At 39.8% G+C, this 124,858-nt stretch overlaps 2 protein-coding genes across 4 annotated transcripts; both read left to right on the top strand.

Moving 5' to 3' along the window:
- The first annotated feature begins 6,429 nt into the window (after nucleotides 1-6,429).
- On the top strand, nucleotides 6,430-54,245 carry STAG2 (STAG2 cohesin complex component). Of its 2 annotated transcripts, none has more exons than XM_007423631.4 (34): nucleotides 6,430-6,870; nucleotides 27,045-27,199; nucleotides 27,558-27,636; nucleotides 29,442-29,603; nucleotides 30,515-30,611; nucleotides 31,077-31,153; nucleotides 32,074-32,278; nucleotides 33,774-33,925; nucleotides 34,990-35,063; nucleotides 35,163-35,286; nucleotides 35,847-35,945; nucleotides 36,041-36,120; nucleotides 36,550-36,657; nucleotides 37,084-37,195; nucleotides 37,976-38,093; nucleotides 38,743-38,846; nucleotides 39,679-39,771; nucleotides 40,196-40,285; nucleotides 40,531-40,734; nucleotides 40,987-41,057; nucleotides 41,627-41,714; nucleotides 41,818-41,898; nucleotides 42,377-42,469; nucleotides 43,042-43,216; nucleotides 44,135-44,274; nucleotides 44,590-44,691; nucleotides 45,520-45,668; nucleotides 46,885-47,013; nucleotides 47,533-47,738; nucleotides 49,008-49,197; nucleotides 49,289-49,402; nucleotides 50,382-50,508; nucleotides 50,806-50,883; nucleotides 52,099-54,245. In XM_007423631.4, exons 2-34 carry the CDS (start codon nucleotides 27,156-27,158, stop codon nucleotides 52,120-52,122), a joined length of 3,789 nt encoding a protein of 1,262 aa, XP_007423693.1. In that variant the 5' UTR covers nucleotides 6,430-6,870; nucleotides 27,045-27,155; the 3' UTR covers nucleotides 52,123-54,245. The 2 variants fall into 2 exon arrangements, with proteins under 2 accessions (XP_007423693.1, XP_088007871.1); XM_088151745.1 differs by lacking the exon at nucleotides 6,430-6,870 and adding an exon at nucleotides 7,461-7,596.
- A 27,016-nt stretch (nucleotides 54,246-81,261) lies between these two features.
- On the top strand, nucleotides 81,262-115,000 carry LOC103053202 (kelch-like protein 4). 2 transcript variants are annotated; one of them, XM_007423630.3, is made up of 12 exons: nucleotides 81,262-81,373; nucleotides 82,240-82,670; nucleotides 97,567-97,743; nucleotides 99,643-99,779; nucleotides 101,764-101,960; nucleotides 104,605-104,817; nucleotides 106,270-106,456; nucleotides 108,635-108,859; nucleotides 109,474-109,636; nucleotides 110,483-110,695; nucleotides 113,278-113,449; nucleotides 113,942-115,000. In XM_007423630.3, the coding sequence occupies exons 1-12, from the start codon at nucleotides 81,353-81,355 to the stop codon at nucleotides 113,999-114,001; spliced, it is 2,196 nt and encodes a 731-aa protein (XP_007423692.3). In that variant the 5' UTR covers nucleotides 81,262-81,352; the 3' UTR covers nucleotides 114,002-115,000. The 2 variants fall into 2 exon arrangements, with proteins under 2 accessions (XP_007423692.3, XP_025019423.2); XM_025163655.2 differs by lacking the exons at nucleotides 81,262-81,373; nucleotides 82,240-82,670 and adding an exon at nucleotides 89,772-90,512.
- The last annotated feature ends 9,858 nt before the right edge of the window (nucleotides 115,001-124,858 follow it).

The raw sequence follows: 124,858 nt of genomic DNA, 5'->3' as shown, positions 1-124,858 counted from the left end.
AGTGTTTCATGAACGCATCCGGAAAACTTTATAAACTATGCATATGTTGCGTGTAAATCCACAGTGAAATGCGGAGCTCTGGAATCAAGCTGTATAATGACCTGGGTTGTAAACAATTGTTGATCTTTAACCGAAAAATGAAAACATTGACTTGAGAAACTATATTCCAATGTATTATGAGAGATTTATTTTTTTTAGAAATATTATAATTACTTAATATAATCATAGAAGTGTTTTGCGATTGGACTCAAGTGACTATTTTTATTAAAGTGATTTTTCTTATATTCTGAAAATTGTTTTTTTTTTCACTTGGGTACGAGACTACAGTTAATATGCTTGAGCCCTCTCTCTCTCAACCTATTTCCCATCTTTCAGTAAGTAAACCATGGTTTATAGATCACAATGGGTGCATTCATACAACACACTCAATCCAACCATACAAATCACATTATGACCGGATGTGAAGTCAAGCATTTCTGAAGTAAGAGCTAGAGAAGATTGGAAGGATGTAAAATGAAATAACATATAGGTAGAATTGGGTTTGCAGTTTTTCGATCTTTCATTTTTGACTGCAGTTGGTAACCAACTACTTGCTGTTTGCTCTACTGAATTCAATGGGTGTATCTTCCAAAAAGATGCATTTAGCAGAGGTGGAGCACATCTGGGAAACCACAACTTGTAGTATCTTTCACCTTTGGCAATTGTGTAAGAAATCATTGGGGTTGTAACTTTAGCAACTTCTGGGGGACCAGCGGTTTCCTAGTCCCATAAGACCATATTGTCAATAAAATTACTGTTTACCCACAGTGCCATAATTGTACTCTGGCTCCATCTACATGGACCTTACAAAGAGGCAAAATAAAGCATGGACTTTCAAAGAAATCGAAAAGCTGTTCAGCCCTGCAAAAGAAAGACCTGGTTGTTAGGGGTAAAATTCAATAAAATCACCATGTGAAATTGGGGGAGATGACTTATCTCAAAGGCAGCCTGTCAGGTTTGATCTTGTAACTGGCTGAAAAAAAAATCCCCCAAATATTTATTTTACCTTTGCTTATTCAGATTCCTTTGTTGTAAACTGTGAAGGATGCTTCATACAAACTTGATTCTCTCTTCCCTTTCCTTTGATGGACTGAAGTCCAGAATCAACAGATTTTAGATTTTATGGGCAGGGCAGAAACAAAACAGCAAGTTCTTCCTAGAGAAATGCTCATGTCACATTGCCTCTTTCTGCAGATACTATTTTCCTCCCCTTCCTTTTGCCAGTTGTGTTTCTGAAACGAAATAATCAAATTTAAGATGCACCTGCACAGTGTGAGACGCTGCTAACCCTCCCCGCTCATCCGTTCATTTTTGGCCCAAGTTACCAGGCTGTTAATATGCCCCTCAGGAGAGCCCAGAAATGCCAAACTGGTGGGGGGGGGGGAGAGAAAGGAAGTGAGTTTAAGTCTTGTGCTAATAATACTTAGTCGTAACTCCTGTGTACCCACTGCACATTATTGCATGAAGCTTGAAGAAGGTTCTCGGGGTGGCTTTTTTTCATTTCAGTTCAAAATCCGCTTAGAGTTAAACAAACACTGAAATCCAGTTCTTTTCACCAGTTTGCAGAAAAGAACCCTTTCTCACAGCTGTTTTTTCTATCAAGCCCATTAACCGGGGAAATGAACTTGGGTTCGCCACTTAGCCTGGATTTCTAGAATCCACACCCCGTGCTTGGTTCACATCACACGCTGTGCTGCAGTGTGAATAGTTTGTCACGCAGATGGCGTAAATTGAAGCTTTAGGGTTTGTGCAAAACACTGTAGGGTTGAGCTGGTGGTGTGAATTCAGCTAGTTCAGGAATCTGAATGAGAATGAGAGAGCCTGTTTGGGCTAGTGGGGAAGGCACCAGGCTGGAAAGCAGGAGACGGTGAGTTCGAGTCCTGCTGGCTGGGTGACTTTGGGCCAGTCCCTCCCTCTCAGCCCAACCCACCTCACCGGGTTGTTGTGGTGGTGAAAATAGGAGGAGGAAGGAGTAGTCGCCGTGTTCACCGCCTTGAGTTATTTATAAAAATAAGAAAGGCGGGATAAAAAATAATAAAAAAAACTAGCTGAACCATAGCCACCACGTGATCCTGACAGTATGCAGTACGAAAGAATTCTCTCCCGGTGATTAGTACGTGTTGCAGATGTAGAGTTTTTGCTCTCTACGGTAACAACTTACTGTGAAAAGCACTACATTCAGCTCAGTTACGGCATGGTAGATGGTGTCATCGCATGACGGGCGTGCGTGGATTTATCTGCCCGAAATAGAGGCCTTGACTCATTATTTAAATGACCCCAAAAATGCAGCTGGGGCTCAAATTATGCTACGTTACCTGATTTGTGGGCTCAACAGGCAGCGTCGCTTTTAACCAGCTCTGAATCATACCGGGTCCCGGCATAATTGCAGGCCAGCAGTTTGAAAGCCGTACTCCTAACAGGCCACTTCCTTTGGAGAACGCGGCCGTCGGAGCAAGTGCCTTTGTGTACTCAGCTGCAACAGCCGATCTAACTGTTGCCGTGGGGTGTGTGTGTGTGTGTGTGTGAGATAAAGGAAAACCATGACTGGGGATGGAAAAAAGAGAGAGTACCGTGCGAGCTTCAGCGTGAGTGATGAAATGGAGGCTCTACGGTAACGTTGTGCTAAGCCCTCCAGATGTTTTGGACCATAGTCCCCATAATCCACAGACATTGGCTGAGCTGGCAGAGGGTGATGGGAGTTATAGTCTAAAGCACATGGGGGAATCCGGATTGGTTAGTTCCATGCTGATGCTCCGGGTATTTTGTACGTTTTAATCGGCATCTACTTTAAGGTGAGAGATTGATCGTTTTTATCGCATTTCCTTCAAGAGCTCAGGACGGTACGTGCAGGTTCCCTGGCCCTGTCCGCTTTATCCTCACAACAATCCAGCGAGGTAGGCTTAGCAGGGAGAGACCAGCTGGCCAAAAGTCACCTAGTGGTCTTCAAAGCGGGGAAGAATTTGTACGTGCCTCCTAGTCTAGCCCTCCTGGGAACAGTTAGGTATCTGCCTCTAAATTCTTCGCTTTCTTTGAATTCTTTGAATCGAGAAAAACAGAACAAAACCCAGAAGCTACAAAAATAGTGTTTCAAAAAAACACAGGACTAAATAAAAATAAATGAAAAGGAAACTCTCGGGGCTGCTGTGGTTAAAAAAGGAGAAGAAAAGAGTCGCTTGAAAAAGGTCAAAGAGATGAACAGCTGCAGAGAAAGACAAGAGAAACTGCTGGATTAGCAATAGGCAATGAAATAACTTTTGGTCTTTGCCAGACTCTCAGTCATAAATCAAGCAAAAACCCCAAAACCCAATAATTCAATAATACTGAGTTATTTTACTACAATAGATAAACCGCTGCTCAGGGTCACAACCCTGAAGTGTCTTTCCGGCAATATAAATAACAGCGACTAAACATGTACGAAGCACTATTTAAAGGTAGAGAATAAGCTGTAGGGTGGTAGGGAGGATCTTGGGGGGGGGGCTACAGCGGGCGGGGGGGCTCTGAACAACTGCATGACATGTGGTGGCTGGGAAAAACCTAGCAGGGTATCCAGTTTGGTGCATTTGCCAAAGTTCAGCTGTCTGAAGCAACACAACAGAGAGAGAAAGATACCGAGAAAGGAATAAAAGCGGCGATGAGGCTTACGCAGCAATGGGGAGGTAACATTTTTGCAGCTGTGAGGGCAACAGCCTTTGTCCTGATAGCAGGAAGACCGGCAATTTTGCAATGTGGTTAGCCACGGCCAGGACCAGCCACTGGTCAGCTATTGACCCATCACCCGGAGCCAGATGACACCAGCTAAAGCAATAGCCCTTTATGATGGGTTGATTAACAGACATTTTGGTGGATATCCCAACTCCCTTTTCGGTGCCTAATTCACTAACTTTTCCTGGTCTTTTAAAAAAGGAAATAACAAATCATGGTTGCACAAATGAAGCTGGTCCCTCTTTCCAGCCTTCCTGCACCCAGGCAGGAGCAAAAGGGGTCTGGAGAGGCCCGTTTCGCAGCTGTTCCAGCACCTCCTGTCTTTAGAGGCCGAAAGGTGAGTCCGTTTCGAACTGGCCGTCCCACCTGGATCTGGATTTCATGCCAAACTAATAAAATGCATATAAAAAGACAGGGCTACAATGTCTAACAATACTCCATGCGAGAGGATTATAGTTTAACAATATAGCTGATTGCTAGTTACTGTAACGTGGTCAAGGTAGTCCAACTCATTTTGGGCATCCTTTTTCTTTTCAGTTCCCCAATCGGTTGATGACGTGTTGTGACCAGCAGCTGAAAAACTGAAGACTTCTGAAGCCCTGTAATTAAATGTGGTGTAAAGTTACAACTCTTGTTTTGTAACCTGACACTTTACTTTCAGGAATTCAGTGGGTGGCCATAACAAGCAAGCTGGCACAGCCTTGCAGGAACCGAAGCTGAACGTGGCGTTCTCCTTTAGGCCACCAGCTTACAACTCAGTCAGTTATGGGTTACGCTATTTAACTAGCTACGACAACACCAAACTTTTAACAGGAGCCCAGTTTGCAAAGTGAGGCCAGGATCCTTCCGCAGGGACTGAGTTGAAGCAACCACCAAAGCAGATTCTAGTCAGGATGCATTTCTGCCAAAGCAACCCAGTGGGATTTTATTTATTAGAAAAAGAGGTATACGGCCACCCATTTTATACAATAGAACCCTGAGTGGCTAACCACCGTCAAACCCCAATAAATATGTGAAGAAATAAAAACCAGCCCCCTCCCCAAGGTATCTCCTTCCAGTTGAGTTTGACTTCTAGGGTCTTTCAGAAGAGGGGCTTGTCGTTTTCTGTGAACAGGGCAAAAGTGGTTTGCTGTTGCCACATTCTGTGAAGCTTATTCCCCAGTGTCCCTCATCCAGGTCTGACCCTTACGTTTTTCATATCACACACCATGATCATGAAGGTGGTTTTCCCCGGGTGAGGCTCACCCATTGCTCTCCAGGTGTGCTGACCCCTGCGATTTCCCCAAATGCAGGAAACTCGACTGCATAATTTTATTCCCCGATGCCTCTCATCCAGGTTGGACCCTTATATTTTTCATATCTCCCAAAGTCCATCAGATGTAGTCCCCTTGTTGGCCCAAAAGGCTGCATCTTCTTCAACTTGAGCTGGCCACTTGATAACTTAGTCTTGCCATTGCTTTCTTCAAACAGGGTTTTTTTTTTTGTTATTTTGGCCAACAGTCCCCTGATTTCCTGGTGGAAATCCTTTTTTTTTTAATAGTAATTTTATTAAAAATTACAACTGCAACAAGAAAAACGAATACAAACTAAAGAAAAAAGAAAAAAATAGAAGGTGCAGAAAAAATAGAGAAAGAAATAGAAAAAAATAATAAAAATAAAATGTATAAAGAAATGACTTCCCTCTTTATCACAATTATTATAAACAATTTTAGTAACCTATCATCTTCTCTTAAAATACAACAAATGATTTCTTCTTCCCATATCCCATCCCTTATCTATAAACAAATCCTTAAAGCCTCCTCATTTCAATCCTGGAGTCAGCAAAAATCCATTAGCGCTTTCCAGAGATAACAACCTACCTATTTTAACCTTGACCAAACAAGCCAACTTTATCTTCCTTCCTTTTACTGCTAACAGTCTTGATCTTCCTGGTGGAACTCAGTCCCGTGATTTCCTGGTGGTCTCCTCTCCAAGAACATAGGCACTATCAGCCGGCTGAGTTTTTGAGATTCAGCAAGGTTAGCCACCTGCTGCACCTAAGAACAGGCTGGGGGATTTCCTCTGGAGCAGTGTTGCTCAATCCCTGGCAGTTTCATAAGTGTGGACTTCAACTCCCAGAATTCCCCAGCCAGCACGGCTGGCTGGGGAATTCTGGGAGTTGAAGTCCACAGATCTGAAAGTTGCCAAGGTTGAGAAACGCTGCTCTGGAATAACCAAGCCTTTGATTGCTGCAGCTGCTTCCAAAGCTACTCTGGGGCTTCCTGCCAAACAGGCGCACCTAAAACGCTCCCCTCCCCTCCTTCCCCCTCCCCTGCAGTCTTAGGGGGCGAGCCCCGACGGCACGAGCAGCGCCCCGCCGCCCTCCCTCGGGCGCTACGTGCCGCTCGTCGCTTCCTACGCGCTCGCAGGGGGAACAGGCATGGGCGGGACCTTTAGGGCCGATGACGTCACAGCGGGAGGAGGGCGGGGCGATGGCGGGGGCCCAGCCGAAAGCGGAGAGGAGAGCGCATGCGCGGCACCTTGTTTACCCCGTTCTCCGCCAGCCCGGACGGAGCACAAGGGGCCGTTCTGCCGATCGAGCGCGCGCGCGCTCTCCCTCTCCCCCGCTCTGCATTCCTCAGTCCTCCCAGCAGGTGCCGCTCTAGGCCCAGCCGAACGTGGCGAGCTCTGTGGCCGCCAGGTGGCGCCTGCGCCCTCCATTCCCTCGCCAGCCGCCGAGCTGCGAACACCCCAAACAATCCCCAGCGCCGCCGCCGAATTGAATCTTCCACCCGCCTCGCTCCCCCGCACGCGGACACACCGGGAGACCCCCCCTCCGCCCTCCACTCTAGTAGGCCTCGCTTCTCCCCCCCAGTCCTCCGCCGGCCTTTTGGATTATTTCCCGCCGAGCGGGCCTCGGGCCGAGTTGTCGGCCTTGGAAGTGTGTGAGGGAAAAGGAAGCAGCAGCAGCAGCAGCGAGAGGGAGAGATCTCGCGGCCTCGCTCTCGGGAAGGCAAGAAAGAAAGCCAGAAGGCCGGAAGGTCGACGACGGAGGCGCTGAAGGGCGGGGGAAAAAGGCGCGCGGAGCCGAGCGGACCCGGAGGCGCCAGGCCAGGCCGGCCAGGCCGCACCAGCCCGGGCGACACGGAGGTAAGTTGGACGGTGGCGTCGAAGCTTCGGGAAGTTGGGGGCGGGGGCGCCTCTCCCCCACGGGAAGCGGGCCGCGAGGACGGGCGTCCTCCGCCCGGGCGGCGGGGCTGTTTTCGGCGCGGCTCCCTCCGGGCCTCGGCGCGGGGGGAGGCGGGAAGCGGGAGGAAGGGGGAGGGAGAGCCGTAGCGCAGGCAAGATGGAGGACGCGGGCCGAGCGCGGCCGGGAGGAAGGCGCCCCCGGGCCGCAGCCGGGCCTTCCCCGGCGGGGGCGGTGCCGAGGGGCCCCTGGCCGGTCCCCCGAAGGACGAGCCCCCTCCCGCCGCTGGCCTCCCTCGCGCCCGCCCTTCCTCCCGCTCGCTCTGGCCCCGCCTGCCGGGAGAGGCCTAGGCCCCGCCGCTGCTCGCAGATAAAATGGAGACTCGCCCCCCCCCACTTCGGGGGAGGAAGAGAAATAAAAGCGGGGCGCCGCGCGAGTCGCGGGGCAGGGAGCCTCGGCCTCCCCGCCGGCCCGCGCCTGCGCCCTCCCCGGGTGCGTGGGACTGTGTGCGGGGAGGGGAGCGTTCGGAGAGCCCTAAGCGCGTCCGCCGAGGACGGGCGCCCCCGGCCGCGGGAGCAGGCCGGCGGGAGACACGCGCTCCGGAGGGAGACGTGTGCCGCGCGCGCGGGCCGGGCATCCCCACGCTCGCGCCTGGACGCGGAGGGGGCAAAAGGGGAAGCTGCGATGGCGTGAGTCGTAGGAAGGGGAGGGGGGCCGCCCAACTCTCTTCCTCCTCCCCCCCCGCGGTCCGGCAGAGGAGGCTGCTCGGCCCCCGGCGGGCGGGCGGGCGAGGGTCCCGACTTGGGGTTGCTTCGGGGCCTCTGACAGCCTCAGGCGGGGAAAGAGTTGTTTTTGTCTCCCCGCTCCCCTCCAAGGGGGGCTGGGAGCCGGGGGCAACGTCGCCCGCTCGTAGAGGGCCTTCCGAGGAATAAACGCTGCGAGCCCGTGCCCCTGTGTTGCCCTGCCAGGGGACGAGGAGGCGGAGGCGGAGGCGGCCTTTTCGTTTTCAGCGGAGGATCGCGGCGCGGGCCGACGCGGCTTTTCCTTTGCTTTGCTTTCCCTTCCCTCCTGCTGGCTCTGCGGGAGGGACGGGGGCTGTCTCTTCTCTGGAGCGGGACCTTTGCCCGAGCTTCAGCCCCATCTGCCGGGTTAATTACCCCGACAGTTGGGGGAACTTGGGAGCGGGCAACTCCCGGCCCGCTTCCTTCTCCGCTGCTTAAGATACAAAAGAACGGGCAGGCTGGCCTCCCGAGCGGGTTGCCTGGGCAGTTGCGCGAATTCTGCCGGGTTTCACGCGCCTGGATCGTAGCCTTGGACACGTCGCCTCCCCTTCCCTCTCGTCTGTTGATGGTGGCCGGTTTCATGGGGGGGGGGAGACCCTTGGCCTGGGTACTTTTTGATGTCCGTGCGCTGCTGGGTGCCCCGCTGGGTCGCTGCCGGGTGGGAGGGGAGGGGGGCGGAAGCAGGCTGTTTCAAGGTTTGGGACTCCCCCCCCTTTTGGCGCCAGTTTTGTTTTAGATACTCGTTTATCGTCCCCCCTCCTGCGCGCAGTCCAGCCGAGCTCTTACCCAGGTAGGAATTGGCCGAGCTTTTCCCAGGCAAGTTTCCTCTCCCTTCCAGGGGAGGGGAGGGGGCCTTTTGACATTTTTGGTGACTTCAAGCTTGTAGGTGGGAGATGAAAGCAGGCGGGGGGCAAAGCAAGAAGCCTGCTTCGGGTTCAGGCTGGCTGCCTGGCCGATTTCTTTGGCTTTGAGGATGGGCGGGGGGTTCCTCCCTTGGACTTGAGCTCGCGCGCCCAGTTTCTGAAACGCCGTGGCTCCGCCGGCTTGCCCCCCCCCCGGTAGTTTCCCAGGGATCCCTTTCAGGACAAACGGGGAGCAGAGGCCTCGGCTGCCTCAGCTGGCGGCCGGCCTAGGACCTAGAGTCTGGGTTCCCGTGGGTGTCCAAAAGCTCGGCCCCCGAGGCTCTCCACGCCATGGCTGCAGTCCTTATTCGGCTGTTCCTGTCCCAGAGTGGGGGGCGAAAAGGAGGCGGCGCCTTGGGCTGCCACACCCCATGTTTGTTTCCTTCTCGCCGAGGCCTGGCTCGGTGGGTTACCGGCTCCGGTGCCGTTCCCCTTCGAGGTTCTGGCGGGGTTTGCGCGGATGCCTCGCCTGTCCGCATTTCCTTGTTGGAGCTTTTCTCTTGTTGGAAAGAGACTTCTCTCTCCCCCTCTCCCTCTCCCTCTCCCTCTCCGCCAGCCCGCGGGGAGGGTGGGGAATCAGGTTACCGAAGTGCGTCACACACTCTTCTTGATGATGGGGCCTACTCAGCAGCCGCCTGGGTTTCTTTCTCCCTCCCTCCCCTCTCCTCTTCTGGATTGGTCAGCTTCGCTGGCAGCACGCATCAAGTCCTCCTCGCTTAGGAAAGGGGGCAGCGGGTTTAAATGCACTTGAGAAGGGGGCCTAGGATTCACACCCGTCGGTGGGCTTTGAACGTCTCTCGTGGCAGGACGTTCGGGTTATTGGTAAATGTGCGGATGTTAATGTTTAATTTTGGGGACACTTGTTTTAAGAAGCAGCATATCATCTCGGAGGACACCAAACAAAGTTCTTGCTGAGGCCTGTGGGGTGGAATTTTTAAAAGACTTACCACTAAAGATGCTGGGTCTCAGTCTCAAATATGACCTACTTTTAAGATTATGCTGTGCATGGCTCTTTTTCTTTGCCACCCTGCACAGTTTTGGTGCCTTTTTTCTAAAATTACAAATACGCTGTAAGGAAAAGGTTCGCCATCTGTCAAGAACAAGGCTATGCTTTAGATTATGTAACAAGAATATTGAAAACTTATAAAATATTTGTGCAGTTCTGGAGTATATGCAAACTTCTGTGGAAGTATTTCAATTTTGTGAGTAAAAAGAGAGGCTGATGGATGAAGCATTAAAGATTTAACCATTTATTGCAGCAGTGGACAAGGTGGGATTTGACCCACCATATCAGACTGGCATTTAAGGTGCCAGTAGGTTGAATTGTTTTTTTCTGGTAGAAGTAGCATGCCTAGTTTTTCCAAGGAACAACCAACAAGGAATAAAATTGCCAGTGATGTATTTTCTCTCTCCAACACATCCCTTTTCATGGGTATTAGAAGAAGAAACTCTTGTGAAAGTTTTTATCTGAATATCCTTAGTGGTATAAACTAAATTTTGCTTAGGATGTTGATGCATAAATATAATCAATCCTAGTTACAATATTTTACCCTGCCCCAGAAAAATATAAGAATCTTAGCACCACTTGTTGCCCTCCATTTTTTTTTAACTAGTATGCGGAAACCAGTTATGATTTGGAAGTTATGCTTGTGTTTTGTTTTTTTCCAATAAAGGAATACAACCATTTAATTCTTGAAAAATATTGGTGATTAAATTTAAATTATGCTGTGTTTGCCCAATGAATCTGTTACTTTGCATATCCCAATATACGTGGTACCTTTGATGGGAAATAATGACTGAGATCATCAGAATGAGCAATTTAGTTGAATTTTTCCCCTGTAAATTCATTGCAGAATCACGTGCTGATGGATGTGTGATTGGAATATTTTTTTCAAGTGTGAGAGTTACTATGCTGGTTAATAGAACTGGTTCTGTATTCTTATTTCCTTTTTCTCCTTGTTTTTAAAAATAAAGTCTTCTCTTCCTCCAAACAGCTATGGGAATTTTATCCCAGTCTTTATTTCAAAATCACATGTGGTAGGGTTATGAATACAGATCTGCATAGTCTAATATCAAAATGACAAGATGAGCTATTGAATCATTCCCATTTGAGCAGAATGGTTCCGATTTGGTGAAATAGAGTTAGGTTGTGAAGGATACAAATGTGTACTGGCTTGGAGGTAGGACTGTGAGAATTTAGGCAGTTTTATTCATTCATAAGAAAATAAGCAATATTTGTATCAGCTGTCAGTTATTTTCCTTTGGCAGCTTTGATATATGGACACAAACTTGGGATATGCGGGTTCTAAGAAAATATTTTTCTCTTAGAGAATGTTGTGTTGCTGGTCTGTTTCTGGAAGTGTGGGAGTGACTTTTAAAAATACATATATTTTAAAACATTTTTCTTTTCTCACACTCATATCTTTCAATTTATTTGAACTTGCAGTCAGCTGTAGCTCACATATATTATATCCCTGGAAAATGTTATTTCTTTTACATATAAGATGTTAAGTTCAGTGTACACTTAATTTCATGTTCCAAAGAGAGCTCTGTAACATTAGCAATGTGAAAAAAATTGATTTTCTTTTGTTTTTCTTTTAAATAGAAATTGCAACATGCAACTTCCCTGCTCATCTTATACACCTGTGTGTGTGTGTGGGGGGGGGGTTGTTACAAAATATAAACTATAAACCAATTCTTATTTCTTGCACATTCAGGTGCATATCTGACATGATTTTTTGTGTGGTAAGAAAGAAAAAAATTGAAGCTACTGGGATCTTTTTATTTTTTGTTTTTTTTCCCCAGACCATTTCTATATCTTGTAAAAGCTAAGCTTATATATCTTGCTATTATTGAAACTTTTTTTCCATCTTCTGCCAAAAGTATTTTTTTTCTCAGATTTGACACCAATCTGGGTCATTCAGATTACCTAATTTTGTGAATTATCATTTAAATAATTTACCTTGGAAAGTAAGAATTGTCCCCATTAATAGTTATTCACAGGCAAGTGAATAGGTTCCTGATTCACTAGCTTTTTTTTTTTTTTTTTTTTTAAGTAGTACCAATTTAGTAGTTTCCAGAATAAGGACTGTTTACAGATAAGCATTTCATGTGAATGTGAGATATAATAGCCAAGAGTAGATAATGTATATTTGACAGTTGCTCTTTACTAACCACATTTACCTTGCATTTTCTGAATTGTTTGATTTTTTTGTAGAAAGCATATTTCATTCCTCAAATTCATAACTTTCTATTTAGAAATCATTCCTATTATTCCTTGTATAGATAAACACTTAATATTGGAAGTTCTTTCATAGTTCCAAGTCAGATCCTCCCAGTTATAAATTTATTATGCCATATCATTTCACCCTATTAGGATTGGGTCACTTGCTAAAGTGATGTGGCTACTCTGGCCATTTAGCTACAGACTTGAGCAGAAATAGGCCCTCTGTTATACTGTTAATCTGCTTTATCAGTTTAAGTGACCCATTCACATAACAGATGTTTATATATTTTATAATCTTCTCAACATTTCACGAGTTTGCTTACAGGAATGGGTTGCTGAAGTTTAGAATTATTATTTGAGTCAAAGGGTTTTTTTTTTGCATCCATATCTAAATAGTTTATTTTGCCTTGATTTATTATGTTCACTTAGACCTGCTTGAACAATTTTATTATGACCTTCTTGGCAGCACTTCGGGCCTCTAAAGAGTTCTTTGGTAGATTTATAGACAGTATTTGCCCTTGCTAGAAATCCCTGGTTTAATTTCTTCTTCAGTGAAGAAGTTGGTGGAACATTGTTAGGTGGAGAAAGGATTGACAAACCATACTTAGTTCTCTCTTATCCTAAAGTTCTTGGACCAACAGTGGTTACCTTCCGGGTTGTATGATTGATGACCTAACCACTTCTGAATGTTTATTGTATGGAAATTTGAATAGAGAACACTCTGTTGATTCCACTGCACCCCTGCAACTCATATAGACTACCTGTTAGCTTTTATGGGAGTGAATTTGGTACACTTTGCTCCTGCTTCCACAATTTTGAGAGTTTTTCCATTTGTTATATTTAGAGTGCTGTACGCCAATCTGTAGGGACCAGGGTTTTCCCTAGCTGAATGTCAAGTTGAAGAAAGTTTTTCTAGATTCTGCGCCTATTCATTATAGCCCTAAACCAATTCTACCTCTGTGGCTTCTTCTTTCTGAAATCCCATTAGTGCTTAGGTCTCTTTCAAGTGACTTGCATAAAAAAGAAATTGTAAACTCTAACATTTCTAAACAATTATTTGTGCATGATTATGAAATAAAACAATATATTCCTTTTCTAGAACAGGGTAGGTGATCTTTATGTCAGATGGTATCTTTTTTACTCTGTTTGCATGGAGTGCATGTGCAGATACACAAACAAATCTCCTTCTGTCTTTTTCCTCAGTACAATAGTATTTGCCTGCAGCCCATCTTCAGATACCTAACTGTCAGGGTATTGGGAATAGCATGGTATGGGGTATAAAAATACTTCCATGGGCCATATGGTGTCCAATATTCCTACTGAAGGGTTTATCTAGCATGGAATTGTAAACTCTGTAGCGTCTGCTGTTCAGATCCATTGGAGGATGGTAAGGTGGGACAGCTAGATCAGTGAATTATTGATTCTGCCTCATCCATACTTTGTAGTCTTCCTTCCCCAAACTTAACCCTGATAATCTCTTTGGGCTCAGCAGGGTTTTCCCCCATCATTGACCTAATGTTTTGCTTTCAGAAAAGCTGAATTGATAGTCACATATTTTTTGATAGAAATGAAAATGAGATTTGGCCTTAGAAGACTGAAGAAACAGAATATCTTAAATGTATCTGTGATTAAAAACCAGTGTTTGCCCCCTCCCTTCCCCAAGAGAAAGAAGAAACAATGATAGGAATTCCTATAGCTGTAGTTAATATGAACAAGAAAATTCCATAGTAGAAAATATGATGAGTAATTCTAGAATTCTTTGTAAGTATGACTGTTGTCAAATTCTGTGTCTTGAAAACTATCTGGATTTAACCTAGTAATTTTTTGATCCCTTTTAATCTATTTCTTCTAGTTTACATGCATGTGTGTATACTTAAGAAATTTCTGATGTATATTGAAATCCCATTTGTGTACCTTTTAGATTCCATACAGGTGTGCACTCACTCAAGTTGCTATAATTATGTATTTCAGTGTTGATTTCTAAATATTTGAATTTAATTTTTATATGGTATATAGTATACATGGAAACAAAAAGAATTGTCCTTATTCTCCCTGCTCTGAAGTAGTTTATCTAATTACCATGCAATTCTATGTACAATATGTTAAGAAATCATATAACTTTTAGGAAACTTTGTTTAGAACTCCATCCTGAGGAGATAATTAGGAAAGATTATTCTCAATTCTGAGAATAACAACATTTGTTTGTATCCAAAAAGTATAAAAATTAAAGTATATGGAGTTGCAGTATTTTATATAACATGTATTGTACTTACATACATCTGGAATGTTTGGTGATATTTTGCTTCCTGCAAAGCTGTAGGTATCCATTGGACCTAGCAAGCAAATTGTTAAAGGCAGGGTGTGTGTTAGTTGGCAAGTGATGTATGATTCATAGAAGCTGGTGCCTTTCAGATGGGTTAAGAAAACCTACAGGAAATGGAAATCAGTGCTTTCATTCGCAGAGCCCATGCAGTTTTTTATTGTCTTGCTGGCTACTGCTGAGCCCCCCCCCCCGCCCCCCAAGCAAATGCATAGGGCTAGTAATAATTGTAAGAACTTCATTTGTCCTTGCATGTTTGTTTCATATCCTATCCTTTAGTCTGAAAGGCGCCCTGAGCAACTTAACAATAAAATGCACATGGTCCCTGCTCTGATATATAAATCTAAAGTGTTGTGACACAAAAGGAAAAGGAGATGAGAGGGAGAAGAAAAACAGTTTGAAATTTAAAAGAAATTCTTGCTGCAGAGCAGGTCAGTTGTTTTGAGGTTGGTATGTTGATGTATAAATGCTTGTGGACTATTGAATAAAAAAATTAAGAAATGTTTAAGAAAAAGACTGTAAGATAAAGATACAGTGTAATGAACGTTGGTTCCTATAAACATGAACCCCTTTGATTTTTGTAGTTGTCTTTTTCTTGTGTAAGTACAGTATTAAAATTATAAACAGAATTGTTATGGTTTGAAATAAGCTACACATTTCTATATCTGGAAAATTACTGTTGATGCTACTCCAACATGAATATGTGGGAAATCTTTCATGATGATTTACAAATTTTGTACATCCTGTAAATGTAATTCTGTTTAAGGTTTGAATTAATATTTCTGGTTTTGGGAACTCTACATACAATACAAAGTCTCACTGTTTGGGAGAATCCGGGACCAGATAACTGGTTATTAATGGTATATACTGAGAGTAATCGTATGGCTTTACTAATTGTACATATGAAAGTTAATGTTCCCACAAGTAGACCAATATCATGGAGCTAAAGACAGTATCATGTCTTTTTAAAATCATAATCACTGGAAGATGCATTTTTGTGCACTCCCTTAATTGACATGCCATACTGCATTTTCCGCACAAGCAGGCATTATATTGCTAACTGAAATACTGTAGTAGAGAATACTAACGTTTGGGGGTACGAAGCAAGACTTTTAATAAAATAACTAGGTTTTAACCAATGGTAACATATTAGAAATGCATATCTTCACTAATATTTGTATGAGAATTGCTCTAAATACAAGTGTTATAGAGTTGAAACTATAGTTTTCACTTTTACAAAAGGGTAGCTTTAAGATATTGATTTAAAAAGAATTCTCTGCATTTAAACATGTCTCAAATACAGCTTAGCTTTCTTTTAGTAGTCATTGAAATTATTGTTAATGTCTAAAAAGCATTATGTCTACAATTTCTTAATTCTTTGCTGCACTTTTTTTTTTTTAATATTCAGACACCTATTTAGTTCACTGGTATATAGCTACCATGGCTAGGAGCAATTAATTGCCTATTAATGGTCCATGGAGTAAGGCAAGACTGCATGAGGCAAAAACAAAGTAGGTGGCATTGACCAGAAAAATGAGGAAGGGCCATAATTCAGGGGCAGTGCTTTGGACAAATGTTCCTAGAGTCAGTCCTTGACAGCTATAGGTAAAGCTTTGAAAAACTGCCATTAATAACTCCGGAAAGCCATTTCTGGTGAAAAATATCAAGCTAGATGGGTCTGTGGTTTCATGCTATATAAGACGGCTTTATGTGTCCATTTATCAGGAAACCGATGTGCCTTGCAGGCTGATATTCCAAGGTTCAGTCATAAACCTCACCAGAAAGACCTCTGCCTGAAAGTCAGGAAAGCTGTTGCCCATCAAAGTTGACAGTACTGAATTTGCTGAAGGTGTGGCCTGACTTGCTATAAGAAAGATGCTGTTTTCATATGCTGTCTCCACTCACATATGCTCTGATTAGAACAGGCCATTATGGCCATCGCCCATAGTGGCTGAGACTGATGGCCATTGCAGTTCTATAACTTTATTTTAAATACACATATGTGCATAGGCAAATGCATTACAGCAGAGTGAAACAGCTTGATAGCTATATCTGCACTCTAACATGTAGACAGGCATACTATTTCTAATAATGATAGCAGAGAAATATTGAAAGATGGAGATTGTGGAAATGATAATTTTGATTATGAATCTAAAATACATAAAAAGCCTCAAGCTAATCGAGATAACATAAGAACACTTGTATAAAATAGGTACAGCAGAAATTAAATTGATCAATTATTATTAAATTACTGCAGAATCACATGCAATTCAGGGGGTAAAAAGTCTCTAAATGGTAATAAAACCATCACAGCCATTGGTCACAAAATATCTGGAGGGCACAGAATTACCCCTGATTCAAAGAACAGACCTGCCCAGAAAAGTTGAAATAAATAAAGAAAAATAAGTTGAGCCTTGTATATTACATGATCAGAGCATTGTTGTGGTTATAACAAGATCTCTCAAATTTGGAGCCATTGTGGACTTGATCCTGATACATAATGGGATGGAAGCTGGATCTTGGATTCTGATATAGCAGTGGTTCTCCTACCATCAAAGCATACCAGCTCCTATTTGTAAGTATTATTAAAGGGTAGAATAGTGTGATAGTTCTACACCTGCATGTACAGGAATGCGGAGATAACCTTGATAAAGGACTACAGGACTCATTAAGGGAGGGGAAACAAGGACTCAGTCCTAGGAAAGAGGAAAGTATGAGGAACTGAAAATAACCGTGCCTTGATTCTGTTCGTTAGATGAGGGAGCAAAGGAAAACTCTGGCAGACTTTGAATATTGTGCTGTATCTTGAAACAATAAAGTACCATTCCTGTAATCCTTATGGTGTCTGTTTTTCAACCTGGTCTACCTCAGAGGGTTGGCATTATAAGACCTTTTTAAACTTGTGTACATAGTTCCAGAACAGTTAGGTCTGTATGGACACCAATGTTGCATTGTGTTACTGTATGTTTTAGTTTTCTCCTGTGTTTGCTGTTTATTTCTATCTGTGGGATTGTCTAGTTCTTAATTTGTGTTTTCTACCTGATTTTAGCTCTATTTAATATATTGATTCCAATGAATTCATCATCTGTGGGAAGCTACATGGTGATTGTGAACAATGAGATAACTAATAGTGTCTGTTCATACCTCTGCACTATATTGGAATGCGATATGTAAATGGTCTCTTAGTAGAAACCCTATATTAGTAGGTTAATACTGGGCTGTCATATCTCATCTGTATTGTAGAAAATTTCTCTATATCCATAGGTGTTGCTCTCTGGATTTTCAGAAAAATGTGACAATAGAGATTGCTCAGTTTGAATGATAACATTGAACAATTACTTTCTACATATAATTTCTAGCTTATTTATTGCAACCAATTTCCACAGTTCTTCCCCACCGCCTTTTTTCACCTAACGGACAGCAAGCAAATTAACAATCTTTCTATTGAAAAACAAGCACGTTAGGACAGATGGCTTCCTCCTGCACTAGAACTTCAGCTAGGAGACCAAAGTTACACATGCTTCTCCAACACAGAACGTATGCAGGTAGCCAGGATTGGGTATATGGATTCTTTTCAGAGCATCTATAATACTACTGATCCAGCATTTGGGAAAGTGTAAGAGATAGGGACTGTACTCAGTCCTTTCCCCCCATTGCTTAAAAAGGTGTTCTTTGTGCTCAGTCCTCATTATTGAAAAGGAGACTTGTCCTTAAGTGATTTTGGGTGCCATTGTTGCTAATAGGGCTGTGCATGATTTGAAAGGAGCTCTTTGGGGTTTGCATGAGTGTAGCGCCTCCTGTTAAACCAACATTTTTCAGGCTTCTGCACAGAGTTTTGCATTAACTTTAATAACTGGATTCTTTAAAGTAATATACTTCCTTTTTTTTAGGCTTGTATGGAAGCCTGAAAAAAGGTGGGCTGCCGAAATAAGTACCAGGGAGATGCTGTGATTGTTGTGTTGTAAAGTCTTTTGCAATATGTGTGCAGTTCTCATTGCTAAACACAGAAAGTTTGGGAAGGCAGTATACAAAAGACAAGTATACAAGTAGACAACTGTAGATAAAATCAATGGATGTAGAAGATACATATATTTAATTGAAATTAAGTTGCTAATGAGGTATAAGCATTAGAATGGAAACATTTGGCTGTTGTGATGGGCTTCGGAATTAGTGTAAAATGAATGTTCATACAATTTTGTCTTAAATCGTGTTTGATCATTAGCTATTACTTAATCCTTAGTTAAGTATCATTCAAGTTAATGATTAAAATATACATAGTGTTTAAGTTTCATTTTGTTACACACACTAAAACATTGCATTTTCTCCAGGGAAGGTAGGGTAGTATATGAAATTCGGGGCATTTCAGCACCTTTGGGTTAATGCAGTTATGAGAACAAGACATCGTTCTCCCACAACGGGGTTGACAGTGAGTTGTGTAGTTGAAAGGAAACCTGAGCTTGCCTGTCCTAGATCCCAGTCCAAATGTAAAATGTTCATCTTTAAAATAAAATCAACAGCTACTTAAAAAATCTTACAAAAATTGAAAATAATCAAGGTAATACCATTTTTAAACAGCCACCCAGTGAGCAACTTGAGAAGTACGGGTTTATTAGTCTAAATTCTGTCCTGGAAAATGGAAAATCTGTTGGGCAAGTAATCATGCCCCTTGTTACTCTTAGTGTATTTTGTATGAATAGTGACAAACATGGTCAGTTTGCTTCAGAGTACTGGATTCTAGGCGCAAACTATGGATAGCTAAAACCATTGTGCTCTGCTTAGTTTAAGATTCTCAGATGATCCATTGTTGGATTCCAAATGGTGGGTTATGTAAAGTTTTGATTCATAGAATAAACCGTTGATTTAACAAAGTTGTTTTTAAGAATAAAATCACTCTGTCAATAGCTATTGAAAATCAATTTTTGGGGGGCTAGTATTCACTGGTATGCATATGGTTAATAAATTTCACATAACCCCAAAGAACATGCGCTGTTAATTTTTTAGTTTAAATTGCAGTGCAGTCTTAGACCAAAATAAGTACTGTTTAAAGGATAGGGTTTAAATAAACAATAAATGTATAAAACTATTTGTTTGATGCCTAAAATTAATCATTATTAAAAGAAGAGCACAGCTTTTATAGCTTTAAAAAACAGTGTGGTCAGAGACCAGAATGACTAAAGATAACCCAGGGAGCAGTTAGAATGTTTACTGACATCTAAAAGTGAACTAGAAAAAAAGTTGGAAAGTGAGTAGACTGGTGAATTGATTTATCATCAGACTCTGATGAAAGGCGTTGCAGGCTTACTGGGAACCTAATCAAGGTAGCCCTGTTAAGGGATGAAGGTACAATTTTTTGGTACAAATCTACTTGGTTCAGTTAAAGTTTGGTAAATTAGGGAAATCTTAATTCCTGGTTGCCTGTAATTTGTGGATCTCATGCATTGTGGCCAGACCAGGGAAATAATATATTTTGATCCAAATTGTAATAGGCCGGGAATAATAAATTTATCAAAACTATCAGATTACATATTAACATTACATAATTTCTGGTGTCGGGTGATTTGAATGCATATGGTTGGATATAATTCCTCTTTGAAATAATGTATGCACTGTAAAGTATATTTAGTTTGGAACAACAGCAAAAAGTATTGATATGTATTTGTAATTTTTCAAAGTTATTCAGCAATTTTCAGTCACTGATAGAATTTCTGATGGTACCATATATGCCATATACAACATAAGCATTTATTCATATTTTTGTTTCTGCCCATTTGATCACCTTCTCATGTGGCAGTAAACATATAGTCTATTCAGATTGTTGGCACTCCTTTGTGTGTGTGTGTATAATATTTATTATATATTTACATATATATGTGTGTGTGTGTGTGTGTGTGTATATATATATATATATATATATATATATATATATTGAAGTAAACATCATAAAACATCTTATGAAATCTCTGAACAATTACCACAAATCCATCATAATCCAAAGCATCAAAAAACTATAAAAATTAAAGTGGCAGCCTTGTGTCACTATAAAATAGAAACTTCACAGATTATGAGAAGCCTGTCTAAACAAAACAGTGTTGACAGCCTTTTGGAATATTTGGGCTGTTTTGCCGCACTGTAGAGTAGTTTCAAGTTCTAATTGGTTTTCTTCCAAGAATTAGCAACAGAACTAGTTGCAATTAACTTGCTGTAAAATCATTTGGCATTTGTTAACCTCCATATTTTTTTCCTCTTAGTTTGTGAGACAATAGAAATATTAAATATCTAAGAGGAAACTTCCTGATCAAAAAATGTGTCTACAAAAGTTTGTATTTTGTGAACCCATATGCAATTTGTGGACCTCAGCAATTGCTTAAGATGGAATGGGGGTGGGGGTGGTTAAGTTGGAGGTTCCCAGAAAAAAGGAGGGAAGAAAATTAATGCAACACACAATCAAAAGTACATGTGTAGAACATCTGGGAATTCATGTATTTGTATATATATTATGCATGCCTGATAGCCAAGTGTTTGCATATTTGGCAGAATAAGTGACATAGCTAATGCATGAGTAGAAGTCTTGATTCATCCATTGTTTTGTAGAAAACTGAATTCCAAAGTTCCATGTTGTGGATTTTAGTTGAAAACAAGACTGAGGTATATGATTGTGAAATCTGGTATGTGTGTTTCCTGTATAAAGCGACATATAATTTTCCTGATTTTTCTAAAACTTGATTATTAGATGAAGATAATACTTCACTTACATTTTCTAGTTCACACTCTTTAGTTAATATAAAATGTGAAGTAAGACATGACTATTACAATCTATGGATACTTTTCAGGTTCACAATTGTATGATTACAGGCTGAAATTAGATAATTTTCATGATAAAACAAATGTTAGGGTTTCAAAAACTTGCCTTAATTTAGCTTTGGTAAATTATACCCTGCATCTTCAAAATCCTAATACCTTTGGATATTAAGTTAAACCTCAGTTGTATTTTTTTAAAAAATAAAACTTTGCTTGGGTTCTCACTTGTTTAGGATTCCTCCTTCAACATGGTAAGATCAGGATTAGGAATCTTGTAGATAATTAGATACAGTAAAATGGAAATTTAATCTTGTTAACTGTCCCCTCCCCACTCTAGGAGAAGGGAGAGTGGAACTTCTTATAAGCTGTCTTGTGGGTAAAGCATGGAGCATACCAATCAGCTACTTTGTGTAAATAACTCCCACGTGAACTTCCACCCTTTTATTGTCAACAGCATTAATCATCATGTAGTAGTATAAGTGCATCCATGTTGCCCATAGCTAACTCAAAACACGTCCTTGTTTTTAACAACGCCCTTACTCATGATACGTGAGCAGGAGTTTCAGTGCAGAGTGGTGAATGGAATTCCATGCCGGTGAAAATGACCGAAGGAAAACTCCATCCCGTCCTACTGTTCAGCAGCCTTGTGAGCACCCCTGCTAGACAAAGAGGAAGGAAAGCCTCTTTCCTGCAACCAGCTGGCAAAGAATATAGGGATGGCTTTGAATCTGTCTTGCAGACTGGAATCAGTGCTAAAGTTGTTTAAAGTTAACCATGAATAGCTTGGGTAAAAGTAATGATTTGTGAGAATATTATTTGATGGGCTTTGATTTAGTCAATAGATGACAGTGCTATCTGTACGTTAGGTGAGATCCTTCTTGTAATTATTCACCTTGGAGCACGGGGATATCCTTTTCCTGAACAGCAGCAGTAACACTTTTAAAGTAAAATAAGTTCATGTAAGTGGTGTTTGGGGTACTGATTAGCCACAATTCCCAACCATTTTATTTCAGCAGTCATAATTCATGCTTTCCATCCAGCTCACCAGAAATTAACAGAGATATTTAAACTTCTCATTAGGGCTGAACCCAGATTGTTTATTCCTGGCTTGTTTAGGGGACTCATAATTTCAGACTGTATCTTCAAGTGTGTTAGAGAAATGACAAACTAGGTTGAAACATTATGCAAAACATTTGTTCCCTTTTTAGTTTAGTTGTTCTTGCTGAGAGAAAGAGTTAACTGAGACCTCTTGAGCAGTGTACGTAAACAAGCAATTAGTGAAAAAGCCAGAATTTTTCAGTGGTTGTACATGTACACCTGAAGGCAGTGATAAGTTGCAATCATAATATTCTGACCACTGTGTGTGACTGAGCCATAACATATTGCCGCTCCCAATATTACATCACAGGCTGGGTTCCCTGGGGGTGCTGTGACTTGAAATTTAACGACATCCAGTTAAGCAACGTCAAGCATCCATGTTCCCAGTGATGTTCTAGTATTATTTCAGAGAGCAACTGTATAACACCAACAAAAGAGTTTAAACTATCACAGTGTTATATCCATGCAAATATGCTATTAGTATTCATTAAAATACAAATATTTAAATCTGTTCTTTCAAATTGGAGAGTGATTATTTGAAAATATCAACAAAAGTGGAAAATATAAACTAGTTGAGAAAAATGGAGCAATGCTCTGCAAACATATGTTGCACTAACAGGGCTGTTCTTTTATTTAAAAAAATTAACCACATTGAAGATTTAGATAAATGAACTGGTTTCATCATGCAAATTATCAAAATTTGCAACTTTTTGTTTTAACTGCAACTTCTGCCCCAAACAAATATCCCCTCATCCCCACTTCTAATTTTAAAACAGCTTGTGGGTGTGGGGGAGTTGTTACATTACTAAAACTTCCAGCCTGGTCAAGTGAGGAGTTGTGTATTTGAGAAATGTTACTTAGGAAATTGCCAGATATACATCTAATGTAACATAGTTCTCTATTGGCAGTTATTTCCTGTCAAGAAGCTGCTTGATCAACCTCTGTGTGACCTGTCTTACTGAGTTTTGGATTAGAGCTCCACCAAGTGATCTTTCAGCATGATACATTTTCTTTTTTAGAATAAGCTGATTATGTTTTAGCATCACTTAGTGGCAGTTTGAAATGTAGCTTTTCTCACTGCCAAGCAGTTCTAGAACTTTAGCCTAAAATTAAAAATCTGGGTTTTAGTTTCACATGATAAGATTTAAAGTTGATGACATATATTTGAAGCTAGACAACATAGTATGGGAGTTGAAGTCCTAAATGGTAATTTAGAAATTTATGCAGTTTCAAAGGTATTCTTTAAACCCTTGTGGGAATATTTTAAATAGAAGTTGGAACTTTAAAACCTGTCTGACATCATATTGAGATGTGATCAGGACAACTATGTATGCTGAATCATTATAGACAAATCATAATTTTTAATGTGTTCCTTTGCAATCTGTTTAGTTTGCTGTGTTTCCTCATCAGATGTGTTGATGTCTTCACATTATAAAGTTAGAAGGGACTATTTAGGTCAACAGCTCTAACTTGCTCAGTGCAGGATTCAAATTAAAGCATATCTGTTTAGCTTCTACTTGAACACTTTCAATGAAGGGGAACTACCTCTCCTGGTACAGGTAGTCCTTGTTTAATGACCACTCATTCAGCGACTGTTCAAACTTACAGTGGTGCTGAATGAATGGTAGTTATGACCGGACCTTGTACTTAAGACGTTGCAGCGTCTCATGGTCATGTGATCGTGGTTTGCAACGAGGACCTCACATGACTGCAACTTCCAACTTCCTGCTGGCTTCTCCATTGACTTTGCTTGTGGGAAGCCAGCAGGAAGTTGGAAATTGCAGTCATGTGAGGTCCTCGTTTAACAACCCGTGTGGTCCTAGTTTAAAGACGGCAACCAGGACTGCTGGGGTTGCCATCGCTAAGCGGTGCGGCCACATGATTTTTGAGTTATGACCATGTTGCTTAGTCACAGAGTTTCCAGTCCCAATTAGTGTTGTTAAATGAGGATTACCTGTACGTAATTGGTTCCTCTGTTGAATTGATTTTACTATGAGGACTTTTCCCTCTAACATTCAAAAATCAAAATCTTTATTAAGGCCTTTAGGGCAGAGAACACTACAATAAAAATACATTCACTCAGAACCTATCTTCCTTTGATTTGATACAATCTTAACCTTCTTGAGTGCATTCTTTCAGATATTTGAAAAAGTGCTGTCATACCCCACTCTTCTCCTTTTCAACACTAAATATTCCCAGCTCTTTTAGTATCTTGTCATAGAACTTATTTTCTAATCCTCTGATCATCTTCCTTGTCCTCCTTTGAACCTACAGTAAAACCTTGGTTTGCAAACATAATTCGTTCCGGAAACATGCTTGTAATCCAAAGCACTTGTATATCAAAGCGAATTTCCCCATAAGAAATAATGGAAACTTAGATGATTTGTTCCACAACCCAAAAATATTCATATAAAAATGATTACAATACTGTAATATAATATGAAATAATAAAGAAAATACAAAATATAAAGAAAAATAAAACAAATTAACCTGCACTACCTTTGAAAACCTTCGTGGCTGGCATGAGGGAGACAAGAGAGAGGAGAGTTATTGTGTAGGACGACTTTCATTATCACTAGCATGGGAGACGATCACCCACAATCCTGCAGCAAAAGAGAGAAGAACCATTGGCTCACTTGTGATCATGTGACGTTCGGCGTCACATACTACTCATATTGCAAGATATCACTCGTTTATCAAGTTAAAATTTATTAGAAACGTTTGCTTGTCTTGCGGAACTCTCGCAGATCAAGTTGTTCACAATCCAAGGTTTTACTGTATTTTTCTGGATTTTTATTTCACTGTGGTGCCCAGAACTGGACCAGTGTTCGTGATGAGGTCTGTCCAACACAGAATAAAATGAAGTAATTATTTCCCATGATTTAAAAACTCTTCTTCTCTTAACATAACCTATAATTGCGTTTGTTTGTTTTTTGGCATACTGTCGACAATTTTATTCCAAGTTCATGAGTAGTATTACTAAACCAGATATCTTTCATTTTAAATGTGTGCATTTGAATTGTATCCTAAGTAGCTAACCTCTCCAGCCTGGATGCTCTCTAGATATGTGGATTTCAATTCCTAGAATCCCCTAGTCAGCATGGACATTATTGACAGTTACAGAGTTCATACATCTGGAAGCATCTGGATTGTTGAAGGCTGTGCCATGTTCTCAGATATACTACCCAATTTGCAAGAATTCAAGAAATTTACAGGATCGATAATAAATTAATACTAGTGAAATTAATTTCAGCACAGCTAGTTATAAGCATGGGTAGAAAATTGCACAGAGAGATTAACAGGAAGCTGTAGAGGTAGAGATGAAATACATTTCTTATGAAGATACAATAGAAGGAACAGTATTAAGAGACATGCCCAATAATTTTGGTTTCTTCTGATCCTTTTGATATATTGTTGAACTTGCCCTCTGGCAGAGCATTCATTCGAGCATTAAAAAAGCTGTCCTATATCTGGGTAACACTGAGGTGTTAAAATAACATAAGTTGGTGCACAGGAGGTTTGGTCTCCATGTTTGATATGTAATTAGTTTAATTTTGCAGTTTGTAGAACTGTTACATTAGATGTATATCTGGCAATTTTCTAAGTAACATTTCTCAAATACACAACTCCTCGCTTGATCAGGCTGGAAGTTTTAGTAATGTAACAACTCCCCCACACCCACAAGCTGTTTTAAAAGTAGAAGTGGGGATGAGGGGATGTATTGTGCAAAGACCTCTGTAGCCCTTTCAAATGGCAAAGATAGTGTAAATTCTGGCACAACATTTGGAGATGGCAGTGGGTATAGACCTTTGGGAGGGAGGAACCAGAAAGGGTTAATATTGGTACATATTTTGTGATCATGGGTTGTTTTAATTGTGATTTGTTGGATAAGGAAAAAATTATCTGGTTCATATGAAATGCTAAATCATAAATATAGTTTCCTACCAGAGTGACTGGGTATCCATATCACATGAAGTCCAAATCAAAGCAAACTACTTCATGGCTTAATACCAAAATGGATACATACCTTTTTCCCCCTATGTGGACTCACTAAATGGGAAAGGAAACATACTACTTCAAATTTGCATTAATTTTTTTTAATAAGCGACTTCACATTATCTGGTATTGCGTAAGTACTGTGACTTAAAAGAGTTGGCCAGGATATAAACTAAGGAAGAAGTGCTTTTTCATTTCTCTTGAGTTAGCGCTAAGGGTCTGGTTGATATGTCGAAGTTGACTTCACCAAAACTGTCATATGCCCTTCGTAATGAATGAATTAACTTAGTTTGTAACATAGTGATGTTAATTGTATTTTTGAAATTTGTAGAGCATCCTATTATGCTGATTCCGAAGAAAAAGATTTCAGATTTTATCTTTGGAGACCATAGGAAAGATAAGCACACATAATACTACAGCCTCAAGTAAAAATGGTTCAGTTTTGCACAAATTAAACACTCGGAAGGCTACTGTGGTGGTGATGAGAGCTGCAGAATTGCAAACTGTTGTGCTGCCAGTGAATATATATGTACTTTGCTATCTGAGAAGTAGGGAAAAAATGAAGATAGAAACCACTGTTTTTATAGTAAATAAAATTACTTGTATTATTTGAACAGAAACAGTTATGTTACGGAAACAGTATTGTAATGCTGTTACGTACATGTGTGAAGTGACTGTATCTGGAATTGTATGTACAATTCTGGTCACTTGGCCTAAAACAATTACTGTGCGGTTTCAGAAAGGATGAGTAAAATAATTAAAAGATGCTTGAAGTACTTTTCTAGTAACTTTGTCATCTTAACATATTTCAGAATTTGGAGCATTCATTTAGATAGAAAACGCAGACTATCAAAAAAAAACTTTTCATATTTTCGCTAGACAAGCTGGGGTGGTCGTTTGACCCTGAGAAAGGATTTCTAATGGTCAGAGGGAAACTTTGTTACACTATTAACAGACTAGCAGGAGTCACAGGAAACTGGGCAACTTCCATTAACCGTTGCTTTGTTTTTGACAGGTATAGACCACAACAAAAATAGAAGAACGTGACAAGGAAGTACGCCTATTATCCACGACTGTTTTTTGAATGTATTTCTAATACAGCAGCACCCCAGAAGATGATAAAGAAATGATAGCAGCTCAAGAACCAACAACTAATTTTGCTCTGATTCAGTAAGTAACTGAAAATTATCGGTATCAAATTAGAGATTTGCAAAAATGTTTTATTTTTTTTTTTTGGAAAGAGTAGAGGTAGGAAAAAATTATATCATTTCCTTAGTTTGTGGTTTAAGTTAACCCCTCTGTCGTTCCTTAATTTATTGGTGATTTTTGGCAACTTGCTGAGTTGAATTCCCTCATTTCACTTGAGTTATGACATAATACTTTGAGGAAATTCCTGCGCTTTCCTATGCGTACAGTATTGGAAAGCACATTTAAGTGAATGTAACATGTTCACAGTATATTGTGTTGTATCAAAGCAATAATATAAATGTTTTAAGTGAAATAAGAATGTAAAAATATGTCTTCCCAGGGAATCTGAAACACACTTTTCTTCAGATACTGACTTCGAAGATATAGAAGGAAAAAATCAGAAACCAGGAAAAGGAAAGGTGTGTATATCTGACATACTCAGTCTTTGTATGGAATTGTAGGGGTAGCAGTAAAGTCTTTCATATGTTACTTTAAAAATTTAACTAATCTGCTACCTGAGACTGCAGTGCTTCTGTGAGATTTGGTGTAATAATGGTGAATGTCATGAAGCCCTCTCATATATACATTCATATATATAACCGCTGGGTGAGATCATCCGTCATCATGGGATGAGGTATCATCAGTATGCTGATGATACTCAATTATATATCTCCATCCCTGGTGAGGTAAGTGATGCTGTGACTGCCCTCTCGCGGTGCCTGGAGGCTGTGAGGGTCTGGATGGGGAACAACAGGCTCCAGCTGAACCCTGGTAAGATGGAGTGGCTGTGGGTTAATGGCTCCTCTGTATCCGGGACGTTGTCATCATTGGTGCTGGATGGGGTAGCACTGCCCCAGACAGACCCAGTGCGTAATTTGGGGGTCCTCCTGAACTCATGGCTCCTGCTCGAAGAGCAGGTGGCAGCCGCGGCCAGGAGGGCTTTTGCACAGCTCCGGGTTGTACGCCAGTTACGCCCTTTCCTGGATTGGGATACCCTTCGAACGGTCACTCATGCCCTTGTTATCTCCCAGATAGACTACTGCAATGCGCTCTACATGGGGCTACCCTTGAAGAGTATCTGGAAGCTTCAGCTGGTCCAGAATGCACCCGCGTGAGCTATTTTTGGGGTCCGAAGAAGGACCCATATAACACCTTTGCTCCGTGAGCTGCATTGGGTACCGGTTTGCTTCTGGGTCCAATTCAAGGTGTTGGTTATCACCTTTAAAGCTGTCAGGTTCAGCCCAAAGAACTCCAAGAGACAATGCAATACAGTTCTGTTGCGTTTATTAGCTTCCACCTCAAGACAGAATCTCACCAGACTCAACCCAAGTTCCCAAGCCAGCCAGCCACAACACTGTGAATTCCTTAGGGAGGTGCCAGCCTCATCTTCGTGAACTTCCCACGCTCCTGTTGGGGGCTAAGAACACGCTTATCTCCCTGTGCATGGCCTTCATAAGTCCATTCCATCACAAAAGCCCTACATGGCATGGGGCCAGGCTACCTGAGGGACCGCCTCACCCCACAATTTCAACCCGTCCCACCCGATCTCACAGAGGGGGCATTCTCCGGACCCCCTTGGCAAAAGAACTCCGACTAGCGGGGTCCAGAAGGCAGGCCTTCTCTGCTGTAGCCCCTGCCCTTTGGAACATCTTGCCCCTGGAGATGAGACAGGCCCCCTAACTCTTGGCCTTTTGGAGGGATTTGAAGACCTGGCTCTGCCATCTGGCCTGGGACGGGGAGGGAGGTAATCAGAAATGGGGTTGGCTAGTCCCCTAGAGGCCTGGTGTTGCCTCTAGGATTTTTTCTCTTCCTTCCATTTTGTGTAAATGTGTTTTTCTTTTTTATAAATTTTAATTATGTATTTATTTGTTTTAATTTGTTGTAAACCGCCCAGAGTCCCCCATTGGGGGGAGATGGGCGGGGATAAGCCGAATTAATTAATTAATTAATTAATTAATTAATTAATTAAACAAACCATTCCAGGAGGTTTCCAAAAGTTTGACTAAAAAGGCTGACAACACACTATATGTGTTCTTCCCGGCATTGTGTTTAAACTTTTCATTTCAACGAATAGATTGCCAGGCTATGTATGACAATAAAAAGTTAAGAAAGAGATGAATATGTAAATAAAGCCCCCTAATGTGTAAATTTATTCAAGTAAAAATGCATGTTCTATTTTACCTTTTACGTTGCTAAGAAATACCCGGGCTTGTTGTTTATACAGACCTGCAAAAAGGGAAAAAAGGGTCCAGGAGAGAAAGCAAAAGTTGGAAATGGAGGAGGAAAGGCTGGTGGTCCAAATCGAATGAATGGGCATCATCAGCAGAATGGTGTGGAAAACATGATGCTGTTTGAAGTTGTTAAGATGGGCAAGAGTGCTATGCAGGTAACTCTACTTTTGAGGGGCCTTGAAGTAATGTAAATAACAATGTTGCTGTTGGCGAGGAGAAAATCGATTTCAGTTACAGGTCAATTCCAACTTAAAATGTCATAGCGGATTTCTAAATGAATATCTAAACAATGATTTGAAGTTTGCTTGTTCAACGAATTTTTAAAATTAAGAGTTTGTACAGAATGCTGCTGTAATCATTCCTTTGTAAATGTGTAAACCTAAGGCTTTCTGTGACTGGTTGGCCCACTGGCTTTAATGAAAGCCTTTGTATGTATATTTATTTGGGTGTTGCACCATTCTTTGACACTTGGGCTGCAGCTTTATTTTAAAATTTCTGAGTTATTTTTAAAAATTAAAATGTGGTTTCTGTCTAGAAAAGGAGTGGGTGGTGCTGGTCTGTGACCGTAATAAAGAATAGATTAGATTAGATTAGATTAGATTAGATTAGATTAGATTAGATTAGATTAGATTAGATTAGATTAGATTTGAAAAGGAGTTGACTCAGAAGAGCCATCTTAGTTACACTTCTTTAGAAAGTTGTAGGACAGATTTGAATTCAACCCCAATGTACATGATTTTTTGTTTTGTGATTTTGAAACTGTCTGATTTAACTTTTAACCCTCTGTTACAACTTAAAGTGGGTCACAAATATATAAACTTTAGGCAGACATGAGGATTTAGATATCTAAGTTCTGACTAACTTTAGCTTAGGTTTATCGGCCTACTTTGGAAAAACTAAACTATTTCTGGTTTCTGAAAACAATGTTTTGGAGAATGGGGGGAAACCATGGAAACCTAGGGATATAAAAGATAAGAATTTTGGAGTGGTGATTTTGTGTGTGTGTGTGGATAGATAGATAGTAATAGTGAGGATTCCTAACTTAATGATGGCTTTATCATCTTAGTCTGTGGTGGATGACTGGATAGAATCCTACAAACATGACAGAGATATAGCCCTCCTTGATCTCATCAACTTCTTTATTCAGTGCTCAGGTTGCAAAGGTAAGATTTATATGTGGGGGTGGGTTTTCTTCTATATTAATTTCATAAAAATCCTCACATTCGTTCTTTGCTAGTGTTCTGCTCAGCTACCCCATTACAATCAGAACTTCCCACCTTAACTTTTACTTTTGCAATTGATTTGTAATTTTTCCCCCTCTCCGCCCCTTTTTTTTTAACTGCTTAAATATAGGCTCCCCCCCCCCCATTTCTAATTCTATTCTGGCATTTCAAAATCTGAGAGCCTGCTGATGCCTGATACATATAAAGAAATGAGTATGTCACTTATACAAAGATTTGCATATGCAGAACAGTCTATCAGATTACAATTATGCATATCCACGGTATTTTAAACATTTGAGTCAGAAAATGACACATTTCAATTTATAGTATTATTGCCTGAACAGCAATTTTTTAATATACTTTGAAGTTTGAGATTTCATAGTATTCCCATTCTGTAATTTGTAGGGGTTGTAACAGCAGAGATGTTTCGACATATGCAAAATTCAGAAATAATTCGAAAAATGACTGAAGAGTTTGATGAGGTAAAATGGACATGTTTAGATTTATATTTTCAAAATTGATTGTCATATATGTCTCTTAAAATAATTCCTTCTAAGAATTCCTTCCTTCTGAAATAGTTACTGCATCTGTTGAAAATGCATCTGTTCTCCTGTGATTTCTGTTTCTGCAACTATTTTTTAAATGTATTTGTGGGAGGTGAGCAATTAACCGTGGAGGTCAGATGAAATCTCTTAGTTCATTGGAGACAGTGATAATCAGTGTTTCAACTAGCTGAATATCTTTACAGCTTAGCGCTTCCCCTTTAAGAACATACTCATTAACAAGATGCATATGAAAAACAGGGAAATTCTGTATAGTGAGCAAGTTTACCCTTGTGGTCCCAGAGTAGCAGCATTGATAGACCTGTGCTCCTAGCTTGCAGTCTTCATAAATATATCCCATTAATTGCTCCTCTCTTACTTTATTTAGGTGATCTCATACATCACTCACTTCATTTTTACTTTCCAGCCCAGGTGCTGATACATTTATAAAAGTACTTACATTCTGTGCAGTAATTCAGAAAGTTAGAGAAGAAAGATACAATACAAAGGAGAGATTTAAACTGACGTTTGAATTTTAACACAGTTTTTAAAAATTGCTTTGACAATCTTATATTAAGATGTTGCATTTACTATATATTTTTATGCTTTTACATTAACTTCTTAATTTCCTTCTGATTTTCTGTGCTCTGGCCTGTGAACAAAATAAATAAAACAATATTTGGAAAAAATAAAATTGTAATTAAAAATATGATAATTCTTGTTTGTTAGATGTATACCTGTGTGGAAGACCATTGAAATCTCTCTTTTGGTTCATTGGGTGATTTGAATTTAACTGTCTTTTATTTAACTAGCAAGATAATGCAATAATTTTGGTGCAATTGACATGTTCTATATTCTAGGACAGTGGGGATTATCCGCTCACCATGGCTGGTCCTCAGTGGAAGAAATTTAAATCAAGTTTTTGTGAGTTCATTGGAGTATTGGTCCGGCAGTGTCAGTATAGTATCATATATGACGAATATATGATGGATACAGTGATTTCACTACTCACGGGACTATCAGACTCTCAAGTCAGGGCATTTCGGCATACTAGCACACTGGCAGGTAAACATTCATCAGCTTGATTTTTTTTAAAAAAATAGTTGAAAGGTATCCCAATTGTCAGGTTCTTCTAGATTTTAATCAGTTTGAAAGATTTAGCTTAGGAGGCTAGGAGAAACCCATGTGGGAATGATTTTTTTGGGGGGGGGCATAAGTTTCTATATTTATACTTCTTTTCCATTTCCTTTAAGTAGGGGTAAACCCAGGTAGTTTTAACGTTAAACATTTAAGGAATCAGCCAACATGCTGAGCTTGTTTTAAGAGGTCCTCTCTAAGCGCTCTTGCTGTGCAAAGTGATTCAGGTGTGAAAGACACTTCGAGAGATGCTGCCCTATTTCTTTGAAATGCTTTTCCTTGTGAAACTAGACAAGGACCCATCCCAGTATCCCCTTGATGGGTAAAAATCCATTGCTCTACGAGGACAGAAGAGTAACTGCTTTAGTTGAATCTAATTCAAGGATGTTGAACTAGAAGCTGTAAGTTCATGAAGCCTCCATCACCAGCTTTTTAGCTCCTAAAGCTCAAGCTTTCCAAATTCAGCAACTTACATTTACTTTATAATAGGGGTATGGGATAGACAGTTAACCTCAGGAGTGCCCTGTTTCCTCCTGGAAAGTTCTGATTTCCTCTCAGAATACTACAAACTACTTCCTGCTCTGGAAAGAAACACTTCCAGAAAAACATGAACCGCCACTGGAACTCTGAGATGAGCCTATTTTGGGGTGGGAGGAATAAACTGATCCAAAGACAAACCAGCCAGGTTTTTACACAACAACTTGATAACTATCTTCAAAGAGCAGAAATAATAAAGCAGTCATTAGTTGAATGAGAAGTGGTTTCCTGTCGTGCTTTCCAGCCCCTTGTGGAAAATCTTGCACGTAATAGTATAATAACTGGCCCTGTAACAATTGTTACATCCCTTCTTACACAAAAGGGTTACATAAGCCCTTTTGTAAGCGAGCAGCATAATTTGATGCAGTTTCAGGTTTCTTTTCACAAGATCCCCAGCAGTCGGTGAGTAGATGGCATTTTCCACGTGTGAAAGGGTAAATTTTAATTCACATGGAATATTGTCCTGGGATAAAATATGGGAAATGCTGCATGAATTTTGTATTCCTTATCAGTTTTTATTGTGATCAGCCCTTTACCTAGCTCTTCTCTGTCAATAACTAAAAGTGGCATATACATCTGACAGATAAATAAATTTAAGCAAGGTTTTGGATGATTAATTTCTGGATTAGGGATCTATTTTATACAAAGACAATTGTTTAAAAATTACTGAAGTTTATTTATCTGTCAGATACATATATGCCACTTTTCCTTCAGGAACTCAAGGCAGCATGACTAGCACTCTCTCCTCCCCTTTTTCCCCTCAACAACAATCCTGTGTTTGCTTTTAGTGTAGTAAGGCAGTTTTATGTCAACATCGTCTTTCAGCCTTGTTGATTATATTGTTCTACATTAGGACTGATTTTCATTCTCTCTTGGAACTTTTCAGCTATGAAGCTAATGACTGCATTAGTAAATGTGGCATTAAATTTGAGCATTAATATGGACAATACACAACGACAATATGAAGCGGAACGAAATAAAATAATTGGAAAACGAGCTAACGATAGACTGGAACTCTTACTGCAGAAAAGGAAGGAGGTTAGAACCTTTGCTGACTAGTTTAATTGTTACTTGACAGAGAGGGAACTCTGGGAGTTATTTTTGTCCAAAAAAAAAAGGTTTGAAGTAAAACTTCATGAAATATGGCTTCTGATCAACATATGAAATATCTTCCTGAACATTTCAACTGAAAAAAGAATTGTGCTGACACTTGATGCCTGTAAAATATACACAGTCATCTCTTTGCTGTTAAGGCAAACATGTAGAAAGTCTGTTGCCCCAAAGACTAACAGAAGTGAAAAGAAAGAGTGAATCTCTGAGATTGAGTTAAAATACAGCTTTTCTTTCCAACTCTATTTCCTCTGCCTCTTTATGGATGATCCTTGGAAAGAGGTAAATTAACACTTTCCTCAAGCCATAGTCAGGAAGTCGAATGGAGGCCAGGAAAGTTCTTCCAGAAGAATTACTCTTTCAGCTGGTCCCAATTACTATTTCCTTTCTAGTATGGTAGGATGTCCAAAGGTCCTTCCCCATCTACTTTTTGTTCTTTTGACCAGTTTGTATATCCCTTCGTAATTAAAAGATTCTGCTCATGGTTAGAAAATCATGGTGGGCTAGCAGACAACCATGTACCCCATTTATGTTGTCTTAATACAGTATGCACTCTCTACAGTGATACACATTTTTGAATTTCTGTAATGACTTACTATAATTATAATCATTGTGTTATTCTCATTTTTAAATTTCTTTTCAGTGTAAAATATAAGGAATTTTTAATAGTCTCATTTGCTTCCTTTTAAAATAGCATTAGGGCATTTCACTAATGTTAGCATTACGGTATGTGGTATTAAGTTTCCAGATTAACTTTTATTAAATTATTGTGTGGCATTTGGTAATACTTGAACATTTTAGTTGCCAAACCTGTACACCTTTATATTTTTCACTGGAAATGAAATTATCAGCCATATATTTTAAAAATGAACTTGTGATATCATCTCAAATAGTTATTCAAATAATTATTAGATTCAGATTAAGTCTGTATTGTTTTATTGCTTAAGTGTTTACTATGAAACTACAGCACTTTCATTTCCTGTGTTTTTCAGCTTCAAGAAAATCAGGATGAAATAGAAAACATGATGAATGCCATTTTTAAGGGTGTATTTGTTCATAGATACAGGTGGGTTCAGTTGCTGTGTATTAAGTCTAAACTTTAAGATGCATTCTATTTTTTTTTTAACCATACTCTTCTTTTTCCTTCTGTATTATCCTTTTTCAGGGATGCAATTGCTGAGATTAGAGCAATATGTATTGAAGAAATTGGAATTTGGATGAAAATGTATAGTGATGCCTTTCTCAATGACAGCTATTTAAAATATGTGGGATGGACAATGCATGACAAGGTAAGGTGCTGAATGCTGATTTCCCCTGTAACTACTGAACAGAGAAAACAAAGCCCAAAAAGTTGGTACCTCTCTTTTTCTTAACCCACATTGTAATCATCAATTAGTTTTAAGTGAGAAGGAATTAAGATTGTACGTTTCACGAGTCCAGTGTCAAAAAGATCTGACAGCAGGACATACCTGATAAAATCGTAATGTTGGATTTCTCTACTAGCTAGGACTTCATAAATCCTTTTTTAAACCAACAACAGCTCTACAATGCCCTGGTTTCCAGTCTGCTTCAGGGCTGAGTTGAAAGTGCTGCTCTTAAACCTGTAAACTTTCCCAGCTTGATGCAGTCTGACTGATTGACTGATTATGATGATTTTGTTATTTGTCTTAAAATTTTTATATGTTCATTTATATAGAAATTAATTTTCTATTGTAATCCAGTATTTAAAAAATGGACCCATTAACAGAAACCACAATTTAAATGTAGAGCTCTATAAACTAATTAACATTGTCCAGTATTGAAAAATGAAAAACTTAAGGACTGTTACTTATTTCCTAATTCTTTTTAGCAAGGGGAAGTGAGACTCAAATGTCTTACAGCTTTGCAAGGACTTTACTATAATAAAGAACTTAATTCAAAATTGGAACTCTTCACTAGTCGGTTCAAGGTTAGTGTTCATTCTGTCTTTTCCTTTTAAAGAAATATCCCAGACTTTCCATTATAGCAGTTTTCATTTTACAAACTAAATCTTCTTCCCATTAGGACAGAATTGTGTCTATGACTCTTGACAAAGAATATGATGTTGCAGTACAAGCAATAAAACTACTTACTCTTGTTTTACAGTAAGTGTTTCAAATCATATTTCAAATAATAGACATTTATGGTATTAATTTGTCCATTTTGTATAAATGTAGTTTTTTAAATCTTTGAAGACAGAAAATTCTTCTTAGGGTGTCATAGGGTTTCAGGATTATATTGTAAAATGTTACAGTTAGATAAAAATGTATGCAAGATTTTGTTCTGTCTATGTTGCTGAAAGTTCATGTATTTCTGGATACTTCACATTGAGATTCTCAGAGGCTTTGAGTTGATCTTCAGTTACTGAATTATAGCCACAAGACAAGAATTCTTGTTTTAAACTCAACATTCGGATTTCAGGTACTCTACAGTTAAAAATAATCTGTAAGTGAGGGCATTTGATTTTTTCGCTTTTTTCCTGTAATATTCTATGTGCCTTTTTTGTTTGTAATAATTAATTACTGCATTTTTAGGAGTAGTGAAGAAGTTCTAACTGCAGAAGACTGTGAAAACGTCTATCACCTGGTTTACTCAGCTCATCGGCCAGTGGCTGTAGCAGCAGGAGAATTTCTTTATAAAAAGTAAGGAGAAGATGACATTTCATTAAAAGAACTAAAGTTCAATTCAAACGTTTATTGGCATTAGGAACTAAAGTTGTGAACTGGATAGAGCTGAATCACTGAGCTGTTTAGATAAAGTTTGTGGTTCCCCAGGGTGAAATGGGATTTCCTCTGGAATAACTAAAACCGAGTCTGCAAAAAGCCACATTATGTGTCAAGAAAAGTTTCAGCTCTCCATGCCAGAGTGGTGAGAAAGAGTTGTCAGATTTGCTTCTAATCATCATCAAAAAGGGAATTTTACATAAAAGGTTCTCCAATGAATATTCTGTGCAGAAGGGATATTGAGATTTATAGTATGTTTTTTTGGTACTGCATTTTATGTTTAGCTAACTCTGTAGTAAATACTATTACAATTACTATTGTTGTTTTTTTCCCTTTCTTGGGAAGGCTTTTCAGTCGCAGAGACCCTGAGGAAGATGGAATTCTTAAAAGAAGAGGAAGGCAAGGTCCAAATGCTAATCTTGTCAAAACATTAGTATTTTTCTTTTTGGAAAGTGAGGTATGTACACATACCTTACTTATTTTATAGAACTGTATTCCTCAGCAATGTTTTGTATGTGCTTTCTGTTGAGCCAAATTAAGTTCCATTTGTTAGGAAGAATTGCCTCTGACTTTACAATATGTTCTAAACTGCTTAATCCATATGAATGTTGTATCAGTTCATTGTATATCCCCAAAGGTTCCTTTAATTATTGTGTAGCTGAATTTAGTTATGAGAGGTTTGTATAAATGTATTACCTTCCCAAACCTAGAAGTGTTTTAAATGCTATTACATTAAATTGTAGGAGTCTAGACAGCAGTTGCAAGAAATTGTGATCCCTTAAGTTATATTTCCATCTGTATATTGTGTTAGAGGTTTATAAGAGCCTCTAAATGCCTTCCCCAACTCTGCTCAGTATTGAAAATCTTGATATTAATGATGTAGGGATATAGGAGAGAAGGAAGATAGTAGTTTGTCTTGGAATTTTTCCAAGTGGGTTGCTACAGTTAGATCTACCCAATAAAGAATAATTTGGGTTACAAAGCCAGTTGAAATCCAGTAAACCTAGTGAACCTTTAAGTTTTAGGTGCTTAAGGGTAACATTAAAAAGTGACAAGGCATGAAAGACCTGAGGCAAATAGCAGAACATTTTCTTAGCACATAACTCCTGCTTTCCTTCTGTAGGTATACATTTTCTCCCTTAAATTAGTGTCTGCCATTGTAAGGGCACCAGCTGGTTTAGGGCTTTGGAGAAGCTTTTCATAAAATGCATGGTAAATACCTCTGGATCTTTTTCAGTTACATGAGCATGCTGCTTACTTGGTGGATAGCATGTGGGATTGTGCAACTGACCTTTTGAAGGACTGGGAATGTATGAATAGTCTTCTGTTGGAAGAACCACTCAATGGAGAAGAACGTAAGATTTCACTCTATTTTCAAAGCATGTTTTAAAGTGCATATGCCTAGATAGTTGACCCTGACTTGAAGAAAATAAAAGAAATTCAGCAGATAAAGACTGGCAACACATGCAAACTAACAATGGGATAACCCATAAAACAAAACTTAACTCTGAGCAAATAAGCTCAGAAATTATGGTCCTGTTGATTTGGCTTTTCACATTTTTACAGAAAGGCCCTATGATATTTCTCTAAAACTAAAATAATGTATTTGCAAAAATGAGCAGTTAAATGAGTAAACAGTAGTAGCAATTTCTTTTAATCATTGCCATCATGTTTCATTACATATAAAAGTATAGCAATTTTTTTATTAAATAAATCATTAAATACAAAGACAGCTTTGATTAAAAGGCCTGGAAAAGCTTCCAAATGGGATTTCAGACAGGAGTTTTAAGCTTTCTTTCTAGATCAGTTTGTTTTCTTTTCATTCTGGTGTCATGATTGCAGCTAATTTGGTATACTAGTCTGCACGTTTTAATTTAAGGTGCAAAACAAAATTTATCAACAATTCTTGGTGAGAAATCTTATGGTATGTCCAAATGGTTCTTAAACATATGCGATTTTTAAAAAATGACATTTTTCTTTTTTCTTTTTTTTTAATAAATGCAGCTTTAACAGACAAACAGGAAAGTGCACTAATTGAAATAATGCTGTGTACAATTAGACAAGCAGCTGAATGTCATCCCCCTGTAGGAAGAGGCACAGGAAAACGGGTATTTTTTAAAAATTTATGCTATGAACAATAGTATTAATATATTGTTTGGCTAATTTTAATGGGTTTTTTGCAGACAAAAATAAAGTACGCTAGTAATTTTCTAGTGTATTTGGTTTTTGAGCCAGTGTGCATTACATTAGCAGTAGAATCACAGTTGTTGAAAAAGACATCAAAATAATCAATAATGTAAAAGAAATGCACTAGCCTTTAACATTTCGTATTCATTGTAATATTATTGCACACAATTCAAAATAACTGTATGACATCACCTCTTTGGAATCAGAAGTCATGCCTACAGTACACAGTGAAAACGTGTTATTTTTAGCATAAGTTATCTTCTACTTCTGGGGTCAGAGTGAACCATTTGAAGGTCTCGGAATCCTGAACTTGTCCGCTTGATAGAGTCATAGCACTTAATTCTTTACGCTAGGTAAGAATGTTACGCAGTATAATTCTGATGGCTGTTAAAGAAAAAAAAACCCTCTACTTTGATTAAACAACAGATTTTATTTGCAACTCTGTCATTCTAAATCTGCTCAACCATCTACTGCATTCCCTCTCCTTTGTCACACGAGCATATGTTGGTGAAAGCATCGATCCATCTGAATGGTGCTGAACCAGTTCCTTTAGAATAATAGAATGTCACGGTGGGAAGGGACCTTGCAGATCATTTCTTAATTTTGAGAATATACATCCTTTTTTAAATGTAGTTGAATTTGGTTCACATGCAGTAAATTGTCTACCATGAATTGCATCTTGGGGTTGCATTAAGTAGATGCTGGTCATATCAGTCCTTTGATCATGCTGCTCCTTGTTCTTCTCTGACTTAGGTGCTTACGGCAAAGGAGAAAAAAACCCAGTTGGATGACAGAACTAAGATCACAGAGCTTTTTGCTATTGCACTTCCTCAGCTCTTAGCAAAAGTGAGTGTGATTTTTACTTTTCTCTCTATATAGTTGGTGTGCTGAAATGACTGTTGTGTAAGAAACTGCCTTAGACCAGACCAGATCGCTGGTTTGTCTATTGTGATAAAGTTATTATTGGTGACAGCTCTCCGTGTTTTCATACAGGTGTGTTTTTCAGCTCTGCCTGGGATTGAACTTTTGCTAAACTAAGATTCCTGAACAATTCTCTTCAACCTTGATGAAGCATTCAGATTTTTTCCCCCCAAATCTAAAAATAAAGATGACATTGAGTGAAGATAGTTTGTTAATTCTGCATCAATATTATCTAACACTGAACATTTTAGATTTCTTAATGAAACTCGTCTTTAGAATTGTGAATAATGAAACACTGATTTTATGGAAAAATGTTTGGGTTTTAATTAATTGTTATCAATATCCGCAGTATTCTGTAGATGCAGAGAAAGTCACCAACTTGTTACAGTTGCCACAATATTTTGATTTGGAAATCTACACAACAGGGAGATTAGAAAAGGTAAGCGAAGCAAAAAGAATGGAATAGGATGAAAACTGAACAGATCCTCACACGTTTGACTGGGTGCTTGCCTGCTCTTGTGGGCTCTGTAACTAAATAAATGGCTGTCTGTACTATCACAACAATTAAACACAGTTCTTTTGGAACAAGAAGTGGCAGTGGTGGGGATGAGGGAACAGGACTTTCGAACAAATGCATCAGAAAAGAGATGATTGACTGACTGATTTTTGTTTTGTATTAACTAGCATTTGGATGCCTTATTGCGACAGATCCGGGATATTGTAGAAAAGCACACAGACACTGATGTTTTGGAAGCTTGTTCTAAAACTTACCATGCCCTCTGTAATGAAGAGTTCACAATCTTTAACAGAGTAGATATTGCAAGAAGTCAGCTAATAGATGAACTAGCAGACAAATTCAACCGACTTCTTGAAGATTTTCTGCAAGAGGTGTGTATCTTCTGTTTCTGCGTAGGTCTTGCTCTTCAAGCTACCTTTTTATCTCCTTTTGCTTTTCATTGCGCTTTGCAAAAACAAAGGCCAGGCCAAAATAAACAGCAAGAATTGGGCTATATGTTTCACAAATAAATATACTTCAGATTTTGGATTAATATCTCTTAACATTAAAATAGAACAAAATACCATCTTCCTGCGCCTTGAAATAATTGATTTTATTGCAACTGTACGCCTTTTTCATCATAGGGTGAAGAACCTGATGAAGATGATGCTTATCAGGTCTTATCAACATTAAAGCGAATTACTGCTTTTCACAAGTAAGTAAAGTAAAGCCTATCCACTTTTTGCTGATCTTAAATTTTGTTTCTTTACAGATACTTTGTACATTGTTTTATTGTACTTACGCTAAAAAAAAGTTCCAGTCACTTTCAATTTTGTTTCCAACTTCTTCTGCCATCTCCTGCTGGAACTCTCCCCTCGTTCTGCCTTAAAGGGCTACTGACAGTAATACTAGATAGTGAGAAAATGATATCAGGGTAGCTACCATGCATTCTGTGTAGTTTGCATTATTTAGTCAGAATAATGCACATGTTTATACATGCGTTTGTGCGGGGTACTCCTTTAAAAGAAAATAGATTGGGGGCAAAGAGGAATAACCAGAGCTTTGCATGGAGTTATCTCCATGGATCGGGGCTTTGTACTTATATTGGAACTCTATGACAGTAGCATGCAGAACCCTGTTACAAAAGGCAGTCATTCAAATGTTTGATGACAATAGCCACTGCTTGTGCTATAGCACAAGGATTCAGTGGTCAGTTCAGTACAGTGCACGGGGGGGGGGGGACGGGACAGTGAATTAGAGGCATTCATGTCTTTCTATTTTCAGTGCCCATGATCTGTCAAGATGGGACTTGTTTAGCTGTAACTACAAGTTACTAAAAACAGGCATTGAGAATGGAGATATGCCTGAACAGGTTAGTATTTTTCTTCTTCTTTAAAAGAACAGTAGAAAATAATAGCAAACTAAGAACGATAATACCTTATTCTCAAGCTTTTTTCTTCTTTTTTAAAACACAGATAGTTATTCACGCACTGCAGTGTACTCACTATGTAATCCTTTGGCAGCTAGCAAAAGTTACTGAGAGCAGTTCTACAAAGGTAAGTGCTGGTGGCACTAGACATATTTCAGTGCGTGTGAATGTGGAGTGCAGAACCATTTATGATGGGTCACTGTACAAACCTTTGGGGTTCCTTCTTGGGAAGCCTACCAATATGATGAACTATCCTTAAATCCATTGTGGGTGTGTGGAATTCTTACCTGGATTGGGGTAAGAACTACATTTGGAGTGCGCTCAGGGTAGGAAAGGCTGACCTTAGTGGTAATGTCAGAGGTATTATCTTCTCTTTCCTGTGAGGAGAGGGGTGAAAAGAGGGTAGGAGTCCTAATTCTTTTCTGATTTGCAGAAAAGGGGCCAGAGGAAGATCAAAGAAGCTGGAGCTGTTACAGGGAGTTTCACATTACTGTTCTCCTCCATAGCAAAAGTTCTCTGTTTCTTAAAAAAAAATCATTTCTATTCATCATGCAAGTATGATTCAAAATAATAAACTTACTGTTTAATATTCTTTCATTTCTAAGGAGGACCTTCTACGCTTAAAGAAACAGATGAGAGTTTTTTGTCAAATCTGTCAGCACTACCTTACCAATGTAAATACTGCTGTTAAAGAACAGGTTAGTCATGATTTAGTATCTGACCATTTTTTGTGTCTAAGTAGTTAGATGCTTTCAATATAGAAATAATTTTTCATCTGCAATAACAATTGTGTGTAAGAAAGTGTAGCATTATTTGTGTGCCCCAGTTTAGAACATTAATAAAGCAGACCTGAAGCTCTTTGTTTTATTTAAATTTCTACCCTGACAGCTACATTGAAGTAGAGGGAGAGGTTTGTATACTTTTTGAAATGGCAAACCTAGGAAGGTGCCAAGTTATATATTTGTATAATGTAGTATAGTTTCATTATTTACAGTCAATATAGCTAAGATAAAAATACACAGTAAATACAAGAAAAGATAAGGCTGTAAGAATGAATAATAAATATATTAGTACAAAATAATAAAATGACTCCTATCCAATGAGAGTGATTGTACTGAGACAATACTTAAAAATTGTAGTCAGGTATGTTAACACAGTTCTGGGTTAGAACTGTCTAAGGACATAGCTTTCTAGGGGCTTAACTTGTGTTAAGTTTCTATTTTTTGAGGTTTTTTTTTTTAAATGATGCATATCATTCCTTCCCTTGCAGGCCTTCACTATTTTGTGTGATGTGTTAATGATCTTCAGCCATCAGATCATGTCAGGAGGACGTGACATGTTAGAGCCATTAGTTTACACTCCTGATTCTTCTTTACAGTCTGAACTCCTGAGTTTTATTCTTGATCATGTTTTCATTGATCAGGATGAGGATAGCAACAGTGCAGGTATGGGGTTATGGAAATCTGTCTCCTATTTATTTTGGTCGCAACCGGTGCATTATCTTATCAGGTTCTCACTTTGTCTTTTCTCCCTGAATTGCTACCCACTTTTCACTTAGCCAGACACGGAGGTTAGTTACTGGAGGTTGCAGGGCTAGAACCTGATCTCCATGGAGTACTGAGTTGGTCTCCAAAGGAAATTGCCCAGTTAGAAAAGAATGGGACTTTAGTCCTGTCCACTTTGAGATGTAGAGAAACAGCTTGCTCAACCCTTACTCATCCTGCTGTATGTAGCTGAGGCTTTTTTTTCCCCCATGAGAAAGTACAGTATTATGTGTTTCTCACCTGCAAAGCTGAGAGGAATAGCATAAACATAGTCCTTGGGCCCTGTTTTCATTTTACCTTGGTTCACTTTGCTCTTGAAGCTACAGTTAAACTTTTCTGATGTATGGAGTCCTTGGTGGTCTCTGAGCTTTTCTGATGTATGTTTAGTGAACTGTTCTCTGGGTTTCCTTAAAATTGTGGAATTTCCATTAAGCAACCATTTATGAAAGCATTTATGAAAGCATTGCTCAGGTTGTTGAAAAGAATGGCTGGAGGTCTGAAACAAGCTATGAAACTTACCAGCTACTCTAAGCTAAGAGTTTAGCTTATTTTTTTAAAGGTTTTGATTTCTTAATATTGGAATTTGGAGACATCAGGACTTCTTAAGTAGTTCATTGAAAATAGTAACAGGGACTGTAGCATTCCAAACATCTCAGGCTATTTGTGGTAGCTAACAAAACATCAGATTCTTACTCTTACTGTGAACTGTTACCTCTTTAGAATATTGCAGGGCAAAAACCGGTTATAAAGATGTGATTGATACAGAAATCATACCCAAATGTATGCCTCTGAATGCTCATGTACATTCTTTTTTTTTAGATGGACAGCAGGATGATGAAGCTAGTAAGATAGAAGCTTTGCACAAAAGAAGAAATTTGCTTGCGGCTTTTTGTAAACTTATTGTATATACTGTGGTGGAAATGAACACTGCTGCAGATATTTTTAAGCAATATATGAAGGTAATGAAAGCCTATAGAGAAGGGGATCTGAGGTTCTCATATAAAAATATGGAATGAATATGGTTGTATTAAACCTGCAGGCTTCTTTTTTTCCTCCATTATTAGGGGAGTCAGTTCTGGAGAACTGTTGTTGCCTTAGCAAAAAGTAGAAATTAAATGATCATGTTTAAAGCGAGTTATAGTTACTTCAGTTTAAAATAGGCTATTTGTAGTCCTTCTATTTGCCTCCATCATCATCTTTTGTACAAAATAATGATATTCACAAATGAATGTTTTCTAATTGAAGTTAAACTGTTTGTGTTTTTATCCTGATAGTATTACAATGACTACGGAGATATTATCAAAGAAACAATGAGTAAAACAAGGCAAATAGACAAAATTCAGTGTGCAAAGACCTTGATTCTCAGTTTACAACAGGTATGTTTTCACTATTCCACACACCTATACTAGTTATTCTTTAAAGACTTGCTTAAAAATGTTGAAAATATGTGTAATCCTGTTGGACAACAGTTTTATTAAGAACAATAAAATGTGCAGAAGTGCCTAGAAATATCTCTTAGATAAAGTAGTATTCTAATTATGTATTGAAATAAAATGTATTAGAAGAGTAATGAAGCACATTAGGCAAGTTTCAATTTCAAATTGTTTAAAAAGTGTAGAATTTCTGAAGTGATGAGATCACCACTAATGAAATAATTAAGAGATTCTTCTGATCTGTGAACAGCTCAATTGGACATAAGCTTTCATTTTGGGATCTTATGTATCACTGTAAAGCCGGGTGACGATTCATCCCAAAAATATCCCAGAGAATGGGGGAATAAGAGGAATCACCCATAGAGTTTCCCATTTCAATCCTGCCTCTCTTATTTTGAGGGAGTAGTAGAAAGTCCACTTGTGGAGGACCTTTGTGTTCAGGTGAACCAGAAAAACCATGTTCAGTTATTTTGTTGATTTATTTCTTGCCATACGTATAGGAGGTCAGCTTTTAGAGTATTCAGTAAACTTTATAGTAGTGTTTTTATAAAACAGTCTTTAAACCTATTCTCATTCTTGGCATATTTGTATGCTGAAATGTAAGCCAAATATAATGCTTTAAAAGTTTAGGTAAAATTTTGTTTGAAGACAGATTTTTGTAGTTGAATAATGTTAGGCAGAGAGAGGGAGAGCATGCATTAAAATACTCTGGAAACATTGCTGTCAAATCATACACAAGTATTATGATTGGAAAATGTTTTGTTCATGCAGCTTTTCAATGAGATGATCCAAGAAAACGGATATAATTTTGATAGATCATCACCAACTTTCAGTGGAATTAAGGAATTGGCTCGACGTTTTGCTTTAACTTTTGGACTTGATCAGCTGAAAACAAGAGAAGCCATTGCTATGTTACACAAGTAATTGTTTACTTTTTCTTTACTTTGTGAATAACTGAATTTACCTCCATAATCCTTTTCATAGTCTCCATCAAATGAAAAGACGCCCCCAAATAAGCAAAATTTAAGACATGAAATAAGTAAAAGAAAGCTAGATGTAGTTTACACTTAACACCATTCACCACAGCTGATCTTCCCTATGTCATGGTCAGAATGGGAAGAGTAGATAATATATCAATGTTGGTAATAAATAATAATAAAGAAATCAATGGTTGCCGTCAGATGGGGCCGTAGATGTTGGCTTCTGGTTTTCATTGTGACCTTGTCCTGATTGATTGATTGATTTTACTAGGCTTCTTTGCTGCTCTGATTGTTAACCAACTCTAAGACTTTTGTATAATGCTTTTTAGTAAGATAGAGAAGATCTAGTCTAGATTTCTGGCCACAGGCAGTATTCCCTGCTAGTGTTGAGAATAGGTCCAGACACATTTTGCACACAAGCACAACCAACACTTGTGTTTACACCAAGCATGCCCCTGTTATTCTGCACAAGCTGTAGTAGCTCAGATGAATTAGAGAAAAATAGGTTAGATCCAGCATATCTGTTGGAATATATTGAGTTTATATGCAAAATGGTTTGTGCAGGAAACTGCTGGTTTCAGGTAGTTCATGTCTAAACCAAAACACGGGAGCTGTCGATGGAAACACAGTTGTTCTGGGCAGATCAAGTTTTCAGTAAATGGCTAAGAATGGAAAAAGCCAAGGAAGCAGCAGTGGTTACTAAGAGCAGGGGAGGCAGGCCCTGGGGTAGCTGGTGGGATATGCAGTGCTGGAAGGTGCTAAGGCGGTGACAGACTCACTCTGGGTTTTATTTCCATTGAACACATCTCAGCTGGCGTGGTTTGGCACGACTTCCAGAATGTGATGCATTTGGGGTTTGAGCGAAACCCATTTTTGATTTTGCACACACTGCTAACATTTACATTTGTCATATATTCAAGTCTTGGATCTCTTCTGATTAGGACCAAGTCTGGCTCTGACCCGAAATATATTTTTCCCTTGTACAGGCATATGATTTAGTGTGTGTGTCTTAAATATAGCAGCACTGAGTGAAATGTATTTATTCTTTGAAATACTCATTCAGTGTTTGATGTGTGTTGAGATCTTTTGTGTCAGGGGAAAAAAAATCCAGTATAAAAATACTCTTAATAATGCTAACTTGAATTCTTGTTTTCAGGGATGGCATAGAGTTTGCTTTTAAAGAGCCTAATCCACAAGGAGAAAGCCATCCACCTTTAAATTTGGCATTTCTTGATATATTGAGTGAATTCTCTTCCAAACTTCTCAGGCAAGACAAAAAAACAGTGTAAGTATTTTATGGATATTTTAGAGAACTTTTTCGCAGTGTTTTAGAAGCACAGTTAAGTGGTTTTTATTTTCAGATAAACTAGCCTTAAAACAGGGTGGGCAACTACCTCACTGATTTTCAAGATACAGAAGAAGTTGTTTTCTACCACGAAGTAGGGAGGAGGAAGAAATATGTCCTGATCCTGTGGTTCATTCCAGTTGTAAAAATCTCTGCTTTTTTCTTACTGTGTTCCAGGTTAGAATAACTATTTTCCAGTTTTGTGTAATTTTCTTAGTCAAGAGGAAATAGAAAAGCGTTGAGCTGCAGGTTAATTCACACATGCTGTTTATGGTTACGATGACAAAGATCTATTATCAGGAAATTGGTTACCACCGGGGCCACCCGTAATCTCTTCCCTATTTTTAGAATTTTGAAAAGCAACAATAACCATGCCATATCTTTAATGGTCCATTCGTGAATTTAAAGATGATTCAGTAGGTATTTATAGTAATTCCTTGCTCCTTCTTTGTTTTGAAGGTACGTTTATCTGGAGAAGTTCATGACCTTTCAGATGTCTCTTCGACGAGAAGATGTGTGGCTTCCACTCATGTCTTACAGGAATTCTTTGCTAGCTGGGGGAGATGATGACACTATGTCAGTCATCAGTGGAATTAGTAATCGAGGGTCTACAGTAAGGAACAAGAAGACAAAACCAGCCACAGGAAAGCGGAAACTACCTGAAGGTTTGGAGTTATTTATTATAGGCTTCCTTGGTGTATATTTACATCCCCTACATTGTTCTATAAATTAAGAACCTTCTTGGTTTGTTTCTAATCAGCTTAGTGCTTTCTGGTTTGCAGTTGCGTTAGGGAAACTTAGATTAACTCTAACCAGGGATTTCCTTCCAGTTATGATCATATATACTTGAAGATGTGGCTGGGGAATTCTGGGAGTTGAAGTCCACACATCTTCAAATCGCCAAGGTTGAGGAACCCTGTTGTAGACCACACTTTGTAAGCAGTGGGAGTTAATGGCACCCACTGCTTACCTGAAATCTGGCCAGGGTCAGCTGCATTTATAACAGATCAGAAAAAAAGTAATTGGGAATCTATAAATGTAGGTTGCATTCCTGATCTTGATCTCCATTTCATGTTTTAGGAAATGGAAAATGTCATTTTGACTGAGCCCGCATGTGTTAATTTATAGACAGGCTCAAAGCGGAGACATTCTTAAGAATTAGAATACCTGAATATGCTTGGATAGATGAATCATAGAGAGCATGAGGCAGGTAGTGTGCTTTGCTTTAGTCCAGTGTTGTCCAAACTTGGCCACTTTAAGATGAGTGGACTTCAACTCCCACGGATGGCTGGGGAATTCTGGGAGTTGAAGTCCACTCATCTTAAAGTGGCCAAGTTTGCACAACACTGCTTTAGTCTGTGAATATAAACAGGCGCCAGCTAGATAATTTATTGGCATATTGCATTTTTTATTCTTCCTAACAATGGAAAGTTGGAAAGCAATTGTGCAAAGGGATAAGGATTCTGTTCTGCTCCTCACCATCAGCAGGATAACTCTCCAAACATTGAGCAAAACAGGACCTCATTGGTGGGGGCAGAGAAGCCAGCAAAAGCAACCCTGAGATAAAAACAAAACAATGAGGAAGATATGGCCGGGGCTGTAGAGAAAACGTCCCCCGGCACATCTCCATGGGAGAGGCAGTGGGGCAGTGGCTGGAATGTTGGCATTTGTGGTTCCCTTCTGAGCTCCCCTTCCTTCCAGCAGAGCACTTGTCTTCTGAGTCCCAGGGTGTGTGTGTGTGTGTGTGTACACATACACACACACAGAGTCCCATATATATGCCAAGACCACTGCTGGTAAAAGAGTTGGAAAAATATTCCAGGAGCCTTGCTCTGCCCGATTGACCTGGCTTCTGCTAAAGGGATGACAGAGATATTCTACAAGTAGCACAAGGATTATGAATTGACGCAAAGCCACTGTTGTTGTTCCCCTAGCTGAGGAAAGTAGCAGCAGCGATAGCATGTGGATGAACAGGGAGCAGACCATGCACACGCCTGTCATGATTCAGACGCCGCAGCTCACTTCCACCATCATGAGGGAGCCCAAAAGGTTGCGGCCCGAGGAGAATTACATGGGCGTCTACCCAATGCAAGCCGAGCACCATCAGCCGCCAATCGACTACAAGTACACGCTTGCTTTTAATTGACACCCTGGCTTACCCTGCTCCAATGTTACACCTGTCCCTTTTTGTAAAGAAAAATGTTCTCTCTTCAAGCACGCAGGTAACATGGATGCTGGCTCAAAGACAGCAGGAGGAAGCAGCCAGGCAACAGCAGGAGAGGGCAGCCATGAATTACGTGAAACTGAGAACCAACTTGCAGCATGCCATGTAAGTGCAGAACGGCCATTGCCCCAAGTGGGTACTGGCTGTGCGCACTCTGCACTGGTAGTTAGAAATTGTGTCGCAACCAGTTTATGCAAAGGCCAGAAGCCTTCTTGGGAGCATTAGACTCCCCCGCCCCAGAAGTCAAAGCTACTTGCACTTTGGCTGGAAAGGGTTAGCGACTTCCAAAGCCACTCACAGCCATATAATGGTTTCCACCAGACTGGCTCCCTTGCCTGTCAGCAGTGGTGGAATCCTCTGTGAAGGGATGACCCCAAAGGAGATTGCCAGCTTGGGGATGAAGGTGGGCAGCATCGTACTTGTTAGAGGCAGGGGAGGAAGGATGTAACTGCCTGATTGGACTTTAGATCTTTCTTTCTGCAGATTACTAGCATCTGTTGGCAGGAGAGATGTGAGAGGAACAAAGAAATGGATAGAAAGCAGGACTCTATTATTCATGTTTCAGGCAGATATTATTAACTTACATATAACATGTTAATACTTACCTAGAAAAAGAGGAATGACATCTTTTGATCAATTTCAGGATATCCTGTTCTTGAATTCACATACAGGCCCAAATTGCACTATATAAGGGGTGGACATTAGTCAAGTTCCCCGCCCTCCAATAAAGATTGAGTGATACTGAAGATTATGTGACTTAACACTGAAAATAAACTCCTCAGGGGTTGGCTGTAGAGATATAGAGAACATTTAAGGCTTCAAGGAGGCTGTTAAGGCTCTTTATTTTGATTTTACCAGAAGGGGTTTAAGCTTGAACCACTTGATGGGGCCAGATCAGCCTGTTTGAAATATCAAGCAAAAGAGTATTTTAAACCCCTGAACGAAGAGTGGGACTGAGCGTCCTAACTAGTGTGATGCATTTTATAGCAAGACTTTTCTATAAAGGGTTGGCAGTTCGATACAGTATTGAAAGAGTGCTGTGTTGCCTGACTGAGATTCATTTCCGCGTTTAAATATCCTTCAGTCGACGCGGCACTAGTCTAATGGAGGATGATGAAGAGCCCATTGTTGAAGATGTTATGATGTCATCGGAAGGGCGCATCGAGGATCTCAACGAAGGCATGGATTTCGATACCATGGACATAGACCTAGTAAGAATCAGTTACTTCTACTTTGCTGCAAGAAATCATTCACCTTCCTTCAGAAGATTGGCTATAATACTATACAGCTTTTTCCACAGAGATTTCTAATGCTCAGCTAAAAATGTTGATTTGTGTTGTTTAAATGCTGAGCCATTTCCCTTTCTGTTGCATGCACTAGATAGATATATTGAAACCTGACCACTTAACGTTTGTGTCAAGGTTGGAGGAATTACATGGTCCAGAGACTCTGCATAAATAAATACCATTCAGTTAATGCAATACAGTGACATCTGCTTTGCTTTTTAGCCACCGTCAAAGAACAGAAGAGAACGAACAGAGTTAAAGCCAGATTTCTTTGACCCTGCATCAATTATGGATGAATCTGTAAGTATGATGTGACATGTTGGGTGAACTGCAGTTTCATTCCCCAGTGGTGAATCTGACACGGCCCTTCTAGTGGGGTGGGAGGTTGGGCCCTGCTGCAGTGGTGCAGTTCAGAATTCTTGGAGTCGTATTATCTCTGTTGCGTGAAATGGACAGACTCTCTATCCTTCCTCTGAGACTACAAATGGGGAGGAAATCATTGATAATGACAGGAGGGAATGCCTCCGCTGTCGTTCCCAGAGTCTAAGGCCAGTGGGAGTCATAATGGCCACAAACCTTGATGTCTGCGTTAGGCTAAAATTACCATTGCAAAGGCTATCATTAAAATAGGCAGGGGATTAAAACGTCACTGAAAACCTACTCTAGAGAACATGCTTTCCAGTAAAAGAGCACGCTATTATTTCTTTGGCTCCACTGATACGTGTTTCACCAAAAAAAAAAAAAGAAAGTTCTTACATTCTGTTCATATTTGAGTGGGTCTCATGTACTTTGGGGAAGGTTGGGGAAACCACTTTGATGGTGGTCCTTAGATTTCTTGCAGTTGCTAATTGCTTATTGCCAAAAAGGAAAGGGAAAAATCATTACAGATGGAATACTTTGCATATAACTTCACTTGAAGCAAAGGCTTCTTTTCAAGCACGACCCAATTTCCCCACATGATACAATATTGAAGAAAGAAATTCTAAGCATGAATTGATTGATTGATTGATTGATTGATCGATCAAATTTATATAGCTGCTCATCTCATGAGAAGTGACTCTGGGTGGCGAATTAGAAAATTAGAATTTTCTAATTATTAGAATGATTATTCGATCAGAATTAGAAAAATAGTGTTCTTGAAAGCCACCACACGATGGCAGTACATGTTAAACTGGATTGAGCAGTCTTGTAGTTTTTGTCATTGTTATAAGTGTTGGTTGTGTTTTTTAATTTCAGAACAAAGCTTAAGTAATAGCCATTTTCTGAAGCTCTTCCCAAATAAGTTGGATATCATGGGTTTAATTAATAGATGTTAAAACCCAGACTGTCCTTAGAATGATTGAATTAACATGGTCTGGGAGGAAATCAGATTGGGACATTTTGAACGTTTCTAGCTTTTATCATTGATTTCTGTTTGATATTAGTGATTTGAATTATATACACTTTATGTATATTCTAATAGTATTCACCTTTAGAGAAAAACCTTACAGTTTAACCTTTTCCCCTCTCTTCTAGGTTCTTGGGGTATCAATGTTTTAATACTAGTTCAGCAAATAACTCCGTGGTAAAGTCATTTTCTACTGTGGAAGAGGAGATTTTTAAATTAAAAAAAAAATGTAGATACAGTGATATTCTGAACAAGATTTTTTTCTCTAAGGAGAATGATGTGCTTACAAGATCCAGTGCATTGAAGGGGCAATTTTCTTTGCCTGAAACATAAAGGACAAGTAAACAACTTGAGGATAAGCTATTGTTTCTGTTGGGAAACCAGTATTTTATTTATACAATGTTAGTTTCTTTCCAACTCATAGTAAATATCACCTTATAAAAAATAATCCTAGCATCAAAGAAGTGCTCAGTGTATGCACTTCTGTCATCTGTTGAACATATTCAAGCAATTATGTTTTTTTCTAGATTATTGATGAAAGCATCAGGTGAAAAAAAATGGGATAATTTGATTTTGAAGTTTGAAATCTGTATAATTAGATGGAAGAAAACAGTTTTGATGTGATGTTTGAATTCTGGTCAACAGAAACTTTACTTCAGTTATGATAATCATGGAAAGAAATTATGAGTGATTATTTTATTGAAAAATTATTTTAGAATATTAAATGCCAAGACTTCCTCGTTACATATTCATGAAATATCCAAGAATCATAAACTGCCAGAAAGCACTGATATCAATTCAGCCTACCCATTTCTAACCCTGAGAGTTTGCTTGTCCTTTAAGAAAAAAAAATGTAATGTTGTGAAATTCCTTCCAGTAGTGCCACTGTATTTTGTCTCCAAATAAAGAAGCTTATTGTAGTATGTTTGCAGAAAAAAATTCTAAACAAAAATATACAGCTTATTAGAGTGTGGGAATAGGGGTCTAAATTTTAAATAAAAAGTATAAATATATATATATATATAAAAAAATTGGTGCTGATTTTATAATTGCGCAGTTTTAGTTTTTTCTTACTTTTAAATTCCAACTTAAAAATTATGAGGTTTCAGAAATATATTGAAAGTTTAACAATGTTTAAAAATAGATTAAGCATGAAAATTCATGCTTTAAAATGATTTTTAAATTTGTATTTTATATTGTTTTATCTATCTCTGTCTTTGCAAGCAGTCTTCAGGTTAATGATACTTCTAACAGGTTACAGGACATTTCCTCTGTATGTAAATTAAATTGGGTAATAGAACTTCATCAGTACCCCATTATATTCTTTGAAAGCTAAGCTTTAAACTGCATTTCATTGCTTTTTTCACAATTAGGTTTAAAAAAAAAATTAAAAACCCATGGATTTATGTCATTTCAACATAATTCATTTTGCAACGCTTAGGCAGCTAGACAACATTTAAAGGAAATATTAACTTATAATACAAATGTATATTTTTTGTCAGTTGTCTCTCAGTTCTTGAGGTATATTATTTCTTATCATTCCATGCGCCTTAATATGCTTGCAATACGATAATTTCCTCAGATAAGCAAACAGAAGACGAACCTCTGACACAAAAGGACAAAAAAATCAAAGCGTGGGCTGTGGTAGCCATAAACCATAGATTCTCTAAAGGATCCTGATAACATAATTATTTTGGAAATCATGATGTACTACACAGAGCCAGTTTCGCATAACTCCATTTTGCATAAATATTCACATGTCTAAAATACTGCCTATATTTCTTTTTTTCTTCCTTCTTTACACCACTGCGTTTAAATAGAACTGCTGAGAGGACTGTATATATGATTTTAAACTTAAGTTGATTTTTTTTCTTACTCTTGAAGGAGTGTTTCTTTGTGAAAGCAGTTCTTACAGCTTTATGTTTTCAGACTAAAAATGTTTTATATATTTACCTTAACCTGTTGTCCTCCACATTCTATTGTCCTAATTGTACTGTTTTCTGATTTGTATTTATGTCTTGAGACAAGTAACTTTTTGAATAAAAATAAACCTACAGTATGTTGTAAGTTTGATCTTTTTGAATCAAAGGTAGAGGAAGAAAATAAAGAGTGTGAATGGTAAAAAATGTTATGTTTATAAGAATTAAAGCTTTTTCCATGTCTTTTAAGTGTTTGTCTCAGAATTGGGATAATGTATGGAAAACTGCACTGTTTTATATTTGTAATAAATTGTACAAGTTTTTAAAATGTGAATAAAGCACTAATTGGGTTAATAATTTAACGTAGAGATGTTATGCGATATGATTGGTCTAAATATTTCTTCGGTTGGAGAGAGATGGTCTCCTCCCCACTCCCTTGTCTTCATCTATATATTTAATTCACTCAGTAACAAGTGGACAATTCAGGCTGTTCAGATAGTCTTAGAACTGGGATTCCGACCTGATCCTAAACTCTGCTGACTCAGCTACCCTGCCCCCCCCACCCCGCCCCTTTTCCTGGGATGAGATGCTTTTGGCAAAGCACCAGTATGCCAACAAGTGAGTTAGAAACTCTTGGAAGCTATGAGACTGGTAAATTGTTTTCATCGTCAACGCCAAAGCTTTGAAGTAACTTCGAAGTAGGATTACACCTTGGAGGTAAAGGTTCAGTGATGCCCCTTGCACCAAGACTGAGGATCCTTTCCCAACTTTTTTTTTCCCCCTTTCTGAACATTAAACTGAATTGAGATACTTAAATGAGCTTCCAAGGCAACCTTGAGCTAAGAGTTCCAGGAAAATTGGTTACGTTTTAATTCTGTTTCCTATCCACACGTCTAAACTACATCAAGCCTAGTACATTTGGCACAATTGTATAGTTCTACTGCGATTTGGATAGACGCATTTGACAAATCTGATATCATGTGGCCTCTTTAAACACTGAGCAGATGCACCCAGCATAAACATCCAAAGTATGTTACAGATTGAATGCAGCAGAAGGGGGGCTGCTAATTTTGGATTTATTTTATGGCCAAAGACCAAAACAAACCAGGAAAATTCCACGGCGATTAGTGACAGACAAATGCTTACACAATTTGGTTCAATAATTTGAGAACAAAATAACCTGATGGAAGAACCAAACTTTAAAACAAAATTCATTCCCTTTTTGGCTCTTAAAAAACCCACCCTTGCCTCAATTGAATTGATTTGGCAGTGCAAATCTTCCTGTAATGCAGCAAATTCAGGTTGGGAGTTGGATGGGCTGGCCCACAATGTGGTTCTGTAAACAGCCATTGGGGGTTGTAAACCATGGTTTCACCGTGTGGATCCCCCCCCCCCCCGATCCTTGACTGGCTAGTGGGAGCCAAATTTGAGTGTGGCCAGGACAAAACTAAACTTGATTTCATTTACATTTATTTAAAATGAAATCCACTTCATTTCTGTCTCTCATTAAAAATTGCAATCTGGTTGCAGCCTTGGCGTCTTAGGGTACACCTGTGGTTAAACCTTGGTCAATTTACATATTAAGGAAAATTGGGAGTTTTTTAAATTGAGCTATCAAGAGCAACAGCACCGTGAAATGTGTGTGGCATGGAACAAAAAATGAAGCAAGGAGACCTCATTCTGTTGCCCTCGGGCCTGTTCTTCAAAGGTAGCCTAAACAAAGTTGAGTTGGATCATGTCAACTCAATAAGGAACTCTTTACTCCAAACTAGGAAGACGTGCTTTTTCCCAGTTGAACTGAATGGAGGGTTTCAAATTTTGATTCATAACTCCATTTCATCTCAGAAGGAAAACTACCATGATTTTGTTCGGCATCCCAGAGATTTAATTTACTTGATAACATAGTGAAGAGGATCTTGCAATATGTACCGTAGTGTTGAAAATGAGTAATTCCATCCCTTTTTGCCCACTTCTCCATTTCCTTTCAGAAAGCGGCAGACGGTTACATCATCTTTGAGTAGGTCTCACAAAAGCCTGTAAAATACGACTTTCCGATTCATCTGTGGTTTTTCATTGGTATGCTATCTCGTACCGCCATGCATCAAAAAAAAGCGAGCGTTAAAGAGGGGTCTGTTTGCAGCTTGGTATTTCTGTACAACAATGGTGCATCAACATTTAAAACATTCACGGCATGTATAACCTCCTCCTGGAACTCAGGGGATACACCTGACGTTCTAAGCCATCTCCCATCTAGGCAATTAGGTAGATCCAGATCTGCTTTGATTTATATATCGCGTCCCAAACCAGACACACATTTTTTTTCAATGACATTTCAAATAGCCTTTAAAGAATGTCCCCATCCCGTTTACCCATAGGATTCTTAAAACCCAGCATAGGAAAACGTAAACATGCTGTAAGATCGTAGTAAAGTGAAATGGCTTAAGTCCTCTTAACTTCCAACCAGGAGGGTTTCATTCTCAACTCCAGTGACAAAATCTATAGCAAGCCCTGCCATGGAAAATTACTTACCCGCAAAAAATATGTTCCTGATGAGAGCCGAAGGAGGTGGATTGAAGAAGACCTGAATTCACAAAACTATCTGGCCTAGAGAAATGGCAATCGTGGCTATTTCCAAATATAGCCAGCAGAGGGCGAGCTTCAGACAAACAAGGATCTCTGTGAATGCAGCATCTACAGCAGTGTTGTCCAAACTCGGCCACTTTAAGATGAGTGGACTTCAACTCCCAGAATTCCCCAGCCAGCCATCAATTCTGGGAGTTGAAGTCCACTCATCTTAAAGTGGCCAAGTTTGGACAACACTGATCTACAGGAATAATGCTTTCCTTCCCACCAAGGTATTTCACTTAAGAATGCCATTAAAAGAGTGTTTAGGACAGGAGTGGGCAGTGTGATGGTCCTGGGCACCTGCATACCTTGCAGGTTCCTACCCACTTGACAATTTAAGAGCAACGTCATACAATCTGGCATCCTGCAAAGCAAAGCAAAACCAAAAGAAAACCCCAGCTATATAGTTTACGCATACAGTTGGTGGTTGATCTTGTAAACTAAGCAGGGTTGGGCTTAGTCCTTGGGCAGATCACCAGAAAATCACATAGGCTAGAAGTTGAGAAAGTGATTGGAAGAAAAGGATGGCAAATGGTTTTTCGTGCTTACCCTACCTGGTTTCCTCCTCCTCTTTTTTTTTTCTTTCTTTCTCTGGATGTCATGACTTTTTCATGGGAAGCTGCAGGGAAGACAGGATTTATTTGGTGATCAGTATAAACCTGCCTGATAAGTTATTTTGGAGTTTGGCAGCAGGATAACCGTGGTTTAAATAAAGAATAAAGGACCAACTGGTAATCCGGCATAGAAGACAATAGTTTCAGAAAGAGACCTGCACATTCTGTTGTAAGTTGAGACCTATGGTGAACAGACTAGACCAACCCATACCTCTTGGGTGGGTTCTAATCATAGTTTTCTGTGTTAAAATAGTCACGCTGAGCTGCTATTTTTGTGCATGATTGGATTCAGGCCCAAAGAACCAAAAAATAGAATAAGGTCTTGAATTAATTTCCCCCTTCTGATCCGAGTCCTTGGACTTCACAGCCTACACATGCCTTCCTCCCCTTACGACAATTTCCACTTGCACAAATTATGCCTCCATAAACAGCGGACATGGAAAAGTGTTGGAAAACATTCATGGGCAGATTTTGGTTTACATGAATTTCTGGCATCCTGCAGAACGAACTATATTTAATTGCATGTCAGTAATAAATGTTGCTAAAAAAGTTCCTTCTTGCAATGCAGTCGATAAGGTCATATTTTATTAATTGCTTTAATTCTCAGATTATGACTGAGGACCTGAGAATGCTGGATCGTTGGCAGCAAGCAGGCGTTATGGCTTTTTAATGATACTGTATGTTACTAAAAGAAAAAAGAAAGAAAAAAACTGGGGGGGAAGACCTCAGGAAATGATTGTTTAAAGTAGATTGGAAGAGAAGTTGAACAGGAATTTCCTCTCTAAGAGGAAGGTATGTTGTTGGAGGGAAAATGCAAATATTATTCAGCGCATACAGGGCACGGGAAGCAGGAAGTTGGTGAGAGAAAGGTCTGATACAATCTGGCATGGAAACAGGAGAGGACACACATTTGCTTATTAGTAATGTTTTCCTTTCCGATGCCAGGATAAATCGCAGATCCATGCACTGCAGGAATTTTGCAAAGCACTTTGATCAATCGTCCGCCTTCAGCTTGATAGAAAACAACTTCCTTTCACTTCACTCCCCCCCCACCCGTTTTCCCCCCCAAGCAAAACATTTTAGTGAACCTTTCACAAGTGGACTTCTCTTAAATTTACTTACTTACAAGGCGAGGTGTGAATACCTTGTGTTCCATTATGAAATCATCTCTCCAGAAGTCTAGCTTCTTACATTTCTACACCATCTCAAGGGAAGATTTGGGGAAGAAACTGCTCTCCCCCAAATCTTTTCTGATTAGCAACTAGGAGGCTTCAGAGCGATGGAGAGATGTGAAGTGAGAGATTGTGCGTCCTCACCAATCTTGTCAGATTCATGCAAACACCAGCTCATTCCCCAAAGAAATGTTGAAAGTCACCTGACAATGTGGTAGGAAAACCGAAGCCACTCTTGCAGGGGAGAAAACATGCAAGGAGCTGTTCACTACTACAGGGAAGTTTCAATCAATATTCAAATGCCACCACGCTTAGGACTATGATACTGATATTATCACCTCTTCCTGAAATAAGAAAGTTTAACAAATGCCAGGTCCAAATCATCAATAAAGCAAGTGGTAAAAACTCAGGAGGGAGCAGCGTCTTTTTGCAAACATATGCAGAGATCCTACTCTCTGCGCTGCTTCAGTGCAAAATTGCAAGCTTGACCTGACAACCTGCTGACAGTTGTCAAAATCAATTTATTCTGGCTTGTATTTAACACCTAAAAAAGTATAACCTTGATCTTAGAAAACACTGGCTTGGGTTTTTATACTGAACCTGCATTTAGGAGAATTCAGATGCTAAATTTTAGATACAGCCTCAATTCACTGAAAGAAGAAAGAAACAAACATTTGGTTGATTAGGATACAATGGATATAAAAACAAATTGTTGTATTAAAAGAGGACAATAAAATCACTAGAGATTCAGAGACTGCCCCCCTCATTTTTCCCCTTTAATTTACTCAGATGAATTTCCCCCCAGTTCTGCAAATGCCTCTGTGTGTATATCCTTTAGGTCCAACTGTAATTCTGCAAAGGGCTGACTCTTAGCCATTGTCATCCCATCCACAGGAAGGAATCATTTTTTTTAAAAAAGCATCAAAAACTGTAATTTTTTTAGAACAATCAAAGCCCAAAATACAGCCACATCAACCTAGGGCATCTCAATATTCTTACCTCTTTGTACAATGACACACAGCTCCTGAAAAGGACCCCCAGACTATACACAATCAGGTTTGGTACAGCCACAGATAAAATATATGTTACTTTCTAGGAGCCCATACTCCCATCTCTGCAAGACAGAAAAATTACCTGCCATATTAACACAGATCACTGCCCTGCATGGGAGAGAAGGCAAATGCTAGGACATTCAATGCCATCTCCCCAATCCTTCAAGATCCCCAGAATCTCCAGGCTGAATCTCAGCCAGGCCCTAAGAGTCATTGGCCATAGTAGGAACCTAAAGATGTATTTTTGGAAATGTCCAAGGATTGTCATCTCCCTGAAATAACACAAGCAAACAATGGAAGTTGGAGAGTTTTGTTGACAATGGGAACAGCACACAGCAGTGAAATTTTCCAGACCATAAAAATGCTCTCAAATTGTTATCTCTGTCTTATCCAAGGTCACCAGTGTAGAAGGATGAACCCAATGCTTTAAAGAAGATGAAGCTGTATTTGCTAAGAAAGCAGTCTTGATTATACATTAAAGTTTCTTTAATGTGTGAAAGGAGCAATCCAGAAATAAACAGACTCAGATAAATTCTACATACTCAGCAATGAATCAAAGGCCTGGGATTAAGAATCTTTACTTCCCAGCTGTAGAACAACAGCAAGATATGAGCGAGGTGGAAATGCAGCAAAAAGTTCTGTCATCTCACCACATCTTCACACAAATCACCTTCTAACAAGCTCCTCCACATTAGACCTGAAACACAGATCTACTGCTAAGCGTGCAGTTTGGTTCTGAGTCTGATATTAAAAATAATGAAGTTATTTCATAGCAGGATTCTGTGTTCCACAAGGTCAAGAGGATCAGTCCTATTCTCAGTCAGGGAGACTTGTCTGAGCATATTTTCCTTCCTTAAGCATATTTTGAAAGAGTGGACAATTATTCATGATTTAATTCACATTTTAGCTATCAGTTATGGGGAAAGGCACTTGATCTGCCAAAATCACCAGGCTAGCTTTGGGTACAATGCATGGGTGGGTGAGATTATTCCACATTAGACAACAAGTCTCCAAGACTGATTCTGGTGGAGCCCACAATCCCCTTTCTCCCCTAAGACAAAAACACACCATCTTTTTTGATTTCAAGCATCTAATGAATTCTTGCCCTTTCATATAATCCAAAATCTGCTGGCGAAACAGTTGTCTCATTCTATCGTATAGAACAGCTGGCTCTGGGACGAGGCCTGCTGACATGGCATACTATAGTTTTCAACACACAAAGTTTATCTTTGTGCAGCCACTCAACTTGAAGATATCCTTACGCCTTATTCTCAAAGTTATCAAGCTCATTTAGGGAGTGGGGAAAGCCAGATTTTGCATCTAGGGTATACAGGCAGGGGTTTGAAGGGGTTTTATGCAACATACCTGCAGATTTGATACTCTGCAAATGCCTAGCTGTTTCCCTCCCTTAACACATTACATTTTTAGTAATCTCTTCTGTTATATTTTCTACGATATGGTAACATTTGGAAGGGCCCTGGAAGCTGTCCCCAAGGCTTTCTGGGGCCATAAATGGCCCTAGGGTTCAGGTGACACACTTCTGCCCTAAAGTCGAGAACAAAGTCCTTTGAAGGCCCTGCTGAACTTCAGAAGTTTGGACCTACCATCCAACCTTATTGATTGCCACTAGGATATACAGCGACCATCAGTTTTGCTGCTATGGCTTATAACACCAGCCCTTGCTAATCATGATTCACTTGCTAGTCCTCCATAAACTATGTAATTTGAATGAGCTGTAGGCCACTATAGCAGGCCAGGATGGGAACCTCCCTTCAGAGACTTCTGAAGAGACCTCTGAATCTGATAATGAACTTCCTAACCCTAAATGACTTGATGGTACATAATCAGCCAATCAATCATCAATCCAACAATTGTAAACTACTTTCCCTTACATATCTGAGTAGATTGATTGACCTGGGCAGACTGAAATTTCACCCCAAATTGAGAATAATTGTAACTGGAACTGCTTGTACACAAACTTTTCTTTCCACGAGCATAACACCTGCATTTTTCTGGACTGTAGCCCATTTCAGCAGGGGCGGTTTCAAGCATGAATTCCATTCACTCCCGCCCCCACCCTAAACCTGGGAATAATAGACGCCTCCTTTATTTTCTTTTCTTTGGCTTGATCTTGCTTTTGTTCTCAACCTGGCACCTTTCAACAAAAGTCAGCAAAGTCCTGCTTGATAACGAACCTGCTTATTTACGTAGCCAGCGTTGGGACATACGGCGGGGTGAAATCTGCTCGGCAGAGCAAAATTGGGGTTTCCATGATCACCAAAACAAAATAGTTCTAGCAAGGTCCTGAGAAAGAAAGGAGAGGAAGCAGAGAAAAGGCCAAAAGCAAGCTGACAGGAAACAACCGTAGCGCTTTTGAGGGACTGCAAGCTGGAACAACAAGGAAGCTCTGTTTTTCAATAGCCTGAGATGTTGCAGGGATCCACAAACACAACAGCACCAAAGACAAGCCGGGTGGGGTAGGCAGGAGTACTGTCTGGAAGTGAAAGCAGGCCAAGGGGGATGGGACCCTCATCCTTTCAAACCACTGTTCTTCCTCTTTGCAATCCTCTCTCTGAACTACAACTTCAGTGCACAGTTAGCAATTGTGAAAAGACTTCCTTCCTTCCTTCCTTCCTTCCTTCCTTCCTTCCTTCCTTCCTTCCTTCCTTCCTTCCTTCCTTCCTTCCTTCCTTCCTTCCCTCCCTCCCTCCCTTGATCCCTCCTTCCTTCCTTCCTTCCTTCCTTCCTTCCTTCCTTCCTTCCTTCCTTCCTCCCTCCCTCCCTCCCTCCCTCCCTCCCTCCCTTTTTCTATCCTTCCTTCCTTCCTTCCTTCCTTCCTTCCTTCCTTCCTTCCTTCCTTCCTTCCTTCCTTCCTCCCTCCCTCCCTCCTTCCTCCCTCCCTCCCTCCCTCCCTTTTTCTATCTCTCCTTCCTTCCTTCCTTCCTTCCTTCCTTCCTTCCTTCCTTCCTTCCTCCCTCCCTCCCTCCCTCTCTCCCTTTTTCTATCCTTCCTTCCTTCCTCCCTCCCTCCCTTCCTTCCTCCCTTTTTCTATCTTTCCTTCCTTCCTTCCTCCCTCCCTCTCTCCCTTTTTCTATCCTTCCTTCCTTCCTTCCTTCCTTCCTTCCTTCCTTCCTTCCTTCCTTCCTTCCTTCCTTCCTTCCATTATATTGTTATAAATCTTCATACATTGCATTGTTTCGATACAGTGATGTTTATATGATACAATTAGAGATGATTAACACTCTCTTATTTAGATAGCTTAAGGTATTGAAAATAGAGAAAGGAAAGAAAAAAATTCTATCAGTATTAATTTCAATTTAGGATGTCAATATTACAAGCCTAAAATTATTTGGCTTTTTCATCCAAAGCTACATATAGCATTAAAAAAAGAACCGCTGCAACTCACATCAAAGTATTGGTTATATGATAATGGTTTTGATCTTAAGCTAATTACTTAATATTAAAATCTCCAGTCAATTGTTAATATATAGATATACAAATGGATAGATAAAAGGAAAAAAGATAGACAAAGCAAATTTAACAAAAGTTAAAATACCTAAAAATTAGAATCAATCTTCTGATCCACCAGGGAACTGCACAAGTTAAAGCCTGTAACCATAACCCTGTAATGTACAAGGCACAAAATGATGGTTTAAGTACAATTGAAGGCGATGGCCTGATTCATACAACACCAGAGATGTATTGTCTGGATCTGCACACCTGTTAAACCATGGGGAAATGAAGCTGGTAATTGGGGGTTCACCCCAATGTGAAAACCCAACCCATGTCCAAGCAGGTTGTGTGAATCAGACTATCCTGTGAAGCCAGAATCTGGTTTATCTGCTTAGGGACAGCATCTGATAGAGAGACTTCATTTCCTGGGTTTCCCTGTGTTGTGTGAATTCAGCCAGGAAGCTGCAAAGAAAATTGAGCAGTGTTACAATTCTGCAGGACTCTACACATTCCTGTATGCCCTATCTACCAAAAACATATGGAGATTTATTGAAATATCTTTCCTATTTTATATGCGTGCTAATGCATTCAAATATTTGTATTCATACTGAAAAGCAGCACAGATCAATATAACTGAAATCAATTCAGTTAGAAAAACTTTCTGGTGCGTTCAAGCAAAGCACCACTTCTCACCTCCTCCTCCTTCTGCATCATAGTTCAGTCCCACCGGCCTTCTTAGAAAAAAGTTCTGATTTTAGCCCGTTCTGCATGAATTAGGAACTTCTTGACCAGGCAGATCCATGTAATTGAAATGGATGAAAAACATTGAACAAAGCTGTTCCTTTAAATATATTTCACCCTAAAGCTAAAGCCTGCATACTCGGGGAATTAACTCTTTCGAACACCTGATCAACAGGAGAAGCTTTGCTTGTGAAATCCCATTGAAAACAGTATTGGGTGATAGTACCGTACAAGAAGGAATGCAAATGTTTTTGTTTTATGTCCTGCAGCCACAACATAGTCTGTAACGAATTTATCTTCTCCCCGTTTCTTTCTCTTCTTCTCCCCCTCATGTCCTTAAATCCAACTCTTCATTTGAAACGTTATTCTTCCAAGGAATAAAAGCTGTATTGCTAATTGTTTTGCCCCCAACCCCCTGGGCCATTTTTATCTTTGAAGCCACTGTGGGTGCTTCACACTGTTTGTACTGTGTGCTCAGCTTCTTACATTGCAGAATTTTGCAGGCCACAAAGACATTGTGGTCTTTTATTTGCAACCCACCCAAATTTGACACGTTTTCTTTTTCTTTCCAAGAGGCAGGGGGACCTTTCAGAGGGAGAAGACTGAATAGTGACACTGTCAGATGGAATGCCCATCAACTACGGCCTCTTGTACATGCTATTAGCTACTTCCAGGACATGGTTGGAAACAACCATCTTCCATTCCATTTGCAGAAAAGGTCTTCTGCAGTTTGTTATAGTTGCCAAAAAAGTTAGTGCAATCTTGGGCTGCATTAACAGAGGTATACAGTCTTGAGATCAAAGGAAGTGATAGTTCTGCTCTATGTTGCATTGGTTAGGCCACACCTGGAATACTGTGTCCAGTCCTGGTTGCTGCAATGCAAAAAGTTTGCTGAGGAACTGGAAAAAGTGCAAAGAAGAGTGATGAAGATGGTAGTGGCTTGGAGGCTAAATCCTATGAAGAACAGTTAAAGGAATTGAATCCTGGGCTATCTGAGGGACCACCTCTCCCCAATTTCATATGCCCGTTCCACCAGATCTAGTAGAGAGGGCATGTTAGAGGTTCTGTTGTCAGTGGGCCTTTTCTGATGTGACACCCATGTGGTAGAATCTTCTCCCCCTTGAGGTGAGGTTGGCTTCATCACTTCTGAACTCCCAAAGATCCCTCAAGACCTGGTTATGTCAGCAGGCCTGGGGACTTCAGGTGACAGGTGAACTTGTGAGGTGGCTTCGTTATTATTGACATCTCCCCATCTTTTTTTTTTTTTGGTATTAGCTCTGTTTTTATAATATTTAATGTTTTTAAATAATTAATAATGATAATGGTTTTAGGTATTAATTGTTTTAGTTCTGTTGTACGCTGCCCAGAGTCACTGGCTGTGTGAGATGGGAAGCTATATAAATCAGACAAACACATAAATAAATAAATAAATAAATAAATGAATAAATAAGTTTAACCTGAAGAAGAGAAGGCTGAGAGGGAACATGATAGCAGTCTTCAAATAATTGAAGGACTTTCACAAGGAAGAGGGTACAGGTGTATTCTCCATAGCATCTGAAGGTAGGAAAAGAACCAACAGGTAAAACCTTTAGAAAGAGAGATCCAAATTTGAAAAAGGGGGAATTTCTTACTGTGAGAGCTATTAAGTGCTGGAAGAGTGTGCTCCTGGAGTTATGGGGACTCCATCACTGATGGGTTCCAAGCAAAAGTTGGACAGCCATTCATTTGGTATGAGGATTCCTTTTCCAGCTCTAGAATTCCAACCCTCCATTTTTATCTTTCAGGGTGTGTCTGGTGAACAACCCAATTCCAGAGTGGGACTTGGAAAAACTTCCTAATGAACCAAACCCTTTCCATGTAGTACTCTGAATTTGTTTTCCAAGTTTTTTCCACTCATGGCTGCAATTTTTTGCTAGCTCATAGATGGTCACCGAATTACAGGTGGAAAGAAAGGAAGGAAATAGCAACGCTTATATTTCAAACAATGTAGAGAATCAATGGAGACAAAGAAGAGGATACAATGTTCCAAAGGATAATGGAGATAACTGCTATTTCCTTCCCATCTAATACTTAGTATTCAGAAAGACACTTCCCCACCCACACAATAAATAATTAGTATACAGAATGTCTGGCCAATTTTATCCTGAACAGTGGGAACACTAACAGCATAATCTATTGTTCATTATTAAGTGAAAGCATAAGGAGCGTTTTCTTCGAACAAATTCGTTATTCATGAGAAATGGTAGCAGCTTCTGCTAATTACATTGCTCTATTCTGCGCAGAATGTGAAAATTGAGGGCCAATTGTACTAGTCTGAATATGAATATCAAGAAGCCTTAGCTCCTGGCTGGAAAGTATAGCTGATTAGTTTGAGAAAAATCTTTGAAGCAATTCAGATGAAGCCCCTGATTGGTTTGACACAACATGTCCATCACTCAAGCTCAGCTCTTCCATCAGTCTGTACATCAGATGTAGCTCATTGTTTGCACAGCAAAATCCTGTGGATCTAGCCACGGGCATGGAGAGGGGAATAAAACCACACAGGAGCTCCAGTTGAAGAGCGTGCATCAGGTTTGCCAGGATCTTCAAGTTTTGGAAAGATCTGAAAGACCTCAATCAAGGCTTCCCAACACAGAGCAAATAAGAGTTTGAGCAATCCCAAAGCTTTCCAACCTGCACGTTGGTCAGGAAGATATGGGTCAGACTGAATCCTGGAGCACACTGAATCAGAAGTGGTGGGATAAAGACCACAGAGAAGGCTTGATCCCCCTTTTAACATACCTAATTCTGTTTTTTAGCTGATGATAATTCTTTAAAAGCAGGATGGGCTGACTTGAAACTGAGGCAAATAAATTTCACATGCAAGAATATCACTTGGGATTGACACGAGAGTCTACTCCCTATTTCTCAGTGCCATGCATGCATAGCTAGATCCGATTTTAGAACTGGAGAGAGAGATGGAAATAAAGTTGAAACAGAAAGCAGATGTGTTCTAGGTTGTATAGAGAGGAATCACTTATTAGCAGATCTGAAACAGAGCTCTCCTTGGTACCATAAAGACTGAAAAACTCTCCGTTAGAGAAATGATGAAGAGAGAGGAGGGCGAAAGGAACTTTTCTTCCCCCCCTTTTTTCCCTTTGTTTGAAGCATATAGTTTATTACATCACAGTTGTAAAATATGTAGCCTTTTGTACTGGAGCAATATAGTTGTAACGTCTACATGTAATATCATGTACCAGACTTTTAAAGAAATGTTAAGTGAAACATTAAAAAAAAAACTCAACAAAAATTATTTTTTTAAAAAAGGAGTAATCCAAAGTGGTGGTTCTCCAGAAATTCCTGATACAACCCCCAGCATCCCCTGCAACAAGGGGAAAGGTGAAGATGAAGGAATTTAATTTTCTCACATCTGGGGGGGGGGGCATAGATTTCTACTCCTGCTATGAAATATGTATTTGCCATTGAACTTCCAGTGTTTGTAACATATTTCCATGCTCCAACCTATCACATGTTGCTGCTTTCCTTTTTTAAAAAAACTGCTTTACTGACCTGTAATGAAATCTAATTACTTCTCCTAAAATCTGGAAATGAAAACATTCAGCTGCTGAAATAACATGCCATATCTGTAGCCAGTGCCCTTGCTATTAATACTGGCTGTTTATCTTCAGTAATGAGATTGTGAGATTAAACAGCCAGAGAGTGGAAAACTACTCAGGCGCTCTATTAGCACATACATTCTGTGGCTGGTAGTTTAACCCATCACTCCAAAAAGAAATTGTCCCTGGTGCCATCCGGATGTGAATAAGGAGAAAGAAAAACCTCTCCTAGGACCACCGTGAATGAAGTATGCACTTGTTTGCTTTAACAAAGTGCCAGTGTCAGGCCTCCACTTTCTCAAAAGGTTTCTTCCACAAAAGCGTGTTGCTTTTCTATCCTATCTATTTCCATTGTTCTATAGACTTCTTGGTGGCCTCCATTGCCTCATCTAAAAAAAGCCCGAAACAATGAGTTATCGTGGGATTCATAGGAATCTCTTCGGATCCATAGGAATTTCTCTTGGGATCCATAGGAAATTCAGGAGGCTGCAGTCTCCCGAAGAGATGACATCTAGTGAAAAATACGATACATTTTAATTAAGGTGTCACAATCGTGTAGCTTAACCAGGACAATTTCACCAAACTTGTCTTCTCCTGTGGGAGTGGGGAGACGCAACACAATTAAAAGCAAATACTTTTCCATCAAATTGAATGAGAAAGACTGAAAGGCAAAAAGATACAGAAGAAAATTTGGCAGATGATCAGTTTGCCTCATATCTGGATGTCATTTGGATCTGATCTGAGCACCTGTATGGACTATGATTCTGTCCTATTCCTTTAAAAAGCAAAGAAGATATGGTTATTAGTCTGTAGAAAGTGCAACATCTTTCCCTGGACATCACTTATCCCCTTCTCATCTACTCCTTGTCTGCATAGACTAGCAGAAGTGAGCTTAGTTGGGAGAAATACATGGCTCAGAAGTATCAAATCAGGTTCCACTTTTTTCATTTCTCAAGACTGTTCTGAAACAATGCGATGTTAAGATGCTCTCATTTATCTCTGCCCACTAAAACATTAATGAAATCTCCCCATTATTTCTGCAGTTTGGGAACAGAGTTCCATAACCTGGGTGGCCACTTCTTGCTCAGCACAGGTTTCAAGAAATAAAATATGTGTTGGCCTCCAGATTAGCTGTGATTGCAGAATAACTTCTGGTTGCATCTAAAACTCATGGAAAGCTTGGTGACCTAACAGTCTGAGAAGCCATAAGGAAATTGTTTTGTAGTCCTGATTTAGGGTGGAAAGTAAAAAGTGGAACCCTTCTGATTTAATTTAAACCTTCTGATCTGTTTTTTTAAGAGGAAGATATTTTTATCCACCCCTGTGTTTTTTCTGACTCCTTTGCACTTATCATTCAGACTTTCCAAAACTCTCTTCTCAATACTTAGTGACTAACCTCAGAACTTCAGATATTAAGCATTTCGAGGTGTTATTTTCCCCAGACATTTTCTAACCTGTGCTAAAAGGAGACAAGGATACAAATGGGGTGGGAAGGAAACAACGGAAATGAAAGAAAGAAATTTAAAAGAACATAGTAAGGAATATTGCCCAATTTTAGAAGATTAAGGAGTTGTGCTGAGATACTTCACAGCATCTACAATTAGAGTTTGATTTTCTAATTTCAATCTCACGCTCATAATACGTGAGGAAAACAGTCATCAACATCTTAAGAATACAAATGCCAAAAAGAACCAATGTGTTTGTTTAGGAAAAAAGACATCCAGACAACACGTTTCTAATATTGTTCATGAAACACCCACTCACAGCTCCTCACAAAGGAAAAATTTGATTTTCATGTAGAGCACTGTCTCACAGGAACGCTGTCCACCAGCCTTAGGAAAGGAACTCATATTTTATAAGGTAGCCAGAATGCTAGATGTTCAGCAATAACCCTAACATTTTGATCTGTGGAGAGGATGAAGGATGGCTTAAAAAAAAAAGAAAATAACAGAAGCTTGGAGAGATGTCCTCTTCACACAGAGTGCTTAACTGCATCAGCTCCAAAAGAAGAGACTAAGTGACTCCTTAATAGCCTCCATTAACTTCATTAGCTGTAGCCCAGGTGACAAACATTTTGAAAGCTTTGCAAGAAAAATGAATAGCAAGATTCAGGGATGTTTGGCCATTAGGTTTGGCCTCAAATCAGCCCTTGAATGCATGCAAATTTGCTTTTTCCTATAAGAAGTACTATAATTACAAAACTCTCATTAGTAAACTAGTTGCTACAGCATTTACATGCCAGTCAAAGCCCACAGACTGCAAGGCTGTTCATGTTGGCCTTGTTATTAATCTTCGGCTTGCCTGCACACTTCTCTGGGGCACTGTTTGGCATTTTCTTGCCATGTTGGCCAGATGTAAAAATGAAAGGTCACCATGCATGGATCCAGAAAGCCTTTCCGTATCACAATATCTGGGTGCTTCATAGAACTCCATGGCAAGAAACCAGAAAAATGTCTATAGCCCAAGTTTAATTTCCCCAAATGATATTCTTTATGACCACTTTTCATTTAACATAGTTCCAAAGAGTACAGAGTCTCGGGAAATACAATGATCTGCAAGAAGAGTTGCAGTTGCTTCTTTTTTCTTCCCCCAATGGAAGCCCCAACTCTTGATTTGATGCCATATGAATGAATTTTATGACAACAGAACCTGGGATCCTCTTCCCTTCTCTCCTATCCTCATGTGCAAACATGCAAGGCTTACTGGTCCTTTGCATCTAAGATGACAGATCTGAGTTAGGTACAGTAACTTCATTGCACCACTGGAAAAAACTGGAAAGTCCCTCATATTTGCAGATCTTTAAGATTGGAGTCTTTACTTGGAGAAAATTATAATGACTATGGCTGTATTCATGTGACATACTAAGCCATGGCTTATATAACCAAGGTTAGTGGAGAAATACAATTGACTGGATTGGCATTTATTTAGTCATAAAGCATGGCTTATAAATCACAATGGTTGGGTTTACATTAAGCCAAATTACTCTTTGGCTTAGAGCAGTGTTTCTCAACCTTGGCAACTTTAAGATGCATGGACTTCATCTCCCAGAATCATAGCACATGCACATCAGAAGAAACAGAAAAAGACCTCCACATCCGAAAATTTGTATTTGCTTGAAAAAGATGCCATTTCAAGATGATGCTGGAAACATTATTCAACTGGAAAACAGCACAAGGGGGTAGACATCTATAGATTCTCTCTCTCTCTCTCTGTCTCTCTGTCTCTGACTTTCACGTCTGCCTCCTGCAGCCATTGATACAAACTAGGATTGACTCATCTATTTTTGACTGTGTTGATGTCTCTTAGGACACAGGGAATCACTGCATAGTTGCTTAAAATGCAATGTGGTAAACTGTCATTTGTTGCCCTATGGATGCTTATGTCCTCTATTTTAACAGCATGACTCACAAAATGGGGCAGGCAGGAGAGATGAGGGTGTATACCTAGAGTAATGAAAGGGAAAGGAAGAGAGAGGCTTCTTGTTGCAAAGCTGTGCTGGATGAGAACCAGGGAAGTCTCGGCCCCAAGTGAATGACCATCCTCTCACTCAGCCAAATCTACGTTACGTAAGAATAAAATATTGAACCGAGAAGCAAATGTTATACCAAAACAACAGCCATTCCAATAGAAGAGAATCTCTGTAGCTCAGGGTTGAATTGTGGAGTCCTTGGTGCTCTCTGAGCTTGGTGGTTTGCTTGCAGACATTGTTTGCTTGCAGACCCAACTAAGTAACATCATCAATGCTAGGGAGTGTAGGGTTTGCTCCCTGTTTATATACAGTAGCTTGCCCTGTCTGTGCTGGTGGGGGTGTGGTTTTCTCTTTGATAGTTCCTTGATTAGGGTCTTGTTTTCTGCTTGATTGTTTGTCTGGTGTTAATCCCTGCTTATCTGGGTATTGGTTGCTGGAGAGGATGTGTTCTGGTCTTTTTGCTTCCTTCTTAACTTTTTTATTGTCTCTTGAATGGTGCGTATATGTGGTTTATCTCTATGTGTCTATTGATGGGTGATAACAGCCATTCTTTATTACTGCAAAATGTTGCCCATCTATGGAAGCCAAGAATTGGGTACCAAATAATAAAAGAATAGTGCCAAGGATTTGCAGGGTTGCACTTTTTAACAAGTAGAACGGTGGCACTACAAGGCCTGGAAACAGAAATCAAATCTTTCTTAAGTGAAGTCAGGAGACAGCCTTGTTTCAACTCCACTGTTGGTTCATTCCACATTTATTATTCCTTCTTCCATAAGATGGGTCCAGCCCCTCTTATAAGGTAAATGCACACAGTAGACTGTGCCCATCCTGTATGTAGCTTGGGCCCAAACAATGCAAAGATTTATATACTGTATCATTGTAGAAGAAAATAGGGTGCTGGTTTGAACAAGTAAAATCAGCATCCTCCTTCTTTAGTTACCTATTGGCTCAGCCATAACACATTTAGAAGGCCAAGGAATGCTGCTAAAACCAGGAGAAGATATTAGGAGGTGAGCAAAGGCTGTGGAAAGGAAGGCCAGTATAAGAAAAACCCATAACAGTAACTCCCTAGAAAGTAATTAAGTTCATGAAATACCACCTCTAAGTTCTTTCAATAGATCACTGTTTTTGTAGATCCACCCATTATTTCATAGAACCCATCCCTTATCTGACCTCTCTAAGACCTACAATGCTGCTATGTCTGATCACACCCAACCAATTACTTTGCTGTATCCAACTGTATGTAGGGTTTTCCCTTGGCTTCCTCTGGTCCTGTAAATCTGTGTTTCAGTGGAATTACATGGTGGTCTCCAGTTAGAAAATTTGAGACAGCAACCTCTGCTACACCGTCACAAGCACACTGGAGTGTACTCAAGATGCCACCAACAGCATTAAACATGGTGGCTCAATGAACAGTTTTGTAGGGACATTGGAGTCTCTCACTCCATTTCTTTCTTTGCTGGTCCCTAGGTTCAGTTTGTGTGTGCCAACATATGCTATGCACCTGATGCCTCCAATGGGCCTCTTATGAAGGATGTATCTTTAGGATGCTTTGAACAGGCATCTGCCAGGTCTCTAACCCCTTGCAAAACTTCAATTAATCCTATATCCAGCCTATTTACAGTTGCAACAGATGCTTAATGGCTGTTCTCTTTTATGTTATGAATACAGAGTGCATCTATGGGCGCACAAATTTGGCTTCATGTGCAATTAGACAGCATATACGATCACATGAATTATGTATCAAACTTTCCCTAAATTTGTTCCTGGGTAGAGCTGCAGGATGCAATAAAAGCAGAAAAAGGCCATTGGAAAAGAAAAATAACAATACAGGACTGTTGAGGAAAAACAACAACATGGCTTTAAGAGGTCCCAGGTTAGTTTGTTTTGAGGGTGGATCAATGTATGCTGAGATTTCAAGATCTCCTCCCATTCAAGCATTTCCTCCCATTCTTCTGTTGTCATGGTCTGTCTTCACTGAAAAAAGTGGTTAAATCTGGGGGAACACAGACAGACAGGAAAACATCCCAGATTTTACTTTAAAAATGACACTTTATTGAAGCCATTGGAGAAAAGAACAACATTGTTCTACAATGCTATGTTAAGCAATTGACTCGACTGTGAACTTCTGGTGGAAATCTGGCCGTTTCTAATGGATGGCTGAGAAATGATTCGGTGATCGTTGTCTAATGTGCAGGAAGTGAGGATGATCTGGGTATTCCCTCCTAATATTTCCATCCCCGCCCCAGGCTGAATACTGTATAGATAAAAGGTACAAACAACACATCTAACAGAAAATGTAGTTAGGATCACAAAATCTCTCTGGGAGAAAACCACCAATTCTTATAATGTTTGCCTGCTGCTTTTAATTACTTTATATATCCTTAAAAAGACATTGTGTTAATGACTAATATTACCAGATCAGGAGGAAGGCGGCTTGAAAATCCTGTTTTCCTTAGCAAAAACTACATTGCTGGTTTCTAGACTGTATTGTTGGGAATTCTGGAATTCTCAGTCCTGGTTAAGTTTCGCTCAGCCACCGCCATCTTATTTTAACTACTGACCTCTCCAAACCAATAAAACAATATATATTAAGAAAAGAGTATCTCAGAATGCACTTCTTTTTTAAAGAATTTATTTATTTATTTATTTATTTATTTATTTATATTTCACATTTAAATACCACCCATCTCACGAAAAAGTGACTCTGGGTGGTTAGAAATAAAGTAGACTAGCCTTTCTTTCAACACATTCAACAGTCTTCAACCAGGAACATTTTTCATTATTTCAGTATTTACCTCAGCAGTCGTAAATCTCCCAAAATACAGCCATGAACAAACAGTTCATTCTTACCTTGAATTGATGATACTGGCAACAAAGATGGGTTGGAAGAAATGAGGGAAGCCAACTTCAAGTCCTTGTCACTTTGAATTATTGCATAAACTCGGGGAGGGGGGAGTGCCTTTCCTCATGAAGTTATTAAGAAACTAGCTTATTGTTCATGAAGTGGAGAACGAGCTGAAACTCAACCATTTCCTTTCCTTTCCACTTCCCCAATTTTGGGAAGAAGAAGCCAAACAGAAAGTACAGGGCTGTAGATATCAATTCCTCACTTAGGATGAATCAGTGATTTTAAATATATTTTTAGTTAATTAAAAAAATCCAATGATGTCACTGACACTTATAAATCAGTATCAAGGTAACAACTACAGTTCCAAGAACTGAAGTTTTGGACACTGCAAAATAAATACCAATGAGTCACCCAGGCAGGCTGTTCAATGTATTCAAGTTTGGTTTACCCCATCCTGGTGCCCTCAGGTGGTGGCCTCCAAGTCCCAGAATTGTTAGCTGGGGCATTTCTGGGAAATGCACCTCTGGAGGACACCAGGTTGGGGAAATTTCTAACATATTTCCACAATCACATCTACTGTATCAGTTTTAGCACAGGCCAGATAGATCTGAAATTCAAACTTGATGACAGTGAATCAGACAGAAAAATAACCCGTGTGTGTGTCTGTGTGTGTATGTCTCCTTCAGCATAAGGACTCCAAGGAGAAAAAAGAAAATAAAGCAGATTTATATGCTAATATGCGTCAACAGAAGCAGACACCACAAAGCTAAGTGGTTAAGGAAAGATGTTTTTGGTCCTTCCACACTCTGAAAAAAATCAGTGGTGTGAAATGATGCTTTCCCAGTATTGAGCAGTGGACCCAACTCTTCAGAAATGTCCTCTTTTCTGTTTGCTACAAGACATGCACATTTGGTTCATACTAATCGTGGGGAGGAGGCAGATGGTCCCTAGATAAAACTCCTCTTTTTTTGTACTGCAGAAGGGATCTGAGCTGCTTTACAAGGTTGATTTTCCTTTGAGAAAGGGGTGCACTGAAAGTGTGCATTGGACGGACCACTAGGAAGCACACACATACATCACCTTTGGTCCTTAGCTCTCCCCCACCCCCCTCCAATTTAATTTTCTCCAGTAGGGCTTGTCTCTTCTTGAGAGCAAATTTGCAACTCCACCTTGCCCAAGACACTAACCCATCTCCAGTGAGTTTTGTTCTATCTCCAGTCATACCAATATCTACAAATCACCAGCCACAGGCAATATGGTGGCCCTTACCAGAATTAATAAATCCCATGTAGCTATCACTTGCTTAAGCATGATATGTTAGTTAAATGACAGCTGGCTGGATTTGCCCAACTGGATATATCAAATCTATAGTATCTCAACTAAAATGGGTCTGCTCGCATCATACATGTTTAGTCAAATCCAGCTCTTACAGGTTGACAGCTGCCTAAACGATTTGCATCAGAGTCTTCCTTTAGCAAAGGCATTTTCCTCCCCTGAGTGCCCCAGAGACAAAATAAGGAAGAGAGAGAGAGTGACTTAGGCACATGTACTTATTCTGTCAAGACTTCACAAAGCTATTGGATGAAGATCCACAGTGACAACTGCCAAACACTTCTGGAAACTCTGTTCAGGGTGATGTCAGAACCTTTTTGTATAATTGAAAATTCTCTAAATATTAGTAGTCCAGGTCAGAGGTCAGAATGGAAAGCTAAGTTGCTTCTCAAGGTGCAGATACATTGATTACTGTTAGCCCACTCAGAGTTTTCTTATATTGCACATGACCAATGTTGTAGACCTGTTCTCATAAAGAGAAGGCATGGGTGAAGACTTGTCTATTAATCATAGCCTTCATGAGATGAATGGCCTTTTCTAAACAAAATTCCACATAGATCTGGTTCACCAATCACACTAAGCTGTTGTTTGTTGAACTGTGGTTTCTTGACTAAGCCGCAATTCTGGAGGTTCATAAAATATATTAAGCCCAAATCAAACAAGCCATGTTATATCCTAGTTCAAGTGGGTAAATCATGCCATAGAAAGCAATTACATCAGAAGCTTTCTCTGAGATATTAAGGGTTGGACTGGTTTAAGCATAGAGTGTGCTTTGAATCCAGCTCCTGTGTATGGCTTAGAGTACTGTGCAAAGCCAGCTGTTTATTTTAGTTTATTTAGTAAACCACATCCTAGCATAGGTTGAATTAAGTCAGTACTATTAAGCAGAGTACTTGGTTGTTTTTTAATTATTGTGAGCCATCCAGAGTCATTTAGGTGAGATGGCTGGCTATACAAATCAAATCAATCAATAAAGAGGGAATCTAGGAACAGTAAACCATTGGAGACTGGATATTATTGAGCTACGGTTCCCAGCATGCTTAGGAAACATAGCCAATGGTGAAGGATGCTGGGAGCTGTAATTCAGCTACATTGGAATTTCACTGGCTGACTATTCTTGAAATAGCACAAGATCCTTCTAGGGTGCAAGAAGTCACAAATGAAATTCAAGAGATGACCCAATGCATATATGCACACCTGGATATGCCAGAACACAAGAAACAGGCACAGAGCAGACACTGTTCCACCAACTAACAGCCTGGAAGTTACCCTGTCATTTTGTTCTTTCCCCAATATGTATCAGCCAATTCTTATTCTATATTATCTTCTTGGCGATCTTGCTGTTACTGTGTTTTGAGATCCAAGCACAAGGAAAAGCCATAAGCTTTTTCTGACAACTTCCTCAAGGTTTGGGTGGCTTAATTCAGATGTTGACAACATTACCAACTCAATCTTCACAGCTACTGTCAACTTCCCTAAAGAAAATGATGCTAGAGGATCTCAGTGATAAAACCGTCATCGCTCAAACTGATGACAATATAGATACAGTCAAGTTGAAAGACAATGTACAAATGTGCTGTTTACACCAATCTACTCAACTATTCGGTCATAAATCAAACAAGGGAGAGACAGTGGCCCCATACTATAAGCAAACGGTGTGCAGACGGGTAACTCATTTATGAAAAATGTAATTGTTTGCCAGAAAGGGAAGCTGGCAGAGAATATGTGATGAATTCTGCACAATTTTCAGTGAACTCAAAAATGAAAGTATAAATTGCCTGGGAGGTAAATGCAGCATTCAAAATACATTTCTGTGCTTTTTTTTTTGAGAATACAATACATACAGTACCAATCATTTACTGCGGATATGGAGGAAAATAATACCAAGGTGGTTTAGCAAAATTTGTTCAAGTGCACGGCATCTTCTTTCTTACCTAGAAAAGTGTCTGAGCCTCTCAACAATTCCTGGAACATCACAATTGTTAAAGAACATCAAAGTGGTCTAAGAAGCTGAAATTTAGTGAACCTCTAGTCCTGATTTCCAGGAATTCTGAAAATGAGACCTATATAAAGCAGACCTCAAAAATCCTTAAGACAGCTATGGATTTTGAACAATTCATATTCCTTAATGGCCTTCAGATTTTGTCATTATTCATCGGTGAGACACTTCTTACTTTGTACTGCTGGTTTTACACATTACACCAGTGTTTCTCAACCTTGTCAACTTTAAGATATGTGGACTTCAACTCCCAGAATTCCCCAGACAGCTGGCTGGGGAATTGAAGTCCACATATCTTAAAGTTCCAAGGTTGAGAAACACTGCATTACACTAATCCATTTTGCAGTTTGATTTGACTTAGTGCAGTGTTGTCCAAAACCTGACCACTTTCAGATGAGTGGACTTCAACTCCCAGAATTCCCCAGCTGGGGAATTCTGGGAGTTGAAGTCCACTCATCTGAAAGTGGCCAAGTTTGGACAACACTGATTTAGTGTGTTCTGTTAGCCGAACTGTTGGGCTTGCAAGCTATGTTTTATGGATTACCGTGTTGGGCAAACCCAGCCAGTTATGGTTTATTCAACCAACCTTGGCTAAGTTAACTATTTAATTAGCTTGACGTGAGAACACAGTCAGTATTTCTGAGTTTGCATGTTGTGACCAGCCATGGCTTATCTAGGGACATACAAACCAGCGAAGATTCATCTGAAATTTGTCACTCAGTTTGAACCTATTGAGTGGGAACTTGGGATTACAGAGGCTGTGTGCCTGTGCCAATGGCCATTGATGCTTTGAGGCAGCTGAGTGGCTTTGACACATCGAATCCATTTAGCGCTATATCAGTGTTTTGCCTGAATGGCTTTCAGAACAATGCTTGCTTAAGTATGCTTTGCTAAATAGTCTACAGAAACAGCTTTCGGTGTCCTGCAATGCCAAACGAAATCTTCAAAGTCTCAACAGCCAAATCTGTACAATACACTATACAAAAATGAAACAAACCCTACGACAACATTAGGGCCCAGTGTGTACCAGTTCTTTGTTCCATGCCTGGCTAAAATATGGGGGAGAGGCTAACTTGGTGTTGCAAATTCAGGTAGGGTGGTTTCTTCATGGGGCAGCAGGTTGTGCAAAAGGGAACGTAGTAAATTGAGTAAATTGCTATCCAGTTAACCATGACTTCACACTGTGTAAGCATAGCTCATATATATCTGCCTTTGCTATTTGACCAAGAAGGACAACAGGCAAATACAGGGTTGTCACATATAGCTGAAAAAGACCTTATTTTGGAAGAGTGGCTCTGATTTTTCTCTTCTATTTCTTTTTTAACAAGCAAGTCAAGTAGAGGTCTGCAAGAGAGAGAGAGAATATTGAGTAGAAAGACATTTGCACAAAGATACAAATGTCCAAACTGAATGCTCTTTCCCCCTCTCTTTTAAAACAGTCTCTATGCTCTATCTACCGACCTACCTCATATTTTTTTTTTAAAAAGTGCTTCATTTCTAACAAAGTCCTTCCCACAATTATTTTGTAAAGCTACTTTGAAACATTGTAGGCACCTTTAACAGCTAATAAGCTTCATATGTAGAGCTAAGTGCCATGGTTGGCTCAGATCTGAGAATATAGATTCCCCAGCAAATGGGAACAAATTATTTGTTACAGGGAAGGGGTGCTTAAGCCCTTCCACTCCATGCTAAAGTTTGACCCAGTAAGTGCCTCTTCCTTGTTATTTTTGCTACTGAGAATTCTGTAATTCTCATAGTTGCCATTTTGGGAAAAGACAGCAACAATAAACGCTAACTCTGGGAAGAAAGAGGAGCAGGATGAAATGGGTTAAGTACAGTCTCTCCTTTACTGGAAATCAAACCTTTCTCTTTGAAGCTATTTGGCAATACCTGAATTTCCAAACCGGCTCTGCTATAAAATAACTAGTTCATCCCACAGCTTGAAATACTCAAAAGAAAGTAGACTTTCCCAAGAGATAGCACACAGAGCTGTAAGAAAAAGGTTCCTGAAAGCAGATGGGAACTTGATCTGACTGCTTTCCATTCTTTGTGATGGTGTAAAAGTGAGCAGTGTGCATCTTCCAAGTCAGGTTTGGATTTGCAAGAGTCACAAAGCAACTCATCCACTAAGACATCTACATCCAGACAGACACTGCTCAATTTCTAGCATGGTGCACTTCATGTAATGGCTGGGTTTCCCACAACATGCCACACTATGATATCTTTAACCATGGTTTATGGAAGGAACCCAGTGCCCTGAGATTGAATAGTACATTGAACCATAAACTAACATCATGGGCTGGTTCCATTCCCACATTGAGCCATCATCTAATTAATCTAATTTTGCCTAGCGTGCTGCTTAAAGTTAGCTGAGGAGACACAGAAGCTGGCTTGGAAATATAGCTACAGTGGTGTTTCCTTTGCGTCACTGTGTTGTGCCTTCTCCACATAAGCACGCTGTTATCTTTTTTGATGCACAATGCCCTGATTTTTAAAATATGTACCAAAGCTTTCTACTGAGCCCCACTTTAATCAGAAATAAAAATTTGGATCCCAACACATAGAGGTTTTTTTTTTTTTTTGGTAGCCCAATTTAGGAATACTCAAAGGAGGAAGAGCCAGAAAACAGGACTGTCCTCTTCAAATGAAGTTGCAGGTAGTTAACAGAAACCAAGGCCAAACAACATTCAAAATACAAAGACAGATTTCTCACTTTATACCAACCTGTGGCTTATTGAATAAACCATAATCAATCAGGGTCTCACAAAGACTAAGCCATAAACTGTGAAGGTCAAAGTACAGACAATGAAGGCATATCTTGTTACCAACAACAAGAGGAAAAATGCTAACAAACAGACTTTATTCCAGCAATTGACCTCCAACTTCTTCAGTTTTATGTGAAAACAAGGGATGAAACTAACCTCTTCCAATGAAGGTTTTAAAAGTTTTAGTTCTTAGATCCCACCCACCCATTGTTACAGATGTAGGTCATCAATGATGGCCTTAATGTGTTCCTACTCCTGAAGAGGACTTTACTCATAAGTAGTAAGGAGTATGCTCATTACACATAAGGATCCTGGTTTTCCTTTTGCATACCTGTGTATTCAAAACGCAGATATGCATGTTTTAAAAAAATAAATAATGTCTCCTTTGAGTTAAGCTCATCTCTTGGGGACTCATCTATTCATGGCAGCAATATGGAACTAGCATGCTATCACCATCTTTTTGGATGGTTTTTGACTTCCCAATCTAGCCTACAACCCTGAGATTTCTTTGTGGTTGCCAATCCAAGTGCTAAGGCAACTTAAATCACACTGAATAATGCAGGTGTTTCAACTGATGTGATGCCTATTTTGAAGAGGAAGCCTTCGAACAAGATTTCTCCCCCACCAAATCATTGTTAATACCCATAAGATGTACTTTTCACCGTGATGGAACATTGCAGAGTTGACAGAAAGCATACTGAGCACACAACCAATTGGGGACAGCTCCATGAAACATGGTACATACACCTGATGCAGGTAAGAAGCTGCCAGGGTCCTGCAGGATGAATTTAAGTCTGCTTATCAAGCTCTAGATTCCTGGATTTGCTGCTGTTGCTTTAAAAGGGGAAACCCAACTTTCGAGCAAAGACATCTAAAATGTCCAATGCAGCAGGATAGCAAAAGATCCAGCGAGGAGTTACAGAAGTTAGAATGACAAGACCAACAAAATCTTTTAAGGCTGTTTTCACCTTGAAGGCAAGAATGATTGCAATTTTATAAGATTATGCTTTGTAGTTTCTTTTCCTTTCCACTGAACACAAGGTGTCCTGGATACAGGAAGAGGTGGAAAAAGGGGATGCTATATCGTTGGGCCCCAAAAGGAGATGTCATATGGTTGGCCCTGACTCTACTAGGCTTTAGAAGGGCTGTCAAGACATGATTCTTTCCCCGGGCCTTTGGATCAAGATGCGCCATAGCCCCAGTTACATGACGGTGTTACTGCTGTTTGGGTCACCATTTTATTCTTTTATTATTGTCTGTTGGTGCATGGCTTGTGGTTTTGTATTCTTTTTGTTGGGTTTTGTTGCGTTGTCTTTTTGTCAGCTGCTCAGAGTCACCTGGATTGAGTTGGGCAGCCATATCCATCTTCCAAATAAAGAAATAAAGACACGGAAGCCACCACCAACCCTGCAAACCTCTTGGAGGTTGCTGAATCGCAACTTCCAGCACTTCAAACCTGCCTGGCCCAAAGTGAGGGATGCTGGGAGTTGTAGTTCATCCACATCTGGAGGGCCACACATTTCTTATCCCTGCCCTAAATGTGGAGTATATGCGTTCATTTATGAGCGTGGATGAGAAGGATATTTACATAGGCATGTAGCCAGGAAACTGTGTTGTGTTTTCAAGAGATATGGTCCTTTGAGTGGGGTGAAGGGGAATGGTTCTTTTGGGCCTTCCCCTGCATCACTTTGTATGGTAAGCATAAAACTCTGCACCTGGAAACTAGATGGTGGAGGGGGTTGGAGAGAGACAGAAGGAGATTGATTTTATGCAAGAGCATGTCATGGATTTTAAATGCTGTCTCTTTCATTTAAGGTAACATTGTATGATGCATTTCCAGTTATTTTACAATTTACTGAGAGGTTTCTGGACTGCGAGAATAGGCTTAAAGGGAAGTTGAACCCTAGAGAGCCAGTTGTTAGTCAATCTAATTTTTTTAAAGCTCCATAAAACCATTCTCCCATTAAAACCCTTCTTGACTTGAAAAATAAACCTCATCAATTTCAAGAGGTCTTTGCCAGCAGGCCAAAAGTGGGAGAGAGGGGCGTGTAAGGTTGCAGCTAGGCAGAACTGGGTAAATAGATGGAGTTTTGTAGCAGGCCAGCTTAACCAAGGTCTGAACTCTAATGCAAAAAGAGATGTTGCTTTCTAATTTCAATCTGCGTGGAGGAAGGGGGGTCAGGGGCAGGGAGTCCAGGTGGTATAAATAGGAATGGCTTTTTCTGTTGTTGATGTTTTGTTTCTCCATGCCATTGAAGTTGCAGGGAAAAATCCCTTAGGATAATAGCAGGCGAGGTTATATATTCGAGAGCACCGTTTGACAGTGCTCTGCGCGTGTGTGCGCGAGAGACAGAGAGACAGGGAGAGAACCTCGCAGCAGATGCTCGCTTGCAAGCTGAGCTGAATGACTTGTTTAAGATCTGACCTCATCGTTTTGTCACGATGGATTCATCTCACCTTTACAGTTACTGAGATTCTTCAGTGTGGAAGAAGTGTGGGAGACCTGCAGAGAAAGGACGAACAGGCGGAAGGCAAAGTCAAATCCTGGGGAGATACGCTTTTCTATTTAAGGGGATGGAGGAGAGACAGTGAGAAACTCAGGAGATAAACAGGATCCTATTTCCTTTCCAGAATAACAGGCTTTTCTCTTTCTGGACTGCCTTTCCTTTTTGAACCTTCAGCTTGCCAAGATGTCAGTCTCTGGGAAAAAGGAATTTGATGTGAAACAAATCTTGAGGCTTCGCTGGAGGTGGTTCAGCCACCCCTCTCAGAATGCCACCGGCACCGGAGTCTGGCTGCAACAGGAAGGATATGATCTTCGAGGGACCTCGGTTCAGAACAGGCTGAAGAGCCACCCGTGGGACAGGGGTCGGCTGAAGAAAAACAGCGGCCCTATTCATCCCAGCCTCTTGGCACCAGGACCCAGCCTGACCCCTGTGCCCCAGCAGCCGGCGTCTACCTGCCGCCAGGAAAACCTTCGCGCACCTCCGCAAGTGCCCGAGCAGACGCCGAAAACGGGCAGCCCGGATCTGGGGGTGAAAGGAGACGGCCTCAAAAGCAGCCAGGAGCTTCAGATGATTACAGAAGAGGACAGCAACGAGCCGGTCGAAAGGTAGGCACTTTTTGATTGCAGAATGGAAATGACTGCAGTTCCCCTTTTTGCAACGAAGAAGTGGAGATGAATAGTTCCCAGTGTTTTAGGGTAAGATGTGAATAGATCGAGCAACAGCTGAGTTAATCAATAAATGCCACATCAGTATGATGACACGGGACAAAGTACAAAGGGATAGATCTCTGCCCCCAAAAGTCTACACTCTAAAATTGGACTCCAGAACAACAGTGGAGGGAGGGTTTGAAGGCAGGAGGGAAGAGAGGATGAATTCATGGCTGGGTTACATACCCAGACTGAAGGGGTGGAATTAAAGCAACATGTCCAAAGATTGCCTTAGAAAAGGTGGACTTTTGACCTAGTTCCTTGCTCTTTCAATGAAACTGAACAGAACAGAAATGCTCATTTCCGCTGCAGAAACATAAATGAATGTAAGGTTTGGCTCTAAGAAAAGGCATAAAAAAAGTTTTTTTGTGTGCTGTGCAAAATTTGAATATGTTTTGTTCCTGGCCTATGCTATTAGTGAGATGACTCCCCTAAGGGAAAAAATAATCCTGCTTCATTGTTTCTATCCTCTGCTTCTTCTCTTCCCCTTTTCAGTAGCTCTGCAGAGCTTTTGATCTTCGATAAATGATCCAGCTCCAGATTGTCCTTTGTGGGGGCTTGAATGAATAGAACATATTGGGACACTCGCCTCTATAGACACCAACACACTTACACCCACACCAACAGCCATACCCACACTATATCTGTATGCACACTTCCTGCTTTTTATCCACTGGAATCTTACAGCAGCTGTTTATTGCCTCATTGATAAGATATAATTAACCTTGAACTGTGTTGGGAAGCTCTTGGAGTTTTCCAAAGGTTTACGTTCAAACTGTATTCATCTCTAGGGCAGTTCATTGTGAGATGAAGCTCAGGCTGGACTTTGGGGCAGAGATGCCCACTTAAGTTTGGAGTGAGCCTCTCGAAGTCAGGTTAAATGTCTTAAGGATTCAGTAGGACATGAGATTTGTGACTGGGTGAACTTGGTGGGGCAGTGAATTTGCTGTTAATAAAGAGTAAATCCCGTTTAAGATTCTTCTGACTTATCCACCCCCCAAATCCTATAATACATTTGAGGGGTCAGAAATCTCCCTTTATGTGTATGATGGATGTGCAACTCCACCATTTTTTTTGAATCTGGCTCTTATTTTACAGCTTCCTTTCTCAACTGTTAGCAAATCAGGGTAATTATTTCAGCCAATCTTTTGGTATTTCACATTTTACTGGCAAACCGATGTTAGGAAAGGATAGGAAGGGAGGAAAGCTTGGAATTTTTTCTTCCATACTAGGAGGGATCAAAGATTGATTCCTTAGGGTAATTTTATCCTCACAGCCCCAAACCTTGCAGTCTGACATGAGCCTGGTCAGATAAAAGAAAGCACGTTTTCAGGTTCTTCAGGCAAGCTGATGGAACTCCTTGCCACAAACCATCAAGGTGGATACTCTTTTAGCTGGCTTTAAAAGGAAGTCAAATGATTGGAGAACGAGTCTAGCAATGCTGTAATCCCACTGGGCTTTATCAGGTCAGTGAAAGAGTGAGTGGCCTTATTCACACAGCATGCACACTTTGGTAAGTGTTAACCTTGGTTTGCTTGTTGTGCAAAATCAGTTCATCTGGTTCATTTATAGTTCAATGTATTGTGTAGATCCAGAAAAATGAGTTTGTTCAATAAGGTAAATGTGTGGTGTGGAGGCAGATAGTGTCTTAGACTGTACAAAATCTTTAGTTTAAAGGCAAAATTGGGACATCTTGGACAGGGACTTCCATGGTGTGTCTGTGCATCAAAATCTGCAAGATGGCAGGGTTGGGATCATGATCCAAGCCAAGCCCCTTTTGTACATGCATGTACATGCATGTACAAAAAAGACAGGGCTTGGACCATAATACTGCTCCTACCATCTTTCAGGTTTTGACACCCTCTGTGGGCACCATTATGCTTTGAATGATCATGGGAAATGGATGTAAGGTTTTTGGTATGTAACTGGCTTGTGCCATGCAGGATGCTGGGCTACAGAGATATATCACCTGAACCTGTAGGGCTGTATATAACTGTTCATATAATGCTAGTTTTAATGCCAGTCTAGAATGGTAAGATAGTGTTGGTGGAAAGCATTATGAAGCTTCATGCGAGCAAAATGTTCTGATGTTTTTAGAAGATCAGCTGAGAATTATGTCATCCATTTACCCTGAACATCCACTAAAGTGTTCTTTTGGCCTTGTTCTGACTCACACTTTGGGAATTCCCTTTCACTGCTGGCTTACTGTAGTATAAGTATGAGTGTTCCCTGGAGAAGTGGAAGAACCTGGGAACTGATCTGGCTTTTTAAGAAGAACTTGTTAGATGAAATCTAAGGTGCATCTAATTCAACATTATGTTTCTCCCAATGGCCAGCCAGAAACTTCTGAGAAGTTGATTAGAAAGACTTTAAGGCAACAGTTGTCTTATGGGTCTACCTTTCCACTGTTCCTCCAGCAATTTCTTCTCAGTTCAAAAGGGCAATTAGGATATGAAGGCCACTAATTGATCCATCCCCCAAGGAAGTAGGAGGTTTGGAGATTGTGGTTATGTCTGCGCAAATCAAGCAAAGTCCCATTCAAGTGATGATTTACATTCAATTATTTCAACCCAGCTATTCATATTGGTTCAAAAAACCAATCTGATTTGGGTTGCATCAATTTAGATTTCTGAATCTGTTCCAAAAAACCTGTTTCTGTGCATGGGCAGAAATGTTTGAATTGTCCTAATCTATTTGGAGGCATCCAACTTGACGAGACAACTGAGCATGGCTCTTGGATTCAGTCCTGAATATCAGTTTGAATCAGAGATTCAACTAAAAAATCTTTGAATGGAATCTCTGAACTTACTGTTGGTACAGCTTTAATAGCCATGTTAGTCTGTTGCAACAGCAGCAATTAAGAATCTTGATGCATCTTAAATATCAGTTCATTTCTTTTCAGTAGCTTGAGTTTTCATGGACTAGTATCTACAGAATCCAGTACAGAAAGAATTATTAGTAGGTATATCTCAATGGAAGTACAGGAAAAAAAAATAGTGCATGGTGGGATCAGATATTACAAAACGCAAAATGTATTGCTTGGGTCAATGCGATTGCATGGAAGTTAGAGACAATGAGTTAATATATTGAATAATTGTGAATTGGCACTTTATTCTGCCTTACTATAACCTGAACTTGCCTTCTGCCCTTGTAGCTTACTACAAGGATGGGTTGGCTAGAAAGGAAAGTCATACTAGTGTTTGAACATTCTAGTAACAATGGATGGTGTCCCTGCCAGCATCTTCTGCTTTCCTTCCCAAAGTGTTTACTATCTTTCATGAAAGTTACCAAGTATGCCTATTAATTTTGTGAAAGTTGTGCCAAGTAAAAGAGACATTCAGGAAACTTATTTAATGGGAATGTTTAATACTTCTTTCTCTCAAAAACTGCTAAGTATGCATTAGGTATGTGTTTTTCTTCCATCCTCTTAAATGACAACCTTCTCACTACTCAGTAAGGGAATGTCTTTGGCAAACTTTCTATGCATTAGAATATGCAATTCTCCCCAAATACTCATTTATCACTTCCATGGTATGGATTCTGTGATGAGGTTATGTAAACTGGAAGATGAATGTTAGTTATATAAATGGTGGAAGAAGAAGATGGATCAGATGTCAGCTGATAGTTTTGTGTACTGCAAAATGCTAAAAGAGCATGATGTCAGTTTTTAATCACTGTGGTCAGAAAGGGGTTGGGGATTGCCAAAAAATGGACTTGAGGTTGTTCATGGCAACTTTGGAGGAATTAGATTGATATATATGTAAAAGCAAACCTATTGGATTAGACCAAGCATACATATTACTCAATAACTTGTATCCCAGAATGGCCAACAGGAAGTTTGGAAAAACGCATAAGGGACACAAGAAGACTCCCACATTATGGGTCTCTGGTAATAGCCTACTGTAAACACGAACTGTGATGAACTTCACCATGCTTAGTTTTTAAGTGAATGACAGAAAAGCCAAGAAAGTTGATCCCTATGTCACTAATGTCCCTCAGTAAAATTATTCATTCTCCAAACATGAGTTCTTATGTTTCCAAATGAGTACCATCCTCACATGAGAAGGAAAGATGAACAAAGGATTTTATGTTGTTGTTGTTGGAAGGTGTTGCAGAAATGCAAATAAGCAAGCAAATCATTTTGTAAGGAAAATAAAGAGTCTTAAGACCAGGGGCAACTCAGATGAGAACTAAGCATGGTCAATGATTAAGAAATGTTGACTGTTTCATGGAGATGAAGGATCAAAAACTGGGGCAAATAGAGGTAGAATGGGAGATCCCGGGAGCAGATTACTACATGCTAGAACTTATCTTTGATATGAAAAGTAATTTCATATTCTACAGAGTAATTCAATACATTTCTGTCACTGTCGTCCTGTTCCTATACCTTTACTCTTTAACTTAGGAAGCGAATAAAGATTTCTTCTGATAAGAAAAAATATACTGCAGAACTCATAAACACTCTACAGTCACCATTACATCCCAGAGAAAACTTTTCTTATTTCTATATCCATTTCTTCCCAGAACAGGCAATATTGTTTTCATCATCATGATTTTTTTTTTTACTGCTACTGAGGTTGGAGCTCTTCCCTGGGGGCTGATGTCTTGGGAGGTTGGGATGGCCATGACCTTCTTAAAAAAAAGTCTGCACAATTAATCCCCTTCTTGGGTTGCACCTGCATTCAGATGCATTAAACTGCTTAGTTCAAAGGTACAGGATTTTACCAATCATACAGCTTTGAGAGTTGTTGTGATGAAACCATGAATGAACTTGAGAGGTTGTAATGTCAAATGGACCTGAAGAATCCTTTTCAGGCCATGATCAGATGTTTGGATTGTTGATTCCTGCAGAGAAACACATTTCAATTTCAGGTCACATCTGTGCTTTCTATACAGATGACATTGAACTGGACCCACAAACTAATAGCAATGTAAGCTTATTTCAGGCTCACACAATGACTTCTAATCAGCGTCATCCAAATAAGGTCAGGGTTGACTATGCAGAAAATCATTAAGTCTTTAAGTCTGCAGATTGGAGGTAGGAGACTGAGAAGGTTAGATGCCTTGCTTTCAAAAAATGAGGCCCAAAGAGCCACGGCAGTTTTATTTTCTGTTTTCCCCACCCAGAATCGTTTATTGTCTATCATTTATTGTGGCTTTATCTATAGCAAAAGAAAGACATATGAGGAATGTTTACTGAATTTAGAACACTGACATGTTTTTTAAAGAAAAAAGATCTATTTTCTCCCATTTGCAGTACCAATTTACCAGGAAAACAGTCTTGGCTTATTGTCGAAATACTTATAATCAGATCTTTATTTTCATCAGATGATCTTGAATGTAAGGGAAATGAGGTGAAAAGGAAGGAAGAGATAATTGTGTTTTTTTAGAGTCAGCTAAGCATATCGGATAGAGAACCATGAAAACAGTAATACTCTTGTTGGCCAGAAAGGTATCCCGTAAGCCATAAAATATTCCTTTGTATATCCCAGCATATGCTCTTATGGGTGGTATTAATGGGATTCACCTATGCAGTTCAATAGGGATTTAAGACACGGACACAGCATAGCTAAACACTGAATGTCAATCCAGTAACTTTCTGCTCGCTATGGCTAATGAGATAGACCTGTGATGCAAACAATTGAAGGAGCAGAAGGAGTAGAGAGAGGGGACAAAAGGCTCAAGAAATGTATATGCTTGTATTGCTAACCGACAAGAGAGTGTGGCTGAAGTCTTTCATATGTTGAAGGAAAGAAATAGCTGGCATCCAACAGGGAAAACCATATGGAGATGTATATTTGGAGTGCACAGAATGGTAGCGCTCTTGCTTCTGATGCACGATCATTCATTGTTCAAGCTCCTCTAAACCAGTTTTGTCCAAACTTGGCCACTTTAAGATGAGTGGACTTCAACTCCCAGAATTCCCCAGCCAGCATATAATATATATATTATATATTATATATAATTAATATATAATAATAGTTATATATATTACACTGGACCATGATATGAGAATATGGGTGCTACAAGTAATTCTATATAGTTTTTACTTCTTGGATTTATCTCTTTTTTTCCAAGGAGGATATAAGACAATCCTGTAGGATCATGTCAAGGCCTATAGTCTGGCATTTTTCCTTTGTCAACCAGGTACCTCTGGGGTTCTCACAAGCGAGAGGTGGAGAGAGGTACCTGCTGTTCTTCCCTGGAAATTGGTATCTGAAGACATCCTAACCCCCTTCTGGAGATAATACTGAGTCTTCAGACAGATAGTCCTTGATAGACCTGTACCTGTGAAGTTATCCCATCAGATGAGTATAGTCATCTTTTCCTTTATTCTCACAACAGTTTTCTGAAGTAGATTAATCTGGGAGTAAATGACAGATCCAAAGTTATAGAATTTGCCAGCTTGCTGGAGATTTAAATTGGGTTTTCCCAGCATCAACTTGGCATCCTAACGATGTCACACCACCTCTGTTGACTTCTTAATGCTAGAGAGCATGCTATATGGCTCTGAATTGTAAGATATTGAGTTTGGGCTAGCACTCTGCTAAAAATATCTTCTGCACATTTTTTGGCCATTTCCATCCAATCTGATGAAAAATAAATGGTTGTTTTTCCATTTGCAATTTCTTTTTGGAGATTTTTTGTAGGTAGAAATGCTGGTTTCTATTCCTTACTGTAGTTATGAGGTGGCAAAGGGTGTGCAACTGAACTCTCTTTCATTGTACAACTATGTCTCCAATAGTCTGTAGCATCCTTGGCTTCCTGTGCTTTAATTAAACCCAAGGGAAGACATCAGAAGAGGACTCCTGCCATGAAGTTTTCTCAGATCAAAATATGTGGGCAGCTAGAGTGATGGAAAGATGTGTAATTGGAAGGAGAAGGAGAAGGAGAAGAAGAGGAGGAGGAGGAGGAGGGGGAGGAGGAGGGGGGGGGGGGGGGGGGGGGGGTGGGGGGGGGGGAGAAGGGGGAGGGGGAGGGGGAGAGGGAGAGGGAGGAGGAAGAATAATGAGACCTCAGGATACCTTGCAATAATAAAATGATTGGAACACCACTACTCAAATTCCAAAGCACACTAAGAATAAAGGAGTAAAATAGAAGCCTCCTTCATGGGGAACAGAACTTTCAGAATATGAAGATAGATTTCTGCCCTGTATTAATTTGCATGCAGATGTTTCAGCTCTGGATGCTCTTGCTGAAAGACGGAAGAGAAAGAAATAGGGCGTACACAGGTTTTATTTCAAACGAGGTCCCAGTGTGTTTCAAGAGCAGTTGCTTTCAATATGCATTGGGACTCAATCTGGAATAAAGTTTATGTACACCCCATTTCTTTCTTCCCCATCTGCTTAGTCTGATGCATCTCCTCCTGTCTGCCTTAAACAAGGAAGGGCCCATATGGAAACAATACATGTTTATTTTAACAGTTTTCCTCTGTTTATGATGGAAAAAGAAACATAACAGAATGGCACGTTTTCTTCTTGCCATTTATAGTTAGCAAATCCTTTCAACTTTGTGAAAACTTTGTGCTACTTGAGAAAAACGGCTTTTCGGAAAGGTTCTGCAGACAATGTCGGAAAAGACAACCCAGCGTATACAGGAAGAGCGAGGGTGTTAAAGTGGTGGATCGGACTCTGAAATCAACAGGCAACTGCATCAATGCACACTCATTTTTAGAAAGGCATAAAAACAGTTTATAGAAATGCAGTCTGAAAGCACTTGAGGACTAATGGACAATTAAAGGTTAGTTGATGGCTGAATTGTTCACTTGTAAACTATTTATAGGAGACTGGAACAAGCTATTGGTAAATATATCCTGAGGTTCAGAAAGTTGTCCATACTGTGTATTGTTAGGCCAAAGAGGGCGAGGAGCTGGGCTTCCATGCCTATTTCCCAAAATTAATGCCTGGTTCTGAGCAATATTGAATTTTAGAAATGTATTGCTCCTATTTTTAACTGTTTTTTAAAGAAAAACATTACTTGAGTAGAATCTGTAATTTATTATTTTTCTGTAGGCTCTGTCACCTTTCCAATCGCTTCTGATGCAAATAAGAATAAATTACCTTTTAAAAAGCCTTTAATTTAAACAAGAATAAAGATCAGACTTCAAGTGAACTATCCTGAAGTTTCATAGGAAACACAGCTGTCACTTGGCTTAAAAAATAGGAGGCTGTTATCTATCCTGGCACCTTAGACTAAAGTCAGAAAGTCAAGCAGTTCAAGGTTGTAAATCTGTAGCAGCAGTGAATTTGTCAAACAAATTTCATTTTCAATTCCGGTTCGCCACTTCCGGTTCAAATTATGTCAAGTTCCATGGAATTGGCAACCATAACTGAAGGACAAGAATTTGTATTACAGTTCCAGCCAAAAGGTCCAGGTTTCCAAACAGAATGTTGTAGTTTAAAGCAAGGCCCAAAGTTGGGCTGTGACAATGCTATTCCACTGTTCTGCAGTGAATTAGGCTCTGCTTGAGTATAGCCAACGCTAGTCAACTCTAGTCAATCGCAGAGCCAGACTACTTGAGGTATTGATCAAGTCTTGAATTCATCAAGGTATAACAGGCATTTTTCCATGTAGACGTAAAGTAGGTAGCTATGTTTCTGTGGGTGGGGTGGAAGATACTTAGATTCAGAATTGAGGTCTTCAGGGACAGGCTCAGAAGTAGAGGACATCATTCTGCCCTTCTTCTGATTCAGAGACTTGGTCTTTCTGTGTCCACTCTGCTAAATGTCTCACTGTGTTCTCCTTCCTTGTCTGAGGATTCGGGGGAGGCTTCAGACATTCTGTATAAATTTAATTTTTGTTTTCCTCTTCCATTTGTCCTTCCAGTCTCTCATACATGTTTTCTCCTCCACTGAAGAGTTAGCTTGTCCAAGAGTTCTCATTTAGGAACACACAGAAATTGCTATTTATCAGAGGTTCAGCTTCTATCTATGAAATGTCATTCAACCAACTTGGGGAGTTAATTGGCAATTTACTTAATAAAAAAAGGAGCTAAAATAACTGCAGCTGGAACATGCTTTATTATTTATTTACTAGTATTTCTATCCTTTAGCCCAAAGACTCCAGGTGGGTGACCTCTAGATAAAACTCATAAAATAATCATCATAGCTTAAATGTTAAATAGTGCTATAAAAATAAGGAAAAGGCAAAACCATATATTGATTCATGTATATTTTTCTTTTGTTCTGGCTTTTGAAATCTATTCACTTTTAAGGTTCTACAAGATTTGGGGAGCGGATTGCATGACAAATTTAACAAAGCTGCTTCTTTAATACATTTCACACACACACAAAAGCGGGGGGGGGGGTTGATAATGCAATAAAATGGAAGATCAAGGAGCTGGAAAACAAACTCCAGGAAAAATAAAAATCATTACTGGAGGATGGTTTTATTTTAACTGTCTGCATCTCACTTATCTATACAACATTTTTAGCAGCAAACTTTGCATTTGAACTCAGATTTCCAAATAGAAATGAGACCAGCCTTCAAATCAGCACAGAATGTCCAGTCTTTTCATTTCATCTCAAGCATGCAGCTGTTTTCTGTTTTTCTCATCCCAAATAAAATCACACTCCAGTGTAGATTTAGAAATCTCTCCTTCTGTTCACCAATATTCAAAGCTGCCAACACCTATTAATTTCAATCATGGAATCAGTAGCTTTTATAATCAGGGCCTGAACAGTGAATATAGACTGATGTATGAATTGCTAAAATACATGAGTGAGTGAGAGAAAAGGACTATTCTGAGATTTTCTTTATGGCTAGATGGTCCTTTGCATTAAGTTTTTGGAGCAGCATAGCCAAATTCTGGTCAGCAGCTAAGACTAAAACTTACCCTTTGAACTGTCTGCTTATAAGCAAGGGCTGAACTGGAGAAGTTCTACAAAGATTAGCTCCTGAAGCACATTCAGGTTTTAAGACTGGACAGGGACAGGTCCCATCCTTGTACAAACTGGCTGATGCTGAGCATGTACAGAGTGATTCTCCTTCATGTGTTCCTCTAGCCAAGATTTGGTTTACACTACAGGAGAAGTATCTTCTTAATGACTTTGTGTTGGGTTTTTCATTTTTCCATTCCCCTGCTCCTGTTGGCAACTCTCTCTTCTCTTCTCTCACTTCCATAATTTCATCTTTTGACAACAAATGTAGTCTTCTGCACCATCAAAAGAACAGCCTGAAAGGTATTATCAGGACAGCAAGTTGCTTTTCCAATGAGGCTGTTTCTACGGAAACCACCGTTTCTAATTATGGTGGGCCTTTCTGACAGCTTATGCAAAATGACACATCACTCTGGAGGTGTGCATCATGCCACACACGTTCTTAGCATCTTCTCTGGTTAGCTGCTCAATTATTAGTGTCCGCAACAATTTTTTTGGAGGTTGTTGAAATGATGATGATGATATTTTGTACAAATATTTCATGAAAGAACCTTAGCTGAACATGTTTTCATCAAGTGGGAATACAGACCAAATGTGCTAGAAGATTCCAAATTCCAATAAAAAATACAGTAAATATGTCTAGTTCGCTTTAAATCCCATTGACTTCACTGCAGATTGCTTGGAAGTAAATGGGTGAAAGATTATATTCTGAAATCAAACTGATATGGTCATGAATTTCTTTGGCAAATCCATCCCACTGCATCAAAAAGGATCTTTCTGAGACGAAAAGCAGACACACAACCCAAGCAAATATAGAAATTTATTTTCCTTTGCAAGCCAGTCATTATTCTAGTCCTCATCCTGCCATTCATTTGGCTAGTCATTTTCTTGTAATCATTCTTACCTAAATCAGATATTAAAATGTATAAGCAATTACAAAATAAAGAAGATTAATTGCAAAAGCAATTATAATAGAGCAGCTGGGTGAACAATTACTGAATCTTGCATAATTAGATCAGTAGCTCACAGCTACCGCAAATAAATCAGATTTTCAGCCTCCAGCCCTTCTCTTCTGGATTGGGGCAATGGGTCCCAAGTTACAATAATTCTTCTGCATTTTGTAGTCTTCTGACTTTGGCAACTAATCAAGCCATAATTGGCTATTTACCTGACAAGCTGAGCAGATTATTCGGACTGCGTAGTACTACAATGGTTTCATTTATTATCATGTATGTGGAGGCGCATCTCCTGAGATATTTGGACGCATAATGAGGTGTTATTTATCAGGTCACAATTATCCGATCCTTTCAAATACTTCATCAGAACTACCTTTATATGAAAATGGTATAATGGGGGTCTGCAGTATATGCCAGTGGACTCCTCCAGGAGACCTCCTGGGTGCTCCAAGAGGCATTGTTAAAATTTTGCAAGCTTTTGTGTGCATATGCCCAAAGCTTGTCTAATCTCACCAAAAACATCATGAGATTTTGATGGCCTCACTTGAGATCTCAGGAGAGTTCATATAACTTTGCAAGGGTTCTGATTTCTGTGAACTTGCCTGAGATTTTGATGAACTCTTGGAAGATTTTGAGAGCCTTTCTTTTCAACACCCAAGGCTTTGTGTGTCAGGTTGCATAATGTCACTTGCAGCCAAAAAAAAGTCACTGATCTCTATTTGACAAAGCTGAAACTATGGCTTGTGAAACTTGGCTCATAAATCACACAGTAAACCACCATGTGGTTAGTTGATTTGCTTACTATGTGGTCTGTATCCAGCTATTGTGGCTTGTAAACATTTTATTAAGGCTTAGTGCAATAGGTGAATCTTCACACCATGGTTGATTTCTCCCATTATAGTTTAGGAAACCATAGTTTAGCAACCAAGTCAGGGACACAGAGATACTGCCAGAGTTAAAGAAAACAATAAATGGAATCCCTTTAACGTCAAAATACTTTCTTAGCATTGCAGTCTACTTTTTCTCTACTGTGGGCAGATCCTTTCAAATGGTGATAGTACAATGATGGAAACAATGATTTATATGAAAGTGATTTGGATAGAAAGAAGACCACCTGACCTACCTGTTTTTCATTACAATCCTACATTGCTAATACAGCATAGGAAGCTGCGTGTAAGACATTTTAAAATGGATATTCCTATTTTTTTAATGACATAAGGGATCCAGCATCTGCTTTAACAGATATGGATTGAACATTTCTGCATTGGATGGTGGCGCTTGTGTGGAAAGGAACAACCAAGAAGAATATGGTTTATTTATCCTCATGACTTTGTAATAGCTAGAGATCTTCAAAGAATAAAGTATTTTATCCTTTTTGTTCCAGACAGGTTTCATGAATTTTCTGTTGTCTGAGCCATGTAAACATACATGAAGAGGAATGAAAGTTCCAAAATGGCTCATTTTAATTTCAAACTGATCAAAACAATCAAGTGAGGAACAATGAAAATGACCTCCAGACCTCACATCATACAAGGTTCCATTAATGTTGCAGGAGCTGTCCATTTTATTGGAGGCAAATCAATATCCCCTACAGAGAAGATTTTCTCAAGCATCAGAAACCTATGTATTATTTTTTGGTTCCAAAAAGGGGGGATAAAATCAAGGGAGCTTTTGATAGATCAGAGAAGTTTTAAAATCCCTTTGATTAGATATTCTTTCATGTCTTCTAGCTACCTTGCTATAGTTGAATGGTGATAAAAAATGTTCTCTTCCTGATCGAAACCAAGCATTTTTGCTCATTCACAAACGGCTAATTTCTTATTCCCTGTTCACTTGTATGATCATACAATTGAGAAAAATGGTGCTTAGACTGTTCTTGTGAAGGGGAACAGTTGGAATCCCCCCTTACAACTAGAAGAATTACCTAAATTATGGGTTTGTTCTTCTCTGCCATTGCCAAATAGTTCTGGGGGGAAAAAACATTAAACAAATATGCTTTGATGGCTTAAGAACAAGGGTGCAATATTTTAGTAAAGCATTTAAATAAATAATTAATCCCCCACCCCACCCAGGGAGCAGGAAGTGATGGAAAGTGTGTGAACAGGAAATGACTGATTAAGTACCATGAAGAAGAAGGGAGAATCAGAAAGCTACTCATTTAAATGATGGGTGCAGAAGGGAGGGAGAGAGTTGCTGCATAGACAATGGGATCTTTGACTAAGAGATTTATTGAGTGATTATGTACCATCAACTCAGTGTCAACTCTTAGCAACCACATAGATAGATTTGCTCCATGACAATCTGTACCTAACCTTGTCCTTCAGGTCTTCCAACAGCGCACCCATTATTGCTGCAACTGAGTCCATCCACCTTGCTGCTGGTTGCCCTTTTCTTTCATTCCATTGACTTAGAGATGGCAGGATTTAACCAGGAAAACAGCACCGTGTCATGGACAACCACCCTCTAAATTTTGGTTCCAGTTTTTGGCAGAGAAGTAGGATTCCGGTAGTGCTTAATGGACCAAGAATGGAAGTCCCATGGCTTTGGTTTTGACAAGAATACTAATAATAGAAGGACAGGCTTCTGTTAAGAAAGCTTGGTTCACATTACAGAACTTAGGAGTTGCTTTAAGAAGCAGCTGTACTGGGAAATAATTGGGTTATGGACGAGAAAGTTGAAACTCAAGAAGATGCTAAAGTGATCCAGAAAGGGATAGATCAGGAATGGGGGTGAAATAGCACAGGGACAGCCACTGTTGCTGCAATTTCCTTTCCTTGAAGTCCATGGAAGTGATGTCCCCAGAGTCATAGAACTTTTGGTTTCTTCATTTGGGGGAAAATGAAACTCTGCGTGTATATATGGGGACAATGAATGTTACTACAATAGGTACTTTGAGTCTATCAATAGAAAAGACAAAGCTATTCCAGGCATGGAAATGGGAGCAGGAAACAGCAAGATGGGCTGAAGCAAATGTTCTGCGTGTGTCATGATTTCCAGGTAAAGTTCCTAATCATGCCACAATAAATATTCAAGATAGAGTGCAATGAAGTGGCTTCAAAGGAAATGTCCCAGACAGAGCCATATCTTTGTTGTGTCTCCATTTTTAAAACAGTGACACCAACAGGATTAAAATGGCCACCTCCAGAATACCTTTGCCCTCTGCAGAAATTCTGGCACTGTCACATTGTCTGCAACCCAGAATGCAACGCCCAGTAATTTGCAATGTGATTTACTTAACATTTCTCATGTCCGAGCTCAGCCTTCCATGTTCCATATATATCTTCTAAGGGCTCAGCCAATCTTGGCAGCTTCATTTGAAATGTATGGGACATTATGAGGTACAGAGTGAGTTTTCTTCAAATGCTCATTTAGAGACTTGCACTGCAGATAACTCATTCTATTTGAAAATAGGAAGAGAGTAGGAGTGATGCGTTCTCAGTTGACCAGAGCAAAATGCTTTCAGTTTTGTGCAAACGATGATTTCTGTACAGCACCTGGACTGTTTTCTATGAGGCCTACTACCAGTGTTAGCCCCAATCCATCATTGCTAACTCAAAAACTGAATAGGCTTCATGGAAATGCAGGTTGGGAAGCCCAATTTGATTCAATATTTCTACCTGGAGCCATTTCAAATCTTTGAAAAATGGTCCTTTGTACAAAGCCTTAGAAATAGCAGCATAGAATTTACTGGCTTCTTGTATTCCCAGCTTGGTGAATTGTTTTCCTATCTATTATTTATCTCCTATAAACAGTTTTGCATGAGTCCCTATTACCTCTTAAATGTCAAAAGCAAGAAAGAAGTTGTCCCTTGACATACATCCCAGAGTATGATTCCAGATAAAAATTAATTCTAGGAGAACATCATTAATCCACCTTCCTTTCCTCCCGGGTCTCTGAACACAGCAATTTCCATAGGCCAGCAATTGCCTTGTTTAAGGGAGTTCATTGCATCTTTAACAGGTTATCGGTGAGCAGCTGCTCCACTTCTATGGGAGTGAACAATAATGGAGCTGATACCTATTTTCATTCCACAAACCACGCTGAGCAAACTTTCCGCAAAATGGAGAATTACCTGCAGCAGAAACAGCTCTGTGATGTTCTTCTCATTGCTGGAGACCACAAGATTCCCGCTCACAGGTACATATTTAGCCCATTCTTTCTATATCCCAGAGAAAACCTCTGTCTGCCTGGGTAATATGGAATTAAGACTGCCATACACATTTTGGAAATGAATGAGAGACTGCAATCTTATAAGATCTGATTATGGTTGCATCCTCTGTTAGATTTTGACATCTTGAGCATGATCCACAAGAATAAAAATATTGCAACCTATGTAATTAATGCATATTTTTATGGTTTCTATTTATCTGTACAGTCATGCACCCCAATTAGCCATGGGAGGGGAGAGCATTGTATTAGCCTATTCTCAAGCTACTGGAAATCATTTTTGGTAACAACTGTGTACAGTGATACCTCGGGATACGAACGCCTCTGCTTGCGAATTTTTCGGGTTACGACCAGCTCTGGCCCCAAAATTTTACCTCGGTTTGCGAACTCCGCCTCGGGGTACGAGCCATTTTCCGCCCGTGCCACGTGGTCCGCGGCCATTTTCTGCCCGTGCCACGTGGTCCACGGCCATTTTTCCGCCCGTGCCACGTGGTCCGCGGCTGTTTTTCCGGCCCTGCCGCGTGGTCCGCGGCCGTTTTCGCGCCGCGCCGGGCTGTTTTCGCGCTGCGCCGCGCCGGGCCGGGCCGTTTTCGTGCCGCGCCGTTTTCGCGCCGTGCCGGGCCGTTTTCACGCCGCGCCGTGCTGCACCCGGCCATTTTCGCGCCGCACCACGCCGCGCCCGCCCGCTTTCCGTGTGGTCCGTGGACGCCAGAACGGATTAACGGTAATTACATTGAACCTTATGGGAAATTGCCTCGGGTTGCGACCAAATTCGGGCGGAGGGCGGAACGGATTAACCGGATTTACATTGAACCCTATGGGGAAATTTCCTTCGGGTTACGACCAACTCGGGATACGCCCAGAGTCACGGAACGGATTAAGTTCGTATCCCGAGGTACCACTGTATTCATTGACAAGCACACATTCTCCCCATGAACAGAATACTGTAATGGAGTGTTTAGTGAACTTGGAAGGAGGAAATGGGTTCAGATTCTTGCACTCCCATGAAAGTCACTAGGTCATATATCATGTTATGCACATTTTTTTTTTAAAAAAATGGTTGTTGAATAAGCTCTAATGGCCTGTTCCATGCATCAAACTAAGCCAAGCATAGTGTCATATTTGAAATAGCCAGGATCTCATAGACTAGATATAAGAGCATCACATAATTCTTGTAAGGGGAAGAGGAAAGCATATATGATACTTTGTGCTACTTAGTGCGATAAAAGAAAATTGGAATTAATCTTATTATAGTGTTTTAAAATAAGAATGATAAGGACTACAGACATGCTTTAAAAGCCATTGGAAGCACAAAGAAAACCTATTTTGCTTTGCCTGCACATCTGGCTACTGGAGAGAAATCACAAGAAATCCTGCTTGGCTATTTTGTAATCCCTGTGCAATAAACCTGTTGGTGTAACTAGCCTCCCAAAGGACAATAAATGACCAAAATGTTGGGATGCAAATAGGACCCACAAACAGTAAAGTAAGCGTGCAAAGGCAGCGGTGACTTGCTTTGGCCATGATGTCCACCCACAATTCAAAATAGGAAGATTCTGGCTATCTAGGATAGCTAACTAGATTTCTAGTTTGCAGGAGGGATTTCTCTTGGTCTGGAAAGCAAAATGATCCTCCAGAAAAAAAAAAATTAGAACATTGATTCACTCTTTTCTCTAGACTGCAAGGATGTTTAATGAGAATGGTAGGCCAAGTGTTACTCCACGGACACATCATTTGAATGTTAAACATTTCAGGCAAGATGATCCATGCAAACACTCAAAGAATGAGAAGGTACGCTTCCAGCAGTATCAAGAGCAGATAAAGATGCTTATAATTTTCTTTTCTTTTTTTCTTTTCCTTTGGGATCAGGCTGGTTCTGAGTGCTGCGTCTGATTATTTTGCTGCGATGTTCACCAACGATGTCCGTGAAGCAAAGCAAGAGGAAATCAAAATGGAAGGTGTGGATCCTGGCGCATTGAAAGACCTTGTGCTCTATGCCTACACTGGTAAGCTTCCATACGCAGTCTCTCCACCTGTCCTTGCTTAGAAGGCTGCTGAGCCAAACATCTCTCTGCATTTTTCCCATCACCCCCCAACCCTTCTCAGTTGATCTGTTGGTGCAAAAACTATTTTTATAGTTAAAAAATAATATTTTGATGAAATTCTCTTGGGTGGAAAGCAGGGTTCTTATGAATTACAAGGAGGATGTATGTTCTATCTTGCATTGTGCAATCACTCCCTTAGCAACCTTCTTGAGTAGGCATGTTTTAATGAAGAGCCTTGCCATGCTTCATCTAGCTGGGTTCACAAACCACCTCCACTTGACGAGAAACCCAAACTGCTTGTATTCTGTGTTGCTTTTGCTGCTGCAGTTTCAGTTTGTATGCTAGGAGACTATGTGGCAGGGAATCAGCTCTCCAATTAAAACAAAAAATAAAGTCACATTCTTCCCAAAGTGAAGGACCCACTGCTCCTTTCAGAGCAACCAGAATTTGTAGCTGCTTTCAACAAGCTGCTGCCTGATTGCAAGCAGTCACATGAGAGTACTGGACAGTGGATCTGTATGGGTATATGTGACACTCTGGCATATAATAGTCCTTGAAATCTCCTCAGAAAACCTCCTGGGAAAATACTTCCAATGGGTTTTTTTCAGAGGGGAAAATGTGGGCAGCTGGCGTGAGAATTAATTTTCACACAGTCTGAAGAAAACAACCTGATATTATATCTGGCTGTTTCCAAAACAACAATTATATGATAAAGAGAGAGAGAGAAAGAGAGAGAGAGAGCGCCATCCAGCCCGTTACGAAGTTTGTGCAAGAGCAAGAAGCATAAGAATCACTATAAATATGGCTCACTTTTGATACACAGCAGTCACTGAAATTCTTTCATAATGGCTTCTTAGCTTTTCTACAGTAACATTCCTTATCAGAAGTTTCTGGATTTCTATGTCCTGCTTTCACTGACTCCAGTTAGTCCTCAAGGAACAGCCTGACTGCCAAGGAGGTTCTGAGTGCAGTACAACACCAGCTCCTTCTGTCAGTCTGCAACAAGAAAACAAGCTCAAAAACAATACCCAAGAAATTCTGACACAGCTTAGCTTTTGCCAATCTGCCAGGTGAGCCAGGTGCACATTCAGTAAATATCTGATATACAGTGGAACCTTGAGTTACGAATTTAATCCGTTCTGTGACTCTGGTTGCAACTTGAATTGGTCGCAACACGAGGCAAATTTTCCCATAAGGTTCAATGTAATTACCGTTAATCCGTTCCGGCGTCCGCGGACCACGCGTCAGGGGCGGAAAAATGGCCGTGGACCATGCGGCAGGGCGGAAAAATGGCCGCGGACCACGCGGCAGGGCGGAAAAACGGCTGCGGACCACGTGGAACGGGCAGAAAAATGGCTGTGGACCACGTGGAACGGGCGGAAAATGGCCGCGGACCATGTGGAACGGGCGGAAAAATGGCCACGGACCACGTGGAACGGGCAGAAAATGGCTGCGGACCACGTGGCACAGGCGGAAAAATGGCCGCGGACCACCTGGTACAGGCGGAAAATGGCCGCAGATCTGGTTCGTAAGTTGAGGCGAGTTCGCAAGTTGAGGTAAATTTTTGGGGCCGGAGCTGGTCGTATCTCAAAAAATTCGTAAGTAGGGGCGTTTGTAACTAGAGGTACCACTGTATCAAATAAAGTTGCTGTTTTAATACTGGAGGTAATGGGTTTAGAAAGGCTGCTGAAAAAGATTATTAATGATTTTGTTAAGATTGCAAACCAAGCTTAGCAGGCTGTGCAAATTGATCTACCACTGGTCTGATTAAAAGCATTGTGCAAGCTTAGCCACTGATTTCCAGACCAAACCATACCTCAAGAACTTCCACACTTCTCAGGACCACGAGGCGTTTTAACAAGGTGCTGCTGAACTATAAGAAGGTTTTTAAAATTATTATTCATTTTCACACACTCTTTCTTCTTTAAAAAATTAAACCACATAGGCATCCTGGAGCTAAAAGAAGACACCATTGAGAGCTTGTTGGCTGCAGCTTGTCTCCTTCAACTTTCACAAGTCATTGAGGTCTGTTGCAATTTTCTCATGAAGCAACTTCATCCTTCAAACTGCTTGGGAATCCGATCCTTTGGAGATGCTCAGGGATGCTCAAAACTCTTGCAAGTGGCCCATGTTTACACGATGGTAAGGATGAGAATCATTTGAGAGTCCCCAGATTAACTGCTTGACCAAGCACCCTGCTAAAGGCTGCGTTGGAAGAGGGCAGGGCAGAGAAGGAAAGGTGGGCTGGACCAGGAGCAAACAGAGACCATAGCAAGAACCAATAAAATGCAGATTTTCACACTTAATTGAACATTTTCAAAGTATTACATTTGAAAAAGAAAATTCATCAACCCACCCACCCCTGAGGATAAAAAGAAGGGTGTTTTGCTAAGGGAGAGGTTATGTAGACATAATTAATTTAATTTACATAACATTGTAGTAATCTCACTAGGGTGAAGTTGCTACCTGCTCTCTGCTATTCTTATGGGTTTTTTTTCTTCTTCTTTTGACTCTGAACTGGCACTACAGCCCTTCAAAGAGGATAGCTTTAAGCAAAAACGATCTTCCTTAAAATAGAACGTCAAGGTACCTTATCTGGGGTGACAGAATGGGTTGTACCGTTTCTGTCCGCCGGGAGAGAACAAAGCATCATGTCAAATGCTTGCTAAATTAAAAAAAAGAAAGAAATGCTGAAACAGAACCCCATCAATAACAAAAGCTACAATATCAACAGCAGCAATAAGGCAATAACACAAAGACGTGCATCATAATCGTAGAACGGCTTAGAACGTTTTGATTCCTGATATTATATTCAGTGTTTATATGCAGAAAGGATCCCCCCCGCCCCCCCCAGCTTCTTCAGGGTGTTGCTTGAAGTGACAAAGCCCCATTTGCCCCCTTCTCTGCTTCACAAATAGTCTGAAACTTCCCTTACTGTAATCGGAAAGCACTTGAAACGAAGGCCTGTTTGCCAAACTCCGTTTCATTTGCAGAGTTTTTAATCTGCTATTCAGTTACTCGATGTGCTGTGCCGATCAAAGTAATTGTACTTCTTCACTGTTCGGCATGCTCTATAAAACCAAAGACCTTGCTGTGGCCCATAGAGCGAAATTAAATCTCCTCCTTCCATTCTCACGTTCATTCTATTACCAATCTTACGTTAACAACCCAATACTGTATTCCATTGCCTTTTTGAAACTCATCTTTCTGTCAAATCATCCAACCGCCTCCAAAGCCTCCGGGTCATTTATCAACAGAAACAAGCAAAAGACTACAATAAAGATAAATGAAAAATAAAACCAAACAGGAATCAACCTACTAAAGCAGCCGAGTCTATCCTCTACACCAAAGCTCATCTGAACAATATTATTTTTAAGGCCTTGGAGAAGGGAGCAGAAGATGGTCTTCTTTAGCACTTTGCTGGTCGTATATGACTATTCTTCATTGGATTCTACACAAAACCTTGCTTACTTGAAAAACGAATCATTGCATTTACAATTTCATACTTTTTTTGTTAAAATGACCTGGGGGACATGATTCAACTATTCTGACAGATCTCCCAGGGAAAACCTCACTGCTTGGATTTGTTCTGATTGTATGAAACTCTGCTTGGGTGCCAGACAAGAAATTATAAAGGGAATATTACGTTCCTGAGCTTGCTTCTATTGTCTCCTTTGTCAGGGAAGAGAAATGGCTCTTTCCAGGAGAGAGATGGGGCATGGCTTAACCTGACTTTTCCTGCTGATATGCGTCTTTACAAATACTTTCCCAGTAATTATGTCTCTTCCCACTGACTGCATTTCACAGTCAGATGTAAGCTCACTTAGGGGAACATTATCCAAGGCATTTGGAGGCAGGATCTGACGGCTCAAGTATGAATGAAACCCTCTCAATTCCCTTTCTCCCTGTGTTCCCCATAATGATCTGCACAACTATGGCATTTCCAATGCCATCATCTTACCCTAACCCTAACCACAATCCTCTGTTGCAAGCAGAAACAAGGATGATAATCATAATATAGACAGACTGCTTACCGCTTGGAAGGAGACCCGGCCCAGACGTTAACTAAGCCCAGAGACTCCGGGGGGTGGGGGGGGCATTTCCATTCCTCTTTAAAACTTTTACTACTGATCTGGACTCTTAACAGCTTCCTGTTTGGTAATCTTGCTTCCACAGATAAGATCATTTCCCATAAACAACCAGGGCTATTTTTGAAGTTTGTAACAATCCTTCTGTGGCTCCTTTTTTTAAACATCACAAGAGGGCAGGAAGGTGTGAGGCCACCACCTCTTTTGTCACTCCCCCAAAAGGGCTTTTGCTTTTTCTTGCTTTTTTTTTTTTTTTGAGAAAATGCCTATTCAGCAAGTAGAGGCACTTAAGAAAACAGCATCATACAGATCAGCAGCTGCTAGCAAGCAACTACATGAACATGCAGACGCTCCCCCGATCTTTTTTTTTTTTAATGAGTTTACACTGCTAGCATTGTAATTCTACCAAAGAAATGCTAATCGATGGAATACATTTTTCTTAACTTGCTTATCCTGCTGATTTAATTTACTATCAATCCAAAATATGAGGAAGCCAGTAGTTCTAAAGAGAAACCAAAATTGTCTTTTTGGTTCTTAAATTATGAACACATGTCATTTTAGCTAGCATCGTTTTGGAAGAACCTTCCCACATTACTCCGGAGAAAAAGTGAAAATACCTCTTTTAAGCCACTGTAATTTTTCTAAGCTGTTGTATTAAAAATGGCATTTAAATATCTTCTGTTTGATACCTTCTTAAGGAACACTTCACTGAAGTAATAAAGAACCAGGAGTTCCTCTTACTTCCTGCTGGTGAAATTGCCAAACTCCTTTCCAGTGATGATATTAATGTTCCAGATGAAGAATCAATCTTCAAGGCGTTAATGATGTGGGTTCAACATGATTTAGACAATAGGCAACGGGATCTTGGGATGCTTCTGTCTTATATAAGGTTGCCCCTCCTTTCTCCAGAGGTAGGTTCCAGTATGTGGTGGTGGAATACTATGGATATTCTTTGGAAAAGGCTCTAACACTAGGAAAGGTGGAAGGAAGAGAAGAAGAGGGCAACCAGCAGCAAGGTGGATGGATTCAATTTTACAGTGGTGTTGAGCACAGCATTGAAAGAACAGGTTAAGGATAGATTGTCATGGAGAAACTCTATGTGGTCACTAAGAGCCAAAAATGACTTGATGGCACATAATCAATCAATCAATCAATCAATCAATCAATCAATGCTATGGATATGGAAGGTTCTTGAAATGTTTTGTTCAAGAAGTTGTTGAGGAAGGACTTACAACAAGGATAAGGAAAATGTACACATAGTCCAAATGTACAGTTAAAACCCTGTTGAACAGGGTCCCCCATGACTGAGTTCCGCAAGTATTTGGTCCAGTCCTAGACACTGTATTTTAAGTAAGGTTCATAGGAACTGGAATAGGTTCAGAGAAGGCCAGTGAAGATAATCAGAGTGGTAGAAATGAAGTCCCATGAAGAGAAATGGAAAGAGCTAGACATGTTTAGTCTTTAGAGGAGGAAATGGACTTGATTCACATTTTTGAAGTATCTGATGAAAAGGTATCATAACAAAGAAAGCCACGACATATTCTCTGTCATCCCTAAGGACAGAACACAGAACCAACAATAGATTTAAGTCATAGGTTTTGGTTCAATGTTCAGAAAAAGCACCCAACAATAAGAAAAAATTGACAGTAGAACAATGCCTCTTGTTCTTTTTTTGACCCTCCACAAAGTTTTTGCCCACCAGTGAGTTTTGACCACTCATTTTGGCTGTCTCACACTGCTTGTGGGCAAAAGGTCTGGTTTCTCTTTAAATCATATGCATCTTTTGCCCTGACTCTCGAGGTTAACACCTGTAGAGTGGAAATTAGGAAGAGCTTCCAGAGAGCTGAGTAAGCCAAGACACATTTTGGTGGTGTATGTCATGGTATCTTCTCATGACAGCATCTCTCTTCAGTGAGGGTGTGTATGTGTGCATACGTGCATATACGTGTGAGAGAAGTCTATCATTGCTTAATTCTTTCATAAGGACCTTACCAGATAGGAACTGCTTTGGCCAATATATTCACTGAGCCACATTTGGGTCATATATTTAGAAGTCCATGATAGGAATCTGTCTAAAGACTTGGTTCAATTGGAGAACACAATACAGAGTTTTCAGCTGGCTTTACCAGACATCTACTGGAGCTCCATATTTGCCCTGTCTAGTGGACCCCTAGGAAAATATAGTTGAATACCTCCTTTTAGCATCATGTGCAAACTCCTACATGCACATTAGCTGCACAACAGTTGACCTGCTCCTATTCCAATCAGCTCTGGAAGCTAAACAATAACATTAATAAGGAATTGCTGATAGAAATGAACTCCTGATTCTTTCAGTATGGATAACGAGGCTGTGTTTGTCTTAGCTTTTAGCTGATTTGGAAAACAGTCCCATGTTTACGACTGATCTTCAGTGCCAGAAACTCTTAATGGAAGCGATGAAATACCACCTGCTACCAGAAAGGAGATCAATGATGCAGAGTCCCCGTACAAAGCCCAGGAAGTCCACCGTTGGCTCTCTTTATGCTGTGGGAGGCATGGATGCTGCTAAAGGTAAACCCCATTGTTTGATGGAGTGGCTTCTAAAACTGTAGGAGGCTCAGATCAGGATCAATTAGTTCACTTCTTAATGTCACTGAGCCAGGGGTACAAAATGAGTGAACTGGATGCCATATGTGCTTGCTTTTATGATCCCAAGATCCCAGAGTGTCTTATTTTTAGAGTTGAGGGTTAAATGAGGGTTACTTGAAACACCCTTCATCCCTTAAAACCCCAATCTCCACCCAAAATTGGTTCTGGCCCCACCCATTTCTGGAGTGTAGTCCTCAGCATGGTGTGCGGAACCCTGGAACTGTTTCCTCTTTCTTTTCCTTAATTTTTAAAAAAATTGCTTAAAGTTCTGAAGTACTGAGATGAAAAGGGATGGCCAGAATGAATTGATAAGAGTGATGCTGTGGCTGTTAAAGCATGGAAGAGAATATAGTAGAAGTAGATAATTCAGTATGAGTTGATCTCTTTTCCTCTTTCTCTTTATTGAGTTGATATCTTGGGAGCCCCAAACTGAAAGCTGGACTTTTCCTATAGAATGATTTTCTCAATTCCCATTTCCCAATTGAAACTGATAGATGTCCTATGACATAAAAACTGGGCAGATAAATAGGGTTGGGAGAAAATTGTTAAATCCACAGGAGATCATCCTCTAGCTTGGTTTCAAAACAAAAATCACATCAAGATCAGCTTTCGCATTTTGCCACAACCAAAGGGAGCCAGATACTGACCCAGTATTAGTTTGGTTAAAAAGATTTGTTTGAAAACTTGGACAGTCACTGCTTGTCATTGTTGACAATGCAGAAATGGATGACTCGGGCCAAAACAGCTTTCTAAACTTTTTAATCTTCTTTCACACCTTCCTTCCATCATCCTGGTCCTACTACAGCCCTGCTGTATCTTCTGAATTTTCAGAAGATATCAAGCAGGGTGTTTTTCCAGTTCTGGAACAGAAAGCCAAATGAAGAAATTCATAAATCCAGCAAGACATCTTCTATATTGTATCTGCCACTTATGAAGATTAAAAGAGGGGGCAGAGGCGGGAGGGAAGGAGAGAGAGAGAGAGAGAAAGGGAGAGAGATCTTGTATTTCATTTTCTTCTTGTAGAAATGTTAACCTCACACCTGCAACAGACAATGCTAGAAAAGCAATTATTCAGACAGGTAGCAGCATTATGTGCTGCTGTGGAAATAGTGGGTGAGATGGAACGTTTGTCCTAGTTTCAATCATGGTATCAGGCCACCATGTTTCATTCTGTTACACAAGATGAATATCAATATAATTCGGACGTAGCGGATCACCTCCTTCTAAATGGAAAAGCATGGTGCTTTATATTCTGAAGATTAAAAATGGAAAAAAAAAATGAATCGTATTGCAATCCTTGAAAAATCATAGCGGCCGTAGGAAATATCAAAGCTGAAGTTACGGCCCTTAAAATCGTTACTTAGTGCCTCGCCTTTAAAATCAGAAAGTTGGTAGTGGAATGAATTCAGATTTCATGGACATAAATAGAATGTTCTGCTTTCCTGTGATAGGCTGTAGTATCTTATGGCGGTGAACGGTTGTTTTAAATCACAAACATATTCTAATTTTAAAGCACTGGGGAAAATGAAAGAGTAAGGGACAAATGTCTTTGCTTTTGAAATATATAGCCCTTCTTTCTGAAAAAGACAGAAGAATATATTTTAGATATCACTCACAGGAAGGCTGGAAGAATTTGATCTTTTGCAAATTCTAATATGAACTGATCGGCTAGGCAACAAGCAGGTTAAATAGTTCAGTGATTCACTGGGTTTTAAAAAATGTCCTGAATGTTCCACCACAATTCTTGGCTCAAAAAAAAAAAAAGTATCTTTTTTTTTTTAATTTAAAAATGTGGTAGAAAATACACTTAAGCCTTCACATTCCAGTGCATACTTTACATGCATTTTTTTCATGCAGACTTTAAAATAAGGAAAGCTTCCTTTATAGCTATCCCTTTAGTCAGATGGAAATCTTTATGCATCTAACAACTAGGAAGGTGTTCTTCAAAATCATAGTTTTAGTTAGATGCAAATATATGCAGATTAAAATAATGCACTAATGGATGAAGCCATTAAAATTAAATCATCTGATTAGGTAATCACTGTAGAAATGTAACTTTCCTTTTTTCTAGTACTAATTTTCTATTTACATTTTCAACAGGCACCACCACAATTGAGAAATATGACTTGCGAACAAACAGCTGGATACAAATTGGAACCATGAATGGGAGACGGCTGCAATTTGGAGTTGCCGTGATCGACAACAAACTCTATGTTGTGGGAGGGAGAGATGGCTTGAGGACGTCTAATACCGTTGAATGTTTCAATCCAATAACTAAAGTCTGGACTGTGATGCCTCCAATGTCAACCCATAGGCATGGCTTAGGTATGATTGACAGAACTGTGATTCATGAAGAAGCATAGTGATGTGTGTGTGTATGTGTGTGTGTGTGTGTGTGTGTGAGAGAGAGAGAGAGAGAGAGAGAGAGACTTCTGATTTGGTCTAGGCTTCAGCTACTCAAACGGGACTGGATGTATTGTGATAACTCACAAGAAAAATCAGAATTCAACAAGAATAAGTAATTTTTACTGAAGAAAGTTAGGAAGCTATAACCAAAATAATTACATAAATGCAGTGATCCAAGAGTTACCCTATTTATAGAAATATGGTTCACCTCTTCCTGGGTTTCTTTTCCTTACCACCTGATGTAGCAGATTGCTTGAGCCCTTCTTTTGAGTGGAGAGTCTTCTCGTTTTTACTGAGCACTACTTCTGACATCAGTGGATGGCCAGGCAAAGCATGAAGCTTCTGCACTTTGACTTGGAACTGGCTAATAGTTAAGATGCTTGTGGAAGCACATATTTCAGAATTGCAGTACAGGTGATTCCCTGGATGGCAAATGAAGGATGCAAATATACTAAACAAATGTACGCTCTTGTTAGAAACCAAATATTATCTCTTGACCATTTATGTTCCTGTCATGCACTTTTCATCCTAAGGGGTAGCAATGCTTGAAGGACCAATGTATGCTGTTGGGGGCCACGATGGATGGAGTTATCTTAACACAGTTGAAAGATGGGATCCCCAGGCCCGACAGTGGAATTATGTGGCAAGCATGGCAACTCCAAGGAGTACTGTGGGAGTTGCAGCTCTGAATAGCAAGTATGTGTGGCTAGTCTTCTCTTTCATCACAAACACATAGACTGTTATTGTTCTTGTGTTTAATATCCCTTTAAGCAGTCCCTCCACTACACACAAAGGGCATCTTTTTCTCATTAGGTTTATTTTTAGGATTCTGGTGAAATCATCCTAAGGGTGACATGGAACAAAGTCTTATTGGCAAATGAGATGTTTATATTTCTTTTTGTACTCTTTGTAGGGTTCCTGTCTCCTAAATTTCTCTTCCCATTGAAAGAGAAATTGTGTAGAATAGCAAACAGCTTACTAAAGTGCTCCTCACTTGCTCAGTCAAGGATGTGGAAAGGGTAGAAGAGTTCTGGATCTACTGGATCAAGAGTCCCTTCTACCTCAGCCCAAACCAGTGTGTGGTACTGGGAGTTTTTGAGTTTAATAAAGCAGGAAGGGGGTCCAACACTGACTTTTCCACCTGACACTGTAGACATATTTCTTATCCATGAAGGTTGACTCCATGAACCTCTTTGACCCCAGAATGCCCATTCTTCAGTAATGTAAAACAAATTGTCTAACTTTAAAGTGCAGTTGTCATCTGGGTAATATGGAAAGAAGCCCTAAATTGAAACCGGTTGATGGAGGCTAAATATGGAATATAAGGCATTATGGTTCAGCAGTATTGTACCTTTTTGTATCCAAAACTTTCCAAATTCAGCCTCTGGCATTTCTGGGCAGGCTGACATAGAGTCCTATCTGAAATCCAGCAGAAACACCGCCCATCAGTGAAGACTATACTGGATCAAAAGATAGTCTCTTGTATTCTTTACTGGAGTTAGCTCTGGGAGTGGTTTGTCCTCATGTGGTTTATTACCATAGGTTGTACGCAGTCGGAGGGCGAGATGGTAGCTCCTGCCTGAAATCCATGGAGTGTTTTGATCCCCACACCAACAAATGGAGCGTCTGCAATTCAATGTCCAAAAGACGTGGAGGAGTTGGTGTTGCAACCTACAATGGGTTTCTGTATGCTGTGGGAGGCCATGATGCACCCGCCTCAAATCACTGTTCTCGACTTTCCGATTGTGTAGAAAGGTATGAGCTAAAAGTAAAAAAGTTGAGGTTGGGAATTGGGGTTGTGCTATGAAACGCATCTGTTAGATCTCAACAAATACTGGTCTTATTAAGTTTCTAAACAAACCTACAGTTGAATGAAGCAATGATCCAGCTGAGCAACATTCAACAGAATAGAAAAGGAGAAAAAAAATATCCTATTGTACCAAATATATGTATCTTTTCTTAAAATGAAGCCAATTGTTTTATATGAAACTCATTATCCTCTTCTATTTCCTATACTCAAAAGGTCTTTTTAGCTAACTATAAATGCTGGCTTTGAATGATTACCTGATAAATTCTCACACTTCTATCAAGAGTTTGGAAAGATTCCTATACTAAGAATAATTAAAATATGCAAATAGGTAAATTAATATGTGAAATGGGCAAGTAATTGCTGAGCTAGTCCATGTCACTAAATGTGATTATGATTTACAGCAGCTGAATAAGAGATTTTGCACTGTCTGGGACGTTTATGAGACATCTTTCAAGCAGAAGGAACATCTTGTGAATATCCAACATTTGCCACAAACTTTCATCACTTCATACAACAGAACTGGCAACGTGACCGGACTAGGCCATTAGTCTAGAAAGCCCTCTAGTGGTTGAAAAAAAGAATACTCAGATATCCTATTTTCCCCTCTATTAGTAAAAAGAAAGATCCTACTATTTCCACGTACCCTTCTGGGCAAACATACTGAAGTGGTTTGCCACGGCCTTATTGCAATTTTTTTTAAAAGCTTCTCACTTGAGTCTACAACCCTGGTGTTTCCATCCATGTACTTACCTAACCTGACCTGACCGTGCTTAGATTCCCTGCTCTAACTTCCTAAAATAGGTTTTTCATCTCAGTTGTTTTGGTTGGGGGGAAAAGTATGGGTAAGGAGGTAGAGGTTCATAGGCAGGTGTTTTCTGTGGGTGTGCCTACAGTTTGGAACAGCCCATTCCAGAAATTTGATTTGTCCCCTTATTCTACTGGCTTTCTGTTTGCTATTAAAAACTTGGGGAGAGGGAATGACTGATTATTGTATGATTGTTTGATTTTGATAATTTCTGTTTATATTTGTAATGTTTTGTTATATCATCTATCTATCTATCTATCTATCTATCTATCTATCTATCTATCTATCTATCTATCTCCATCTCCATCTCCATCTCCATCTCCATCTCCATCTCCATCTCCATCTCCATCTCCATCTCCATCTCCATCTCCATCTCCATCTCCATCTCCATCTCCATCTCCATCTCTCTCATCTCTCATCTATCCATCCAACCAACCAATTATCCATGCAAATACATATACAAATGACAAATCAGATCTTTCAAGGTAATAGTTCAAGAATGTAAATGATGACCTATGACCCCTGAAACAGGAATTAGGCACTAGAACAGAGCAAGTTTGTTGTTTAGTCGTTAAGTTGTGTCCAATTCTTCATGACCCCATGAACCATATTGCGCCAGGCCTTCCTGTCCTTCACTGCCTCCCTGAGTTTGCTCAGTTTCATGCTCATTGCTTCAGTGATGCTATCTAACCATCTCATCCTCTGCCGTCCTCTTCTCCTTTTGCCTTCAATCTTTCCCAGCATCAGGGTCTTCTCCAAAGAGATCTCTCTTCGCGTTAGGTGACCAAAGTATCTGAGCTTGAGCTTCATTATCGATCCTTCCAAAGAACAGAGCAAGAATAATGCTTAAATAAAGATTAGGAAGATACTCCTGGAGTCACAATGAACTCTAGGTCAATCTTGAGCCAAAAGCTTTCCAACGCTTTTAGAATTTAGTCAAGGAACAAGGAAAACAAAGAAAATAAATGGAGCCCAGGCTTTCAAGATAATTCTAGGATTCAAAAGAAATAGTACATATTATGCAATAAGGTTGAGGTATATGGGATGAGGTAGAACAAAGAAACTAATAATTTCATCCTGCCTTATGAAACAAAACCTTTGAGGTTCACTGAACCTCAGTGAAATTGACAAAACCCATGCTATGGAGGATAAATAATTATTGGTGAGTAGAAGGCCTTTGGCTGGGGGGAAATGGTACCCTGATCATCTGATCTGTGCTGCAAATGGGAACCCTAGAAAATTAAGTCATTTCCCCCTGTTTTGGATAACCCAATTTATATTTTTTATACAGATACTCCCATGGCAATAAAATTGTGTGTGTGTGTGTGTGTGTTTTCATACAACCCATTTCTAAACTATCTTCCTTCAGTCTATTCAACAGAGGGGCACTTCTCTCTCTATTCTCTGATAGCAGCGCTCTTCTTTTCAGCAGTCTCCCCTGTCTCTGACTTGGCTGTCCTTTCTAAGATATAACAGATTCTTAAGCCAAACTGTCAAGATGATGCCAATAGGAAAATTAGGGCACAACAGCATATGAACCATGAGCTAATGCATCTGAGATCCTTTGCAAAAACTTGAATAGCTTACGGCTACAGTAAAATATAGTAAGGGGATAGCTTACTAACCTAGTTTAGTAATAGCCATAAAAACAAACATTATGTTCTTCTTGTTGAAGCTGCTTTTACTATTAGTATCTGTTAACTTTGTCTCATAATGTCTTAGATATGATCCCAAAACCGACACTTGGACTACTGTAGCACCTTTGAGTGTTCCTCGAGATGCTGTTGGCATTTGTACTCTTGGAGATAGATTGTATGCAGTGGGTGGCTACGATGGACACACCTATTTGAACACAGTAGAATCTTATGATGCCCAAAACAATGAATGGACAGAGGTAATTTCTTATTTATGTATCTCTGCTCTGATTGCTCAGCGTACTCCTGCCATCTTTGTTCCTTCAACTCAAGGCATCACACTATGACTCAACAATTCTCATTCCCTGATAATGGGAATTGCTTGTAGGTCATTCTGTGCTTGGAAGGAAAGAGAAAAAGAGGGCCACGAGCCTCAAGGACTCAGTTACAGTAGCAATGGATGCACCATCAGAAAATTTGAAGGACTAGGTTGAGGACAGATCATCCCAGAGAAGATCTAAGTGGTCACTGTGACTCAACAGCAATTTGATAGCAAATAATAAACAAACCTATCAGTCAATCAATCAATCAACCTATGGGACACAGAGAGGTCTTCTGGATGATGGAATAAGGAATGGAACCAATCCACTTAACCTCTCTTTCCTTCCTTGCATGTGGATCTTCTACACTTTTAACACCTCAAACATATGCTAAAAGACAAGGATCTAACTCAGGCATTCTCTGTTTTATAGGAAGTTCCAGTCAATGTGGGAAGAGCTGGAACCTGTATCGTAGTTGTAAAGCTTCCCTGATGAACATTTTCAGGTGTGCATCGATAGACAAGCACAGCTCCTCAAAGCAACCCTGATAGAAGGGAAGAGCTGGTATTTTTGAACAGAAAGCCTCTTCATGCTGCTTTCATTATTGAAGAAGCCACAGGCGTGTGGTGATGGGAGACCGAAGCATGGGAAAAAGCATTTCTCTAAATTCCAAAGACAGACTCTCAGGGGTTCAATCATCATGGTGATTGAAACCTCATTTCAGAGGGCAGAGCTGGGTACATTGTGTGCTTTTATTTTATTTTATTTTATTTTATTTCATTTCATTTTTTTTTTTAAAGAGAGCAAAACTTCTAACGGAAGATAATCCCATTTCTGTGTCAGGAACAGCCAATTGGGCTACACCACATGAACTGCATACTTTGGCATATGATTGATTATTTGCAACACTTCTACTACTTGGCAAGAGAAAGCAGGCAGACAGCCAAGTTTGGGTCCTGAAGTTTGAACCCTTCATCATTGGAAAATTGGTCCCTGGCTCATCCTAGCAGCACTAGATGGCTGGATTCTGCCACTCTTTCATTTTTCCACAGTGCCACTGATCTTGATGGAGCATTATGGAAAATGAAAGAGTTGATAAAATACAGATGATTTGGCATGTTCTCATCCCAGCAAGACAGGCTCACTGATTGATGGAGATCCGCTAGAAGACTGCTTGACCTGGACCTTTTTAGTTTTGATGGCAACCTTCCCTTCTGGACTCGTGAGATCTTTGGTAACGAAGGCTCATGAATTTCCTTCCTGGATGTAAGGCAGAACTTTCCTTGCCATTGCCAGGATCATATATGGAGACAAATGGTTGTGGGTATAGAGTGATATGGTGGGTAAAAGAATGGAAAAAATTCCCACAAACACAATGGCCAACTTTTGACAGCTTTTTGATATGTAGTTGGGGGTGGGGAAACCCAACAATGGCTGAGATAAAATAATTTTCTGTACCTTAAAATAAATAAGACAGCAGTATAAGTACAATGCAGGCTGGCACTTCTGAATTTCCTAAACTCCAGTTCATACATGATTATTATGATTGTGGCCTAGTGACCTTTATGTTCTTAAGAGCCAGTTTCTTGGAAACATGGAACCCAATTTAATGATCTAAAAACCTTCACAATATGTAGATCTGTTCTCTTTTCTCTGTTTTTCTTCCCCCGAGGTCATGCTGACACCGATATAGTTTATTTTAGGTCATATGGACATAGATGAAAACTTGGAACACATATGCAAATCCAAATCGACACTTAATGATAGTTTGTAACTCAAGGTATATGCACAAACATATGTTCAAAAGGAGCAAAATCATAACTGAAAAAATGGTTTGCAAATAGTATACATGCATAAATGCATACATTTTGGAGAAATGATCCTGAAAATATATCGTGCAAACTCTTGTCCATCATATCAAAGAATATTTTCGGTAATTTACCTAGTGTTGTTCTCATTCCTTTCACAGAACAAAAGTTCTATCTTTTTGCGGGCAAACCACTCGGTTCTAATCTCAAATTAGATGCCAACTTTCATATGACAAGTCCATTATTTTTTCCATAAATCCTTTATAAAAAGCAGTTTTATTTTCATTTGGTGCATATATTCCCAATATCATAATTTTGGTTTCATTCCAATTGATTTTAGCCCCCATATATCTACCATGATCATCAGTCAACATCACTTTGGTTGTAACTGTGGGTTTATATAAAAACCAACTCCATTCTTCTTACTTCTGCCCGCCAAAATAAATTCTTGATCCAATTTTTTATAAATCAATTTTTTTGTCCTTCTTTCTTATAGAGGTTTCCTGTAGATTAATTACGTCTTGTTTCAACTTTTTCAAATAATGAAATAACTTTTTCTCTTTGGGGTAGCGTTTGCACTTTCCAGTGGTTTCTCTGTCCAACCTCACCTGTGTCCAGCAGAGCTGGCTCTAACATGCTGCCAGAGATGCAAAGCCACTCTGAAGGCAGCAGTGAAGAGGGCTGTAAGCTACATATGTCAGGGCCAACCAGTCAGTTCACAGAGGAGGAACCAAGGATGCTCAAGAAAATCATCTCACGTCGCTGTGAGGAAACACAAGAATCAGACTCCTGGGGAGGTATAGCTAATTAAAGACGGCTCTGTGAACGTAAAGCAGACGACTGCAGTAAAGAGCAAGGAACCGGTCAACTCATGTTGTCTGACTGTCCCTCCGTCCGTCCGTCTGTCCGTCCATCTATCCATCTGTCTTCATGTCTGCAAAGACCTGAACAGAGTGACAGTTAGGGACCATTATCCACTCTTGCTTATCTCTGAACTACTAGATGTGCTACAAAGAAAGGTATGTTTACCAAACCATACTTGAGAAGTGCTTAAACCTAATCAGAATGAAAGAAGGCCATGAGAAGACACAGTAATGCCATTCAGCCTAGTTAACCACGAGCTCTTTTTTCCTAGATTCATGAACCAAACATTTTCAGATATTGTCTACTTGGATGATATATTAGTTTATTCTGAAGATCTCTCTTTGCATGTAACCCATGTCAGAAATTCTGGGACAAGCAGCTCTTTGCTAAATTAGAAAAATGTGCATTTAATCTGTACCAATTGGACTATTTGGGTTACTCTAGAGCACCCCTACCAGCAGAAAGGAACTATGACATTTTCAATAAAGATTTAATGGTGGTAAAAAATGCCTTTCCACAATGGAGACTTCTGCTAGAAGGAGCAGCACACCCGATACAAGTACGTACAGATTATAAACATTTAGAGATTCTGCAAAACACCCAATCTTTCGTCCCTTGGGAAATCAGGTGGGCACAATTTTTCTCCCACTTTGATATTTGCATCTCATATGTCCCAGGTGCCCAGAACAAGCTTCCAGACACCCTCTCACAAAGGCCAGAGTATGAAGTTCCCGGGCCCCCCTGCCAGCAACAATATTGTAGTCATGCAACTTTGAGTCATACCATAAATCAGACTAACACAAGAGACTGGGAGAAGCCTCTTGTGTTGGTCTGATTTACAGTGTGACTCAAATCGACAAGCTGTTGATCTCTTTCATAGGATTATAAATTATGATGCATATGCCAGGGCCCAGATGGATGACCTCCAGGAAGTCCAGCAAGGTACCTTTTGACCTTTCACAGTGGAAGGAGTGCAGCTGTTCCATAATGGACATTTCTCTGTCCATCCACCCGTCTGTCTATCCACCTGACTGCGGCTGTCTGTCCACCCATCTGTCCATCCACCTGTCTGTCCGTCCATCTGTTCATCCATCTGTACCATAAAAATCCATGCCATCCAAACCTTAGGTTGTGGACTTCTAATTCTAACATTCTCTTATTTCTCAAAAACACCAACTCTTTTATCCTGTTTTCATCCAAACAGCAGGCTGCAAAATACAGTTTAAAATCAGACCATCCTAATCATCCTTTTTTCTTTGCATCCTGAAGAATTTTATATTTAACCTTTGGTTTTTTTCCCCCTTGCCATACAACTCTAGATATGTCTTTTTGCCATTGTTAAATGGTGTGTCATCTGTCAAAACAGGTATTGTTTGAAATAAAAACATCATTCTAGGTAATACATTCATTTTTAGCACAAAAATATCTGCATTGGCCAAACATATTCTGGATTATCCCATTGAAGAATTCCATGAATAGGGCAAATATCTGCACAACAACAACCTTGCAGGGAAGCAACCCTGTTCTCTTTCCAAAGATGATGGACTCTTTCAGGAACCTGTGAAGTTTGCAGTGGTGTTCACTTTTCTTTAAATACTTGCCTTCAATATGAACAGTCTGGGTTGTATTGTAAATGTGCTTCCTTAGTACCATTGACTGGGCCATTTCTTATTAAAAAAAAAAAAAAGATTTCTAACATAGGCAGCAAAGCTATGCTTTGATGAAAAGCACCTGTGGTATTGATCTTACAGTTTTCACATTTGTCTGGGTTGGATAAATCCATTTATCAGATATATTTTAAGGCATTTGTCTTTTTCTGGAATAATCACTGCAGGTTAAGGCTCTGTTGCTGGCAAGGTGTTAATATAATCACATTTATGGAATGAAATTTATACACAGTCACACAAATTCATATTGGTATGACTATGACCTCAGCTGTGGATTGCCAATCCATTGATGCAGTCAGGAAGACAGTATAAGAGAGGAAAGGGTTAGGACAGATGGATGGATGGGCAGGTGGATGGACAGACAGATGGACTGACAATGAACAGATGGAGGGACAGATGGACAGATGTATGGGCAAACAGATGGACAGACGAACAGACAGATGAACGGACAGATAGAATGATGGACAGATGGAGAGACAGCAGCCTACACCCAGAAAAGCAGGGATTAACACCAGATAAACAATCAAGGAACTACCAAGGAGAAAACCACACCCCCACCAACATGGGCAGGGCAAGCTACTCTGTATGTGTGTGTGTGTGTGTGTGTATGGAGCAAACCCCACATTCACTAGCACTAGTCAGGTAATGAAATGTCTACAAGCAAACAAGGAAGCTCAGAGAGCACCAAGGACTCCACAGAAAAAGGAGCTGTCGAAACAAAGACAGATTTCCCAGCCCTGCTAACACAATCTTTCCAAAAATGGTCTTTATACTAACTCACAATTTACAGGAATTAGGGAAGAAACATAGGCAATGTCTATTTGGAGAATTAAAAAGGGAAATTGAAAGGGATGGGGATTTAGGTTTTGATTCATTGATGATAATTTTCATTCAGTTAAAAAAATCTTATATTTATAATATGGCAAGTTTGGCATGTGACTGAAATAAAATCTACTTTCTCTGACAAAGAATACATGGTGCATATTTTATTATGGCATAATTATCTTTTCCATGACATTGGTTATTTCAGACACTGGGCCAAGAGACACTGCCAAGAGAACGATCAGATAAGAGACAGCATAGCCCGTAGCTGGAGAGTGGACGGGGCAAGAGGCTCAGAAGAGGCCATCCCTAGTTTCTCAAGCTATAAAGGAGATGGGGGGGGGGGGGAGAAGTACTTTCAGACTTGCAAGATTCTGTCAATGTAGCTTTACAATAAAGTAGAATTAGCTCATCTGGTTGTGATTCCTACCTGGTTTACCTGGTAAGGCTGACAGACTATCTATATTGTCTATGGATGGTGTCTTTCTTCTCTGCATGAATGTGGAAAATAATGATTATAATTTTTCATTTTCTGGAGGGTGTCTCAAGGAACATTTTGCATCCCTAACTAATTCTCAGCTATTGCAAGCCCTTGCAAGTTCTGACCAACCCACCAAATTCTCACCCCCCCCCCACTTCACTCCAGGGGTCCCAACGAATTCTGGCTGAATGTAAAAGCAGCTGATAGTCATTCCTAAATACAAATTATATCTGGCCAATCACTTTGCTTGAATCTGCAGGTGGGAAATTGCACATTTAAGGGCTTCTCTAGTTGAAAAAAAAATAACTGATACTGACTTTTGAAAAAGTCTCAGTCGATTGATTACATGCAAACAATGAATAAAAACTGCTTACATTTGCATTTACTTGCAAAGGAAGGGCAAGGATGGTTTTCAAGGTGGAGGGAAGCATCCTCAGTCATCTGGGGATACAAGAAGGCATTATACAGGGAAGATTGGCTTCAGACAGTTGGATCACAGGAAGGAAGGACAAGATGATCCGAACTGAATTTCCTATCTAGCAAGTGATTTCACTTGTAGTTAAGAAACAAGGATATGACTGTATGCCTTTAGATATTCGCTGAAACCTTACTTTCATCCCCAAGGTCTGGTATATGGCACCTTGTCAGATAATTCTTCTTCTTGGAAATGACAAATAAATGACAAATCCCATAAATTGGGGTTCTCTGGTGAGATGCTGATGCACCAGGGATGAGAACAGGCAATGGCTCTTAAACAAACAATTCATGGCATAGAATACAAACAGAATATACCAAGATGTCAAGTCACTTAGAGCTCAGTTGGGGCCCTACAGACTCCATTTTAAGCCAGCCTTGTATCTGGCCCAACTTACAAAGAATAAACTTTGGAGGGCCTTTACACTATTGTGGTTTAATATCTTACCCTCAGCAATATTGGAGGGTAAGTATCACAAAATCCCCAGGTTTTGTCCCTGCAAAGATGGGAGCACTGAATCACAGGATCATATTTTGCTGGATTGTTACTTTTACTGAGACATCCACAGTGAGTTACTCTTCCTGTCTCACCCCTTAGCCCATTTCCAGGTTGGACAGAAGAATTCTCTCTGCAGCTTCTTTTCATCGGTAAAGATCCCAAAATAACTTTTGCTGTTGCAGTGGTTATATTTATAGCCTGTATAATTTTTGTGCTGCTGATAACAAAGCAGGCTATAGTATAAGTATAGGCCATTTAATTTATTATGCATGTTACATTGTAATTTGTAATATCTTTCCTTCCTTCTTTCACTCCCTCCCTCCCTCCCTCCTTCCCTTTTCCTTCCTTCCTTCCTTCCTTCCTTCCTTCCTTCCTTCCTTCCTTCCTTCCTTCCTTCCTTCCTTCCTTCCTTGCAATAAAGTTCGACTGATTAACTTAATTAAACTCTGCATTGCCCTCGGGCATCAGGATCACTCAGTTCTGTCCTCCAAGAGAATGGGATGTTTAGATACTCCATAAGGAAAAACTAGAAGATTGTTGTTACTGGTCCCCAACATCCCCTATCATTCTGCTCAGTGGAAGGGACAGCATGTGTCAGTTCAAACAAGACATTCTTCATTCTCTTGCACACCCAGAGTGGCACACTATACTTGTCATTTCTAACTAATGAATGCCCTCCAGTAGAGCTCAACTAACACCTTGAAATGGCAGTTTCACAAATAGAAAAATAATAGATTCTTAGGGACAGGCAGAGGGACAGACGGACAGAGAGATGGACAGACGGATGGACAGAGAGACCGACAGATGGACAGATGGATGGACAGATGGACGGGCGGATGGATGGACAGCCGGGTGGACAGGTGGATGGGTGGATGGATGGACGGACGAGTGTTTACTTAATTTACTCCTAAAATTACTGGGAAGAGTTAAGTGTTTTCTTTTTTTTGAGGTACTTGTTTTTTATTATTTTTCCAGATCATACAATAATGAGCAATTAAATGAACAGGGCTCAGTTTACATGGAACTTACATGATCAGTACTCGAATGATAAAACAGCATTAATAATACATTGGAAAAAGATCTGCTGTAGTATTTGTTCAAACCAAATACAGAAAGAAAGAAAGAAAGAACTGGTCTGTCTGCCTCAGGGGAAAATCTTCTTTTCTCAGCAAAGTTCTCAATGGTGTGGTGGCTTGGCTGCAACTGGGTGAAAGCATTGCTAGAGGAGAACATCATGAGAATATCTGCAACTGACGGCTGTGAGAAACCAACATTTTGCAGTTCGTTCTAGAATGAGCACAGGATGACTGCATCAAGCAGATTTCAGCTCATCCTCATGATTTTCAGAAGGAACCTGGGAAATAGTTGAAAGCACATTAATTCAGCTATTGATTAATTTGAGTTTACTCCTGTATGAATTTATTAAGACCATTGTGTTTTGATCTTCAACAAAGAATTCAGCCCAGGTCTGGTAGCCTGAGCACAAGATGGCAGCAAAGAGTTAGATTAAAAAAAAAAAATCTGTACTGCCATCTTGTGGCTTTCTGGATTATTGAAACCTCGTCTGATAGCTCCACTCTCCCTGGTTGACCTCCACAGCTTAAAAACAATATTGGTTCTTGGTTTTCCAAGTTTGTTTTTTGGGAGGGGTGGGGGGTTCTGATGTCATTATTTGTTTCAATCGTACTGTGAATATTTGAACTATGGGGATGTTGTATACTCTGTAAACCACAGTTGTCAGATTGTGGCAGGATATAAGTTTAATAAATAAATATTCACCAAATGATAAAAGATGACATTAGTTTTGTTCAAGTATTACTAATAAAAATGAATTCTTCCTGTGAGTACTGACAGGATTCTGAAAGCTGCCCAGATAACATCTGAACTGAACAGGGGACCTTATATCACCCCAAGAAGTTTGTTCTGAGGACATCTTCATACAGCAGGAGCCTACTTGCACAACAAGGTGTACAATGGTTTTCACATAAGCTCAAACCACTGTATAAATAGGTTTGGTGTCTGCAGGTGAGACAAGCGGGGAAGTGACATGACATCATAAAGCAAAATGCCCCATTTGCATCATTTGCACAATGACATAATGACCCGTATGATGTCACTGTGGCATGTATTGGATACCTCTGCACAGAGACTTTGTTCCCACCAACCTCGTCAGTTACTAGCCCTGCCAAATCTTCTTCCTGCTGGACCTGGCACACCCAACCAGGCCAAAAGTCCCCATTTTGGAAAGGTGGAATCTCTGCCCACTTCCTTCAGAAAGTCATCAGTTAGTATCTGATAAGTGCCAGGAGAATGACTTCAGGACATCATCAGCCCCTTCCCCATTGGTGGGGCATGCAGCAGAAGGCGGGCCTTGAGTGCCGCGACCAATATGTGTTTGGAAAATTTGGGCTGTGCTACCAAAGCATCTGTAATGGACCAGTTTGCATTCTCAGCCCTTTTTTCCTCTAGCTCTTCTTGGGGGGAAGGATTAAGAATAATGGACCAATTTTAAAAATATTTTTACTGCTTCGCTAACCCAGTGACACTAGTTTACCCATTTGTAAAATGTTATCATTGGGGGGTTAAATTTAAATCCCACTGAGTTTAGTAGACTGGCTCAATTAATTGTGTTTTAATGTTCTGATGACATGCTGGATCCCCCCATTGACCCCATTAAATAGGGCATGGGAAAGAGGGTCATGCACTTTTACACAGTAAGACATATTAACACAACTATCTGTTCTACCAGAGGGTACAAATGCTGATGTAATAATCCCCAGCGCAATTCTGAGAGCCACGTCTGCCCATCATGTGGTTTTTCATTGGTAACCTCTGACGAGGAGCAAATGAAGACAGAGAGGTCAAAAGCAGAACACCAGCCCCAATGTTTTATCACATTTGGTTAAAAGCTACGGGGAGGGGAGGGGCAACAGATCCTTCCAAGGGATGGAAACCCACAACTTTGCTGCCCCTCCTTAAAGACAGCCCTTTGGTGTGTTGTAGGCTGCAGAACTTCTGCAGGATAAGACAGGAGCCAGCAAAGTCTCAAAGCCCGTGGAAGTTAAGAGGACCCTCTTAAACTGGAGTTGGCAAAATTGCAACCGTGCTAGCAATAAAAGTGTTGCTCAGCAGATGGTGCTGTATGATCACCTTTAACAGAAGCTCACTGTTGGAGAGAACGGATTTTTCAGATCTTACTTGTGGAGCTGCATATCAAGGAAATAACAAATCCCCTTGCACGACCTTCTTGGGGTTCATCTGATTTAATACCATCAATACCATCATCTGCATGTAGTGGCTTATTTTGCCAGCAGGCCCACATTTCACTACAGTTATTTTGTGTGGTCGCCGGCTTCTACCGGCTCTGAATTTTCCTCTGTTTGCAGCCATTGCCAATTCTTAGCAGGCCCCACTCCTAATTCTCCAGCTGGTGTTTGAGTTTGGTTCTTTCTATTTACTGGGGTAGCTTGTTGGATTAAAGCAGTGTGACAACAACGTAAACAGAATATAAAGCAGACTGGGCTGTGTGTGATTAGAATCAAAACTGACTCGACACTCATTTCATTTAATCATCTTTGCTCACAAGCAGCAACTATTTAGCATTTATTTAGAGCCACCACGGCATTCAAGATGCAGATAATGTAAGATGGGAAATGGTTGAATGCTAAAATAAAAGTGGATTGAATGAAGCAACAAGTGAGGCCATATTTACTGAGCTTCGAATCATCCAGATATATAATGCAATCCAAGGCAATAGCACATTGGATTTTTACATATTTTTACATTAAAAGACTATGATTAAAATGCATTTCTCTGACTCATGATCATAGCATCATGTTTCTGAAAGGGCAATAGGAACGAGATGAAATCAGTGATAAATCTCCTCCTCCTGCTACTATTCATTTATACCATCCATTGTTCTGCCCTTCCTACAGCAAAGATATTTCAAAGCAGTGTACAACAGTAAAGAAAAAAATCATAAAAATATAAAGCATAATATTATATATAATACGATTTGTTTTTTTGGTGTAATGGGATTCTTTGCTTTTATCTTGTTTGCTGTCCAGAGTTTCTTGTACTAGATAAACTGGAAAAATAAATAAGTAATTCCAACAATGAAAATATTCAGAGTAATACATTTTGCAGAACATGGAGGAAAGGATATTCACATATAACTCCCCCTACTTGGAAAGTCAAGATGATAAATCTTTAGTAGATGCTTGGACAACATCATGGTCAATGTCATCTTGCTATTAAGTCAATAACACTTCGCTCAATGAAAAGTCTTTACATAAATTCACAGCCACTGTTGGACTAAAATCTGCCTTCTGATCTCCCAAATCATTTCTGTTTTGTTTTTCCTGTTTATTATTGGCACAATGCAGGAATTGTCAGCAATTCTCAAATCCTAAAGATATTGATGGACTACTACTACATAGGATTTCATTTCTGTTACAGGGACTTAGGAGCCCCACTAACTTCAGTGCAACTTGCTTCTGGGTTAACATGGATCAGATTTGGATATGATGAGGTGTTTTGGGGGGCTCTGAGAGAGATGGATTTAGACACATGGCAGTTTGGGTTCAGTATTGGGTGTGGGAGAGAAACTGCACTGATTTCTTTCATGGACAACTGTGGTGGGACTTGAATGGAGGTGTGCTTTTGGAGGTGATCTTTCAACAGCTGGATGTGAGGAGGTGATCTTTCAACTAATGGAGGCGATATTTCAACAGT

This window comes from Python bivittatus, unplaced genomic scaffold (genome assembly GCF_059951505.1).
Source record: "Python bivittatus isolate LINGU-HERP-01145 unplaced genomic scaffold, Pbiv_v1 ctg000670_np1212, whole genome shotgun sequence".
In the NCBI taxonomy this organism is placed as follows: Eukaryota; Metazoa; Chordata; class Lepidosauria; order Squamata; family Pythonidae; genus Python; species Python bivittatus.
Note: the sequence above shows the minus strand (reverse complement) of the source record. Positions and strands in the feature narration are given on the sequence as shown.

Excerpts from the sequence above, each read along its gene's own strand:
- STAG2 (XM_007423631.4), top strand. The coding sequence starts at position 27,156 with ATGATAGCAGCTCAAGAACCAACAACTAATTTTGCTCTGATTCA. Across the intron at positions 33,926-34,989 it reads TACTGCAGAAAAGGAAGGAG|CTTCAAGAAAATCAGGATGA; the intron begins GTTAGAACCTTT and ends TGTGTTTTTCAG. Across the intron at positions 40,735-40,986 it reads TTGAAGATTTTCTGCAAGAG|GGTGAAGAACCTGATGAAGA; the intron begins GTGTGTATCTTC and ends TTTTCATCATAG.
- LOC103053202 (XM_007423630.3), top strand. The coding sequence starts at position 81,353 with ATGCTGTCTCTTTCATTTAAG. Across the intron at positions 81,374-82,239 it reads TGCTGTCTCTTTCATTTAAG|CTTGCCAAGATGTCAGTCTC; the intron begins GTAACATTGTAT and ends TTGAACCTTCAG. Across the intron at positions 99,780-101,763 it reads TGTGCTCTATGCCTACACTG|GCATCCTGGAGCTAAAAGAA; the intron begins GTAAGCTTCCAT and ends TAAACCACATAG.